Source organism: Callospermophilus lateralis, unplaced genomic scaffold (assembly GCF_048772815.1).
Source record: "Callospermophilus lateralis isolate mCalLat2 unplaced genomic scaffold, mCalLat2.hap1 Scaffold_66, whole genome shotgun sequence".
In the NCBI taxonomy this organism is placed as follows: Eukaryota; Metazoa; Chordata; class Mammalia; order Rodentia; family Sciuridae; genus Callospermophilus; species Callospermophilus lateralis.
In genome coordinates, this window is record NW_027514882.1 from 1544691 (window position 1) to 1688869 (window position 144179).

The window sequence follows — 144179 nt, forward strand, 5'->3', positions numbered from 1 at the left end:
AGCTATCGTCAAAACTCACACAGTCTATGTTCCTAGCACAGAAGATGGCAGATACCTGTGAGCTTGTCTTTGCTTACAGTAATTGCCAGAATTTAAGAAAATGAAGCTATAAGGACAATATAAGGAAGAAAGGTATGGCACCATGGGCCTTCAAACTGAAGCAGTTCAGGAAACAGATTCACAAAAATATGGAATGAAGAGAGAGCTGCTTAGAACACTACCTGTGAAATATTAAAAAATTCAGAGATCATCAAACCTAAATATGCTCATTGGACATAGTCAAACTCAAAAGCACAGCAGAGGATACAGCCCTGTTAAGATAGCAGGTATTGGCTATGTATTTAACTTGACTTTGAGAAACTTTCCTAGGTGAATATTGACTAGATCACCCCAACTAAGATCATTTTCAACCTGTGTGGATGTACCTGCTAATCCCAATATGATGTGTCTTTTCATAACATCTCTGGGGCTTCTTATATACTTCAGGTATTTCATTTAGTTATTTCATTCTTCCTAAATTCAACCTGGTAAATTTTTAGGAGATTGCCTCCATGAATCCTAATTTGGTGCCAGTGATGGTAGCACATGTCTGTAATCACAGAAATTTGAGAGGCTGAGACATGAGGATGATGAGTTCAAGATGAGCCTCAACAATGGTGAGGCACTAAGCAACTCAATGTGAGCCTGCCTCTAAATAAAATACAAAATAAGGCTGAAGATGTGGCTTGGTAGTTGAGTGCCTCTGATTTCAATCCCCAGTCAAAAAAAAATCTACTTTTGTTTTTATAAGTCAGTGTGTCTCCAAAGTCCAATGGTAAGATCTAGAGTGGGAGATATACTTAGTTAACTCTTCTAATAAAGTGCTTATAGTTGATAATATATGAAGTACTATTCATTTCTTTGGGGGAAAAGAGACATCACAACAGAGTACAACACAGAAGAGAAGTTTCAAAAAATATTCCAAAGAAGAGAAAATATTAAAATGAAAAATAAATACATAAATGAATAAATATGTGAGTATAAAGCTATACTATTTAAAGAAGTTAAAATTGAAGCCAAGAGAATATTGTATATTTACCAAACTGTAAAAAAATAAACATACACATAAAGAGACTAATGGTCACAGAGATGTTAAGTGATAAAAATTGTCAAATTTGCTGTGCTAAGGTAAAAGGTAGAGCAACGTTGCAACATGGTGTGATGCTATCTATTCAGGCTTACACAATGAACACTTAATTCTACCTGTAGACAGAAGAGAAGAGAATATATATATATATTCTATGAGAATGTTCTAACTTGCCCCTAAAACTGCCACATTTACCAACTAAAAAATTTTCTCCATCTACCACCACACCCTACAGTGTAAGAGGTTTGATCAGTACACTGAGGCTCAGTTTTAACACCAGTCCAAATGGCCCAAACATCACATATAGGAGACCAGATGGCAATGGTTTATTTAGTAAAAATGATCTGAAGAATAGAAAGAAAATTGAAAGAAAGTCAAGCTAAAGAGAGAAAAATATAGAAGTGGAAGAGGAGAATTATAAGGGGCGGCTTTCCTATTAATGAGTAAAGAGGGAGTCAATTTCTTTAAAATGTTTTAATAGTATTAGATGAAAACATATAGTAGTCATTACAGTTGGGAATTACGAAGGGTAGTAAGAGGAATAGGACATAAAGAGGTTGTCAGGGTATAATTAGTGTTCTATTTCTTGATGTAGGCAATAGTACATAGTATGCTTTATTTGTGGTAATTCAAGAATCTATATAATTTCAATGTCCTTTTCTGAATGAGCTCAATAAAATCAAATTTCTTTTGTAAATGATTGTAGAGAATGTCAAAAGGGATTAAAATTGTTCTAGAAAACACAATGTAGTAATAAACATGATATATTTTTATTGTGGTGCTGGTTTCTTGGGTATACCCAAGAAAGTATATTCCTAAGAAGTGTAAAGGTTAATATGTGCTAATTAAACCTCCACAATGCTGTAAAAGAGTGGTTTGCATCCAAAACTGCATCCAAAGATGTTGTAGTACTACAACAAAAAGTAAAATATAAAGTATTTAAAAAAGTAGTTCTAAGCTGTCCTCAAAAAAAATGAAGCCCTAGGTTATTCAGTGAGACTCTCTCTATAAAAAAAATACAAAAATAAAAAGAAAGCTGGTAATGTGGCTTAGTGGCTAAGGACACATGAATTTAACTTCTGCCCTCTCCCAAATTAGTAAGACTTAAATTAGTAAGCAATAAAATTAGTAAGAATTTATTAGCAAATAATTTATCTTAATAGTTTGGAATAAGAGTGTATTTATGAAAATAAGAGTAGAGAAAATTCTAAGCAAAGGAGCAAATTTAGCAAATATTAAAAAATACTACATAAAAAAATTCAAATGTCAATGTTGGTGTTTTTAAAAAGCAAATGAAATTAAAAGAGCACTGAAAAATTTTATTATTAAAAATCATGTCAATTATACACTATATAATGGCAAATATAAGTATATATACACTGATGTTTCATTTGTTGAGATTATATTCTGGAAAGTTTATACAAAGATGTTTCTGACATTTTACAAACAACTAAATTTAATGACAAGAATCTAGATGGCACAGACTACTACATGCCCAGGCTATTTGCTACATGCATTGTTGTACATGAATACTACAACTGATCAAAACATCACAATGACATCAACAACTGATTCTGTAATTTGTGACAATTAGTGTAACCCTCAAAATAAATTCATAGACTATAAAACTCATAGATTGCAATGGAGGGAGAAAATGGCATTATTTAAAAAAAATATGTTAGAATAGAGGAACATCGGTGTTGCAATAAAAATGCAATTCTACCCTTCACTCAAAACATAGCACCTCATTTTCATATAATGCTCTATATAAAAATTTTAAGTAAATATTACTACAACATAAAATAAAATATAATGCATTAAAAAATAGTTCTAAGCCATCCTCATAAACGATGAGGCCCTAGGTTATTCAGTGAGACCCTCTCTCAAAATAAAATACAAAAAATAAAAAAGAAAGCTGGTAATGTGGCTTAGTGGCTAAGGACCTCTGAATTTAACTTCTGCCCTCTCCCAAAAATGCTATTGTACCCTTCATTTACACAATATAAGAATCCATTTTTATGTAGTAAATATTGAGCATATAAATTATGAATAAATAATACTAAAATATGAAAGAAAACATAAAGAATTCAAAAGTTATTGTAAGAAAGAGAGATAAGGTTCATGTGGTGGGACAAACCTGAATATCCAGTATTCTGGAGCCAAAGACAGAAGGATCATAATTACAAGGATAATCACAGCAACGGAACAAAATATTTTCACGAAATAAAATTTATAAAAGGTTAAAAAAGCTTGAGGATATAGCTCAGAAATAGGACACCCTGGTTTCAATATTCATATCACAAAGAGGAAAAAAACAACAACAACACAAATTAGACAGTTATTTCTTTGGAAAATTACATAAAATATTTTTATATTTATAGTTTTATAATATTGAAATAAAATTCTCCTCATCAAATACCATTAAGGAGTGCAAGGTGAAATGACAGAGTGAAAGAAACTAATTTCCTCACATATAATTAAACAACCTATGTGTTGAGGAAAAAAGATTGCAAAGAAAAAGCATGCAAGAAACTTGAACATATAATTTATATGAGATATCTAAGTGTTTGATAATTCTAAAAAAACTCAAAATTAGATAATGTAAAATAACATCACAATATACACCACATTTAAAACTATTGACAAGATGTGGAATGAATTAATTATCATGTAGGAAAGATGGTGTTTTAGTTTTTGCTATTAACATGTGCAAACTGTTTTTCTACTGAAGATACCTGATACACTTCCACAAGCAACAGACTAAAATTATAGCACATTTATAGATATGTATACAGCAGTATTTTTCCAAAAAGTTTAAAGATAACATCTTGATTAAAGAGGAAGTACATTTAGAAAGAGATAAATAATAAACTGTGGAAAATAATGGTTTCTAGAAGAAGAAACAATTTTTTTGTCACATTAAATCCAGAAGGGGGGGACTATAAAACACCAAGTATGGCTTGAGTTGTGGCTCAGAGGCAGAGTGCTTGCCTTGTACATGTGTGGTACTAGATTTGATCCTCAGAAATACATCAAAATAAATAAATAAAATAAAGATATTGTGTTTCAAAAAATAACACTATATAAGTTTTTTTTTATGTCATATGAATGTTATATTTCATAGGAAACATATTTAAATAGAAAATATGTGAAATTTGAAAATATAAAAAATGCATAGAATCACATAAAACTCTCATTTAAACACCATGTGTCTAGATGACAAAACTCATCATTATAAAGATGACCATTACCCCCAAATTAATTTATAATAATACTAATAACACCCTACCAAAATTTCAAAATGCTTTACTTCTAATTAGAGAAGAGACAAAAAAAAATTTCTAAATTTTTTCAGAACTCTGCTCATAAAAGAAAAAAGCAGCAGCTCTCATGTGCAAATCTTTCAAGATCACAAATAAGTGGCTGCACATTAATGTTTGAGTATTTCCTTAGTCTAAAATCCACAACAGGAGTGAAGAAAAAGGGGTAAAAATCAAAGGTTCATGATTATTTCTAGAATAGATTCTTAAAAACTTGAATCAGAAATTTAGTTCACCAGCAAAATTTAAGGCCTTCTGAAGATGTGTACAGCTCTTAAAATGGCTACTCTCAGGGCTTAGGGTTATGATTCACAGTTCTAGTCCTTTTCTAGAAGGCATGAGGCACTGGTTTAAATGCTCAGTATCACAAAAAATAAAATAAAATCAAGGTATTGTGTACAATTGCAACTAAAAAATAAATGTCAAAGAAAACCAAGAGTGATTACTATCAAAAAGTTGAATGATAACTAATATTCCAATTATATGGTTATGGAAGAAAAAATAAACACTTTCACACTGAACTAGAATATAAATTTAATAACTCACATTTTTTAAAAAAATCATGAGAGCTCTTTAAAAGCTAACACAGTAAAAATAATTCTGGTTGTATTTTCTGGAAAATACAACTGGAACTGGAATCAACATGTCAAATAATGGCTGCATTGTAATCTTCATTGTAGCAGCATTCACAGAAGCCAAAACACGGGGTGGGGAGAAACTAAAGTGCATTTTTAGATTAAGGATACACCAGGAGATTCAAAAGATTCTTTCTAGCCACAATGCACTCAGACTGTTTTGAAACTTACACCTCTCTCTAACAGAATAGGACCCAAGTACTGAGTCTTGAACTTGTGCCTTAGAGATCTTACATGTGTCAGGTGTGAGATACTAATATTTAGCTGTTTTGAAACACAGGACCAGAAAAAAAATCAGAGAGGGCATGATATCCCCATGACATAAACTCCACAAGAAGGATTCTCAGCCCAAAGACATTCTGACAAGGTGTCTGTCCTGGAAAAGACAAAGAAAGAACACACATATACACATTTTTATGAAAATCTAGTGATTCTTCTCTACTCATGTGAAATGCTCAAAAACAAACAAACAAACAAAAAACAACAAATGTTTTGCTTTTTATTTTTCTGTGGTTCTGAAGATTTAACAAAGGGGCATGTTAAATCTGAGCTATATCCCCAGCCCTTGTTTTAAAATTGTTAGATGTCTACCTAACTTGCCCGCAGTCTACCTAAATTCTTGAAGTTGACTGTAAAATTGCAATCTTCCTGCCTTTTCCACCTGAGTCTCTGGGAGTACAGTTATGTGGCACTGAACCCAGACAGAAAACAAATCCTATAAACAGGTCCATCCAATTTCTTCATAAAAATTCAAAAATACTGTGCCCATTAGAACTGTAGTATGAGAAAAAAAAGTGAGTACTGTTGGGCGGAGATATTGTCATTAGGAATCTGGACAGGAAGATGGAATTTATGAATTTACTGACAGATTTAGAATATTCAGGGTTAACCATGCAGAATGACACACACCTTTAATCACAGCAACTCTGGAGACTAAGTCACAAGATCAATGCCAGTCTCAGCATCTGTCTAAAAATAAAATTAAAAGTACCAGGGATGTAGCTAAGTGATATAGGATCTCTGGATTTAATCTACAGTACCACTATACTCACAAAAAAGAAAGACTAGCAAGATTAAGAGGAAGGAATAACTGAGACACCTACAGATCACTACCACACTCATGCAAGGAGAGAACACATAGAGTTTTGATTCTAGTGACTCTGCTCACTCCAGGACACAATCTTGAAAGGGGCTAAAGTGCTGCACTTTCAGAAAGAAGTTCAGGTAAGGATGGAAGATACTCTGCAGAAATAGGACAGGACTCCCAAAGTTCTCATAACTGACACATGCCCAAAATTACTGGCCACTAAAGACTCAGAGATAACCTAACCTAGATGAAGACCATGGCCTGCAGATTCTAGAGACTACCCCAGGGTTACCAGTCCACAGTTGCCAGTTGCTGCGAGAGTACAGCCAATTTCATGAAACCTCGCCCACCAGTGTCAGGGTACCAGAGCACACCACCACTTACTAGTTTTTGAGGGGCCCAATGTTCTGTCAGTAAATATTCCAGCACATGAACAAGGAAAAAAATTAGATCCACTAAACATAAAGAGGAATCTTAGAAAGGTAAAAAAATGCTGGCAATCTCTAGAGGAAAAAAAAGCCAAACCAGATGTCCAAAGCCTGCCTCTCATCATTGGCCATGTGCTATATTTGATATAGCACACCTAAGAGGACAGCACTTATATTTTCACTCTCTCAGGCTAATCCTACTGAGTTTTCTGTTTTAGTGACATGTCATCAAATGCTGAAAAAAATGAGTTAGAAAGACAGATTCTTGGTTGCAGTTTTTTTTTTTTTTTTTTCAGTTGCTGGGAACTGAAATACAGATCCTCAGGCTGGAACTGGCTTAAGTTAAGGTTTCCTGGTAGTAGTGATACCCAACCTACCCAAAAGAACATTTGCATTTAACCTCTCACATAAGGTCTTTTTAATCTGTGATTTTATAAATCTGTATATTATTTTGGATGGAAATAATAAAATAACAATAATGAAAAATTTTATTTAATTTTCTTGCTTTCTCCTGAAGAAACATTGAAAATTTAACTGGGATGCAATTCTTTAAGGCAGTAAGCACAATGATCAGAATACATCAGACACAAATGTAGTCATTTTTTTTTACTATTCACAAAATAAATAAATAGTAAAAACTTGATTTTAATGGCATAAATATTTTAATATGGGAATATTACAATTATGTGATGAATAAAATATTATTTTAAAAGTATATGCATTGTTGAAACCGTGCCCTCAAAACCACTATGTCAAGCCTCCAGAATATCACAGCTCATAAAACCACATTCCGGACTTCAGAACTATAATTTTTCTGACCTCAAAAAAATAAAGGTCCTGACTGCTTCTCTTTTATTCTAGGTGGGGGATGTAATTTTTTTCCCAATACTTCTTCTCAAGTCCAAAAAATATGAGAGATAATGCCATGGATAAGAGCAGGAAGGTCTAACTGGAGAGTTTTCAAAAGTAGACTATTTCCCACCAAATGCTGGCAATTGACCCTTTCATTTAAGATATCAGACAGAAGCAAAAGAAGATGTTCCAGAAAGTGGTGTCCATGTCTTCACATATAACCACAACTTTGAGTCTATTATTTAAAAGCATTAAAGAAAAACTCCTTATTTCATAATTGACTTTAGACCTAATGACTACTACTCTATGACATTTGTTTTTCTTCCATGATTAAAGACACTTTAATTATTAAGCAGGTATTACCACATATGGTGACACATGTGTAAAACCTCAGTGGCTCCAGAGGCTGTGCAAAGAGAAACACAACTTCAAAATGACTCACAGAAACATAATGAGGCCCTAAACAACTTTGTTGAGACCTTGTCTCTAAATATTAAAAAATGCTGGGAATGTAACTGAGTAGTAAAGCACCCCTAGGTTTATTCCCTGGTACCAAAAAATAAATAAATAATAAATTTAAAAAATTGTATCTAATTTGAAAGCCCAAATACCTTTACCACACATACAAATTTTCCTATTATTTTAGGCCTTGATTAATGCTAAATATTCAAAACAGTGATATATATATATATATATATATATATATATATATATATATATATATATAAAATGATATATTATATATATACAAATACATATATATATATATGCTGTGTATATATATAATATATGTATATGTATTATATATGTATATTATATAATATAAATATATTTTGTTTATATAATAGCATGTGTATACTATAGTATATAGAAAACATATATTAAACATAGTATATATATATACATATACTATCCATTGTATATATTTACTATGCATGTAAACACACACAGTATATATGTATATATATTCTATATTATAGATATCTCTTTATGCCTCTAAGTAGAGAACTCTAATTGGGAACATAGAGTAAAAAGAAGGCAAAAAGAAACATGAAATTAGTTGTATCATTTTGAATCACCACAGGGAAAAAAATGGAATTTAGACATGGAGGACTCAACATTTTATATTTGTTCATGTGTATGACACAGGGGCCTACATTAAAAAGGTTATTACAATCTTTTGAAAGAAAGTATATGTGATATATGTGAATGGCAGATAATGTTTAAAAAATTGGAATCTTCATGGTGTCTTACAGGTGCTTTGTTAGGTCTGAATCACAGCCCAGTCATGTATTAGTAGGCTGCATGAGGAACATTGCTTATCTTTGTCCTCGAAAATTATTCCCATTGTAGAGATGAGAAAACACAGGTTTCTGGACATCAAAAGGCAACTCAGCAACACACACAGAACTACCTGAATACAGAACAGTATGAAATTTCTTCAAAGCTTAACAAAGTTTGATTTGCTCCTTATATAAAGAATGTCAGTCTGGAGAAATATTTTCGTCCTCATTTTGAAGACAGTACCTCAAAAATACTTCCTAGGAGAAACACAACTGATTTAGCATCTTACATGTTAAAGGAACTCTTCTGAAGCAAGATCTATTAAACCGGATTTTTATAGAGGGCAAATGCTTGGAGATTACAGGGTTTAAAAAGCATATCACAGGCCCAGAGACTGAGCATGACTCAAAAAAGAAAATGATCTAAAACACTTATAAGATGTTAAGAAAATATTATGTAACTATTTCTAAAAGTAAATTCTTTTTGGTTGCTATTTCCACAAATATCACATCTCTGGTAATAGGATAGGCTGAGATTGATAAAGATGACAATATTTGAAATAAAGGCTTCTGCTTCATTTTCTCCTAATATATATATACTATTAATATGGTATATGAAAAAATGATCAACATACTATATTTTTTTGTATAAGAAACACTTTCCTCTGAAGTTCGTCTTGAGATCTCAGCTAACATCATAATTTTCTTCTGCAATTTCCCATTCCTTTCCTCGCACAAGATCTAACCCTAGAACTTTACCATTGGTTTCTTGGCCCTAATATATCTAGGGATTCTGAAAATTATGGGGTTTATAGTTACAGATATTTTTGTCTCAGTATTTTGGAGATTACATCAAATATAAATTAATAATCTATTTTCACAGGTTTGGGGGAACTTCTCCATTTTTACCATCTGCCTGCTGAGTGTTCTCTATGACATCACCCTCAGCCCCAGAAGCTTCTGCTTGACAAAGTTAAACCATAAATTCTCACATCAGAGCCTGTGGTTCCTTGTTCCTTGTGGGAATTCTGCATGTTCTTGAATGCTTGCTTCTCATTTTCTTCTACTGCCATCGTCAATGTGACCTAATGTGATCTTATATTTATTACTGTATGCTGAATAATTATACCAATGTATTACTTTCTAAGGCATTTATTTAAAATATTTGAGGTGTTCCAGGAATTCTCTTTTATTGGGCTCATATCCTCAGTTCTTTCTAAAATTCAATAAATAGATAAACTTCTAACTAAAAAATAAATAATGTTATCACTGTTAATACCTGAACATTAAAATAAATAAACAATATTTAAAACTCTCAGCCCATAGGTATAAGGACTTATATTACATAGATCAATTTGTTGGAAGACACAACCACCAAAATGCATTGTGTCCTTGGTGATCATTGTACTGGGAAGAAATTATTGGTTTTAGCATTGGACTCTCACCAAGCCATGTATTTATTAAGGGTAGGACACTGGTATTTTCTTCTGTAACCATGACATGGTATCAATCATATGTATAAAGGAAAAAAAATAACAGAAATAAGAAATGGTTCCCTCAGAAAAAGAAGACATTACCAGCACACTGTAATCGTGCACAGAATATCCAAAATGTGCCCTCTGTCTACTGGGGCATCTACAGAAAGCATGAACATGTATACCTGATGGGAGAAAGAAAAAATGTTCCAATCTTCCAGCAAATTGGGCTTTATTATTTGAAATTATAAAAAGTAGCCATTGATAAAGCAATATTTCTTGCAGGACTGAACATTGAATGTACATTTGCAAGAATATAAAATAGATTCCCAGAGCTTTTCAATACAGAAATATTGATAATAAATAAAGTTCAGAAATAGCCCGAATGTCCATCATTTGTTTAGTTCCAACTTTGGTCAACCTACACCATGGGAATTTAAGATTTTTGCATAAGTGGAGTGTTTTCCAGGTTGTTTCATTGAGTAAAAAATAAGGGGCAGACAGGATATACAGGAGCACTCCCTTTGGGATAAGAAAGAAATTTACATAATAACTTATTATTGTTATTGCCTCTTACCAGAACAAGAAACAGTAAGAATATATACTAGAAACAATTAAAACATATGTTTATGAAGGGCAATGGGAAAAGATTAGTGGAGATGAAATATAGGTGAGTCATCAATGTATTTTAACTGGGTTTATATTTGAGCCACATAAACAACAACCACGTTCAAAACATAGAATGAAATCAAAGGACAAAAATTAAGGGCCAAAAGACAGGTAAGAGTCTGACAACTCAAACATGAACCATACTATTCTGTGACTAATTAATTTCTTAAGCTTGCATGATTTACAGGATCTTTTTCTCCAGTGTGATCAAAATTTTTACCTAAAGTAGCAATGCTTGTTGTGCTGTAACATTTACTGATGAGTAATTGGCATTAAAGGATTCCAGGATTCATACGCAATGTTTAGTGTCTGCACACCAAGGGACAACATGGGTTTTTTACTTTCTCCATTAGACTGGAGTCTCCAAGTGCAGGAGCCACTTCTTTTCTAGGGTGAGCAGTCTGGTGAATACACAGATACAATTATTAACATACACTGAAGAATTCTTTGAATGTTTAATGCCAAGAACACAGAGAGGACTTGACAATTATTTCCAGGTCCAGATTTCAGAAGCTTGGCTATACACATTTGGGGGAAAATGGCCAGTCCTAGACCTTGTGTGAGTATGTATTTGAATGTTGTGGTAGTTCATCATGAGCCTAGGCAGACAAAGGTGTGGTCTTGCAAGGCAATTAAGTCATGTGGGTAGAGCCATGGAATGGGATTATTGTCATTTATTAAAAGAGAGCTGCAAAGAAACTTCTCAATTTATCCTGTGAGGACACAGATGGTGCACTTCCTTACTCTCTTCAAGATGCAACAATAATTTATGGTAGACTGGGTAGTTTATAAGCCACAGACACTCATTTTTCACAGTATGTAAGATCAAAGAACAAGGCAATTCAATGTTTGATGAGGACGTTTATCTGGGCATCCCGCATGTATGCGCCTATGTACATGCATATACAACAGCAAGGAGCTTGGGGATTTCCACCAAGCACAATCCTCATATTCTGCATTTCTACATGTCAAATTTGGGAACCATTCACTTAGCCCCATCCCTGAAAGGCAGTCCCAGACCTCCTGTGGTGTTACTCTCTGAGGTACCTCTTTAAGGTAGGAGTGAAGCCTGCTTCTAATCTGCACTCTGGACTCTGCTCTCACCTCTTCAGCCCTGCCTGTACCCTGGTTAGAGCCAGGCTTTCCATTGTACCTGTACCTCCTTTTACTGATCTATGACCTGATCGTTATGTGCCAACACTTTACCATGATCATTTGTGCCTGTTCCCACAGCTACAATGAAGCTGCCATTTGCTAGCTGTATTACCTTAAACAAGTTAACTCGACACAGCTGAGCATCCCTGTCCTGCAACATGGATGTAAACATGGCTTCTTCTCATGGAATTCTTATTGCCAGTGAAGGGGGAAGGGGACAAAAATCTCAAAAACAATAGTCCAGTACATGGTTATCAATGGCTCCTGATGTCATTAAATGTTACCATTACTAGCTGTCAATCTCACTTCACAACATGGGAACATGAATCCCTGAAAAGTAAAAAAAAATAAAATAATTAAGTTCAGTGGGCCCAGGTCTGCTCTGACTCTAGATTCCCTGCCCCCAATCAGAGCTCAGGGCCAGGATAAATACAACAGTGCCACATGAATAAAGGACTAATGTAAAGCTGATAAAGGCTGTTTCATGAATGGATAAAAGGGAAAGAATTGTGGGAAGGAGCCAAATCCTATATCTGACACCTGGAGAATCAGGAGGTTTTACCTTCACATTGACTCCCTCCTCTTGAGAATAAAACTGTACTGAAAACAGACCCACAAGACAGGTTAGTCATCAATGCAGACATTAAAGGACACTCTGGAAGTTACCAGGCTGTTTGGTGCATGTACAAGCAGTCAGAGCCACAGATTGAAAGACCTCAAATGGTTCACATGAGACCATTTTAGTCCTGCATCTTCATTCCCTGACTCAAACAATGTCAGGCTGAGCTTGGACACTGAAGGTTCTGTGTTCTGGCAGGTGACATACCCAGAAATTAGCATCTACACATCTTTTCACAAATTTACTCATTCTACTCAGCCATAAACAAGAATGGAATTATACCACTTGTGGGAAATGAATGAACCTAGAGATCATCAAATTAAATGAAATAAATTAGACTCAAAAAGTCAATTGTCAAGTGTTTACTCTCATATGTGAAAGGTAAAAGGAAAAATGGAGTGAAAAAAGAAGTGGATCTCAAAAAAATTGGAGAGAGAATAGTTGAGTTTAGACACATGGAAGAGAAGATAAGAGAGATGATTCAGGCACTGAGAAATGAGACTGATCAATGATGTTGTGCCCATACATGTATATGTCACAAATGAATATACTAATAAAATCAACATTCCCTTCACCAGTTCTTTTATGTATATTTTTTTGAATCAGGGTTTTGCTAAGTTATTCAAGGCTTTGCCAACAGACAAAAAGCTGGGTGCCCACAAAGCAAAAATACAAGGGCCTGTCATCCCCCTGGCTTATGTAGCATTCACTAGGCACCAAGTGCCAACTATCTATGACTTCATTTAATTCTCACCACAGTCTTGGGAAGCAAGTGGCATCAGCCCCATCTTAAAGATAAATAAATAGAAGTTGGGAGATGTTAAAGATCTATTCAAGCTGAGTGAGGTGGCACATGTATGCAATCCCAGCATGTTAGGAGGCTGAGGCAGAAGTATTATGAGTTAAAAGCCAACCCCAGCAAAACTGAGGTGCTAAGCAACTCAGTGAGACACTGTCTGAAAATAAAATACAAAAGAAGACTGGGGATGTGACTCAGTGGTTATGAGCCCCTGAGTTCAATCCCAAGTACCAAAGGAAAAAACTCTATTCAAGCCTCTAAAAATATATAAAAGCCACAATACAAATGTATGATATGTACTCAAGACCTTGGTCAATTAACATTTATTTAATACTAGTCATAACATCTAGGAACCTCCCTGAAAGATTAATAAATCTAATGCTTAAGAGTACTCTCCAGAGATTATTGTTTCATGATTGGAGCTAAAGTCTGGGTATCAGGGTAATTGAATCTAATGCTCACAATTAGGAATGGAATCACTTTTCTATTAAAAATCAGGGAAGTTTAAACAAAGAGATTGGACTCACCTGCTCAATGTTGTGTGTCAAGTCCACAGGAAAATCAGGGTGTATGTCTGTACTTCTGTAGCTCTCCAAAGAGCTCTCTGTGGCTCATAACAAAAGGAGACTCCACAAAGCTGGGGGAGACACAAGCCAACCCCTCTGCCACAACTCACCCAACAATACTCCCAGAGAATAAGTGAACATATAGGAGACAATTCCAAGTGGTACATTGATGATCAATTGGCGTGATGCAAGGGAATAGGGCACAACCAACTTCAGCAAAGGCAGAAGTGTGGCTGGGCCAGGATGGGGGCTGGTATAGAGGATAAACATTTCCAGGGCACATAAAGCCCAGGGCTTCCTCCTCCACAAATGAGCCTTGCCTTATCACACAAATGCTTGTTCATCTAGTTATGCTCTTCTATTTTATATTTCTCTTGCACATGGCTTTGGAGGTCTCATGCTTTGGTATTTCTTATATTTTCAATGCATCTTTCAAACTATCCCCAAATCAACCATGTAGAATATTACCTGTACAGGTTATAGTTTTATTGTATTACCATTTAGTTCCAGTTTCCAAATCTCTCTGAAATACCCTTTTTATTTTTTATGACACTTTTATTAACCCTTCACATATTGACAATGGTTGTGATGAAGCAGTATTTTCTGATTTCAACACCTGGAATATCAGTGACCTGCTTAAAATGATTGCACTTACTTTTGATTCTCCATCACAAGTCTCCATTTTATTTTTTACACTTTATATAACTTTGTATATAGTAAACACAAGCCCAAGCTAATATTACATGGTTTCTCTAAGAGAAAAAACAGACCTCCCCTCTACCACCATTAGTGAGTATGAGGGCTCATCACAGGTTCCTTAGGGTGGTCTTCCAGCATGTGCTCTGACTCAGCTCCATGTTCAATCTTCCTGTGATCTCCTCAGCCTGTGGCCTTCAGTTCTTCTTCTTCTTCTTCTTCTTCTTCTTCTTCTTCTTCTTCTTCTTCTTCTTCTTCTTCTTCTTTTAAAATTTGACATTAATTTTAATATTTTACACAGAGCCTGAATCACAAAACTGCCACTTTGAAAATGGTGGCATACAGAAACAAAAGTACCCAGAAAACCAGGTGCTTCATTTGGGAACAAGATAGGGAAGAGGAGCCTATCACACATGATACAGGTAGGACCCTCAGAGCCATAGTGGAACCATTGGAGGTGCTGGGAATCCCTCACGCCAACGTTGAGGCATTGTAAATTGTTTAATGGGACTGGACTAATTTGATATTATGATCAGAATAATAGCAACTTTGACTGGGACATGATTCCAATTGAAATGTCATTCCAAATAAGTCCAGAAAAAAGTTTGCAGACCAGCTCTCCAAGGATTGCTGTTATCCAACAAAGAAGAGAGTAAAATTAAGAGAAAGCTGACATGTTACACTGGGAAAGCCACAGTTCTGTGTTTTCCATGGGGATTTTTGTCATTTTTTATAGATATTCAAATTATAGGCCTGCAGAGACAGAACTTAAAGATGTCTTTCCTTAAAACGTGCAACTCTTTAGGCTATTACCTGCACCACATCCTCCCTGGCCACATCCATCTGGATAAGTGCCTCTGCATTCTTAGATTCAGAAGTAGTGTGCAGTTGGTTCATGGAAAGGCTGTGGAAGGAGGGAATTTTAGCATACTGGTGAGGTTTCTTGTAGCTGCAGAAGAGAGACTTCAGCTCCAACAGTTCTACTCAGCCTAGAAAACTGTGTTCCATATGGTACATTGAGGATATTTTCTTCTAACAATGTTTGTTCTTTAATTCATATCCTCCTAAAATAAGTCATTTTTAAAATAGGGAATGATGATTAATTTTAGTTTCCCATTTGTTCTAAGTTTAATGAGTTCTACTGATACAACTTACATATGGAATGTCATCTAGAGATTTTAAACATTACTTATTTGTATACATATCATAAAAGAAGACATGAGTTTTAACTTGATATTTTATAAACCTTTATTTTATTTATTTTCATGTGGTGCTGAGGATCAAACCCAGGACTTCACACATACTAGGCAAGTGCTCCACCACTGTACCATATCTCCATTTGTAATTTAGCATTTTTTATTTATAAACTTGTTACTGTAATATTAATAAAAAAAGAACTACAAATGATGTGAATTTTATAATTTGACTAATTATAAGTTTTAAAATTTTTAGAAGGAAAAGAGATTCTATGTTCAAAACTTCATTTTATAGAGAGCAATATCACAATGCCATAAACTACTTATATTTCTCATAAAGTCTTTGGATCCAATTTAACTCAAAAAAATTAAAAATTTTTGAACCCTGTACTCTCTCAGTTAAGAAATGACAAGTAAGAGGATCATGATAAAAGGGTTTGGAAGCACACTGAAAATTTTTGAAAAATTAAATGAACATGCTAGTAATTTCCCATTCCTGGATTAAAAATACAAAGGAATTATAATTTCCAAGTTTAGAGGAGGAATATTTGTGTTTATTAATTTTTTATGTATTACTTTCATGTGTGCCTATATACATACATTTATGTCCTTTCGAATTTCTGTTTCAATGAAAATTTCTGAATCTATTTTTTCTTAAAGGAAAATTTAGGTCAGTAGAATCCCATCCTACCCTGATCACTGTACTTAAATTTCTGAAGTTTTCACAAACTCAGTTGTTTTTTAGTTGTGTTTGTTTTTTTTTTGTTGTTGTTGTTGTTTGTTTGTTTGTTTGTTTTTGCTTGTTGTTTGCTTCTGTAGCATGAACAAATAATTGTGAACCTATCTCCTTCTCTGATCACTGAAAAGCAAAGAACAAGATGACACAGGAAAGCCAAAGTTGTGGGGAAGAAAAGCAGGACTTGAATTTTACATAACTACATCAATCAGAGAGACAGACTGCCCTGTAAGACTCCTTGGGTTTCCCAGTAATGACAGCTTGGAATCTGTGAAGAAGCACTCTCTGGTTTCCTATTTCTTTACTTTAAGATTCAACAGATCTTAACTTTATGAACCATATAAATTTATTGACCATCAACTATGTGAAATTTTAAGGCTAAACTCTGGGATGAAGAGTTCTTTAAGCCAATGTTCATTTTCTAGCTTGCAGGGTAATTGCTCTCTAATGTAGAAACTGTGTGATTACCAAGAATTTCTTAAAGAATTCTATAAATAGAAAGAGGCATATAATTTCAAATTATTCATATAAGCATATATTACATTAATACATCTGAATAAATGAAGCATATGAGATCACAGAACAAAAACATGGATCTAAGACTCCTCACACAGCTATGAAAGTGCTGTAATTACAAAGCAAAATAATTGCCTTTTAGGTCCAAAGCATGAGGTTTCAAAGTCCTGTAGCTAATAATGTCTATACCTTCTTTATTTCAAATTTGTTTTTGTGCTTGCATTATTATAATTTTTTTGAAGGATCATGTGTTGATCTAGTGTTTCATTTCAAACAAATCTCTAAAAAGAACTAAGAATTTTTCTTCTAACATCCATCACTCATAGTATTAGTACCATAGTTACATGGTGAATTTTGAGCCTAAAGTAGAAGTTTACTTAAAATTTAAAAATTATGTGTCACTGAAAAGGTAGAAGATATATTATATTAAAGCTGACCTTATTGTCTAGGAAATAGGAGTATGCCAAAGGAATTGTTTCCAGGTATTTTGTCATTTTTGATGTACTGATCTGTGTATAATAAATAAAGTTTAATTATATTTGCAGATTTATAAATGTGCCTTGAGAAGGAATATTAGTGTATTTTGCTTCTACATCTATGTCTAGAAAATTTACATAATATAACAAAAATTACATGATTTGTGTAGAAATGCTATTCACTGTATCTTTATAGTATTTTGGGTAGATTCATTGCTTTGGAATTTTTGCTTCAAATATATTTTGTCAAAAATAAACAGAAATTGTTCATAAAGCTTTTTGTTTTAGATTATATCATCAATTTATGGTGACATTATTATTCTCTTTCAAGCACAACCATATATAAAAAATAGTGATTCTTTTTCTTGGTGCCATGTTATCTTCCAAAATTCTTATCCTTTGTGAAAAACAATGATAATTTTATAGTGCTGAGTTACATCCTTATAAAGCCTATTTTATTTCCTCAATTTTAATCATGGATCTAAATTTATATTAAAATGTATTGAACATTTTTGATTGTGTATTATAAGCCCATAAACTAAGCTAAGTATTTTACTTAATGATCCAGATCTTCAAATATACAAGTCTATTTTACCCACAATGAATTAAAGTAACAGTCAAAGAGAAACATAAAATGAGATAAACATCCACAATGAAAAGAGGAGGTGATCTCCAGTGACAAAAGACTTCAAAGAACTTCTGGAAAACAAAAAAAGTCTGGAAGCAGATTAAGGAGGCATTTGAGTTCTAATTAGGGCTCCCAGGGAGGTAGACTAAGACCATGACTAGGCATCTTGGAAGTCCATGAGTGAGTATGCTTCAGATCAGCACAATGAAAATAAAGGGAAGGAAGCACATTTGGGTGCACAGAATCTGGGGTTGCAGTCTAATCTCAAAGGAGGCTTCTGCTTACTCAAAGTGAAATTTTGGAGCTGTCTTGCACTCTCATACTTGTTCCTACATTGAGACATGGAGTGTGATTTACATGAGTTCCAAACAGTCTTGAGTGTAGAAAGCCTTGAATGGTCAAAGCCACAAAACTCTCTTCTCCTGATGAAAGTATTTTTAAAAGACCACTTTCAGCAATTGTCTGGCAAATGAGTCCTTCAGTCCTAATGGTGCCATAAAGCACAGTTCCCTATAGTGACACCACAAAAATTCACTTTTCAGTCTAAGTTCTGTACTTAGTTCATGGTACTGGTGAGACTCTATTCCTGAAGAAAACGTATAAGAAGGGAAAACAGTGCAATTAATTACAGTTTTGACAGCTGTGTTAATTGAATGTCATACTAATGGTCATCTTATGTCTCTTCTGCTGTTCATTTTAAATCCCCTAAAAATATTTCTTTTGATCTCTATAACTTAGCTGATTGAGTGAAACTTATACTCTTCCCCAAATTATTTGAGCCTCCTCACCATAATTTTCTCAAGAAACAACTACTACTCTTTTTTTTAACCATTCCTGTAGGGCAAGTCAGTACTAAAAAGTAGAAAATAGGATCATCTGTTTTCAGATTGCATTATCTGATTTTTGTCTTCATTGCAACATGGAATAAATGTCCTTCTGTTAAGGAGAATGAAGTGATCTATCTAGGATTGTAATTTTTTCTCTTCCTTTCTGTTTTCTTAGTACATAGAATTTAGAGTTCTCATGTGCAGTTTAAATGTTATTTGGAATCTTGTTAGACATCCTGTTGGAAAAGTGTCCTCTTAAATAATTAGAATTTCTAAAACTGGAGGATGCAGAAGAATGGTGTAAGAAAATATAATTGCCAAGTTGGTTAATGGAAATGATCATGAGCGAGGACTCTTCAACTTTGACTTTCTGGCTCCTGGATGTATGTAGTCTATCTCTTGGTAGCACAAACTTATATAATGAAATTTAAGTTATGGTCTTAATCTACCTCCTGGGGAGCCCTAATTAGAAATCAATATTCCAGTATTCTACCATGCCAGTAGCTTTTTGTTTCTTTTGTAGATGATAATAGAGTTGATACCATGGTCATAGACCAATAGTAATATCTTTATTTTTGTTAAGTGTGGTCTGATTGAATTTTAGGCATAATCTCTTGACACTTTATTAGTGGTGTTTGCTTAGCATTTATTGTCTCTAAAAGCAAAATGTAAAAAAAAAAAGTTTGAGTTTTTCTGGTTAAAATTATTTATCAGTTAAGAGGTCCACTTGTTAATTTATTATGAGAGAATGATGAAAAGAATTATGCTGTAACAAGAACCTAGAGATAGACCTCTCCTCCTAGCTGACTGGATATTTGGAAGAGGTATTTGATAGATAAAATGCAGTTATGGAAACCATTATGGTACTCAGTCCTCATTCATCCTGTGCAGCATCCGAGGCTGGATAAAAATAACTAGTCAAGTCAAGTTGTCAACTTGGCTGTCTTGTTCAATGTCCATGATGTATGTGCTTTTGTTTGTGATAGCATGAAATCCCATGATATACACTGCATTGTCTCTCTCCTTATTACTGTACCCCTCAAATTTTATAGTCATCAAAAGTTTCTTCTAGACACTTGATCAAGTCTTGATTTCTTCCTATTAGTTTATGTACCTTATTACCTGAGGTAACTTCTTTATCCACATAAAATTAAGGATGAAGTGTGCTGCCAAGTATTCTGCTCTTTAGAACGAGTTTTTTTTTTTTTTTCATTTTTTAAGGCTAACCCTGAAAGATACTGTACAATGGTCTTATTTTATTTCAGTTTACTTCTAAATGAAGAAAACTCATATTTATTTCTAGTAATATTTTTATAAAGTTTCACCAATTTCCTCTTCTATCTGATTTGCAAAAGGGACCTTTTTCCAAAGAAGGAAATGAATAGGTGTTGCACCATTTCTTTGCTCTGAAATTGATTGGGGTTTTCTGAAAAAGATTGTAACTTCAGTGACTATCTTTTTGGTTAGTTATTTACTTAGTTATTGGTCACACTCTACAAGTGTGACCTCAGGGGAAATGCCAAGGAAGATATACAGTAAAATAAATAGGAACTATCAATTGATTATACCTTTGTAACTTAAGTAAGGTTTTTGAAGTACTATATGACTTTAATATCTCTCTGACTTCCATTTAAAATCAAAATATAAAATTCATCTTTATTTTTTATGTATCACCAATAACTTTCTAAAAATATAATTTACACCTATTTTTTCTAATCCTGTTCATGATTTGTCTATTTTCTTGATTATATGATTTTTTTATAACTGATACTAACATGATAATCTGTATCATTTCCTGGTTTACAAACACTTATGGATTTTTGTACCTTTTTTAGTTATAGATGACCTCCAGTAACTAAGGGAAAGACCCCTTTCTGTATGCTCCTCCCAGCCCTCCTCCAGCCTCTCAGCTTCCCAGACCCTTATGCAGTTGGTTGTAAATTCCACAAAATTTTTCACTATTTTTCAAGACTAAAAAAAAAAATCAAAAACTTTAAGAAATACTTTGAAAAAATGTGCAGGGAGAAAGCAGCAACATATTTTTTCATAATTAGGCTTTTTAAATTTTTTTTAACATTTGTCTGTATTTAATGTGGTTCAGCCACTGATACTTCATCAAAATAACAGTTTCTTTGCTGAGTTCAGGTGACCAAGGAATAGCCACACCCTCAGAACAAAACAAAACACACACACACACAAAAAAAAAAAAAAAAAAAACAACACAGAATCATCTTTAACCTAACTTTTTAAGGATGTTTCAGATCTCCATAAGATTCTGTGTTTAGTTGAATTTTAACTTCTTTTTGTATTTGAAGAGAGTATGACTCTTGAACTTAAAACCTTTTATTCTAAGTAACTTTGTGGTTTCTGATGAGGTTAAGGGGGTGAGAGGGTGAAGGGAAAGTGGGGGATTCCTTTATCATCACATGAAGTTTCCCACACAATCTGCTTTCAGGTGCCAGACTTCAAGTTTTTCTTACACTGGTATACTTTGATTATTTTTACTTCCCCTTTACCCAAAAGTTTTAACAACATTTTATCAAACTGCACTTTTTAAGAACAATTTTAAAAAATATAGTTATAGTTCACTTCACCAGTCTGCACTTATTGCTATGGTTTTACTCCCCTGCTATGCCACTTTTTGGTGTCTGAAAAATAAACATAGTATTTTCCATATTTTACCCAGTTTCCTATAAGTACATACTGGAAAGAAAATCAGGTCTGGAAATATTCCACTTTGATTGAATGCTATATTAAAGAAAATAAAATTTGAATATGCTAAATATATCTCCAGAATTTCTCAAGTAGTTACGCTTAAAAAAAAAAAAAAAAGAGAATATCCTGAAAAGAAAAACCATGGTCAGCTTCAAGAAAACAAAAATAAAACCCAAGGATTTATCACTAATCATGGATTATAGATGATAAATACAGAATAACCTCATGATTTAAAGGAAAACTAGTATTCAATCTGGTATTCTAAACTGAAGCAGACTGTCCTTTAATGATAAATAAAAATAGATTTTCATAAATGGTAAAATTCTAAAAAGCTATCTTCTGTGCCTCATTTCAAAGAGAGTTACTCAATATAGAAGAAATATAAAGCAAAGGGAGCTGAATTTGTGGACAAAACAGTGGCTGTAACTACAGAGCTGAAGAAAGTTATGCTGATTCTTCAGTAGACTTTGAAAATGGTTTTGTTAGCATACCTCAGTCCTACCTTCAAAATGATGGTTTAATAGAAATATTAGCTAGTGAGTAGTCAAGTGACTGAATGTAGCAAAAGTTAGAAGATTCTAGTGATCTATTTTCCTCACCACACACAAAAAAATGAATATTAGAAAATACAGAAAAAACAAATTGAGGAAAAAGAAAGTAAAATCCCAATAAACACAAATAATGGAAAGTCAAATTCTGCATATGAAATATAGTAAAATGTGCAATTTTTTAACATTTGATGGGATAGAAGAAAGTAGTATTGATTGTTCTTGATGGAAAGAACATCCCTCCATGAGCAGCATTCATGTCCTGATATTGGATATCTCAAAGGCTAATAAATTAGACAAAGAAATCATTCTTACTTCTGGTGTGTGTTTTGCGATGAAAACTATTTTAAAGTCAAATCTGTGAAAATTCCTACTGGTTTTTAAACTTTATATGTTTTATGTAGACAAAGAATGCAACACATAATTATTTTTAAAAGAGAATAACTAACTGATGAAGCATGAACACAGGGACTTGTAACTATTAAATAATAGAGTGGGGTGTAGTGGAATGTACAGATGCTGATACTCAGAAAAAATAAAGTATCCAATGTAGATTAAGCAGGAAATCACAGAACACATATCATTATGATTACATAAATGATAACCAATTAAACACTAAAGCCTTTTAATATTTGACTCTTTGACCTTAAGAGAAAGAAATGGCCCCTCAAGCTGAATTGTTTTTCCTCCCTCTCTCATTGCAATTGGATAAAATAATGGGAATCCTTAATACTTTGTGAAGGGTCTTCTATGTATATATTTCAAAATTATGATCAATATCAGACAACTAGTAGTAGGTATTGCTAAATATAGTTGCCTTTTAGAACTTTACATAGTTGCAGATAGAGTGGAGGCTACTGATTTGGGTGAAAATTTTGGAAACTACTGTTTTATATAGTCCTGGGGATTGAACCCAGGGGTGATTTATTACTCATATATATTCACAATTCTTCAATATTTTATTTTGAGACCTGGTCTCAGTTACCAAGGCTGGCCTTGAAGTTTTGATTCTTCTGCCTCAGACACTATGATTTTTGAGATTACAGGTGTGTACCACCACATCAAGACTGGACACTACCTTTTATTTTTTTACACGAATCTAATAATCAAAACTATTTTAAATATCCCTGCTTTTTCTTTGTTATAAAATATTCAATACTACCTTCCCAAATTGGTTTTCCCATCACATTCTTTTTTTTTTCAAAAGGACAATCTTTATGTTGTGTAGTTATACATTTTTTTACCATAAAAATATACTCAATAGATTGCATTCTGAGTTAGCAAGTCAATTTTATATGTTTCAGAAAAACAAATTGCCATAAATTGTTCTGGTCATGCTCTTAATAGTAGTACCTTTCTCTTAGTCATCATCAAAAAAATAGGAGGAAATTTAGTAGAGTCAAAAGCTAAGATTCAACAATTGGCTAGTTGTTTCAACCAGATGTTTAGATTTGATTGATTCTCTTTAAAATTTCTTATTCTGATTGTTCTGATGGCTTTTCCTATGATATTTAGTAGCTCAATTTAAAAGCACTAGTTTATGTGAAAAGTGGATACTAAGGGAAATAAATATCTGGAATAAATTAATATTACTCAATATGTTTCTGATGATTATATACAGCTTCCTCCTACCATTCTTAGATTGCAATTCATAGAGTTTTAAATGACTTCCATTCCTCACTATATTTCACTAATCAGCACATGCAGAAATAATTTCTCAACAAATTTATATTAAATAAGTATTAAATAAGAGAAAATCAGATGTACTTCACAACTGTGAAATTAAAAAAAAAATATATGTGGCATTTTGCCAAAGAATGCTTGGCATATTCAAAGAATAAAATGAAGAAATATTGCTTTCCTTTATGTCATAGGGCACAGTTTATTGTCATGTTTTTTCAAAAAAGCATTGACAGGATTCTGGGGATGTGGCTCAAGCGGTTGTTCACTCACCTGGCATGAATGTGGCCCGGGTTCGATCCTCAGCACCACATACAAACAAAGATGTTGTGTCCACGGAAAACTAAAAAATAAATATTAAAAAATTCTCTTTCTCTCTCTCCCTCTCTCTCTTTTTCTCTCTCTAAAAATGGACAGCTTCCTTATGAAAAAATAGTTGTTATTGTTTAACATAAATTTTACTTGAATTTTTTTAAAAATTTTTACCCATTTGAACACTGAGAAGGTATTTGCTGTGGTCAAACACAGTGAGATACTGTTGTAAAATGCATATCTGAAACATTTTCAATTGTTTTCATTTTATATAATAGCATCATGCACACTCAGCATGAGAAGAGGTTGCTCATTAATTTTGGTATCAATACTGGTACATTGAAAAGATGCTGAGAAAATTACTTCTATAATGGTGGGATCTCCCAATTCTTTGTTTTCTTTTTTCCTGTGGTGCTTCTGCTATTGATATTAGTATGTTAACTTTAATATGAATTGTCCATACAGTTTCTTAAAACATAAGACACTTAGAATTGAGGAAGTCACATATAGCATGTTTATTTCATAAACTGATATAAGATTCAACAAAAGAGTTCAGCATTATTAATGCACATTTTATCAAAATTACATTAAATCACAATGTGAGATACAGTATTAAAATTTTATATAGCTAAAGGTTTTTTGACAATGAATTATAGGCACCCTAAGCAAGTATGTATTTCCAATTATTCATTTACTTAACTTCATTCATTCACAATATAATAGTGGATTAAAAACACACATCAGAGTGTATGTTTTCGAAAAAAATTGTTTGGTGAATTACTAACAATGCAGCATGCAATTTTTATTTATTATTGGTTTATCATACCCACATCTTACCCACATAGTAAGATTGTTATAATATTCAATAAGTTGTAGCTGAAAACATGAAATACCACATATCATATTGTACAGATTATATACTCGTATCATTTCTTCATCCTTTTCACAAATATTTACCAGAAATTTACTATATGCTAATTAGAACTAAGTTCATCCTAATTATTTCAGATATTAAAAAAACCTGCAATACCTCATTTGAAAAGGACAATATCGATTTCAGAAGTAACTACTGTTTTTCTAGTGAATAATGTATATAGAAATCTGCTAAGGTGTTGGGGTATGCAAATATATTCAGGATGCATCAGAGAGTGCATATGAAAAAAACATACTATTTATCATGTTATATAAATGAAGTAAAATATCATACCAAAAGGTTAAGAAAATTAACTTTTGGGGAAAAAAAGCAAAAGGGTGCACTAGTATTTGAAATAAGCTAATAATAAATTTTACTATAATTAGTTGTTTCTGGGACTCATTTCACACTTTACTTTAATTATCTATCCATTTTGTTAAATACCCCTAGGGTGTTATTTGAAAATATTGGCATTCAGTGAATAATGCCACCAATTTTCTATTCTGCAATATTAAAGAACTATTTCAAATTTATTGCAATGAATAGTTTTGTTTAAAAGTAACAATAGTTTTTCAATGTAGAAATTACTACGATAAATTTGGGTGGTCCCAAAAAGTCTTTAACAACCATATTTGATGCATTGGTTTCTAGATTGTGATGGATCCCTCCTAGTAAATTCTGAGATGTGTGAGAGGTTTAACAAGCATAGAAATTTGCTTATGAAAAATAAGCCATGTTGTACATGGGAAGTAAAAAAGAAAAGATGCAAAAGTCCTCCTCTAAACTTGTATATGCTGATACTACACAAGGTTATTCCAATGATGTCTGGTTTGGGTAAGGAAGCAGCTTTTCTTATACATTATGACACAAAGTTCATGCGCTGACATTCCCATTTACACTTTAATAGAAATTCATTGGATTGCAAAAAGGGCCTTTGGTCCAAATCCTAAACTCACTCTTCTTCCATACCCTACACTGGAATCCTGCCTACTCTCTCTATTTCACTGCAAGTTCTCTTTTACATTCAGTAGTCCCAGGTACAAGATCTTAGGCCATTGTCTATGGATTTAGAGGATTCATTTCTGCAAAACATAATTCAAAACTATGTATCCAAATCAAGGGCCCAACAAACTTGTGTGCTTCAGATCTAACCTAGTTTTCTATTTTCATACTCACATTTCACCTTACATTCGTATAAATATCCCAGATCCCCAATACCCGTATTCATCCAGCAGAATGACTTTTAACCCAAATCGAACATGATATGACCCTTAACCATACTCTGTTTTCTCAATCTATTTTCACATAACAGCAGGTCCTGTGTTGATCTTGCCATACAGGTATGTAGCGAATGCTACAGCTGCTGAGAAGCTCAAAGGTAGATGCAGAAATGATCCCTGGAGCAAATGTAGGCAGCTAGGTAGGACCTGTGAGGTCTAAAGTCATCTTCCATGACCAACAATCCAGTCAGGATGAAGGGATGAGGCTGAATCAGCCTCTCTCTTAATGCAGAGAAGATGGACACAATCAGGTCTGTGTGGATTGCTGATCCCGGGCTCCTAGGGTATATAGACCTTTAGGTCTTGTGAAAACGTCACAGGAAGGTGGGGCAGCCTCCATCTCATGGGAACCTTGGAAACAACTGTTAGGACAAAGTGGTTGCCAAGGCAGTGACCTCATTCACTTCCCCGAAGGAAGTGACCTCACCTCACTTCCTTGGTGATGGAACTCTCTGAACTTGGGATCCAGGAGGTGAGGCATCCAGAGGCACTTCCACTCTCAGTGGGCTCACTTGATTGTCTGTACCAAGGCCAGAGTCATTCTTTGTTGGTACCTAGTGATGTGTGGATAGCCAAATGCCTTGAATGGTCTCAACAGGGGCCGTTCATGAGAAAGAAGTGTTGGCTCATTGCTGGCTCCTGACAACTACACAGAGACGGCCAAGGAGACCAGAGCTGAGACAGGACAGGCCACAGTTGAGGAACATATTTTCACCCACCATTCAGAGGACAGAGTGGATAGATGCAGACCAAATACAGGGGTGGTTTGTGTGTCTCAGTGGGTGTGTGTTTCAATTTGTCCTTTTGTCTCATGTTCAGAGAACATGAAGGAAAAATGTTTTTTTTGTTGTTGTTGTTGGTTTTGAAATGGACTGTTAACTAGTGAGCCTTTTTATGTCAGTGGATCCCACTGGGTTTGTGGTTAAAGAGAGTAGAGAGAAGAATGCAGCCATAAATGTGTCCTGTCTAGTGGAAATCTTTGCAGAACTCCTCATGGCCAATTTATGAATGGACTGCTGCTTGCCTTGCAGATGGGCAACACCTACCAAGATCCTAAGTTCCTGTATTCTTCCTGAATTCTGGCCACTCTCTGAAGGGGTTCGAGGTTTTGTGTCTAAGATTTGTACCACATTTAAGCTCTATGACATGGCCATGGACTGGATTGCTGCAGGGCATGCCAAGCATCTCAGAAACCTCTAAAATTAGCACGACTGGTAAGGATCTCTCTGGAGGATCCCTGCTTGGATAGATAGTAACCCAAGTTGCATGATCAGGAGCTGTCAGTGCCACAGTGTTCAATTAAAGAAAAGTTTTTCTCCAGGCTTCTTTCTTCCTTATTGTTCCGTTCCCCTGAATGTCAGAGAGGTGTTTGCCTTAGGGCACTCCTTTGGGACTCCTCAAGAAAACAGTTTCAAATGGAAATGAAGAGGCCTAATCTGTGCCTTTGAAGTAAACTGCTTTGTAAAAGCTGTGTCTGAATCAGACTCTTGGCCTTGTGTGTGGCTGTGAATTACATTCTCAGCACCCCAGGAAACTCAAGAAAAATCCCATGTGTCCATCCCAATCTAAAAGAATGAAAAAGAAGTGTACTATTGGATGAAGTCTCTTGCCTTCCTCTGGTCAGGCTCCTGACCGCTATGAAGTCAGAACAGGAATCCTCTGGGTCAAATGAGTTGTTGCAAGCCCTCCAGTAACTAGCACACAGGAGTTTGGTTATTTTCATGAGTCCAGTATACATAAAAAATCTACCCCTGGCAGGCAGGAGGCCTCTAATTTGACAAGAAGAGCAGTATTAACTACAGGCCCATTTTATCTATCCTGTTTCTCAGGAAGGGTGTCCTGGCCACCATGACATTTTGCATATGATGGGCAGGAGAGCTTTCTTTTCACACAATCAAAGGCTGTTCACCCTATAGAAACCCCAGCCAGAATGTTATGATGAGTGTCTGTATGGAAGAAGATGAGGGCCATGTGGGAGTGTTTTTGTTAGAATAGTGGTCTTTTGTGTGGTGGTTGGAAAAGATGACTGGGTCCACCTCAGCTTGAACTCTGGTGTGATGCCATTAGAGACTGAGTACTGGAACTGATCTCAGAGAACTATTGCCATGAATTGTGTTGGGATTTTAGAAGGCCAGGCATTAGAGGAGCCTTTGGAAACTGAGATCTAGGCTGAGGGTGGCTTTCTCCACAGCACTGGGAATCTCAGCCAGGATTTCACATGATTTTGCTGTGAAAGCCTTCTCAGCTATAGTTGAGAGCCAAAACTCACAGGAACCTCATATTTTAGACCCCAATGGGCCTGGATTCCTGTGACCTTTTGCCACTCCTTGGGAACCTTGCCTGCATGCAATCTCCAGAGCTTTTACTGAAAGGAGATTCCTCAACACTCAATGGCTCCAGAATGAAGTAAAACCCACAGTGTCAACTTCTTCATTCTTGAAATATGGCTAGGTCAATACCATGAAGTTTTTGAGAATCCCAAGACCAGAAATCCCTGGAGAACCATTAGATCTCCTGTTGCTCATCATGACTGAAGCAGCAAGTGCCATTTTTGACTGAGTGGAATTCATGACCATGGTGAAGAACACAGAGGCAGGTGAGTAGGAGCCAGCAGGGAACTGGACCTGGTTCAATGGAGTGCAGGTGTGTGGTCCAAAATCTGTGGTGGGCCCCTGGGCTTCTGTCATTGGCTTCCAAATGACATGTGACTGACAAGGTGCATCCAGGAGACCCGAAAATATAAAGACATGTTGTTGTGGAGAGAGGATTTGGTGCGATGCTCAGAAACAAGTTGCTACACTAAAGTGGAAAAGATATATGTGGTAGCAGCCCAGTTTATGTTTTTGCCTTCAGACCCTGACTCACACCATGTGGCAGATCTCCCTCCAGCACTGTGTCCTGGTTGACCTTTTTGTATTTCAAAAACAAACACCAATTTTTCAGGGAAGCTGTCAGATATGCCATTAAAACTGGGCAGTGAGCCAAAGGATTCACAATGCACCCAGGGAGACATTCATACCACAACGGCCACAGTCACCTGCATAGAGAGGATTCAGCTCTGCTGCCTCCTGTTCCTATTGGAAAATATGAACCCATGTCCTCCTGTTCACATAGACTCAGACCAAGCTTTCATGAACTCACTACAAAGGAAGCTAAAACACAAAGCTATATTTCTAGTGGACGAATGACAGAGGCAGATAGTCAAGAAAACATTAGGCCAGCAAAGTTCCATGTTTGTGGAATGTTTACCCTGTCCTCTACTTTTGGGATCTCTTCTGCCACACCCAAGTTTGTGAGCTCCTCAGAAGTTCCAATTCCAGATATGTATTCACAGATTTTTTTCCTCTTCTCCTCTCATTGTGTCTTCTTTGGGGTGATAGTAATGTCCAGGCATTGTGGTGGATGACAGTGGAAGATTTTTATGTGCCACGTGTTCCCATATGTATTAGACTCATTTTCCGTTTTGCCATTTGAAATATTGAATCTATGACACTAACCCACAACCTTCTAGGCTCTGACGACTTATCCTAACATCAATAAAAATAATCCTAAAGGAATAGAAGTAGAGGCATTTGATAGGAGGCATGGTGTATACTTGGACTTGCCTTTTGCTTCATCAGAGATACATATTATAAAACCTGTGACACATTTTTCTCATTTTACTTCTCCAAGAATTCTCAAAATCAACAAATATGTAACTTCCTGACTCCCTGTCTCTGTCGCCTGGGTCACAATGTATATTTTTATATACCTATATATAATCCTACTGCCATAACAGGTATATTTTTGAGAGTACTCTCACTTTGGTAAATACGAATTTCATGAAGAGATCACTGCCCCCAATACACTGAGATAATCGAAAATTCAAGCTGCGGTGAGCTTTATACTTCAACAAGTTGAGACATGAAGCAATGTAGAGGAAAATGAATATTTTGGGTACATATGTGAAGGATATATATCCCCTTATGAATTTTGATTTGCATATATACTATTACATTTTAATGTATTAAATATATATATATATATATATATATATATATATATATATATATATATATAATGAATTTGCAAACATGAACTATCTGTGTAATATACTTACACTACCTTGATTCTTTCATGTCCATCTGTGTGGATTTATAATCAAATTTTCAGGAGATATTTTTCAGAAATGTTCATGTTTTGACATACATATTCATTTAAGAATACTCAAAATGAACTTCAGTGAATATTGAGTACTAACCCTAATATTTCTACACTAAGTGACCCAGTTTAACATCAATGAAAGTATATTCATATGGGACATGATGTGTATTTTGAATTAAATTTTTATTCAAAATTGTTATTTTCCTATTTCTTCAGTATATATACATCATTGGATGTATCATTTCATCCACAATTCACAAATTGATATGCATATGATTCACTTTCATTCCCTTCCTGTATCAGATCCCATGTATTTCTCCATGTTGCTTTACTTGCTTTTTCATGAGATTTCTTTATAACTTTTGAATTCCTCCATCATTTTCAAAGCAAAACTCAAACACAGTTTGTTATAATTAGTACCTAACATTACCACTACATGTATAACTACTTGGATTGAATGTTTGTATATGAATACGAGATTACATGTAGTTTTTAAAATATCAATTCAATCCATAATTTAAAATAGTAACCTGTTATTTTTTTATTCACCATATGGTCTATTCATGCATCATCTTTATATACATAAACCCAGTGTACACCTATTTTTATCCCCAAACTCTAAATGATAGGGTTTCAAACCATGCTCCCAGAAATGGTGGAAGAAATACGCATGTCACCTGCTCCATATATTCCTTTCATCACAACATGTTCTGGACACAAAATGCAAAACTCACACTTATCTTATTCTTCTCCCAAACCCTCATGTTAAAGAGAGCATGGATTACTAAAATCATCTATGTCTGCATTGCCTATTGTTTTCAAATTTCCATCCTATGGTGAGTATACACTTGATTCTTTCCAGGATAGTGTGTTCAACTACTTCCCTGTTGAAATTATCCCTGATCTTATCACTCATTTTGTACTTTGCCTGATCTCCTAACATCCTCATTGATATCTATTTCCCCAAGTGCCTTGTTGTGACTGACTCTTCATGTGTGCTGACATTCAAATTTACACTTTAATAGAAATTCATTGGATTGCAAAAAGGTCCTTTGGTCCAAATCATAAACTCACTATTATTTCTTACCCTACACTGGAATCCTGCCTACTCTCTCTATTTCACTGCAAGTTCTCTTTTACATTGAGTAGTCCCAGGTACAAGATCTTAGGCCATTGTCTATGGATTTAGAGGATTCATCTCTGCAGAACATAATTCAAAACTATGTATCCAAATCAAGGGCCCAACAAACTTGTGTGCTTCAGATCTTACCTAGTTTTCTATTTTCATACTTACATTTCACCTTACATTCCTATGAAGATCCCAGTTGCCCAATACCCGTAATCATCCAGCAGAATGACTGCTAACCCAAATCGAACACGATATGTCCCTTAACCATACTCTGTTCCCTCAATCTATTTTCACATAACGGCAGGTCCTGAGTTGATCTTGCCATACAGGTAGGTAGGGAATCCTACAGCTGCTGAGAAGCTCAAATGTAGATGCAGAAATGATCCCTGGAGCAAATGTAAACAGCTAGGTAGGACCTGTGAGGTCTAAAGTCATCTTCCATGGCCAACAACCCAGTGAGGATGAAGGGACGATGCTGAATCAGCCTCTTTCTTCTCAATGCAGGGAAGATGAACACAATCAGGTCTGTGTGGAATGCTGACCCCGGGTTTCTAGGGTATATAGATCTTTATGTCTTGTGAAAATGTCACAGGAAGGTGGGGCAGCCTCCATCTCATGGGGCCCTTGGAAACAACTGTTAGGACAAAGTGGTTTCCATGGCAGTGACCTCATTCACTTTCCTGAAGGAAGTGACCTCACCTCACTTCCTTGGTGATGGAACTCTCTGTATTTGGGATCCAGGAGGCAAGGCATCAAGAGGCAGTTCCACTGACAGTGGGCTCACTTGATTGTCTGTACCAAGGCCAGAGTCATTCTTTGTTGGTACCTAGTGATGTGTGGATAGCCAAATGCCTTGAATGGTCTCAACAGGGGCCTTTCATGAGAAAGAAGTGTTGGCTCATTGCTGGCTCCTGACAACTACACAGAGACGGCCAAGGAGACCAGAGCTGAGACAGGACAGGCCACAGTTGAGGAACATATTTTCACCCACCATTCAGAGGACAGAGTGGATAGATGCAGACCAAATACAGGGGTGGTTTGTGTGTCTCAATGGGTGTGTGTTTCAATTTGTCCTTTTGTCTCATGTTCAGAGAACATGAAGGAAAAACGTTTTTTTTGTTGTTGTTGTTGTTGGTTTTGAAATGGACTGTTAACTAGTGAGCCTTTTTATGTCAGTGGATCCCACTGGGTTTGTGGTTAAAGAGAGTAGAGAGAAGAATGCAGCCATAAATGTGTCCTGTCTAGTGGAAATCTTTGCAGAACTCCTCATGGCCAATTTATGAATGGACTGCTGCTTGCCTTGCAGATGGGCAACACCTACCAAGATCCTAAGTTCCTGTATTCTTCCTGAATTCTGGCCACTCTCTGAAGGGGTTCGAGGTTTTGTGTCTAAGATTTGTACCACATTTAAGCTCTATGACATGGCCATGGACTGGATTGCTGCAGGGCATGCCAAGCATCTCAGAAACCTCTAAAATTAGCACGACTGGTAAGGATCTCTCTGGAGGATCCCTGCTTGGATAGATAGTAACCCAAGTTGCATGATCAGGAGCTGTCAGTGCCACAGTGTTCAATTAAAGAAAAGTTTTTCTCCAGGCTTCTTTCTTCCCTATTATTCTGTTCCCCTGAATGTCAGGGAGGTTTTTGCCTTAGGGCACTCCTTTGGGACTCCTCAAGAAAACAGTTTCAAATGGAAAGGAAGAGGCCTAATCTGTGCCTTTGAAGAAAAGTGCTTTGTAAAAGCTGTGTCTGAATCAGACTCTTGGCCCTGTGTGTGGCTGTGAATTACATTCTCAGCACCCCAGGAAACTCAAGAAAAATCCCATGTGTCCATCCCAATCTAAAAGAATGAAAAAGAAGTGTACTATTGGATGAAGTCTCTTGACTTCCTGTGGAAAGGCTCCTGACCCCTATGAAGTCAGAACAGGGATCCTCTGTGTCAAATGAGTTGTTGCAAGCCCTCCAGTAACTAGAACACAGGTGTTTGGGTTTTTTCATGAGTCCAGTACACATAAAGAATCTACCTCTGGCAGGCAGGAGGCCTCTAATTTGACAAGCAGAGCAATATTAACTACAGGCCCATTTTATCTGTCCTGTTTCTCAGGAAGGGTGTCCAGGCGACCATGACATTTGGCATATGATTTGCATGAGAGCTTTCTTTGCACACCTTCTAAGGCTGCTCAACCTATAGAAACCCCCAGCCAGAATGTTATGATGAGTGCCTGTATGGAAGAAGATGAGGGCCATGTGGGAGTGTTTTTGTTAGAATAGTGGTCTTTTGTGTGGTGGTTGGAAAAGATGACTGGGTCCACCTCAGCTTGAACTCTGGTGTGATGCCATTAGAGACTGAGTATTGGAACTGATCTCAGAGAACTATTGCAATGAATTGTGTTGGGATTTTAGAAGGCCAGGCATTAGAGGAGCCTTTGGAAACTGAGATCTAGGCTGAGGGTGGCTTTCTCCACAGCACTGGGAATCTCAGCCAGGATTTCACATGATTTTGCTGTGAAAGCCTTCTCAGCTATAGTTGAGAGCCAAAACTCACAGGAACCTCATATTTTAGACCCCAATGGGCCTGGATTCCTGTGACCTTTTGCCACTCCTTGGGAACCTTGCCTGCATGCAATCTCCAGAGCTCTTACTGAAAGGAGATTCCTCAACACTTAATGGATCTTGAATAAATCAAAACCCACAGTGTCAACTTCTTCATTCTTGAAATATGGCTGGGTCAATACCATGAAGTTTTTGAGAATCCCATGACCAGAAATCCCTCGAGAAACTTTAGATCTCCTGTTGCTCATCATGACTGAACCAGCGAGTGCCATTTTTGACTGAGTGGAATTCATGACCATGGTGAAGAACAGAGATGCCAGTGAGTAGAAGCCAGCAGGAAACTGGGCCTGGAGCAGTGGAGTGCAGGTGTGTGATCCAACATATGTGGTGGGCCCCTGTGGTTCTGTCATTGGCTTCCAAATGATATGTGACTGACAAGGTGCAGCCAGGAGACCCGAAAATATAAAGGCATGTTGATGTGGGGAGAGGATTTGGTGAGATGCTCAGAAACAAGTTGCTAAGCTCAAGTGGGAAAGATCTATGGGGTAGCAGCCCAGTTTGTGTTTTTGCCTTCAGACCCTGACTCACCCAAAGTGGCAGATCTCCCTCCAGCACTGTGTCCTGGTTGACCTTTTTGTATTTCAAAAACAAACACCAATTTTCCAGGGAAGCTGTAAGAAATGCCATTAAAACTGGGCAGTGACCCAAAGGTTTCAAAATGCACCCAGGGAGACATTCATACCCCAACGGATACAGTTACCTGCATAGATAGGATTCAGCTCTGCTGCCTCCTGTTCCTATTGGAAAATATGAACCCATGTCCTCCTGTTCACATAGACACAGACCAAGCTTTCATGATCTCACTACAAAAAAAGCTAAAACACAAAGCTCTATTTCTAGTGGATGAATATCAGAGACAGATAGTCAGGAAGTCATTAGGCCAGCAAAGTTCCATGTTTGTGGAATGTTTACCCTGTCCTCTACTTTTGGGATCTCTTCTGCCACACCCAAGTTTGTGAGCTCCTCGGAATTTTTAATTTCAGATATGTATTCACAGATTTTTTTCCTCTTCTCCTCCCATTGTGTCTTCTTTAGGGTGATAGTAATGTCTAGGCATTGTGGTGGATGACAGTGGAAGATTTTTATGTGCCACGTGTTCCCATATGTATTAGACTCATTTTCCATTTTGTTATTTGAAATATTGATTCTCTGACACTAACCCATAACTTTCTAGGCTCTGACTACTTATCCTAACATCGTTAAAATAATCCTAAAGGAATAGAAGTAGAGGCATTTGATAGGAGGCATGGTGTATACTTGGCCTTGCCTTTTGCTTCATCAGAGATACATATTGTAAACCTGTGACACATTTTTCTCATTTTACTTCTCCAAGAATTTTCAACATTAACAAATATGTAACTTCCTGACTTCCTGTCTCTGTCGCCTGGGTCACAATGTAGATTTTTATATACCTATATATAATCCTACTGCCATCACAGGTATATTTTTGAGAGTACTCTCACTTTGGTAAATACGAATTTCATGAAGAGATCACTGCCCCCCAATACACTGAGGTAAATAAAAATTCAAGCTGTGGTGAGCTTTTACTTCAACAAGTTTAGACATGAAACAATGTAGAGGAAAATGAATATTTTGAGTACATATGTGAAGGATATATATATATATATCCCCTTATGAATTTCAATTGGCATGCATACTATTACATTTTAATGTATTAAATATATATATATATATATATATATATATATATATATATATATATTATGAATTTGCAAACATTAACTATATGTGTCATATACTTATACTACCTTGATTCTTTCATGTCCATCTGTGTGGATTTATGATCAAATTTTCAGGAGATATTTTTCAGAAATATTCATTTTATGACATACATATTCATTTTGGAATACTCAAAATGAACTTCAGTGAATATTGAGTACTACCCCTAATATTTCTACACTAAGTGACCCAGTTTAACATCAATGAAAGTATATTCATATGGGACATGATGTGTATTTTGAATTAAATTTTTATTCAAAATTGTTATTTTCCTATTTCTTCAGTATATATACATCATTGGATGTATCATTTCATCCACAATTCACAAATTGATATGCATATGATTCACTTTCATTCCCTCCCTGTATCAGATCCCATGTATTTCTCCATGTTGCTTTACTTGCTTTTTCATGAGATTTCTTTTATATCACATAACTTTTGAATTCCATCATCATTTAGAAAGCAAAACTCAAACACAGTTTGTTATAATTAGTAACCCTAGTATTACCACTACATGTATAACTACTTGGATTGAATTTTTGTATGTGAATGCCAGATTTCATGTATTTTTTGAAATATCAATTCAATCCATAATTTAAAATAGTAACCTGTTATATTTTTTATTCACCATATGGTCTATTCATGCATCATCTCTATACACATAAACCCAGGGTTCACCTGTTTTTACCCCCAAATTCTAAATGGTAGGGTTTCAAAACATACTCCCAGAAATGGTGGAAGAAATACGCATGTCACCTGCTCCATATATTCCTTTATCACATCATGTTCTGGACACAAAATGCAAAACTCACACTTATCTTATTCTTCTCCCAAAGCCTCATTTTAAAGAGAGCATGGATTACTAAAATCATCTACATATGCATTGCCTATTGTTTTCAAATTTCAATCCTATGGTTAGTATACACTTGATTCTTTCAATGATAGTGTGTTCAACTATCCCCCTGTTGAAATTATCCCTGTTCTTATCACTCATTTTGTACTTTGCCTGATCTCCTAACATCCTTGTTGATATCTATTTCCCCAAGTGCCTTGTTGTGACTGACTCTTCATGTGTGCTGAGATTGCCATTTACACTTCTTCTCTGCATGGTCAGACAGATTTGCCAGGAATTGTTGGGCGGTGTGCTAGGTAGGACATTTGGGTGCAGGTGGACGTGGGGCAGCTGTTTTCCTGTGGACAGTGGCTGGTTCATCCACAAAAGCAGCCTGTTGTCCCCCACCAGAGCTGTACAGAGTGATGACCTTTTAATTTTATTATCAGGACCATGAGGCTTCTAGCTGGGATCACACCTCCCTAAGAGGTTGTAAGGAAACTCTGTGAATAGAAATCCACATAGTGGTGGAAAGATCTCAGCCCAGCCATCCCTTGGGAGGTGGAAGTTAAAGGTTAATTTCACTCAGTTGGCAAAAAAGTTTGAGGGAAAAGTTCATTTTCATAACGTTTCTTTTGGCTGGAGATAGGATAAATGGGGCAAAGATGAATGTGCTTTTGTACATTGCGCTAATTGGGTTAGATTGATGAACGTGGTTACATATCCAGGGCACAATATGAGCTACTTTTGTATGTACAGATTCTTTTACTTCCCACTATAATCTCAGAGGGTAGACATCATCACTCCCCAGATCTTACAGATGGGGAACTGAGATGTGGATAGATTGAGGAGCCTCCCAGATCACCCAGATGGTAAATGGCAGAGCTAAGATTTGAACTGCAGTCTTGTGACACAGTCTCTGGTTGTGGCCAGTATACTGCATTACCAGGACATGCATCAAGGGTCAAGATAGTATGGCTGGATATGTTCCTGAGCTCTATGGCATTCTGTGAAGCAGTGTCCCATTGGGTGTAAGTCATCAATTGCATTTCGTCACTTCCAGTAGCCTCCTGGAGGGAAGGGTTCTATTCTGTGTCCTGGTACCCTGCTTGATGCCTGACATTTAGGACCTGTATCCATTTGCAGATCTCCATGTCAGCAACCTGGGTCAGAGTGGAACAGGAAGGCAGAGAACTTCAAGTGGTCTCCATGACCCTTGTCAGCTCTTATCAGGATGAACAGAGGTAATGTCTTTGATCATTGTTTAGGGTTCACTGAAATCAAAGCTAAAAGATGATCTTAAAAAAGAAAAGCACTCATTTCTGATATGTTTGGTTGCTCTCCCTCTTTATCATTAATGTTTTCCTTTTTCTGGAACCATGTACAGGCAGCCAACCTCCCCTGCTCCTCTGTAAAAGTTAAGCCAGCAAGGTGTTTGATTATCATTGCCAAATAAATTAATTGAGAACTACTATTATCATCTTAAAGCTTAATTCTTTCTCTTTGTACTTTCTGGATGCTTATAGGATGTTCATTCCTCTCCAATCTGCTGGGCTTCTGCAGGAGTTCCAGATTTTTCTCCCCACTGTGAGAGTTTTGTGCGTTGAGTGCAAAGCTGCAGTTACCAAGTGCTTAGTTTAGCTGTGGTTTGTCCACCCAGGGTTCCTGTGTTGGAAGCTTGCTCCTGAGTGTGGTGATATGGGGGTGGTGGAACCTTGAAGAGGTGGAGCTAGTGGTAGGTCACTGAGGACACTGCCCTCAGAAAGGGAGACCTGACGATGCTGCCCTTAGAAGAGACTCTGGTTAGTTCTTGCATCTTGAGAGTCATTATGAAAGAGTAAGACTTCTCCACAGTCTCTGGCTTCCTAGCTCATCATGTGATCTCTCCTTTTTGCTTGTATTCCTGCAACAATGCGATCTGCCATGATGTTATATAGCCAAAGAAGGAACCCTCATCAGAGGCTGAATTAATAAGAATGTCTGATTTTGATTTTTTCAGCTTCTCAAACTGTAATATATAAACCTCTTTTCTTTATAAATTACATAGCCCACAACCTCAAATATATGGGTCACTGGAGGAACCCAGAAACACCATGGAGGAACCCAGCAACACCATCAGGGTAGTGCCCAGGACACATTATCCATCAGATCTCTCATCAGACGAACCAGAGGGAGCACAGGGTTGGACATCTGAACCTCCACCAGCACAGTACTAACACAAGGGATGGGAGTTCAAATCATTCCCACAGGAGTAAAAGAACCTCTTCCCCAAGGAACAGTAGGCTTATTATTGGGACACAGTTCTTCTACTACAAAAGGACTTATGATAAGTCCTGGGGTAATTGATCCCGATTATGAAGGTGAAATAAAAATTATAGCTAGTTCTCCAAAGGGTATATCAGTAATTTCACCAGGAGAGAGAATAGCACAGTTATTAATAATACCCAGCCTACATGATAAATTTTCCAGTAGTACAATAGAAAGAGGTTCCAGGGGATTAGGCTCCACAGTTGTAGATTGGTCTCTGCTGTCTTTAAATTTAGATTCTCTCCCAATGCTAAAACTAAATATTCAAGGATATGAATTTAATGGGCTACTGGTCACATGCAGACCTTAGCATCATATCTCATCAAGAATGGTCAAAACATTGACCATTACAACAAGCCAGTCAAACACTTTGAGGCCTAGGAGTGGCAACTAATCCCCATAGAAATGCAATGGTGTTAGATTGGAAGGATCCTGAAGGGATGTGAAAGAACTATGCAGCCATATTTATTGGGTCATCTTCCTATAAGTTTATGGGGATGAGATGTCCTAGATCAATTAGGTTTGCAATTAACAAATAATGGCAATCCAAATGCGCTCACTATTAGGGCTAGACAAGATTTTAGGAAAGAAAAAAGATTAGGAGAACAAGAACAAGGTATAGCAGCACCAATTCAAATAGATCAAGGAATAAATAAACATGGATTGGGTTTTCAGAAGGGGTCACTGAGACAATAAAAATTACTTGGAAATCAGAAAGACCACTATGGGTTTCTCAGTGGCCCCTGAGTAAAGAAAAGATACAAGCAGCCCATGACCCGGTCAAACAACAATTAACAGAGGGACATATGCAACCTTCCATATCTCCCTATAATACTCCCATTTTTGTCATTAAAAAGAAATCTGGTAAATGGAGATTATTGCAAGATTTAAGAGCCATTAATAATGAGATGCTTATCATGGGACCTGCTCAATCAGGGATTCCCCAATAGTCTGCTTTGCCAAAAACCTGGTATGTTTTAGCTATAGATATTAAAGATTGTTTTTTTTTTTTTCAAATTCCAATTCATCCTGAGGATAGTCCACGTTTTGCATTTACTATCCCTGCACTAAATCATGAAGTTCCTGATCAGAGATATGAATGGAAAGTACTCCCTCAAGGGATGGCTAACAGCCCAACTATGTGTCAAATTTTTGTTAACAAAGCAATCCAGCCACTTAGAAATCAAAATCCTGAACTACAAATATTTCACTATATGGATGATTTATTATTAGCACATAAACTTAAAAAAAATTGCTTGAATATTATGCCACACTTACAAATTTAGTAAAAAAATATAATCTAGAGATAGCAATAGATAAAGTACAATTAAGTTTCCAATTAATTATTTAGGAGTTCTATTATCTTCAACCATGGTGCATTCACCAAAAATTCAAATACAAGTAGATCAACTCAAATCACTGAACGACTTTCAAAAATTGTTAGAAGACATAAATTGAATAAGACCTTATCTAGGCATACCAATCGGAGAGTTGGGACCTTTATTTGCTATCCTAAAAGGTCCATCAGATCCAAATTCACCCTGCATGTTAACGCCTGAAGCAAGAAAGGCATTAAAAATCATTGAAACATATATGGAAAATATGCATTTGGATAGAATTGATATGAGTTTGCCTTTATTATTTATTGTAACACCAACAAAAAAATATTCCTACAGGAGTATTTTGGCAAGAAGGTCCATTATTGTGGATACATTTATCTTATACTCCTAACACTATTCTTATTAGGTATCCTGAGGCTGTAGGACAATTAATACTCATAGGAATAAAAAGCAGCAAAGGGAGTGTTTGGAATTTCTCCCAATAAAATTATTACTCCATATACTATGGATCAAATTGTTGAGTAGGCTAATGAGTGAAATACTTGGACAATAATCATTTGTAAATCTAATATTTCATTTGATAACCACTTACCATCTAATCCTTTATTGTCTTTTTGGTCTTAGCATCCTATAGTTTTTCCAAAAATGACAAGAAAAACACCTATCATGAATGGTCCAAATATATTCACTGATGGGTCAAAAAATGGTACAGCAGTAGTAGTTACCCCTGATCAAACTTTTACATTTTCAGTACCCAAACAATCAGCTCAAAAGGTAGAGCTTAATGCAGTATTACAAGATTTTGTGATGTTTAAAGATTCTGTATTTAATTTATTTTCTGATAATCAGTATACAGTTAATGCTATAGTATCCCTTGAAGATGTTGGTAGGAGTTCCCCTTCCTCTACTGTTTTCTCTTTTTTTTCGCTATACAAAGTCTACTCTGGGACAGAAAAGATCCATTCTTTATAGGACATAACAGGGCACATACAGGATTGTACATACATAGTCTTCGTTTTCTCCCAAATTTAATTTGCCACTTATACCTCAGTTTTGTAGCAGTGCTGTGTACCTGACATAGTGCTTTGATCTTATCACACCATTTTAGTGACCTGGAATAGATTTAAGAGTCCATTCTGTTTTTGAGTTTGAATCATAGCTTTGATGTGGTCTTTCCTGTTTCATGTTCTTGTTCCTAATGTAAAAGTGTTTAACGCTTTTTGGTTGTTTGGGTAGTAGGGGGATAAGGTTTTAACTGGTTATTCTTGAATTGCTTTTACAATAAACCAATTTTATAATCTTTAAATCCATCAACTTTATATATATATATATATATATATATATATATATATATATATATATATATATATATATATATTAAGTTAGGGCTTCTTAACTCTACTTATGATTGATGGAACACATTGATTTGGAATTTAAGATCTTCCAAAGCACTATTTGTTGTAATATTATTTTTAAAATATAGTGCCTTTTAAAAATAACATAAGGAAGTGACTGTAATACAAATAATGTTGATGTTTTCAGTTCTACTCATTTTAGGTATATGCATTCTATATAGAACATGGCAAAAAGATGAAAAGCAACAGTAATTGTGTATTCAGAATTCATACCAATCAGTGGTGAAACAGTGCAAAAGCAGGAGGCAATATCCATTGATTGATTTCATAGCTTTTGTATATCTGAGAAATGAGTGCTCAGATGAATTTTATCTTTTCAAGCATTTTTTTGTAAGAATTGTGGGTGTGCCTATGTTAACATTTATTTTCTGTATTTTAAAATCAAGTATTCTCCATGTTTAAAATGTTTTATATTAGAGATTTCTCTAATGCACACTTGTCAGATATATATATATATCTCCAATGTACCAATATTGTACATTTTGTTTTTAGATGTTAAGCACATGCTCATGTTAGGTACTTACAAAAATTGTTACATTATGTTTTCTTATGTAATTTTTTTTGGTTTGTTTATGTGATCCAAATATATTCTTTCCTTAAAAAAATCATGCTAAAATAAGTAGAGCACATCTAAATTTACATTTAAATACAAATGGAATTCTAATTTAGTGACCTGAAAAAATATGGACCTGTCCTTAAAAAAGCCCCCTTTCCAAAATTAGTTATCTCTCTGCCTAAATTGTGCTTAACAATGTTTTTTAAACTTAAATATTCTGAGTTAATTTGCATATTAGATAACTTAAGAATTACAATAACATTTTATTTATTGACATAAAATTGCTTGAACGACTAGTGGGTTTTTTTTTGCCATCTTAGATATGTTACTGTAGTTTAATAAATATTAGGCAAATTGGAGTGGAAGTTAACTTATATATAAGTGTTGTCTTAAGAATGTTGCTTTACATTTCATGCAAAACTATTGATGATTTTGCCATTTTTATGTAGAAAGCTTAGGAGTTTACTACAGCATTTTAAAGTTACCTCAGTATAAAATACAAATAGCCTTACCTGTTATTTCTTGTATACTCAGTATGGTATTGCTAAATTCAGTGATGATTTGAAGTTTAAAAATTATTATTCCTGAATCTCTGTAAATGCACCTGAACCGGTATTTAAAATAACCCCCATGGGAACACACTTTAAGAAATACAGTATTCCATGGAGTGTGGTGGTGCACCCATGTAATCCCAGCTACTGTGAGCCTGACTCACAGGTCATGTCAAGGTCAAAAGGGTAGAATTTAAACCCTGCTGAAGCAGGGTTTTTAATTTGAGGCCAGCCTCGGCAACTTAATGAAACTTGGTTTTAAATTAAACAGTTAAGAAAGGGTCTACAGGGGTAGCTCAGTGGTGGAACAACCATGGATTCAATCCCCAGTATTGTAAAAAACACAAACACATTCCATAAATATTTGTCTTCATATTTTTCTAAATATGCAACTGTTGTAACCGCAGGGCAGGCATGTTTAGAACAGTATTTTCTTCTAGATGAACAAGGAATTTCTAAGTTGTGAAGCTTCCTAAGCTGCTTATTTTAAGAATGTAGAGCTCGGGTCCGGGATTGTGGCTCAGTGAGCAGAGCACTTGCCTAGCAGGCATGAGGCACTGAGTTCAATCCCCAGCACCATATAATAATACACAAATGAAATAAATGTATTGTGTCCATCTATAATTAAAAAAAGAGAAAGAATGTAGACCTCTTCATGAGTCTTGCTGGATAGGCCTCCTGCTTTTTGTCCCATGGTTCAGTGGTTCTGAAGCCTATCTGTGCATTAGAATCACAGTGGGACCTTAAAAAAAATCTAGGTACATTTCAATAGATCCTGATTTACAGGGTATAGGGTAAGGACTGAGAATCTTAGTTTTTAAACTGTTACCCAGGTGGTTTTAATGTGCATCCATGGGTAAAACTATCATCAGCCTTGGAGGAGAATGTTAGCAAACAGACTCAATGTCTTTTGAGTTTTAACACTCAGCTCACTTCTCCCCAGACCCCAGCGGCAGACATAGGCGAAGCTTCCAGGCTCTGAGTCCTACACCTTGGCCCAAGGTTATCTCCAAGAGATGGCAGTACAGGGAATTTCATCTAAACTTATTTGTGTTTTCTTTAATAGCAGGTAATTTATGGAGGTACTGAGCTATATACTTGCTGTCAGAATCATGTTTAATTCTCCCAAAAACCCTACAAAGTAGTTAGAATTATAATTTTATAAGGAGAAAACAAAAGGGCAGAATGAACAAGGAAAGAAATATGTCCAAGCTTACACAACTAGTAGATGGTAGAATTTAAACCAAAGCAAGTCTGACTGCAGCATTTACATGATTCACCTTCACACCAAGGGAACCCAATAAGAATATTCTTGATAAAAGACAGGGAGCAGAAATGAAGGTTGGACTTTAGGGAGTAGTGGGGTCTGGGGAATGCAGAGACTCATTGCCACTCAGCTGTGGCCAGTTGTTACCAGGTCTGGATGGTTACCAGTATAGATGAGACATCTCATTTCCTAAGAAACAGTATAAAGAGTTTGAAATTTTAAGCATGAATATTTTACAACTTTAAAACAAGCCATTCAACCTTTATTAGAGACTACATTCTCCTCATTATTTTTCATTCTTGCTAAAGAAAGCTCTAGCCAAGACAGAGGTGCTGAATGATAGCACAAATAATACATTAAGCTTTCTACTTTCTTGGTGAGGGATTGATATTTCCCACAAACAGGGTCTATACTGACCTATACTTGCTCTTTATCTTTCTTTCTCTGGAATTGCTATAGACAAGTGTTCTGGGAAGTCAAAGATGAGCTATGAATACTGAAAAACCATTATGTTCTGAAGCTTATGATGTCAAGGTCAAGGCCTAGTTTCCTTGCCATCTCTATGGTCAGCAAGAATGAGAATATTATAATGTCATAGACAGGTGTTAAGATATAAACCTTTAGCCAGGCTAGTAATGCAGAACTGTAATCCCAGCTACTTGGGTGGCTGAGACAGGAAGATCACAAATTCGAGGTCACCTGGGAAACTTAGTGAGAGGCACTGTCCCAAATAAAATAAGTTTTGGGGTATACTTGGTGGTAGTGCATTTGCCTCATACGTGTGATGTCCTGGGTTTTAACTCAAGTACCAAGAATGTTGTAGATATAGAAACAGACACACACACATGCACATTCACACACACACACACACACACACACACACACACACACACTCGCACACACAGAGCAAACAAAAAAGAAAAAAACATACAACTCTCTAATCAATTTACTGCAGAGCATAGATTTTGCTCAATTTTCTTGTATCATTTTCTAATTTGTGTATATTAATTAGGCATGGCTGAGAAGCATGATTAATGTTGCTCTTGCATGTATTCATTCAGTAAGCATGTAGGCTGAGAAGAATTTTAGAACTTGGAGAAATATACCTTTTGTAATTTCATGGGGCATTGCTTAAAATCTGACTTGATCAGATGTGGACCCTTTCTTTTTTCCCCTGGGTACTGGGAATTGAACCTAGCTAGTGGTACTATATGCAAGGAAAGTGTTCTACCACTGAACTACATTCCTAGCCCTTTTTATTTTTGAGACAGTGTCTCCTGAAGTAGATTTTGAGCCTTTTAATAAAAAGAATTTCAGACTAAAGAGTGTCAAAAGCAAATTTTAAGACATTCATTTCTTTTTCATTATAATGCATTAGGTATTTTTAAAAAACAGTGCAGTATGTTGCAACAAATACATCATAAGTGGCTATAAAACTACAGGATCTGAATGTTGGCACTTTGATGTTGAAGAGGACAAAAGCTTATTTCCATAACCGCTATGGCAATGGTCCAGATTTCTTTAGTTTGGGTTATTCATCTGAACATAATAGTAGCTGTCTTCTTGTTAGCAGAACCAAACTTTATTCTTTCAGGGGATATAGGGGGTCATAACTGGTACCCTACAAAAACAGATGCAATGTAATTACTTATTCTTAAGGAGGAACTTCAGATAAACACATTTCAGTTGAAAATTCTAAGGTCATTAAAAATTGCAGTTTTTAACTTGAAGGAAAATACATATTTGAAGAATATGAATGGCTTATTTCAGAACTTGAGCCATTTGAAAATAGTGTGGATTATGCTTAGAAGAAAATTTCAGAATGTTCTGGATTTTTTTTAGTAGTGAAAAAACAATGATTTAAAGTGGTTCTGGATGTTTAAGTATTTATAGATTAATGTTATAACTAATAATTCTGTACAAATCTGCATCTTTAAATACAAATTGTTTCTCAAATTAAAACCTTGCTTGGTTGTATTTTCTAATATTCACAACCTGTTTTATTGGATCATCCACCTATGCCAGGATGCCTTTAGAATTTATGACTGAGAATGATATATTTAATTTGTAATTAAATGTTTCAATTTGCAGTTTCTTAGAATACTACCTCTTGCAATTATTTTTTTGACATTTTAGACTGTTACTTCACTTCGGTAGCTGTTTATTGAATATTTTATACAGTGCCAAATCACCATGGGAGCATTTGAATATTAAATGATAAATAAGCATTTTATCTAATATGTTCTATCAATCAGTGAACTAATTAAGAGAAAAATGTCTGCGTTAAGGAATTAGGAGAAATATTCATGGAGAAACTGGTCTTTGACTTAGGGATTCAGGGATGGGTTGAATGGTATATAGACAAGTGGATGCATTTGTTAATCAGTGTTTAACTTGAATAAAATAGATATTTGAAGAATATGAATGGCTTATTTCATAACTTGAGCCACTTGAAAATATTGTTGGATTATGTTTCAAAGAAAATTTCAGAATATTCTGTAACATTGATGATGACGATTGAAGGGAGAAGTGATTAGAGTGACTGTAGAAAAGTAATTTAAAGATAATTTTAAATTAGGTAATAGATAATGTTTGAAAAGGCAAATTAAGGACTGTAGAAATTGTGCATAGCAATTGTATTTATCTTTAAAATGAGTATTACTCAGTAATTGTCAACTGGTTCTGGGTGATTCCATTGATAAAGCATATTTCTAATGGATGTTTTTGCTCTGGTCCAAGATGATAGACAACACTTAACTGCATCAGAAATATGCCTCTGCAGGTGAAGTGGCGTGATCACCACTATTCCGTTAAAGAAGAAAGCCTGTGTTAGTCCAGGTAATCTTGTTCGCATTTGGCAGACATTACACCCTAGAGTGGATAGAAAAACAAAAGTTCAGTTGTTGTAATCACCTTAAATTATATACTGGATGTGTTATTTTAAATTTGGGAGGGTAGAGTTATAAGAGGAGGGTAGAGAACAGAGGAGATTCATTGATTGCAGACTTTATATTTCTACCAGTTGGTTTCCGTATATATAGAATGAAGTATCTTTCTATACTTAAAGAAGATAAGGCTGGTTATGAACTATTGTCATATTAATAGTGCATTAAAAATTGTTGGAAAGATCAATTCAGAAAGAAACCTTAGAGAAAGAAAATATTTTCATACCATAAATTTAGCGTGCCTGTGTTAAGCATTTGATTTTATTATCTAGTGTTGTGCTAGATTCTGTAGACAAATCAGAGAAATAGATTTAATGTTGGTCTTGAATTTTATCAATAACCTAGCATTCCTGACTACATTTTCAGGGAGACAACTTCACCATAAGGTGGAGGCAGTGAGTTAGCACAGGTAAATGCTATGTTCCAGGCACAGTCAAATTTAGGGGTAATTAAAAAAAAATAAAGAAATCAACTATGAAAATGAAAACAAAAAGAAGAAAACATAACAACAGAAATAGGAAGTTTCTCTGTAGATTTCTTAGGGGTTAGTTCCCAGAAGACATTTTATACTAACAGTTCTATGAGATTTTAGATAATTCCACATGTGTATAGCTCTACCTAACACTGAATTTTAAGTATGGTGAGGGGAGGGGCTTTATTTCCTTTGTGTGTATGTGTGTGTGTGTGTGTGTGTGTGTGTGTGTGTGTGTGTGTGTGTGTATGTGGTGCTTGGGATTGAACCCAGGGCTCTATACATGTGAAGCAAGCACTCTACCAAGTAAGCAATGTCCCCAGCCACTTTGTTTCCTTTTATTTATTTCTTTTCTTTATATTTCCCTTTTTCTTCCTTCTACAGTCTTCTCTTATTTCCCATTTTGAGACTGATTACTTGATGAAGTCTTTATGTCTACTGCTCTCCAAACATAGGGATGCCTAAGAAATGTTTTATGAATAATGAAAGTATACATTTAGAATTATGTAAAGCCAAATAGAATTTACATGGCATTTCATTATTATGTTCTTTATGTTGAATACAATGACTAATATTTTCTTTTTATAAGCCCTTTTATTACTAGTTTTAAGTTTTTTATTTTCATTAATATGAATCACAAACAGAATATAAGGCCCTGATTTGAAGATAATTGATGATTGTCCCTTTAACTTATTTTTGTATTCTAAAAAAAGCCATATGCACTTGATTATGTAATACTGCAATTTGAAGATAGTTATCTTTGCACAACAGATCAAATTAGTTTGTTCTTTCACTGTGTTTCATTATCCATTCTGAACCTATTTAGAGAAAACTTTATTTACATGTAAAACTTTCAGAGTCAACATGAGTGAAAAACTATTGAGTTGTTTCATTAGATATGTAAATATTTACTTAATCATTAATAACTTAAATATATCTTAGTGGATACGATTTATGATAAAAATTGACATGCTCACTCATGTTTATAGCACATAATGAAACATAATTTACTTATTCATTCGCTATTTGACAGATGTTTATGTTGTTTCCAATTCTTATCTATTATGAATTAAAGCTTCTATGAATGTTCCAACATGAATCTTTGCTTTGATGTATATTTCTAGTTTTCTTAGGTGAATTCCAAAGTGTGAAATGGATGGGTCATACAGTAACTATATATTACACTTTTTAAGAAGCAATTTCTTTAAAGAGGTCATGCTTACTATTTTACCTTCTCAGCAACAATGTGTGTGAGTTCTATTTGTTCCATATCCTTGCCAATGCTTGTTATGTCAGTGTTCATAATTTTAGTTCATGGTATTTATTTAGTGGTGTCTTATTCTAATATTCATTTGCACTTTTGGTAACCAATCATCTGAAGCATCCTTTCATATACTAATTTCTATCTTGTTCTTACATTTATAAATTGGGTAGCTTTCTTTTTCTAGTATTGACTTTTAGTATTTTAAATATATTGTACATAAGGAAATGTGTGTGTGTATGTGTATGTATATATATATATATATATATATATATATATGTGTGTGTGTGTGTACATGTGTGTGCGCATGCGCATATATATGTATATATGAATGATACTGATGATACTGTAATGCAATCTGTGGCCCAAAGGGTTGTTTTTCATGACAAAAGTTTTCAATTAGTATAAAAGCTGTTGCACATGTTTGTCCTAAAAATATTTGCCTATCCCAAGATCATGTTATATTTTTCTACTTTTTCTTATTCCCTAAGTTCTATATTTCCACCTTATTTATTTAGGTCTGTGATAACACTATGATTTTTAGTAAGGAATGAAGCAGGAGTTGAGAAGTATTTTATTTTCCACATATGTATATACAGAGCTCTGACAAACTGTATTAAAGTGACATTTTCAAGCCCAGGAATCATCTAGTTTACACTTGACAGATATTCTGTTCTATAGATTTGTCTATTCTATGCGCTTGCAACGTTGTTTTGATTATAGTACCTCTGCAATAATTCTTGAAATCATGTTTTCTAAGTTCCTAATTATGTAAATATTGTTTTGACCATTCTAGAGCTTCTGTTTTTCCAATAAAATTTACAAATGCTTGTCAATTAAAAAAATAACCTACAAAAATTTTGATTGAGTTTGTGGTGAATCTATAGGTCAATTTTGGGAAGATTGAGGGCTGGGGTTGTAGCTCAGGGATAGAGCGCTTGCCTAGCATGTGTGAGGCCCTGGGTTCGATCCTCAACACCACATAAAAATAAATAAATAAAATAAAGTTATTGTGTGCAACTAAAAAATAAATATTTTAAAAATCTTTTGGGAAAATTGATCTTACTCTTAAAAATAGGTCTCTTATCTGTGAACATTGGCTGTCTCTCCATTCATTTGTATATTTTCTATGTCTTTTAGCTGTGTTTTATAATTTTCAATGTAGAGATCTTTCACTTCTCTCTTTAGATTATTTGCAATAGCTTGATTTTGCTTAGTTTAAACTATAACATTATTTTAAGCTTTTTAAAATTTATTTAGTTGTAGATGAACACACAGTATCTTTATTTATTTTTATGTGATGCTGAGGATTCAACCCAGTGCCTCAGTTATAGGAGGCAAGCACTTTATCACTGAGCTACATCCTCACCCCCTATTTTAAGCTTTTTATTAATGATATTTAAAAGAAGCTGTACCTTATACTCATTTTTCACTACTATCTTTAAATGTTTTGAATGTGGGTCAGAATTTCCTCTTCTGCTGGGCTTGGGCTTTGGTGTGCTATTGAGTGAGGATCAGGAGATCCCTTTGAATTTTTCAGTCCAGCCGCCAGCCTGGGAGAGTTCAGCATGCTCTGCAGTCCTGCTGTCAGTTTATTATGTAGTGTGTTAGTCCCTCAGCTGGCTTCTGCACCTTAGCAGTTCTCTTTATGTCCAAATACTCCAGAGTCTGACATTCTGAGGGCTACTGCATGGTACCTGTGAATAACTGAAGGACTTCAGAAGGGTTCCTCTCCGCTCATCTGCCCCATCCCCTGCTTTAAGTAGGTGCCTGCCTTGCAGTGGAGAAGGCTCTGTAGGTCTTTCTCAATTTGGCTGCTCTGCCTGCAACACACTTCAGCACTTGGTGAAGGCTTTTGGAACTCAACCTGTGACTAGTACTCCTTGGGATTCCAATTTTAGATGAAGCCTATAAAAGTCCCTTAATCATGTAGCTGATTACCCTGAGCCTGAGCTATAGCAGGTTCTTATTTCTCTTGTTGTGTCTCCAGGTATGAGAGCAGCTATAGCTCTATGTGTACTTAGTCAGGGCGCATCACTTTCTAGAATGCATTCAATTCAAGTGTCTTTGCATCATTTAGCTCTCTGAAAAATCTGTGAATGTACTGAAATATGGAAGTGTAATGTAAAGTTTTAAAAAAATATTCACTTAAAATGCACAGAGAGGAAACTAATTTTCTTAATACATTTGTCCCTGTCTTGGTAAAAGTATTTGGTGTATTGCTTGTAATATGTGAGCTTATTGGTAATATATTTGTAATATGTGAACTCAAGAAATTTAGATAGCATTCTTAGGTGGATTTTTTTTGTACTGGGGACTTAAACCTGAATGTTCAGTAGAACTACATCCCAGCACTTCTTATTTTTTATTTTGAAACTGTGTCTCGCTAAGTTGCCTAGGGCCTCACTAAGTTGCTGAGACTGTCTTTGAACTTTCTATCCTCCTTCCTGAGCCTCCTGAATTGCTGGGATTATAGGTGTGCAACACTGTGTCCAACCTTAGGTGGACTTTCACACCCCATCCAACTCCATTTTCTTTGTTCTTTTTTGTGAGCAGCATTTCCTAAAAATGTGCTGCAAAATGTATGTAGATCTTCCCAAATTTAAGAGATTTGAAAGCATAATGCCAGTTGCATGGTAGAAAACAATTTGTTTAATGGTTGGCTTGTGAAAAGTGGAAGATATTACATAGTTTGATGAGTCAGTAAATCTAGTTACATGACTGTTCAAATTATGAATTTCAAAGAAGTGCTAGTAGGTAGAGTGTGTTGTTTAAGGAACTCACATTTTAACATTGTACAGGGAACAAATAGCTCTCCAGAAGATAGATGATTACTATGATAATTATGATTAATTTTGGGGGTGGTGCCAGGAATTGAACCCAGGTTCACTCAACCACTGAGCCACAGCTTCAGCCCATTTTATGTTGTATTTACTTTTTAAAATCTTTTTATTTATTTTAATTAGGTATATACGACAGCAGAATGCATTTTGATTCATTGTACACAATTGCAGTTACACTTTACATTTCTATGGTTGTACATGATGTAGTGTCACACCTTATGTGCAGTCATACATATACCTAAGATAATGATATCCATCTCTTTCCACTATCTTTCCTGCCACCACACATTCTCGCTCCCTCCCCTTTGCCCAAAGTTTCTCCATTTTCCCCATACCTCCCCCATCCCCATAATGGATCAGCATCCACGTATCAGAGAGAACATTCGGCCTTTGGTTTTTTGGGATTGGCTTACTTCACTTAGCATGATATTCTGCAACTTCATCCATTTACCAGCAAATGCTATAATTTTATTCTCTTAATGCTGTGTAATATTCCATTGTGTATATATACCACAGTTTCTTTATCCATTCGACTATCGAAGGGCATCTAGGTTGCTTCCACAGTTTAGCTTTTGTGAATTGAGCTGCTATGAACATTGATGTGGCTGCATTACCGTAGTATGCTGATTTTAAGTTTTTTGGGTATAGACCAAAGAGTGGTTTGTGAATCAACTTAACAGAAGAGGTGAAAGACTTCTACAGTTAAAACTACAGAACAATAGGAAGGAAATTGAAGACCTTAGAAGATGGAAAGATCTCCCATGCTCTTGGATAGGCAACATTAATATTATCAAAATGTCTGTACTACCCAAAGCACTTTACAGATTCAATGTGATTCCAATTAAAATCCTGAGGTCATTCCTTATAGAAATAGAAATAGCAATCATGAAATTTATTTGAAAAATAAGAAACCCTGAATAGCTAAAGCAAGAAGATTAGTAATAATAGCTGCTTCAGAAAGATGGAGAGGATTACATGGATGTCTTTGTAGTTGGCACTTGGCACAGTACAAAGACACAGCCAGGGGCCCAAAAAAGTGATAGCTGGTATTTCTGCTCCTGCCACTACCATCACTATCTACATCTACAGCCATATTTCTAAATCCTAACACTGAAAAGAACAAACCTACAAGGGAAATCAACTGCTTTCTCTTCTCTGCTCCTGTTAACACCAAATCAATCTAAGGGACTCTTACTTTTGGATAATTCCTTAATATCAAAACAAACATAATTCAGACCTCTGGTGGAAAATTTTACAAAATTTACAGAATATCCTCAATTTATGGAGAAGGTCACGTGTTGACAAACCAAATGTAAATTTGAAAATATTCTAAGTCAAAAGTTATTTTATTCACCAAACGTACAGAACATCCTTGCTTACAACAAGGTCCTTTGTACAGTATGAGTTGTTGTCCCTCATGATCAATCACAGAGGTTCATTTGGCTGCCTGGGAGCTGGGCTCAAGGTCACTTCCCAGCATGGTGAGAGGACCAGAGGGTACAGCACTACCAGGGAAATGATTCAAATTTGAAATTCAAAGTATGATTTCTATTGAATACACAATTGTTAAATCAAAAACTCCCACATCAAACCATTCTAAATCAGAGGCTGTGTGTGGTCTAAAATATTGGATCTTTCACAATGTATTGGATTCCAACTTGTCCCCCCCCAAATTGTGTATACATATCAATCTTTCTATTCATACATTTAATTTTTCAACATTCCATAAATTTGGAAATTCACCAAGAGTGGAAGTGAGGGGGGGGAAATCAGGATGAAACTAAAATATCTCACAGAGATTGATGTCTGCCTCCTCAATTTTTGACAGGTCTTAGGGTACAAAGTACTAATAAAAATTGGGTAACATACATGAAGCACAGCTAGAGCACAGCTTTTATTTTAGTGAGATGCTACAAGGTCTAAGTTTAGATGAGAATCACATAGGCTGATTGAAGGAATGTGACAGGCCAATCTCAGATGGCCTATTCAGAAACAATGCATGACCACTAGTCTGGAAATTGCCTTTGTTCTTCTCTATTTAGCATCCAAAGAACAATGACACAGTGACAATTTCTCAGACTTGTTTACAAAAATTAAAAAAAATGTATTCCTTTATGTCTGACAAATCATTACTTTTGTAAAGGCACTTAACATTGGAAGAAAACAATAAACTTTTAATGAGGTTAAAAAAGAAAGAGAAAAAAAAACACACACACAAAGAAATAAAGAGATTTCAAGTACCCCATAATTATTCTGGTGGTATTTTACATAAAAGTGTGTTGCACAGTGTCAGATGGTAATCATCATGGAAGAAAATGGATATCTAAAAGTAGTTCACAAGCTTACATGGACATATTTGTGAATTGTTTTTCCTTAGTAAGACATTGGCAACACAGCATTATTTTTATTTTTACAGAAATATTTATACTGAGATGTCAGTGGATTATTGTGGCTCTGATATAATACTTCATATTGTGCTGGTCAGGAATTTACATGGATAGCAGATAAATAACACAGCACAATGAAAGGAAAGGCAAAGCGAGAAGTACGAAGTACACTATAGAGATAATATTCTCAGACACAGACGTTTCTCTAGCACAGGAAATGGTTCATTTTCTAAATTTAAAGTGCAGAACACTATTCCTGTTCAAGTCCTTATTCAAGAATTTGGTTCCCATGAAAAGGAAATGTTAGCAGAGGGGGAAGGAAAAGTATTTGATGCTGGAAAACAACCCAAAGAAATGAATCAGTAGGGCAATGTGAAGCCCTCTTTCCTCTCCCTCTACTCCAACTCACTTCCTAATCTGTGAGGGACAGAGAAGTTTTTCAAATGGCTTCATGATAGATGTTTGCTCCAATTAATAAAAGGACCTTTTTTATTCTTGAAATTTACTATCCACTTTGCCTCTAAGTTTTATACCTGAGAAATTTAGGTACATACATTACTGGTTCTTTAAAACTGACTTCTAAAATTGCCTACCCTTTTCTTGAAAACCCACAACTATAACACAGGTCAATACCCTCTGGCTACTTCTAACTTCATATATCACTTCGTCACCTGTTCTCATGATCAAAGATTGTCTTTATTTTCTTCATTCAATATGCTGCCTGTTTCTTAGTCTATATTTTTGTTTCCCTTCCTTCTTAATTCTACTCATTCTCTATTCGTAAAAAGAATTAATGTATAATAATTGAAATGGATATCTTTGGGATAATTTATATACAAAACATCAAAGGCATTAAGATGCTCTGGAAACATCCCAGGTGGTAGGGATTCAGTATTTGAAACAGAAAGCATTTCAAACCAGTAGAGAAAGAATGCCAGGTGTTGGAAAAATAAGCAATCCAATTTGTAGATCTGACTAAAATAGAACAAAAGATAAAACTGATTTTTAAAAGCTCAAACTCTGGCCAGCGTGGTGGTGTGCTGGGAGCCATCAGCCAAGTAGGTATGACAAATTCCTTGCCAGCTTACTCCCATGCTGTCTAGTGGAAGGACTTCTGAAAGGTGACCTTGCTCAAGGACCAGGGCAGGATCCGTTCTAAGGATGTTCCCCCTTTAGAATAGGGCGGTTTAGCATAATAGGAGATTAGGGTGTTCCCCCTTTAGAATAGGGCAGTTTAGCATAATAGGAGATTAGGGTGTTCCCCCTTTAGAATAGGGCGTATCCTGCTGCTGAGTTCCTCTTGAGTGCTTAGGGTCAGACAGTATATTTTGGGAGACAGAAGCCCATGCGGAGTGGATTTGGGCAGAGAACGTGGATTCCCCCAGAGCGTGTTTGTAGACGGCCGGTGTGAGTTCGGGAATAAAGAATTGCTGTTTGAATCTACAAGCTGTGTGGAGACTCGTGATTTGTGCCCAGCCAGAGACTGCAGCAATGGTGCATGCCTATAAGTTCAGCAACACGAAAGGCTGAGGCAGGAGGATCCCAAGTTTGAGGCCAGTCTAAGCAACTTAGTGAGATCGTAAGGAACTTAACAAGACCCTGTCTCAAAACAAAAAATTTTAAAAGAGCTGGGGATGTGCTCATTATTAAAGTGCCCCTGGATTCAATCCCCAGTACCAAAAAAAAAAAACCTACTTTAGCTCTCTGGGTTCAATTCCAACTCTGCCAAATACTAGTTAACTTTACTCCTCTGAGACAGTTGCAAATTAATATGGCTTCTATCCCTATCAACTTGCTGTAAGAATTAAATAAATTAATACATGTAAAGTAACTGGCATATCCAGGATCAATATATAAGTGTTTTCTGTTACTAATTCATTTGTATTTTCTTTTTATCATTAAAAACACTTGTTGGATGCTGTTTTCATTATTTTTCTTTTTTCTTTTTTTAAACACTTAAAAATTTATTAGGAGCCTATGAAGTATTTATTTAAAAATTTATTTACTGACATATACAAGGGTACCATCTCATCTACCACCTTATAAAACTAACTACTTAGTTTGGAATAGATTAGTGATATTTTATTTTATTTATTTATTGGTGCATTATAATTAAACATAATAGTGGAATATATTATGCCATATTTATACATGCACATAACACAATTTAGCTATTATTTTCATTAATGACACAATGTCTGAAGTAATACTTTCAAGGAGAATCATGATTTTGTACAATATCCACACAGCAAGTCATCATCAATAGCATTAATCTCCAACTAAGAGGAACAGGTATTGAGCATGCATCAATATGTAAATTATGTTTTATCTGTTTTAAAGACATTCATAATTTATTATTCATAATTTGCTTTCTAAAAACTATACTAACAACCTATAGAAGGACATTGCTTATGCATTCGGGAAATACATAGCTCATGTCTGAACATAGCCACAAAGATACAACTTAACTGCTGCAAAAAGGCAAATATCTCCTAGCAGCAATAGTTTCTTGTCTAAATAGGACCTGCAAAATTTTAAGTTCACAAGCAGCAGCCATTTGGGGATGCAAATGAAATGGTCCCTAGGCTGAGTATGATCATTAATCTGGTTTAGGGCAATTATCTTCAGAGTCTGAAACCTGTAAATGCACATAATATGTAATAGAATACGGTAAACTGAAGCCTAATCTGAACAAGACTCAATATTTGGGAGTGTGGACTGGAGGCCCTAAGCACCTCTGAAAATAGACTCCAGGCAACAGAAATAGTACTGTATTCAGGGAGAAAGAAGCAGATTGCATCTGGTCACTGGGCTGATGTTGACAGGAATTACATGCTTGCTTGAAGAAGAATGAAGGTAAGATGGGTGTGAACAAGGGGTTATTAGCTAATAGAATATTATTAGTAGTATTATTAGTATTATCTTTTCCCAATGCAGACTGATTAAGGTTTGAGGCCCTGATCTGCTCTTAAGAGCTAGAATAAAACATTGAATGAGGGTGGGATCTAATTTTAGAGACCAGATGGACACTATGGAGACAGATTGGTGGCCTACAGCTCAGTGGTGAAATTGGGACCTCTTCCCATCCCAGGATACCTGATGTTCCAGGATGGAAAAACTAATTTCAGATCCTTGCCTGCTAGATGAGGCTCCTCTTACCCTCTGCATGGGAGTAAGCTGTTCACACAAGAGCTTACAGGACCTGAAAACTGCTCATGAGCTGTTCCCTCCATGTCTGCTGAAAAATCATATATTCTGATCAAAAGGATTATGGAATAAATTGATTACAAAATATATATGCAATAATATATTCTCAGATATATTAGAAGTGAGTGTATACAGATATATCAGGACTAACGCATATGTCCTGAAGTATCTGAACCATTTTACCCCTTGTCATAGATCAAAAGGAGCAATACTGTTATTGTTTAAGGCAGTCATTGTGTATTCATTCTTTCTAGGCCAAGCTCTGTCTGAGAAATGGTAAGTGATGATGGAAAGTCCAGTTACCTGCCCTCAAGGAGCATGCAAAAGATGTATAAATTGTGGAGCACAGTGGTACACATTTGTAAGCCTAGCGGCTCGGGCGGCTGAGGCAGGAGGATCATGAGTTCAAAGCCAGCCTCAGAAACTCAGCAAGGTCCTCAGCAACTCATCAAGATCCTGTCATAAAATAATAAATAAAAGGGGCTGGGGATGTACTCAGGTGTTAAACACCCCTGGGTTCAATCACTGGTATAAAAAAATAAATCACTAAATGGAGGATGTAAGATTAGGTGGTGGTAAACCTTTGGAAAAAATAAATAAAGCAAGTTAATGGGGAAGGATGAGGATCTGACAGCTGGAGAAGCCTTCTCTAAAGAATTATCACTTGAGAAGAGATATTGAAGAGAATTACAGGAATAGTGGACAAAGGTACCAGCAACTGGAGTGAAGGAAGGAAGGGCATGTGCACACACCAAGTGTGGAAGGCATGACTCAAGGGAGGAGGAGAGAATTGATAAAAGTGACTAACAGTTAGACAAGGACAACTTACAGAGGGCTGAAGGGGTCACGGTAAGGACTTGGAATTTTATTCTCAGTTTGATGAGAAGCCATTGAAGGGCTGTAAGCAGAGGAGTTGGTCAAAAGATTATTCCCACTACTGAATAGAGACTGACCATGGAGGAGACCAACTGGGTTTCAATTGAAATAAGACAAGTAGAGATGATGCTGTGTGTGGCTAAAATGATAAGTGGTCTGTATGTGTTTTGAAGTTATTGTTGGAAGGATTTGCAGGTAGACTCATGTAGACTTGTAAGGGAAAGAGAAAAAGCAAGATTTCCTCCTAAATTTTTGGTCTGAGCAACTTAGTGAAAACTGGAGCCATTTACTGGGAAGGAAAGGGGATGGCAGAGTTGGAGGGAAAAACATCAACAGATCTAATCTTGCCAAAGCAGTACCTGAATCAGCAGGGAAAACTCAATCCACTCAAAAGTAATATCAATTAATAAGCACTTATCGAAGGAATGTCTTTTCTATTTCTAAAAATTATTTTTTAAAACACCAACTAATGAACAGATGCATAGCTATTTCATTTGTTTTGTTTCTTATCTCATTAAAATACCCTTCTGTTCTACATACCAAATTAAGGGAAGTCATCAAAACATATTACTAGTAAATAGCATTAATAGTAATAGTAAATAGCAATTCATTTCTTATTTTCTACATGTAAATTGAGAATGAGATGTGATCATGCTTGGTTTAGAATTCTAAACCAAGTGACATAAATAAATGAAAAGTGAAGTGACATAAATAAATGAAAACCTCCTGATACCAAAAGTCCATGCTTGAGGGTATATGAATTCAGAAATGAAAAACATTGTGTATATTTTTATGAAATTACTAATATTAAAGAGAATATTAAAACTTATTTTCATCAAGAAATTGTTTCAACACTATGAAGTTGCAAATCTAAACTAAATAGAATAGTTCAAATAAGTTGACATGGTCCTTTTATTAGTGGCCAAAAACAAAGAATTTTGAATTTTCAACAGAGACACAGTCAGTAAGGAAGGGTAGAGTGGATTCACACACAATTGCTAAACAGGCAAATGAAAACACATAAATGGGGGCTGAGATCATGGCTCAGTGGTACAACGCTCGCCTAGTATGAGTGGGACCTGGGTTCCATCCTCAGCACCCCATTAAAATAAAGGCATTGTGTTGTGTCCATTTACAATTAAAAAAATAAATAATTTTTTTAAAATAAGAAAACACATAAATGAATGGCCAAGAAATAACTACCCATATTGAATATCAGATGATACCCCATTAATATGAAAAATTTTATGATTTTTATCTATCAATTTTTTTTGTGTAAAAATTAGACTGAGGATTTATCTCAGTAGTACAGTGCTTACAGTGATGGGATCTATCCCCAGCACTCCCAAAATAATTAATTAAATAAATAAATAAGCAAGCCCCAGCCTTATTAGATGAATAGAAAAAGCAAGAAAAGCAGCTACAGAAAAATTAAGTAATTAATAAAGTAAAATTAATAGTAAGTTGACTATTCCAACTTACTCTAACATAATTAGTCTTAGTAAAGATTACAATGTGCTCATTTCTTTACCAGCTATACAAACTATCTCAATTAATCCTCAATAATCCTGTGAAGGTGGAAGTCATTTTAGCTTCTTTTTAGCAATGAAGAAACTGAGTCTCACAGAGGTTAAGTAACTCCTCCAATGTGAAATAACCAGGAAATGAGTCAAACAGCCTGGATTCGATGCCTGCCTGAGGCAGCAGAGAAATTTTTAAAATTTCTTCTGTAAGACTAACAAGACTGGTTGAACTGACTTTCTCATTAAAAAAAAAATTACAGAATTTGAGTTAACCTTGTGTTTCTGAAACAGAATGTTGCTTATAGAAGAAAATTCTCCAGAAATCCTTTCCTCTCATCTTAATTACAGCATGTAAGTTAAGAAGATTACTTTAAAAAACACAATGCCATTGAGCACCTACTTCTACTTAACAAGTTCCAGCCATTACCAGGGGCTGGCTAAAGTTTTCCTGGTCAACATACTACTCACTAGTTTCACCAGGAAAGGTGTTGCCTCCCCACCTCAAAGATCTTATGTCTTTTGAGGAATTTAGATCTTAAAAAGTCACAATTTTAATAAGAAATTACCATATTAAGAAATTCTGGGGGGAGGGGATTCTCCATGTTACTTTATTATTATTATTATTTATTCTAATATTTATTATTCTAATATTTATTATTCTAATATTATATTAGAATATTATTCTAATATTATTATTCTAATATTTATTATTCTATTATTCTATTTATTCTAATATTTATTATTCTAATATTATTATTTATTCTAATTATTTATTCTAATTTATTCTGTTATATATAACAGCAGAATGCATTGCGATTCATATTATACATATAGAGCACAAATTTTCATAGCTCTGGTTGTACACAAAGTCACACCATTCATGATTTCATACATGTACTTAGGGTAATAATGTCCATCTTATTTCACGTCTTTCCTACCCCCATACCTCCTCCCATCCTCCCCCCATTTACTCTATCGAAAGTTTGTCTAATCCTTCCATGCTCCCCGTCAATCCCATTATGAATCAACATCCTTATGTCAGAGAAAACATTCCACATTGGTTTTGGGGAATTGGCTGACTTCACTTAGCATTATATTCTCCAACTCCATCTATTTACCTGCAAATGCCATGATTTAATTCTCTTTTAATGCAGAATAGTATTCCATTGTGTGATTTAAGAAATTTTTACTGAGAAATATAGGAGCATAAAAAGACTTTACTATATAGAGAAATAAACCTCAAACCATGAAAAGAGTCTTTAAAAGTCTTAAAAACAATGTATGAGTTAATTAAAAATAATATAAAACTCTTTTTTGAAACAGACCAATGAAGTCAATGATACAAATTAATCATAATTAGCCAAGCATAGTTTTATATGCTTGTAATCCCAGCAGCTCAGGAGGCTAAGGCAGGAGGATCACAAGTTCAAACAACTCAGCAAACTGGGTTTCAAAATAAAACATACACAATGCCATTTTTGTTACTAAAGCTTTATAGTATAGAGTAAGGTCTGGTATTGTAATACTTCCTACTGCACTCTTCTTGCTTTAGCTATTCTGGGTCTCTTTTTTTCCAATAAATTTCATGATTGCTCTTTCTATTTCTATAAGGAATGACCTCAGGATTTTAATTGGAATCACATTAAATCTGTAAAGCGCTTTGGGTAGTACAGACATTTTGATAATATTAATGTTGCCTATCCAAGAGCATGGGAGATCTTTCCATCTTCTAAGGTCTTCAATTTCCTTCCTTATTGTTCTGTAGTTTTAACTGTAGAAGTCTTTCACCTCTTCTGTTAAGTTGATTCACAAACCACTCTTTATTCTATACCCAAAAAACTTAAAATCAGCATACTACGGTAATGCAGCCACATCAATGTTCATAGCAGCTCAATTCACAAAAGCTAAACTGTGGAAGCAACCTAGATGCCCTTCGATAGTCGAATGGATAAAGAAACTGTGGTATATATACACAATGGAATATTACACAGCATTAAGAGAATAAAATTATAGCATTTGCTGGTAAATGGATGAAGTTGCAGAATATCATGCTAAGTGAAGTAAGCCAATCCCAAAAAACCAAAGGCCGAATGTTCTCTCTGATACGTGGATGCTGATCCATTATGGGGATGGGGGAGGTATGGGGAAAATGGAGAAACTTTGGGCAAAGGGGAGGGAGCGAGAATGTGTGGTGGCAGGAAAGATAGTGGAAAGAGATGGATATCATTATCTTAGGTATATGTATGACTGCACATAAGGTGTGACACTACATCGTGTACAACCATAGAAATGTAAAGTGTAACTGCAATTGTGTACAATGAATCAAAATGCATTCTGCTGTCGTATATACCTAATTAAAATAAATAAAAAGATTTTAAAAAGTAAATACAACATAAAATGGGCTGAAGCTGTGGCTCAGTGGTTGAGTGAACCTGGGTTCAATTCCTGGCACCACCCCCAAAATTAATCATAATTATCATAGTAATCATCTATCTTCTGGAGAGCTATTTGTTCCCTGTACAATGTTAAAATGTGAGTTCCTTAAACAACACACTCTACCTACTAGCACTTCTTTGAAATTCATAATTTGAACAGTCATGTAACTAGATTTACTGACTCATCAAACTATGTAATATCTTCCACTTTTCACAAGCCAACCATTAAACAAATTGTTTTCTACCATGCAACTGGCATTATGCTTTCAAATCTCTTAAATTTGGGAAGATCTACATACATTTTGCAGCACATTTTTAGGAAATGCTGCTCACAAAAAAGAACAAAGAAAATGGAGTTGGATGGGGTGTGAAAGTCCACGTAAGGTTGGACACAGTGATGCACACCTATAATCCCAGCAATTCAGGAGGCTCAGGAAGGAGGATAGAAAGTTCAAAGACAGTCTCAGCAACTTAGTGAGGCCCTAGGCAACTTAGCGAGACACAGTTTCAAAATAAAAAATAAGAAGTGCTGGGATGTAGTTCTACTGAACATTCAGGTTTAAGTCCCCAGTACAAAAAAAATCCACCTAAGAATGCTATCTAAATTTCTTGAGTTCACATATTACAAATATATTACCAATAAGCTCACATATTATAAGCAATACACCAAATACTTTTACCAAGACAGGGACAAATGTATTAAGAAAATTAGTTTCCTCTCTGTGCATTTTAAGTGAATATTTTTTTAAAACTTTACATTACACTTCCATATTTCAGTACATTCACAGATTTTTCAGAGAGCTAAATGATGCAAAGACACTTGAATTGAATGCATTCTAGAAAGTGATGCGCCCTGACTAAGTACACATAGAGCTATAGCTGCTCTCATACCTGGAGACACAACAAGAGAAATAAGAACCTGCTATAGCTCAGGCTCAGGGTAATCAGCTACATGATTAAGGGACTTTTATAGGCTTCATCTAAAATTGGAATCCCAAGGAGTACTAGTCACAGGTTGAGTTCCAAAAGCCTTCACCAAGTGCTGAAGTGTGTTGCAGGCAGAGCAGCCAAATTGAGAAAGACCTACAGAGCCTTCTCCACTGCAAGGCAGGCACCTACTTAAAGCAGGGGATGGGGCAGATGAGCGGAGAGGAACCCTTCTGAAGTCCTTCAGTTATTCACAGGTACCATGCAGTAGCCCTCAGAATGTCAGACTCTGGAGTATTTGGACATAAAGAGAACTGCTAAGGTGCAGAAGCCAGCTGAGGGACTAACACACTACATAATAAACTGACAGCAGGACTGCAGAGCATGCTGAACTCTCCCAGGCTGGCGGCTGGACTGAAAAATTCAAAGGGATCTCCTGATCCTCACTCAATAGCACACCAAAGCCCAAGCCCAGCAGAAGAGGAAATTCTGACCCACATTCAAAACATTTAAAGATAGTAGTGAAAAATGAGTATAAGGTACAGCTTCTTTTAAATATCATTAATAAAAAGCTTAAAATAGGGGGTGAGGATGTAGCTCAGTGATAAAGTGCTTGCCTCCTATAACTGAGGCACTGGGTTGAATCCTCAGCATCACATAAAAATAAATAAAGATACTGTGTGTTCATCTACAACTAAATAAATTTTAAAAAGCTTAAAATAATGTTATAGTTTAAACTAAGCAAAATCAAGCTATTGCAAATAATCTAAAGAGAGAAGTGAAAGATCTCTACATTGAAAATTATAAAACACAGCTAAAAGACATAGAAAATATACAAATGAATGGAGAGACAGCCAATGTTCACAGATAAGAGACCTATTTTTAAGAGTAAGATCAATTTTCCCAAAAGATTTTTAAAATATTTATTTTTTAGTTGCACACAATAACTTTATTTTATTTATTTATTTTTATGTGGTGTTGAGGATCGAACCCAGGGCCTCACACATGCTAGGCAAGCGCTCTATCCCTGAGCTACAACCCCAGCCCTCAATCTTCCCAAAATTGACCTATAGATTCACCACAAACTCAATCAAAATTTTTGTAGGTTATTTTTTTAATTGACAAGCATTTGTAAATTTTATTGGAAAAACAGAAGCTCTAGAATGGTCAAAACAATATTTACATAATTAGGAACTTAGAAAACATGATTTCAAGAATTATTGCAGAGGTACTATAATCAAAACAACGTTGCAAGCGCATAGAATAGACAAATCTATAGAACAGAATATCTGTCAAGTGTAAACTAGATGATTCCTGGGCTTGAAAATGTCACTTTAATACAGTTTGTCAGAGCTCTGTATATACATATGTGGAAAATAAAATACTTCTCAACTCCTGCTTCATTCCTTACTAAAAATCATAGTGTTATCACAGACCTAAATAAATAAGGTGGAAATATAGAACTTAGGGAATAAGAAAAAGTAGAAAAATATAACATGATCTTGGGATAGGCAAATATTTTTAGGACAAACATGTGCAACAGCTTTTATACTAATTGAAAACTTTTGTCATGAAAAACAACCCTTTGGGCCACAGATTGCATTACAGTATCATCAGTATCATTCATATATACATATATATGTGCATGCGCACACACATGTACACACACACACACACATATATATATATATATATATATATATATATATACATACACATACACACACACATTTCCTTATGTACAATATATTTAAAATACTAAAAGTCAATACTAGAAAAAGAAAGCTACCCAATTTATAAATGTAAGAACAAGATAGAAATTAGTATATGAAAGGATGCTTCAGATGATTGGTTACCAAAAGTGCAAATGAATATTAGAATAAGACACCACTAAATAAATACCATGAACTAAAATTATGAACACTGACATAACAAGCATTGGCAAGGATATGGAACAAATAGAACTCACACACATTGTTGCTGAGAAGGTAAAATAGTAAGCATGACCTCTTTAAAGAAATTGCTTCTTAAAAAGTGTAATATATAGTTACTGTATGACCCATCCATTTCACACTTTGGAATTCACCTAAGAAAACTAGAAATATACATCAAAGCAAAGATTCATGTTGGAACATTCATAGAAGCTTTAATTCATAATAGATAAGAATTGGAAACAACATAAACATCTGTCAAATAGCGAATGAATAAGTAAATTATGTTTCATTATGTGCTATAAACATGAGTGAGCATGTCAATTTTTATCATAAATCGTATCCACTAAGATATATTTAAGTTATTAATGATTAAGTAAATATTTACATATCTAATGAAACAACTCAATAGTTTTTCACTCATGTTGACTCTGAAAGTTTTCCATGTAAATAAAGTTTTCTCTAAATAGGTTCAGAATGGATAATGAAACACAGTGAAAGAACAAACTAATTTGATCTGTTGTGCAAAGATAACTATCTTCAAATTGCAGTATTACATAATCAAGTGCATATGGCTTTTTTTAGAATACAAAAATAAGTTAAAGGGACAATCATCAATTATCTTCAAATCAGGGCCTTATATTCTGTTTGTGATTCATATTAATGAAAATAAAAAACTTAAAACTAGTAATAAAAGGGCTTATAAAAAGAAAATATTAGTCATTGTATTCAACATAAAGAACATAATAATGAAATGCCATGTAAATTCTATTTGGCTTTACATAATTCTAAATGTATACTTTCATTATTCATAAAACATTTCTTAGGCATCCCTATGTTTGGAGAGCAGTAGACATAAAGACTTCATCAAGTAATCAGTCTCAAAATGGGAAATAAGAGAAGACTGTAGAAGGAAGAAAAAGGGAAATATAAAGAAAAGAAATAAATAAAAGGAAACAAAGTGGCTGGGGACATTGCTTACTTGGTAGAGTGCTTGCTTCACATGTATAGAGCCCTGGGTTCAATCCCAAGCACCACATACACACACACACACACACACACACACACACACACACACACATACACACAAAGGAAATAAAGCCCCTCCCCTCACCATACTTAAAATTCAGTGTTAGGTAGAGCTATACACATGTGGAATTATCTAAAATCTCATAGAACTGTTAGTATAAAATGTCTTCTGGGAACTAACCCCTAAGAAATCTACAGAGAAACTTCCTATTTCTGTTGTTATGTTTTCTTCTTTTTGTTTTCATTTTCATAGTTGATTTCTTTATTTTTTTTTAATTACCCCTAAATTTGACTGTGCCTGGAACATAGCATTTACCTGTGCTAACTCACTGCCTCCACCTTATGGTGAAGTTGTCTCCCTGAAAATGTAGTCAGGAATGCTAGGTTATTGATAAAATTCAAGACCAACATTAAATCTATTTCTCTGATTTGTCTACAGAATCTAGCACAACACTAGATAATAAAATCAAATGCTTAACACAGGCACGCTAAATTTATGGTATGAAAATATTTTCTTTCTCTAAGGTTTCTTTCTGAATTGATCTTTCCAACAATTTTTAATGCACTATTAATATGACAATAGTTCATAACCAGCCTTATCTTCTTTAAGTATAGAAAGATACTTCATTCTATATATACGGAAACCAACTGGTAGAAATATAAAGTCTGCAATCAATGAATCTCCTCTGTTCTCTACCCTCCTCTTATAACTCTACCCTCCCAAATTTAAAATAACACATCCAGTATATAATTTAAGGTGATTACAACAACTGAACTTTTGTTTTTCTATCCACTCTAGGGTGTAATGTCTGCCAAATGCGAACAAGATTACCTGGACTAACACAGGCTTTCTTCTTTAACGGAATAGTGGTGATCACGCCACTTCACCTGCAGAGGCATATTTCTGATGCAGTTAAGTGTTGTCTATCATCTTGGACCAGAGCAAAAACATCCATTAGAAATATGCTTTATCAATGGAATCACCCAGAACCAGTTGACAATTACTGAGTAATACTCATTTTAAAGATAAATACAATTGCTATGCACAATTTCTACAGTCCTTAATTTGCCTTTTCAAACATTATCTATTACCTAATTTAAAATTATCTTTAAATTACTTTTCTACAGTCACTCTAATCACTTCTCCCTTCAATCGTCATCATCAATGTTACAGAATATTCTGAAATTTTCTTTGAAACATAATCCAACAATATTTTCAAGTGGCTCAAGTTATGAAATAAGCCATTCATATTCTTCAAATATCTATTTTATTCAAGTTAAACACTGATTAACAAATGCATCCACTTGTCTATATACCATTCAACCCATCCCTGAATCCCTAAGTCAAAGACCAGTTTCTCCATGAATATTTCTCCTAATTCCTTAACGCAGACATTTTTCTCTTAATTAGTTCACTGATTGATAGAACATATTAGATAAAATGCTTATTTATCATTTAATATTCAAATGCTCCCATGGTGATTTGGCACTGTATAAAATATTCAATAAACAGCTACCGAAGTGAAGTAACAGTCTAAAATGTCAAAAAAATAATTGCAAGAGGTAGTATTCTAAGAAACTGCAAATTGAAACATTTAATTACAAATTAAATATATCATTCTCAGTCATAAATTCTAAAGGCATCCTGGCATAGGTGGATGATCCAATAAAACAGGTTGTGAATATTAGAAAATACAACCAAGCAAGGTTTTAATTTGAGAAACAATTTGTATTTAAAGATGCAGATTTGTACAGAATTATTAGTTATAACATTAATCTATAAATACTTAAACATCCAGAACCACTTTAAATCATTGTTTTTTCATTACTAAAAAAAATCCAGAACATTCTGAAATTTTCTTCTAAGCATAATCCACACTATTTTCAAATGGCTCAAGTTCTGAAATAAGCCATTCATATTCTTCAAATATGTATTTTCCTTCAAGTTAAAAACTGCAATTTTTAATGACCTTAGAATTTTCAACTGAAATGTGTTTATCTGAAGTTCCTCCTTAAGAATAAGTAATTACATTGCATCTGTTTTTGTAGGGTACCAGTTATGACCCCCTATATCCCCTGAAAGAATAAAGTTTGGTTCTGCTAACAAGAAGACAGCTACTATTATGTTCAGATGAATAACCCAAACTAAAGAAATCTGGACCATTGCCATAGCGGTTATGGAAATAAGCTTTTGTCCTCTTCAACATCAAAGTGCCAACATTCAGATCCTGTAGTTTTATAGCCACTTATGATGTATTTGTTGCAACATACTGCACTGTTTTTTAAAAATACCTAATGCATTATAATGAAAAAGAAATGAATGTCTTAAAATTTGCTTTTGACACTCTTTAGTCTGAAATTCTTTTTATTAAAAGGCTCAAAATCTACTTCAGGAGACACTGTCTCAAAAATAAAAAGGGCTAGGAATGTAGTTCAGTGGTAGAACACTTTCCTTGCATATAGTACCACTAGCTAGGTTCAATTCCCAGTACCCAGGGGAAAAAAGAAAGGGTCCACATCTGATCAAGTCAGATTTTAAGCAATGCCCCATGAAATTACAAAAGGTATATTTCTCCAAGTTCTAAAATTCTTCTCAGCCTACATGCTTACTGAATGAATACATGCAAGAGCAACATTAATCATGCTTCTCAGCCATGCCTAATTAATATACACAAATTAGAAAATGATACAAGAAAATTGAGCAAAATCTATGCTCTGCAGTAAATTGATTAGAGAGTTGTATGTTTTTTTCTTTTTTGTTTGCTCTGTGTGTGCGAGTGTGTGTGTGTGTGTGTGTGTGTGTGTGTGTGTGTGAATGTGCATGTGTGTGTGTCTGTTTCTATATCTACAACATTCTTGGTACTTGAGTTAAAACCCAGGACATCACACGTATGAGGCAAATGCACTACCACCAAGTATACCCCAAAACTTATTTTATTTGGGACAGTGCCTCTCACTAAGTTTCCCAGGTGACCTCGAATTTGTGATCTTCCTGTCTCAGCCACCCAAGTAGCTGGGATTACAGTTCTGCATTACTAGCCTGGCTAAAGGTTTATATCTTAACACCTGTCTATGACATTATAATATTCTCATTCTTGCTGACCATAGAGATGGCAAGGAAACTAGGCCTTGACCTTGACATCATAAGCTTCAGAACATAATGGTTTTTCAGTATTCATAGCTCATCTTTGACTTCCCAGAACACTTGTCTATAGCAATTCCAGAGAAAGAAAGATAAAGAGCAAGTATAGGTCAGTATAGACCCTGTTTGTGGGAAATATCAATCCCTCACCAAGAAAGTAGAAAGCTTAATGTATTATTTGTGCTATCATTCAGCACCTCTGTCTTGGCTAGAGCTTTCTTTAGCAAGAATGAAAAATAATGAGGAGAATGTAGTCTCTAATAAAGGTTGAATGGCTTGTTTTAAAGTTGTAAAATATTCATGCTTAAAATTTCAAACTCTTTATACTGTTTCTTAGGAAATGAGATGTCTCATCTATACTGGTAACCATCCAGACCTGGTAACAACTGGCCACAGCTGAGTGGCAATGAGTCTCTGCATTCCCCAGACCCCACTACTCCCTAAAGTCCAACCTTCATTTCTGCTCCCTGTCTTTTATCAAGAATATTCTTATTGGGTTCCCTTGGTGTGAAGGTGAATCATGTAAATGCTGCAGTCAGACTTGCTTTGGTTTAAATTCTACCATCTACTAGTTGTGTAAGCTTGGACATATTTCTTTCCTTGTTCATTCTGCCCTTTTGTTTTCTCCTTATAAAATTATAATTCTAACTACTTTGTAGGGTTTTTGGGAGAATTAAACATGATTCTGACAGCAAGTATATAGCTCAGTACCTCCATAAATTACCTGCTATTAAAGAAAACACAAATAAGTTTAGATGAAATTCCCTGTACTGCCATCTCTTGGAGATAACCTTGGGCCAAGGTGTAGGACTCAGAGCCTGGAAGCTTCGCCTATGTCTGCCGCTGGGGTCTGGGGAGAAGTGAGCTGAGTGTTAAAACTCAAAAGACATTGAGTCTGTTTGCTAACATTCTCCTCCAAGGCTGATGATAGTTTTACCCATGGATGCACATTAAAACCACCTGGGTAACAGTTTAAAAACTAAGATTCTCAGTCCTTACCCTATACCCTGTAAATCAGGATCTATTGAAATGTACCTAGATTTTTTTTAAGGTCCCACTGTGATTCTAATGCACAGATAGGCTTCAGAACCACTGAACCATGGGACAAAAAGCAGGAGGCCTATCCAGCAAGACTCATGAAGAGGTCTACATTCTTTCTCTTTTTTTAATTATAGATGGACACAATACATTTATTTCATTTGTGTATTATTATATGGTGCTGGGGATTGAACTCAGTGCCTCATGCCTGCTAGGCAAGTGCTCTGCTCACTGAGCCACAATCCCGGACCCGAGCTCTACATTCTTAAAATAAGCAGCTTAGGAAGCTTCACAACTTAGAAATTCCTTGTTCATCTAGAAGAAAATACTGTTCTAAACATGCCTGCCCTGCGGTTACAACAGTTGCATATTTAGAAAAATATGAAGACAAATATTTATGGAATGTGTTTGTGTTTTTTACAATACTGGGGATTGAATCCATGGTTGTTCCACCACTGAGCTACCCCTGTAGACCCTTTCTTAACTGTTTAATTTAAAACCAAGTTTCATTAAGTTGCCGAGGCTGGCCTCAAATTAAAAACCCTGCTTCAGCAGGGTTTAAATTCTACCCTTTTGACCTTGACATGACCTGTGAGTCAGGCTCACAGTAGCTGGGATTACATGGGTGCACCACCACACTCCATGGAATACTGTATTTCTTAAAGTGTGTTCCCATGGGGGTTATTTTAAATACCGGTTCAGGTGCATTTACAGAGATTCAGGAATAATAATTTTTAAACTTCAAATCATCACTGAATTTAGCAATACCATACTGAGTATACAAGAAATAACAGGTAAGGCTATTTGTATTTTATACTGAGGTAACTTTAAAATGCTGTAGTAAACTCCTAAGCTTTCTACATAAAAATGGCAAAATCATCAATAGTTTTGCATGAAATGTAAAGCAACATTCTTAAGACAACACTTATATGTAAGTTAACTTCCACTCCAATTTGCCTAATATTTATTAAACTACAGTAACATATCTAAGATGGCAAAAAAAAACCCACTAGTCGTTCAAGCAATTTTATGTCAATAAATAAAATGTTATTGTAATTCTTAAGTTATCTAATATGCAAATTAACTCAGAATATTTAAGTTTAAAAAACATTGTTAAGCACAATTTAGGCAGAGAGATAACTAATTTTGGAAAGGGGGCTTTTTTAAGGACAGGTCCATATTTTTTCAGGTCACTAAATTAGAATTCCATTTGTATTTAAATGTAAATTTAGATGTGCTCTACTTATTTTAGCATGATTTTTTTAAGGAAAGAATATATTTGGATCACATAAACAAACCAAAAAAAATTACATAAGAAAACATAATGTAACAATTTTTGTAAGTACCTAACATGAGCATGTGCTTAACATCTAAAAACAAAATGTACAATATTGGTACATTGGAGATATATATATATATCTGACAAGTGTGCATTAGAGAAATCTCTAATATAAAACATTTTAAACATGGAGAATACTTGATTTTAAAATACAGAAAATAAATGTTAACATAGGCACACCCACAATTCTTACAAAAAAATGCTTGAAAAGATAAAATTCATCTGAGCACTCATTTCTCAGATATACAAAAGCTATGAAATCAATCAATGGATATTGCCTCCTGCTTTTGCACTGTTTCACCACTGATTGGTATGAATTCTGAATACACAATTACTGTTGCTTTTCATCTTTTTGCCATGTTCTATATAGAATGCATATACCTAAAATGAGTAGAACTGAAAACATCAACATTATTTGTATTACAGTCACTTCCTTATGTTATTTTTAAAAGGCACTATATTTTAAAAATAATATTACAACAAATAGTGCTTTGGAAGATCTTAAATTCCAAATCAATGTGTTCCATCAATCATAAGTAGAGTTAAGAAGCCCTAACTTAATATATATATATATATATATATATATATATATATATATATATATATATATATATATAAAGTTGATGGATTTAAAGATTATAAAATTGGTTTATTGTAAAAGCAATTCAAGAATAACCAGTTAAAACCTTATCCCCCTACTACCCAAACAACCAAAAAGCGTTAAACACTTTTACATTAGGAACAAGAACATGAAACAGGAAAGACCACATCAAAGCTATGATTCAAACTCAAAAACAGAATGGACTCTTAAATCTATTCCAGGTCACTAAAATGGTGTGATAAGATCAAAGTACTATTTCAGGTACACAGCACTGCTACAAAACTGAGGTATAAGTGGCAAATTAAATTTGGGAGAAAACGAAGACTATGTATGTACAATCCTGTATGTGCCCTGTTATGTCCTATAAAGAATGGATCTTTTCTGTCCCAGAGTAGACTTTGTATAGCGAAAAAAAAGAGAAAACAGTAGAGGAAGGGGAACTCCTACCAACATCTTCAAGGGATACTATAGCATTAACTGTATACTGATTATCAGAAAATAAATTAAATACAGAATCTTTAAACATCACAAAATCTTGTAATACTGCATTAAGCTCTACCTTTTGAGCTGATTGTTTGGGTACTGAAAATGTAAAAGTTTGATCAGGGGTAACTACTACTGCTGTACCATTTTTTGACCCATCAGTGAATATATTTGGACCATTCATGATAGGTGTTTTTCTTGTCATTTTTGGAAAAACTATAGGATGCTAAGACCAAAAAGACAATAAAGGATTAGATGGTAAGTGGTTATCAAATGAAATATTAGATTTACAAATGATTATTGTCCAAGTATTTCACTCATTAGCCTACTCAACAATTTGATCCATAGTATATGGAGTAATAATTTTATTGGGAGAAATTCCAAACACTCCCTTTGCTGCTTTTTATTCCTATGAGTATTAATTGTCCTACAGCCTCAGGATACCTAATAAGAATAGTGTTAGGAGAATAAGATAAATGTATCCACAATAATGGACCTTCTTGCCAAAATACTCCTGTAGGAATATTTTTTTGTTGGTGTTACAATAAATAATAAAGGCAAACTCATATCAATTCTATCCAAATGCATATTTTCCATATATGTTTCAATGATTTTTAATGCCTTTCTTGCTTCAGGCGTTAACATGCAGGGTGAATTTGGATCTGATGGACCTTTTAGGATAGCAAATAAAGGTCCCAACTCTCCGATTGGTATGCCTAGATAAGGTCCTATTCAATTTATGTCTTCTAACAATTTTTGAAAGTCGTTCAGTGATTTGAGTTGATCTACTTGTATTTGAATTTTTGGTGAATGCACCATGGTTGAAGATAATAGAACTCCTAAATAATTAATTGGAAACTTAATTGTACTTTATCTATTGCTATCTCTAGATTATATTTTTTTACTAAATTTGTAAGTGTGGCATAATATTCAAGCAATTTTTTTTAAGTTTATGTGCTAATAATAAATCATCCATATAGTGAAATATTTGTAGTTCAGGATTTTGATTTCTAAGTGGCTGGATTGCTTTGTTAACAAAAATTTGACACATAGTTGGGCTGTTAGCCATCCCTTGAGGGAGTACTTTCCATTCATATCTCTGATCAGGAACTTCATGATTTAGTGCAGGGATAGTAAATGCAAAACGTGGACTATCCTCAGGATGAATTGGAATTTGAAAAAAAAAAAACAATCTTTAATATCTATAGCTAAAACATACCAGGTTTTTGGCAAAGCAGACTATTGGGGAATCCCTGATTGAGCAGGTCCCATGATAAGCATCTCATTATTAATGGCTCTTAAATCTTGCAATAATCTCCATTTACCAGATTTCTTTTTAATGACAAAAATGGGAGTATTATAGGGAGATATGGAAGGTTGCATATGTCCCTCTGTTAATTGTTGTTTGACCGGGTCATGGGCTGCTTGTATCTTTTCTTTACTCAGGGGCCACTGAGAAACCCATAGTGGTCTTTCTGATTTCCAAGTAATTTTTATTGTCTCAGTGACCCCTTCTGAAAACCCAATCCATGTTTATTTATTCCTTGATCTATTTGAATTGGTGCTGCTATACCTTGTTCTTGTTCTCCTAATCTTTTTTCTTTCCTAAAATCTTGTCTAGCCCTAATAGTGAGCGCATTTGGATTGCCATTATTTGTTAATTGCAAACCTAATTGATCTAGGACATCTCATCCCCATAAACTTATAGGAAGATGACCCAATAAATATGGCTGCATAGTTCTTTCACATCCCTTCAGGATCCTTCCAATCTAACACCATTGCATTTCTATGGGGATTAGTTGCCACTCCTAGGCCTCAAAGTGTTTGACTGGCTTGTTGTAATGGTCAATGTTTTGACCATTCTTGATGAGATATGATGCTAAGGTCTGCATGTGACCAGTAGCCCATTAAATTCATATCCTTGAATATTTAGTTTTAGCATTGGGAGAGAATCTAAATTTAAAGACAGCAGAGACCAATCTACAACTGAGGAGCCTAATCCCCTGGAACCTCTTTCTATTGTACTACTGGAAAATTTATCATGTAGGCTGGGTATTATTAATAACTGTGCTATTCTCTCTCCTGGTGAAATTACTGATATACCCTTTGGAGAACTAGCTATAATTTTTATTTCACCTTCATAATCGGGATCAATTACCCCAGGACTTATCATAAGTCCTTTTGTAGTAGAAGAACTGTGTCCCAATAATAAGCCTACTGTTCCTTGGGGAAGAGGTTCTTTTACTCCTGTGGGAATGATTTGAACTCCCATCCCTTGTGTTAGTACTGTGCTGGTGGAGGTTCAGATGTCCAACCCTGTGCTCCCTCTGGTTCGTCTGATGAGAGATCTGATGGATAATGTGTCCTGGGCACTACCCTGATGGTGTTGCTGGGTTCCTCCATGGTGTTTCTGGGTTCCTCCAGTGACCCATATATTTGAGGTTGTGGGCTATGTAATTTATAAAGAAAAGAGTTTTATATATTACAGTTTGAGAAGCTGAAAAAATCAAAATCAGACATTCTTATTAATTCAGCCTCTGATGAGGGTTCCTTCTTTGGCTATATAACATCATGGCAGATCACATTGTTGCAGGAATACAAGCAAAAAGGAGAGATCACATGATGAGCTAGGAAGCCAGAGACTGTGGAGAAGTCTTACTCTTTCATAATGACTCTCAAGATGCAAGAACTAACCAGAGTCTCTTCTAAGGGCAGCATCGTCAGGTCTCCCTTTCTGAGGGCAGTGTCCTCAGTGACCTACCACTAGCTCCACCTCTTCAAGGTTCCACCACCCCCATATCACCACACTCAGGAGCAAGCTTCCAACACAGGAACCCTGGGTGGACAAACCACAGCTAAACTAAGCACTTGGTAACTGCAGCTTTGCACTCAACGCACAAAACTCTCACAGTGGGGAGAAAAATCTGGAACTCCTGCAGAAGCCCAGCAGATTGGAGAGGAATGAACATCCTATAAGCATCCAGAAAGTACAAAGAGAAAGAATTAAGCTTTAAGATGATAATAGTAGTTCTCAATTAATTTATTTGGCAATGATAATCAAACACCTTGCTGGCTTAACTTTTACAGAGGAGCAGGGGAGGTTGGCTGCCTGTACATGGTTCCAGAAAAAGGAAAACATTAATGATAAAGAGGGAGAGCAACCAAACATATCAGAAATGAGTGCTTTTCTTTTTTAAGATCATCTTTTAGCTTTGATTTCAGTGAACCCTAAACAATGATCAAAGACATTACCTCTGTTCATCCTGATAAGAGCTGACAAGGGTCATGGAGACCACTTGAAGTTCTCTGCCTTCCTGTTCCACTCTGACCCAGGTTGCTGACATGGAGATCTGCAAATGGATACAGGTCCTAAATGTCAGGCATCAAGCAGGGTACCAGGACACAGAATAGAACCCTTCCCTCCAGGAGGCTACTGGAAGTGACGAAATGCAATTGATGACTTACACCCAATGGGACACTGCTTCACAGAATGCCATAGAGCTCAGGAACATATCCAGCCATACTATCTTGACCCTTGATGCATGTCCTGGTAATGCAGTATACTGGCCACAACCAGAGACTGTGTCACAAGACTGCAGTTCAAATCTTAGCTCTGCCATTTACCATCTGGGTGATCTGGGAGGCTCCTCAATCTATCCACATCTCAGTTCCCCATCTGTAAGATCTGGGGAGTGATGATGTCTACCCTCTGAGATTATAGTGGGAAGTAAAAGAATCTGTACATACAAAAGTAGCTCATATTGTGCCCTGGATATGTAACCACGTTCATCAATCTAACCCAATTAGCGCAATGTACAAAAGCACATTCATCTTTGCCCCATTTATCCTATCTCCAGCCAAAAGAAACGTTATGAAAATGAACTTTTCCCTCAAACTTTTTTGCCAACTGAGTGAAATTAACCTTTAACTTCCACCTCCCAAGGGATGGCTGGGCTGAGATCTTTCCACCACTATGTGGATTTCTATTCACAGAGTTTCCTTACAACCTCTTAGGGAGGTGTGATCCCAGCTAGAAGCCTCATGGTCCTGATAATAAAATTAAAAGGTCATCACTCTGTACAGCTCTGGTGGGGGACAACAGGCTGCTTTTGTGGATGAACCAGCCACTGTCCACAGGAAAACAGCTGCCCCACGTCCACCTGCACCCAAATGTCCTACCTAGCACACCGCCCAACAATTCCTGGCAAATCTGTCTGACCATGCATAGAAGAAGTGTAAATGGCAATCTCAGCACACATGAAGAGTCAGTCACAACAAGGCACTTGGGGAAATAGATATCAACAAGGATGTTAGGAGATCAGGCAAAGTACAAAATGAGTGATAAGAACAGGGATAATTTCAACAGGGGGATAGTTGAACACACTATCATTGAAAGAATCAAGTGTATACTAACCATAGGATTGAAATTTGAAAACAATAGGCAATGCATATGTAGATGATTTTAGTAATCCATGCTCTCTTTAAAATGAGGCTTTGGGAGAAGAATAAGATAAGTGTGAGTTTTGCATTTTGTGTCCAGAACATGATGTGATAAAGGAATATATGGAGCAGGTGACATGCGTATTTCTTCCACCATTTCTGGGAGTATGTTTTGAAACCCTACCATTTAGAATTTGGGGGTAAAAACAGGTGAACCCTGGGTTTATGTGTATAGAGATGATGCATGAATAGACCATATGGTGAATAAAAAATATAACAGGTTACTATTTTAAATTATGGATTGAATTGATATTTCAAAAAATACATGAAATCTGGCATTCACATACAAAAATTCAATCCAAGTAGTTATACATGTAGTGGTAATACTAGGGTTACTAATTATAACAAACTGTGTTTGAGTTTTGCTTTCTAAATGATGATGGAATTCAAAAGTTATGTGATATAAAAGAAATCTCATGAAAAAGCAAGTAAAGCAACATGGAGAAATACATGGGATCTGATACAGGGAGGGAATGAAAGTGAATCATATGCATATCAATTTGTGAATTGTGGATGAAATGATACATCCAATGATGTATATATACTGAAGAAATAGGAAAATAACAATTTTGAATAAAAATTTAATTCAAAATACACATCATGTCCCATATGAATATACTTTCATTGATGTTAAACTGGGTCACTTAGTGTAGAAATATTAGGGGTAGTACTCAATATTCACTGAAGTTCATTTTGAGTATTCCAAAATGAATATGTATGTCAGAAAATGAATATTTCTGAAAAATATCTCCTGAAAATTTGATCATAAATCCACACAGATGGACATGAAAGAATCAAGGTAGTATAAGTATATGACACATATAGTTAATGTTTGCAAATTCATAATATATATATATATATATATATATATATATATATATATATATATATATATTTAATACATTAAAATGTAATAGTATGCATGCCAATTGAAATTCATAAGGGGATATATATATATATATATCCTTCACATATGTACTCAAAATATTCATTTTCCTCTACATTGTTTCATGTCTAAACTTGTTGAAGTAAAAGCTCACCACAGCTTGAATTTTTATTTACCTCAGTGTATTGGGGGGCAGTGATCTCTTCATGAAATTCGTATTTACCAAAGTGAGAGTACTCTCAAAAATATACCTGTGATGGCAGTAGGATTATATATAGGTATATAAAAATCTACATTGTGACCCAGGCGACAGAGACAGGAAGTCAGGAAGTTACATATTTGTTAATGTTGAAAATTCTTGGAGAAGTAAAATGAGAAAAATGTGTCACAGGTTTACAATATGTATCTCTGATGAAGCAAAAGGCAAGGCCAAGTATACACCATGCCTCCTATCAAATGCCTCTACTTCTATTCCTTTAGGATTATTTTAACGATGTTAGGATAAGTAGTCAGAGCCTAGAAAGTTATGGGTTAGTGTCAGAGAATCAATATTTCAAATAACAAAATGGAAAATGAGTCTAATACATATGGGAACACGTGGCACATAAAAATCTTCCACTGTCATCCACCACAATGCCTAGACATTACTATCACCCTAAAGAAGACACAATGGGAGGAGAAGAGGAAAAAAATCTGTGAATACATATCTGAAATTAAAAATTCCGAGGAGCTCACAAACTTGGGTGTGGCAGAAGAGATCCCAAAAGTAGAGGACAGGGTAAACATTCCACAAACATGGAACTTTGCTGGCCTAATGACTTCCTGACTATCTGTCTCTGATATTCATCCACTAGAAATAGAGCTTTGTGTTTTAGCTTTTTTTGTAGTGAGATCATGAAAGCTTGGTCTGTGTCTATGTGAACAGGAGGACATGGGTTCATATTTTCCAATAGGAACAGGAGGCAGCAGAGCTGAATCCTATCTATGCAGGTAACTGTATCCGTTGGGGTATGAATGTCTCCCTGGGTGCATTTTGAAACCTTTGGGTCACTGCCCAGTTTTAATGGCATTTCTTACAGCTTCCCTGGAAAATTGGTGTTTGTTTTTGAAATACAAAAAGGTCAACCAGGACACAGTGCTGGAGGGAGATCTGCCACTTTGGGTGAGTCAGGGTCTGAAGGCAAAAACACAAACTGGGCTGCTACCCCATAGATCTTTCCCACTTGAGCTTAGCAACTTGTTTCTGAGCATCTCACCAAATCCTCTCCCCACATCAACATGCCTTTATATTTTCGGGTCTCCTGGCTGCACCTTGTCAGTCACATATCATTTGGAAGCCAATGACAGAACCACAGGGGCCCACCACATATGTTGGATCACACACCTGCACTCCACTGCTCCAGGCCCAGTTTCCTGCTGGCTTCTACTCACTGGCATCTCTGTTCTTCACCATGGTCATGAATTCCACTCAGTCAAAAATGGCACTCGCTGGTTCAGTCATGATGAGCAACAGGAGATCTAAAGTTTCTCGAGGGATTTCTGGTCATGGGATTCTCAAAAACTTCATGGTATTGACCCAGCCATATTTCAAGAATGAAGAAGTTGACACTGTGGGTTTTGATTTATTCAAGATCCATTAAGTGTTGAGGAATCTCCTTTCAGTAAGAGCTCTGGAGATTGCATGCAGGCAAGGTTCCCAAGGAGTGGCAAAAGGTCACAGGAATCCAGGCCCATTGGGGTCTAAAATATGAGGTTCCTGTGAGTTTTGGCTCTCAACTATAGCTGAGAAGGCTTTCACAGCAAAATCATGTGAAATCCTGGCTGAGATTCCCAGTGCTGTGGAGAAAGCCACCCTCAGCCTAGATCTCAGTTTCCAAAGGCTCCTCTAATGCCTGGCCTTCTAAAATCCCAACACAATTCATTGCAATAGTTCTCTGAGATCAGTTCCAATACTCAGTCTCTAATGGCATCACACCAGAGTTCAAGCTGAGGTGGACCCAGTCATCTTTTCCAACCACCACACAAAAGACCACTATTCTAACAAAAACACTCCCACATGGCCCTCATCTTCTTCCATACAGGCACTCATCATAACATTCTGGCTGGGGGTTTCTATAGGTTGAGCAGCCTTAGAAGGTGTGCAAAGAAAGCTCTCATGCAAATCATATGCCAAATGTCATGGTCGCCTGGACACCCTTCCTGAGAAACAGGACAGATAAAATGGGCCTGTAGTTAATATTGCTCTGCTTGTCAAATTAGAGGCCTCCTGCCTGCCAGAGGTAGATTCTTTATGTGTACTGGACTCATGAAAAAACCCAAACACCTGTGTTCTAGTTACTGGAGGGCTTGCAACAACTCATTTGACACAGAGGATCCCTGTTCTGACTTCATAGGGGTCAGGAGCCTTTCCACAGGAAGTCAAGAGACTTCATCCAATAGTACACTTCTTTTTCATTCTTTTAGATTGGGATGGACACATGGGATTTTTCTTGAGTTTCCTGGGGTGCTGAGAATGTAATTCACAGCCACACACAGGGCCAAGAGTCTGATTCAGACACAGCTTTTACAAAGCACTTTTCTTCAAAGGCACAGATTAGGCCTCTTCCTTTCCATTTGAAACTGTTTTCTTGAGGAGTCCCAAAGGAGTGCCCTAAGGCAAAAACCTCCCTGACATTCAGGGGAACAGAATAATAGGGAAGAAAGAAGCCTGGAGAAAAACTTTTCTTTAATTGAACACTGTGGCACTGACAGCTCCTGATCATGCAACTTGGGTTACTATCTATCCAAGCAGGGATCCTCCAGAGAGATCCTTACCAGTCGTGCTAATTTTAGAGGTTTCTGAGATGCTTGGCATGCCCTGCAGCAATCCAGTCCATGGCCATGTCATAGAGCTTAAATGTGGTACAAATCTTAGACACAAAACCTCGAACCCCTTCAGAGAGTGGCCAGAATTCAGGAAGAATACAGGAACTTAGGATCTTGGTAGGTGTTGCCCATCTGCAAGGCAAGCAGCAGTCCATTCATAAATTGGCCATGAGGAGTTCTGCAAAGATTTCCACTAGACAGGACACATTTATGGCTGCATTCTTCTCTCTACTCTCTTTAACCACAAACCCAGTGGGATCCACTGACATAAAAAGGCTCACTAGTTAACAGTCCATTTCAAAACCAACAACAACAACAACAAAAAAAACGTTTTTCCTTCATGTTCTCTGAACATGAGACAAAAGGACAAATTGAAACACACACCCATTGAGACACACAAACCACCCCTGTATTTGGTCTGCATCTATCCACTCTGTCCTCTGAATGGTGGGTGAAAATATGTTCCTCAACTGTGGCCTGTCCTGTCTCAGCTCTGGTCTCCTTGGCCGTCTCTGTGTAGTTGTCAGGAGCCAGCAATGAGCCAACACTTCTTTCTCATGAAAGGCCCCTGTTGAGACCATTCAAGGCATTTGGCTATCCACACATCACTAGGTACCAACAAAGAATGACTCTGGCCTTGGTACAGACAATCAAGTGAGCCCACTGTCAGTGGAACTGCCTCTTGATGCCTTGCCTCCTGGATCCCAAATACAGAGAGTTCCATCACCAAGGAAGTGAGGTGAGGTCACTTCCTTCAGGAAAGTGAATGAGGTCACTGCCATGGAAACCACTTTGTCCTAACAGTTGTTTCCAAGGGCCCCATGAGATGGAGGCTGCCCCACCTTCCTGTGACATTTTCACAAGACATAAAGATCTATATACCCTAGAAACCCGGGGTCAGCATTCCACACAGACCTGATTGTGTTCATCTTCCCTGCATTGAGAAGAAAGAGGCTGATTCAGCATCGTCCCTTCATCCTCACTGGGTTGTTGGCCATGGAAGATGACTTTAGACCTCACAGGTCCTACCTAGCTGTTTACATTTGCTCCAGGGATCATTTCTGCATCTACATTTGAGCTTCTCAGCAGCTGTAGGATTCCCTACCTACCTGTATGGCAAGATCAACTCAGGACCTGCCGTTATGTGAAAATAGATTGAGGGAACAGAGTATGGTTAAGGGACATATCGTGTTCGATTTGGGTTAGCAGTCATTCTGCTGGATGATTACGGGTATTGGGCAACTGGGATCTTCATAGGAATGTAAGGTGAAATGTAAGTATGAAAATAGAAAACTAGGTAAGATCTGAAGCACACAAGTTTGTTGGGCCCTTGATTTGGATACATAGTTTTGAATTATGTTCTGCAGAGATGAATCCTCTAAATCCATAGACAATGGCCTAAGATCTTGTACCTGGGACTACTCAATGTAAAAGAGAACTTGCAGTGAAATAGAGAGAGTAGGCAGGATTCCAGTGTAGGGTAAGAAATAATAGTGAGTTTATGATTTGGACCAAAGGACCTTTTTGCAATCCAATGAATTTCTATTAAAGTGTAAATGGGAATGTCAGCACACATGAAGAGTCAGTCACAACAAGGCACTTGGGGAAATAGATATCAATGAGGATGTTAGGAGATCAGGCAAAGTACAAAATGAGTGATAAGATCAGGGATAATTTCAACAGGGAAGTAGTTGAACACACTATCCTGGAAAGAATCAAGTGTATACTCACCATAGGATGGAAATTTGAAAACAATAGGCAATGCAGACATAGATGATTTTAGTAATCCATGCTCTCTTTAACATGAGGGTTTGGGAGAAGAATAAGATAAGTGTGAGTTTTGCATTTTGTGTCCAGAACATGTTGTGATGAAAGGAATATATGGAGCAGGTGACATGCGTATTTCTTCCACCATTTCTGGGAGCATGGTTTGAAACCCTATCATTTAGAGTTTGGGGATAAAAATAGGTGTACACTGGGTTTATGTATATAAAGATGATGCATGAATAGACCATATGGTGAATAAAAAAATAACAGGTTACTATTTTAAATTATGGATTGAATTGATATTTTAAAAACTACATGTAATCTCGTATTCATATACAAACATTCAATCCAAGTAGTTATACATGTAGTGGTAATGTTAGGTACTAATTATAACAAACTGTGTTTGAGTTTTGCTTTGAAAATGATGGAGGAATTCAAAAGTTATAAAGAAATCTCATGAAAAAGCAAGTAAAGCAACATGGAGAAATACATGGGATCTGATACAGGAAGGGAATGAAAGTGAATCATATGCATATCAATTTGTGAATTGTGGATGAAATGATACATCCAATGATGTATATATACTGAAGAAATAGGAAAATAACAATTTTGAATAAAAATTTAATTCAAAATACACATCATGTCCCATATGAATATACTTTCATTGATGTTAAACTGGGTCACTTAGTGTAGAAATATTAGGGTTAGTACTCAATATTCACTGAAGTTCATTTTGAGTATTCTTAAATGAATATGTATGTCAAAACATGAACATTTCTGAAAAACATCTCCTGAAAATTTGATTATAAATCCACACAGATGGACATGAAAGAATCAAGGTAGTGTAAGTATATTACACAGATAGTTCATGTTTGCAAATTCATTATATATATATATATATATATATATATATATATATATATATATATATTTAATACATTAAAATGTAATAGTATATATGCAAATCAAAATTCATAAGGGGATATATATCCTTCACATATGTACCCAAAATATTCATTTTCCTCTACATTGCTTCATGTCTCAACTTGTTGAAGTATAAAGCTCACCGCAGCTTGAATTTTCGATTATCTCAGTGTATTGGGGGCAGTGATCTCTTCATGAAATTCGTATTTACCAAAGTGAGAGTACTCTCAAAAATATACCTGTTATGGCAGTAGGATTATATATAGGTATATAAAAATATACATTGTGACCCAGGCGACAGAGACAGGGAGTCAGGAAGTTACATATTTGTTGATTTTGAGAATTCTTGGAGAAGTAAAATGAGAAAAATGTGTCACAGGTTTTATAATATGTATCTCTGATGAAGCAAAAGGCAAGTCCAAGTATACACCATGCCTCCTATCAAATGCCTCTACTTCTATTCCTTTAGGATTATTTTTATTGATGTTAGGATAAGTCGTCAGAGCCTAGAAGGTTGTGGGTTAGTGTCATAGATTCAATATTTCAAATGGCAAAACGGAAAATGAGTCTAATACATATGGGAACACGTGGCACATAAAAATCTTCCACTGTCATCCACCACAATGCCTGGACATTACTATCACCCCAAAGAAGACACAATGAGAGGAGAAGAGGAAAAAAATCTGTGAATACATATCTGGAATTGGAACTTCTGAGGAGCTCACAAACTTGGGTGTGGCAGAAGAGATCCCAAAAGTAGAGGACAGGGTAAACATTCCACAAACATGGAACTTTGCTGGCCTAATGTTTTCTTGACTATCTGCCTCTGTCATTCGTCCACTAGAAATATAGCTTTGTGTTTTAGCTTCCTTTGTAGTGAGTTCATGAAAGCTTGGTCTGAGTCTATGTGAACAGGAGGACATGGGTTCATATTTTCCAATAGGAACAGGAGGCAGCAGAGCTGAATCCTCTCTATGCAGGTGACTGTGGCCGTTGTGGTATGAATGTCTCCCTGGGTGCATTGTGAATCCTTTGGCTCACTGCCCAGTTTTAATGGCATATCTGACAGCTTCCCTAAAAAATTGGTGTTTGTTTTTGAAATACAAAAAGGTCAACCAGGACACAGTGCTGGAGGGAGATCTGCCACATGGTGTGAGTCAGGGTCTGAAGGCAAAAACATAAACTGGGCTGCTACCACATATATCTTTTCCACTTTAGTGTAGCAACTTGTTTCTGAGCATCGCACCAAATCCTCTCTCCACAACAACATGTCTTTATATTTTCGGGTCTCCTGGATGCACCTTGTCAGTCACATGTCATTTGGAAGCCAATGACAGAAGCCCAGGGGCCCACCACAGATTTTGGACCACACACCTGCACTCCATTGAACCAGGTCCAGTTCCCTGCTGGCTCCTACTCACCTGCCTCTGTGTTCTTCACCATGGTCATGAATTCCACTCAGTCAAAAATGGCACTTGCTGCTTCAGTCATGATGAGCAACAGGAGATCTAATGGTTCTCCAGGGATTTCCGGTCTTGGGATTCTCAAAAACTTCATGGTATTGACCTAGCCATATTTCAAGAATGAAGAAGTTGACACTGTGGGTTTTACTTCATTCTGGAGCCATTGAGTGTTGAGGAATCTCCTTTCAGTAAAAGCTCTGGAGATTGCATGCAGGCAAGGTTCCCAAGGAGTGGCAAAAGGTCACAGGAATCCAGGCCCATTGGGGTCTAAAATATGAGGTTCCTGTGAGTTTTGGCTCTCAACTATAGCTGAGAAGGCTTTCACAGCAAAATCATGTGAAATCCTGGCTGAGATTCCCAGTGCTGTGGAGAAAGCCACCCTCAGCCTAGATCTCAGTTTCCAAAGGCTCCTCTAATGCCTGGCCTTCTAAAATCCCAACACAATTCATGGCAATAGTTCTCTGAGATCAGTTCCAGTACTCAGTCTCTAATGGCATCACACCAGAGTTCAAGCTGAGGTGGACCCAGTCATCTTTTCCAACCACCACACAAAAGACCACTATTCTAAGAAAAACACTCCCACATGGCCCTCATCTTCTTCCATACAGACACTCATCATAACATTCTGGCTGGGGTTTCTATAGGGTGAACAGCCTTTGATTGTGTGAAAAGAAAGCTCTCCTGCCCATCATATGCAAAATGTCATGGTGGCCAGGACACCCTTCCTGAGAAACAGGATAGATAAAATGGGCCTGTAGTTAATACTGCTCTTCTTGTCAAATTAGAGGCCTCCTGCCTGCCAGGGGTAGATTTTTTATGTATACTGGACTCATGAAAATAACCAAACTCCTGTGTGCTAGTTACTGGAGGGCTTGCAACAACTCATTTGACCCAGAGGATTCCTGTTCTGACTTCATAGCGGTCAGGAGCCTGACCAGAGGAAGGCAAGAGACTTCATCCAATAGTACACTTCTTTTTCATTCTTTTAGATTGGGATGGACACATGGGATTTTTCTTGAGTTTCCTGGGGTGCTGAGAATGTAATTCACAGCCACACACAAGGCCAAGAGTCTGATTCAGACACAGCTTTTACAAAGCAGTTTACTTCAAAGGCACAGATTAGGCCTCTTCATTTCCATTTGAAACTGTTTTCTTGAGGAGTCCCAAAGGAGTGCCCTAAGGCAAACACCTCTCTGACATTCAGGGGAATGGAAAAATAAGGAAGAAAGAAGCCTGGAGAAAAACTTTTCTTTAATTGAACACTGTGGCACTGACAGCTCCTGATCATGCAACTTGGGTTACTATCTATCCAAGCAGGGATTCTCCAGAGAGATCCTTACCAGTCGTGCTAATTTTTGAGTTTTCTAAGATGCTTGGCATGCCCTGCAGCAATCCAGTCCATGGCCATGTCATAGAGCTTAAATGTGGTACAAATCTTAGACACAAAACCTCGAACCCCTTCAGAGAGTGGCCAGAATTCAGGAAGAATACAGGAACTTAGGATCTTGGTAGGTGTTGCCCATCTGCAAGGCAAGCAGCAGTCCATTCATAAATTGGCCATGAGGAGTTCTGCAAAGATTTCCACTAGACAGGACACATTTATGGCTGCATTCTTCTCTCTACTCTCTTTAACCACAAACCCAGTGGGATCCACTGACATAAAAAGGCTCACTAGTTAACAGTCCATTTCAAAACCAACAACAACAACAAAAAAAACATTTTTCCTTCATGTTCTCTGAACATGAGACAAAAGGACAAATTGAAACACACACCCACTGAGACACACAAACCACCCCTGTATTTGGTCTGCATCTATCCACTCTGTCCTCTGAATGGTGGGTGAAAATATGTTCCTCAACTGTGGCCTGTCCTGTCTCAGCTCTGGTCTCCTTGGCTGTCTCTGTGTAGTTGTCAGGAGCCAGCAATGAGCCAACACTTCTTTCTCATGAAAGGCCCCTGTTGAGAACATTCAAGGCATTTGGCTATCCACACATCACTAGGTACCAACAAAGAATGACTCTGGCCTTGGTACAGACAATCAAGTGAGCCCACTGAGAGTGGAAGTGCCTCTGGATGCCTCACCTCCTGGATCCCAAGTTCAGAGAGTTCCATCACCAAGGAAGTGAGGTGAGGTCACTTCCTTCGGGGAAGTGAATGAGGTCACTGCCTTGGCAACCACTTTGTCCTAACAGTTGTTTCCAAGGTTCCCATGAGATGGAGGCTGCCCCACCTTCCTGTGACGTTTTCACAAGACCTAAAGGTCTATATACCCTAGGAGCCCGGGATCAGCAATCCACACAGACCTGATTGTGTCCATCTTCTCTGCATTAAGAGAGAGGCTGATTCAGCCTCATCCCTTCATCCTGACTGGATTGTTGGTCATGGAAGATGACTTTAGACCTCACAGGTCCTACCTAGCTGCCTACATTTGCTCCAGGGATCATTTCTGCATCTACCTTTGAGCTTCTCAGCAGCTGTAGCATTCGCTACATACCTGTATGGCAAGATCAACACAGGACCTGCTGTTATGTGAAAATAGATTGAGGGAACAGAGTATGGTTAAGGGTCATATCATGTTCGATTTGGGTTAAAAGTCATTCTGCTGGATGAATACGGGTATTGGGGATCTGGGATATTTATACGAATGTAAGGTGAAATGTGAGTATGAAAATAGAAAACTAGGTTAGATCTGAAGCACACAAGTTTGTTGGGCCCTTGATTTGGATACATAGTTTTGAATTATGTTTTGCAGAAATGAATCCTCTAAATCCATAGACAATGGCCTAAGATCTTGTACCTGGGACTACTGAATGTAAAAGAGAACTTGCAGTGAAATAGAGAGAGTAGGCAGGATTCCAGTGTAGGGTATGGAAGAAGAGTGAGTTTAGGATTTGGACCAAAGGCCCTTTTTGCAATCCAATGAATTTCTATTAAAGTGTAAATGGGAATGTCAGCGCATGAACTTTGTGTCATAATGTATAAGAAAAGCTGCTTCCTTACCCAAACCAGACATCATTGGAATAACCTTGTGTAGTATCAGCATATACAAGTTTAGAGGAGGACTTTTGCATCTTTTCTTTTTTACTTCCCATGTACAACATGGCTTATTTTTCATAAGCAAATTTCTATGCTTGTTAAACCTCTCACACATCTCAGAATTTACTAGGAGGGATCCATCACAATCTAGAAACCAATGCATCAAATATGGTTGTTAAAGACTTTTTGGGACCACCCAAATTTATCGTAGTAATTTCTACATTGAAAAACTATTGTTACTTTTAAACAAAACTATTCATTGCAATAAATTTGAAATAGTTCTTTAATATTGCAGAATAGAAAATTGGTGGCATTATTCACTGAATGCCAATATTTTCAAATAACACCCTAGGGGTATTTAACAAAATGGATAGATAATTAAAGTAAAGTGTGAAATGAGTCCCAGAAACAACTAATTATAGTAAAATTTATTATTAGCTTATTTCAAATACTAGTGCACCCTTTTGCTTTTTTTCCCCAAAAGTTAATTTTCTTAACCTTTTGGTATGATATTTTACTTCATTTATATAACATGATAAATAGTATGTTTTTTTCATATGCACTCTCTGATGCATCCTGAATATATTTGCATACCCCAACACCTTAGCAGATTTCTATATACATTATTCACTAGAAAAACAGTAGTTACTTCTGAAATCGATATTGTCCTTTTCAAATGAGGTATTGCAGGTTTTTTTAATATCTGAAATAATTAGGATGAACTTAGTTCTAATTAGCATATAGTAAATTTCTGGTAAATATTTGTGAAAAGGATGAAGAAATGATACGAGTATATATATAATCTGTACAATATGATATGTGGTATTTCATGTTTTCAGCTACAACTTATTGAATATTATAACAATCTTACTATGTGGGTAAGATGTGGGTATGATAAACCAATAATAAATAAAAATTGCATGCTGCATTGTTAGTAATTCACCAAACAATTTTTTTCGAAAACATACACTCTGATGTGTGTTTTTAATCCACTATTATATTGTGAATGAATGAAGTTAAGTAAATGAATAATTGGAAATACATACTTGCTTAGGGTGCCTATAATTCATTGTCAAAAAACCTTTAGCTATATAAAATTTTAATACTGTATCTCACATTGTGATTTAATGTAATTTTGATAAAATGTGCATTAATAATGCTGAACTCTTTTGTTGAATCTTATATCAGTTTATGAAATAAACATGCTATATGTGACTTCCTCAATTCTAAGTGTCTTATGTTTTAAGAAACTGTATGGACAATTCATATTAAAGTTAACATACTAATATCAATAGCAGAAGCACCACAGGAAAAAAGAAAACAAAGAATTGGGAGATCCCACCATTATAGAAGTAATTTTCTCAGCATCTTTTCAATGTACCAGTATTGATACCAAAATTAATGAGCAACCTCTTCTCATGCTGAGTGTGCATGATGCTATTATATAAAATGAAAACAATTGAAAATGTTTCAGATATGCATTTTACAACAGTATCTCACTGTGTTTGACCACAGCAAATACCTTCTCAGTGTTCAAATGGGTAAAAATTTTTAAAAAAATTCAAGTAAAATTTATGTTAAACAATAACAACTATTTTTTCATAAGGAAGCTGTCCATTTTTAGAGAGAGAAAGAGAGAGAGAGGGAGAGAGAGAAAGAGAATTTTTTAATATTTATTTTTTAGTTTTCCGTGGACACAACATCTTTGTTTGTATGTGGTGCTGAGGATCGAACCCGGGCCACATTCATGCCAGGTGAGTGAACAACCGCTTGAGCCACATCCCCAGAATCCTGTCAATGCTTTTTTGAAAAAACATGACAATAAACTGTGCCCTATGACATAAAGGAAAGCAATATTTCTTCATTTTATTCTTTGAATATGCCAAGCATTCTTTGGCAAAATGCCACATATATATTTTTTTTTAATTTCACAGTTGTGAAGTACATCTGATTTTCTCTTATTTAATACTTATTTAATATAAATTTGTTGAGAAATTATTTCTGCATGTGCTGATTAGTGAAATATAGTGAGGAATGGAAGTCATTTAAAACTCTATGAATTGCAATCTCAGAATGGTAGGAGGAAGCTGTATATAATCATCAGAAACATATTGAGTAATATTAATTTATTCCAGATATTTATTTCCCTTAGTATCCACTTTTCACATAAACTAGTGCTTTTAAATTGAGCTACTAAATATCATAGGAAAAGCCATCAGAACAATCAGAATAAGAAATTTTAAAGAGAATCAATCAAATCTAAACATCTGGTTGAAACAACTAGCCAATTGTTGAATCTTAGCTTTTGACTCTACTAAATTTCCTCCTATTTTTTTGATGATGACTAAGAGAAAGGTACTACTATTAAGAGCATGACCAGAACAATTTATGGCAATTTGTTTTTCTGAAACATATAAAATTGACTTGCTAACTCAGAATGCAATCTATTGAGTATATTTTTATGGTAAAAAAATGTATAACTACACAACATAAAGATTGTCCTTTTGAAAAAAAAAAGAATGTGATGGGAAAACCAATTTGGGAAGGTAGTATTGAATATTTTATAACAAAGAAAAAGCAGGGATATTTAAAATAGTTTTGATTATTAGATTCGTGTAAAAAAATAAAAGGTAGTGTCCAGTCTTGATGTGGTGGTACACACCTGTAATCTCAAAAATCATAGTGTCTGAGGCAGAAGAATCAAAACTTCAAGGCCAGCCTTGGTAACTGAGACCAGGTCTCAAAATAAAATATTGAAGAATTGTGAATATATATGAGTAATAAATCACCCCTGGGTTCAATCCCCAGGACTATATAAAACAGTAGTTTCCAAAATTTTCACCCAAATCAGTAGCCTCCACTCTATCTGCAACTATGTAAAGTTCTAAAAGGCAACTATATTTAGCAATACCTACTACTAGTTGTCTGATATTGATCATAATTTTGAAATATATACATAGAAGACCCTTCACAAAGTATTAAGGATTCCCATTATTTTATCCAATTGCAATGAGAGAGGGAGGAAAAACAATTCAGCTTGAGGGGCCATTTCTTTCTCTTAAGGTCAAAGAGTCAAATATTAAAAGGCTTTAGTGTTTAATTGGTTATCATTTATGTAATCATAATGATATGTGTTCTGTGATTTCCTGCTTAATCTACATTGGATACTTTATTTTTTCTGAGTATCAGCATCTGTACATTCCACTACACCCCACTCTATTATTTAATAGTTACAAGTCCCTGTGTTCATGCTTCATCAGTTAGTTATTCTCTTTTAAAAATAATTATGTGTTGCATTCTTTGTCTACATAAAACATATAAAGTTTAAAAACCAGTAGGAATTTTCACAGATTTGACTTTAAAATAGTTTTCATCGCAAAACACACACCAGAAGTAAGAATGATTTCTTTGTCTAATTTATTAGCCTTTGAGATATCCAATATCAGGACATGAATGCTGCTCATGGAGGGATGTTCTTTCCATCAAGAACAATCAATACTACTTTCTTCTATCCCATCAAATGTTAAAAAATTGCACATTTTACTATATTCCATATGCAGAATTTGACTTTCCATTATTTGTGTTTATTGGGATTTTACTTTCTTTTTCCTCAATTTGTTTTTTCTGTATTTTCTAATATTCATTTTTTTGTGTGTGGTGAGGAAAATAGATCACTAGAATCTTCTAACTTTTGCTACATTCAGTCACTTGACTACTCACTAGCTAATATTTCTATTAAACCATCATTTTGAAGGTAGGACTGAGGTATGCTAACAAAACCATTTTCAAAGTCTACTGAAGAATCAGCATAACTTTCTTCAGCTCTGTAGTTACAGCCACTGTTTTGTCCACAAATTCAGCTCCCTTTGCTTTATATTTCTTCTATATTGAGTAACTCTCTTTGAAATGAGGCACAGAAGATAGCTTTTTAGAATTTTACCATTTATGAAAATCTATTTTTATTTATCATTAAAGGACAGTCTGCTTCAGTTTAGAATACCAGATTGAATACTAGTTTTCCTTTAAATCATGAGGTTATTCTGTATTTATCATCTATAATCCATGATTAGTGATAAATCCTTGGGTTTTATTTTTGTTTTCTTGAAGCTGACCATGGTTTTTCTTTTCAGGATATTCTCTTTTTTTTTTTTTTTTTTTAAGCGTAACTACTTGAGAAATTCTGGAGATATATTTAGCATATTCAAATTTTATTTTCTTTAATATAGCATTCAATCAAAGTGGAATATTTCCAGACCTGATTTTCTTTCCAGTATGTACTTATAGGAAACTGGGTAAAATATGGAAAATACTATGTTTATTTTTCAGACACCAAAAAGTGGCATAGCAGGGGAGTAAAACCATAGCAATAAGTGCAGACTGGTGAAGTGAACTATAACTATATTTTTTAAAATTGTTCTTAAAAAGTGCAGTTTGATAAAATGTTGTTAAAACTTTTGGGTAAAGGGGAAGTAAAAATAATCAAAGTATACCAGTGTAAGAAAAACTTGAAGTCTGGCACCTGAAAGCAGATTGTGTGGGAAACTTCATGTGATGATAAAGGAATCCCCCACTTTCCCTTCACCCTCTCACCCCCTTAACCTCATCAGAAACCACAAAGTTACTTAGAATAAAAGGTTTTAAGTTCAAGAGTCATACTCTCTTCAAATACAAAAAGAAGTTAAAATTCAACTAAACACAGAATCTTATGGAGATCTGAAACATCCTTAAAAAGATAGGTTAAAGATGATTCTGTGTTGTTTTTTTTTTTTTGTGTGTGTGTGTGTGTTTTGTTTTGTTCTGAGGGTGTGGCTATTCCTTGGTCACCTGAACTCAGCAAAGAAACTGTTATTTTGATGAAGTATCAGTGGCTGAACCACATTAAATACAGACAAATGTTAAAAAAAAATTTAAAAAGCCTAATTATGAAAAAATATGTTGCTGCTTTCTCCCTGCACATTTTTTCAAAGTATTTCTTAAAGTTTTTGATTTTTTTTTTTAGTCTTGAAAAATAGTGAAAAATTTTGTGGAATTTACAACCAACTGCATAAGGGTCTGGGAAGCTGAGAGGCTGGAGGAGGGCTGGGAGGAGCATACAGAAAGGGGTCTTTCCCTTAGTTACTGGAGGTCATCTATAACTAAAAAAGGTACAAAAATCCATAAGTGTTTGTAAACCAGGAAATGATACAGATTATCATGTTAGTATCAGTTATAAAAAAATCATATAATCAAGAAAATAGACAAATCATGAACAGGATTAGAAAAAATAGGTGTAAATTATATTTTTAGAAAGTTATTGGTGATACATAAAAAATAAAGATGAATTTTATATTTTGATTTTAAATGGAAGTCAGAGAGATATTAAAGTCATATAGTACTTCAAAAACCTTACTTAAGTTACAAAGGTATAATCAATTGATAGTTCCTACTTATTTTACTGTATATCTTCCTTGGCATTTCCCCTGAGGTCACACTTGTAGAGTGTGACCAATAACTAAGTAAATAACTAACCAAAAAGATAGTCACTGAAGTTACAATCTTTTTCAGAAAACCCCAATCAATTTCAGAGCAAAGAAATGGTGCAACACCTATTCATTTCCTTCTTTGGAAAAAGGTCCCTTTTGCAAATCAGATAGAAGAGGAAATTGGTGAAACTTTATAAAAATATTACTAGAAATAAATATGAGTTTTCTTCATTTAGAAGTAAACTGAAATAAAATAAGACCATTGTACAGTATCTTTCAGGGTTAGCCTTAAAAAATGAAAAAAAAAAAAACTCGTTCTAAAGAGCAGAATACTTGGCAGCACACTTCATCCTTAATTTTATGTGGATAAAGAAGTTACCTCAGGTAATAAGGTACATAAACTAATAGGAAGAAATCAAGACTTGATCAAGCGTCTAGAAGAAACTTTTGATGACTATAAAATTTGAGGGGTACAGTAATAAGGAGAGAGACAATGCAGTGTATATCATGGGATTTCATGCTATCACAAACAAAAGCACATACATCATGGACATTGAACAAGACAGCCAAGTTGACAACTTGACTTGACTAGTTATTTTTATCCAGCCTCGGATGCTGCACAGGATGAATGAGGACTGAGTACCATAATGGTTTCCATAACTGCATTTTATCTATCAAATACCTCTTCCAAATATCCAGCCAGCTAGGAGGAGAGGTCTATCTCTAGGTTCTTGTTACAGCATAATTCTTTTCATCATTCTCTCATAATAAATTAACAAGTGGACCTCTTAACTGAGAAATAATTTTAACCAGAAAAACTCAAACTTTTTTTTTTACATTTTGCTTTTAGAGACAATAAATGCTAAGCAAACACCACTAATAAAGTGTCAAGAGATTATGCCTAAAATTCAATCAGACCACACTTAACAAAAATAAAGATATTACTATTGGTCTATGACCATGGTATCAACTCTATTATCATCTACAAAAGAAACAAAAAGCTACTGGCATGGTAGAATACTGGAATATTGATTTCTAATTAGGGCTCCCCAGGAGGTAGATTAAGACCATAACTTAAATTTCATTATATAAGTTTGTGCTACCAAGAGATAGACTACATACATCCAGGAGCCAGAAAGTCAAAGTTGAAGAGTCCTTGCTCATGATCATTTCCATTAACCAACTTGGCAATTATATTTTCTTACACCATTCTTCTGCATCCTCCAGTTTTAGAAATTCTAATTATTTAAGAGGACACTTTTCCAACAGGATGTCTAACAAGATTCCAAATAACATTTAAACTGCACATGAGAACTCTAAATTCTATGTACTAAGAAAACAGAAAGGAAGAGAAAAAATTACAATCCTAGATAGATCACTTCATTCTCCTTAACAGAAGGACATTTATTCCATGTTGCAATGAAGACAAAAATCAGATAATGCAATCTGAAAACAGATGATCCTATTTTCTACTTTTTAGTACTGACTTGCCCTACAGGAATGGTTAAAAAAAAGAGTAGTAGTTGTTTCTTGAGAAAATTATGGTGAGGAGGCTCAAATAATTTGGGGAAGAGTATAAGTTTCACTCAATCAGCTAAGTTATAGAGATCAAAAGAAATATTTTTAGGGGATTTAAAATGAACAGCAGAAGAGACATAAGATGACCATTAGTATGACATTCAATTAACACAGCTGTCAAAACTGTAATTAATTGCACTGTTTTCCCTTCTTATACGTTTTCTTCAGGAATAGAGTCTCACCAGTACCATGAACTAAGTACAGAACTTAGACTGAAAAGTGAATTTTTGTGGTGTCACTATAGGGAACTGTGCTTTATGGCACCATTAGGACTGAAGGACTCATTTGCCAGACAATTGCTGAAAGTGGTCTTTTAAAAATACTTTCATCAGGAGAAGAGAGTTTTGTGGCTTTGACCATTCAAGGCTTTCTACACTCAAGACTGTTTGGAACTCATGTAAATCACACTCCATGTCTCAATGTAGGAACAAGTATGAGAGTGCAAGACAGCTCCAAAATTTCACTTTGAGTAAGCAGAAGCCTCCTTTGAGATTAGACTGCAACCCCAGATTCTGTGCACCCAAATGTGCTTCCTTCCCTTTATTTTCATTGTGCTGATCTGAAGCATACTCACTCATGGACTTCCAAGATGCCTAGTCATGGTCTTAGTCTACCTCCCTGGGAGCCCTAATTAGAACTCAAATGCCTCCTTAATCTGCTTCCAGACTTTTTTTGTTTTCCAGAAGTTCTTTGAAGTCTTTTGTCACTGGAGATCACCTCCTCTTTTCATTGTGGATGTTTATCTCATTTTATGTTTCTCTTTGACTGTTACTTTAATTCATTGTGGGTAAAATAGACTTGTATATTTGAAGATCTGGATCATTAAGTAAAATACTTAGCTTAGTTTATGGGCTTATAATACACAATCAAAAATGTTCAATACATTTTAATATAAATTTAGATCCATGATTAAAATTGAGGAAATAAAATAGGCTTTATAAGGATGTAACTCAGCACTATAAAATTATCATTGTTTTTCACAAAGGATAAGAATTTTGGAAGATAACATGGCACCAAGAAAAAGAATCACTATTTTTTATATATGGTTGTGCTTGAAAGAGAATAATAATGTCACCATAAATTGATGATATAATCTAAAACAAAAAGCTTTATGAACAATTTCTGTTTATTTTTGACAAAATATATTTGAAGCAAAAATTCCAAAGCAATGAATCTACCCAAAATACTATAAAGATACAGTGAATAGCATTTCTACACAAATCATGTAATTTTTGTTATATTATGTAAATTTTCTAGACATAGATGTAGAAGCAAAATACACTAATATTCCTTCTCAAGGCACATTTATAAATCTGCAAATATAATTAAACTTTATTTATTATACACAGATCAGTACATCAAAAATGACAAAATACCTGGAAACAATTCCTTTGGCATACTCCTATTTCCTAGACAATAAGGTCAGCTTTAATATAATATATCTTCTACCTTTTCAGTGACACATAATTTTTAAATTTTAAGTAAACTTCTACTTTAGGCTCAAAATTCACCATGTAACTATGGTACTAATACTATGAGTGATGGATGTTAGAAGAAAAATTCTTAGTTCTTTTTAGAGATTTGTTTGAAATGAAACACTAGATCAACACATGATCCTTCAAAAAAATTATAATAATGCAAGCACAAAAACAAATTTGAAATAAAGAAGGTATAGACATTATTAGCTACAGGACTTTGAAACCTCATGCTTTGGACCTAAAAGGCAATTATTTTGCTTTGTAATTACAGCACTTTCATAGCTGTGTGAGGAGTCTTAGATCCATGTTTTTGTTCTGTGATCTCATATGCTTCATTTATTCAGATGTATTAATGTAATATATGCTTATATGAATAATTTGAAATTATATGCCTCTTTCTATTTATAGAATTCTTTAAGAAATTCTTGGTAATCACACAGTTTCTACATTAGAGAGCAATTACCCTGCAAGCTAGAAAATGAACATTGGCTTAAAGAACTCTTCATCCCAGAGTTTAGCCTTAAAATTTCACATAGTTGATGGTCAATAAATTTATATGGTTCATAAAGTTAAGATCTGTTGAATCTTAAAGTAAAGAAATAGGAAACCAGAGAGTGCTTCTTCACAGATTCCAAGCTGTCATTACTGGGAAACCCAAGGAGTCTTACAGGGCAGTCTGTCTCTCTGATTGATGTAGTTATGTAAAATTCAAGTCCTGCTTTTCTTCCCCACAACTTTGGCTTTCCTGTGTCATCTTGTTCTTTGCTTTTCAGTGATCAGAGAAGGAGATAGGTTCACAATTATTTGTTCATGCTACAGAAGCAAACAACAAGCAAAAACAAACAAACAAACAAACAACAACAACAACAAAAAAAAAAACAAACACAACTAAAAAACAACTGAGTTTGTGAAAACTTCAGAAATTTAAGTACAGTGATCAGGGTAGGATGGGATTCTACTGACCTAAATTTTCCTTTAAGAAAAAATAGATTCAGAAATTTTCATTGAAACAGAAATTCGAAAGGACATAAATGTATGTATATAGGCACACATGAAAGTAATACATAAAAAATTAATAAACACAAATATTCCTCCTCTAAACTTGGAAATTATAATTCCTTTGTATTTTTAATCCAGGAATGGGAAATTACTAGCATGTTCATTTAATTTTTCAAAAATTTTCAGTGTGCTTCCAAACCCTTTTATCATGATCCTCTTACTTGTCATTTCTTAACTGAGAGAGTACAGGGTTCAAAAATTTTTAATTTTTTTGAGTTAAATTGGATCCAAAGACTTTATGAGAAATATAAGTAGTTTATGGCATTGTGATATTGCTCTCTATAAAATGAAGTTTTGAACATAGAATCTCTTTTCCTTCTAAAAATTTTAAAACTTATAATTAGTCAAATTATAAAATTCACATCATTTGTAGTTCTTTTTTTATTAATATTACAGTAACAAGTTTATAAATAAAAAATGCTAAATTACAAATGGAGATATGGTACAGTGGTGGAGCACTTGCCTAGTATGTGTGAAGTCCTGGGTTTGATCCTCAGCACCACATGAAAATAAATAAAATAAAGGTTTATAAAATATCAAGTTAAAACTCATGTCTTCTTTTATGATATGTATACAAATAAGTAATGTTTAAAATCTCTAGATGACATTCCATATGTAAGTTGTATCAGTAGAACTCATTAAACTTAGAACAAATGGGAAACTAAAATTAATCATCATTCCCTATTTTAAAAATGACTTATTTTAGGAGGATATGAATTAAAGAACAAACATTGTTAGAAGAAAATATCCTCAATGTACCATATGGAACACAGTTTTCTAGGCTGAGTAGAACTGTTGGAGCTGAAGTCTCTCTTCTGCAGCTACAAGAAACCTCACCAGTATGCTAAAATTCCCTCCTTCCACAGCCTTTCCATGAACCAACTGCACACTACTTCTGAATCTAAGAATGCAGAGGCACTTATCCAGATGGATGTGGCCAGGGAGGATGTGGTGCAGGTAATAGCCTAAAGAGTTGCACGTTTTAAGGAAAGACATCTTTAAGTTCTGTCTCTGCAGGCCTATAATTTGAATATCTATAAAAAATGACAAAAATCCCCATGGAAAACACAGAACTGTGGCTTTCCCAGTGTAACATGTCAGCTTTCTCTTAATTTTACTCTCTTCTTTGTTGGATAACAGCAATCCTTGGAGAGCTGGTCTGCAAACTTTTTTCTGGACTTATTTGGAATGACATTTCAATTGGAATCATGTCCCAGTCAAAGTTGCTATTATTCTGATCATAATATCAAATTAGTCCAGTCCCATTAAACAATTTACAATGCCTCAACGTTGGCGTGAGGGATTCCCAGCACCTCCAATGGTTCCACTATGGCTCTGAGGGTCCTACCTGTATCATGTGTGATAGGCTCCTCTTCCCTATCTTGTTCCCAAATGAAGCACCTGGTTTTCTGGGTACTTTTGTTTCTGTATGCCACCATTTTCAAAGTGGCAGTTTTGTGATTCAGGCTCTGTGTAAAATATTAAAATTAATGTCAAATTTTAAAAGAAGAAGAAGAAGAAGAAGAAGAAGAAGAAGAAGAAGAAGAAGAAGAAGAAGAAGAAGAAGAAGAAGAACTGAAGGCCACAGGCTGAGGAGATCACAGGAAGATTGAACATGGAGCTGAGTCAGAGCACATGCTGGAAGACCACCCTAAGGAACCTGTGATGAGCCCTCATACTCACTAATGGTGGTAGAGGGGAGGTCTGTTTTTTCTCTTAGAGAAACCATGTAATATTAGCTTGGGCTTGTGTTTACTATATACAAAGTTATATAAAGTGTAAAAAAATAAAATGGAGACTTGTGATGGAGAATCAAAAGTAAGTGCAATCATTTTAAGCAGGTCACTGATATTCCAGGTGTTGAAATCAGAAAATACTGCTTCATCACAACCATTGTCAATATGTGAAGGGTTAATAAAAGTGTCATAAAAAATAAAAAGGGTATTTCAGAGAGATTTGGAAACTGGAACTAAATGGTAATACAATAAAACTATAACCTGTACAGGTAATATTCTACATGGTTGATTTGGGGATAGTTTGAAAGATGCATTGAAAATATAAGAAATACCAAAGCATGAGACCTCCAAAGCCATGTGCAAGAGAAATATAAAATAGAAGAGCATAACTAGATGAACAAGCATTTGTGTGATAAGGCAAGGCTCATTTGTGGAGGAGGAAGCCCTGGGCTTTATGTGCCCTGGAAATGTTTATCCTCTATACCAGCCCCCATCCTGGCCCAGCCACACTTCTGCCTTTGCTGAAGTTGGTTGTGCCCTATTCCCTTGCATCACGCCAATTGATCATCAATGTACCACTTGGAATTGTCTCCTATATGTTCACTTATTCTCTGGGAGTATTGTTGGGTGAGTTGTGGCAGAGGGGTTGGCTTGTGTCTCCCCCAGCTTTGTGGAGTCTCCTTTTGTTATGAGCCACAGAGAGCTCTTTGGAGAGCTACAGAAGTACAGACATACACCCTGATTTTCCTGTGGACTTGACACACAACATTGAGCAGGTGAGTCCAATCTCTTTGTTTAAACTTCCCTGATTTTTAATAGAAAAGTGATTCCATTCCTAATTGTGAGCATTAGATTCAATTACCCTGATACCCAGACTTTAGCTCCAATCATGAAACAATAATCTCTGGAGAGTACTCTTAAGCATTAGATTTATTAATCTTTCAGGGAGGTTCCTAGATGTTATGACTAGTATTAAATAAATGTTAATTGACCAAGGTCTTGAGTACATATCATACATTTGTATTGTGGCTTTTATATATTTTTAGAGGCTTGAATAGAGTTTTTTCCTTTGGTACTTGGGATTGAACTCAGGGGCTCATAACCACTGAGTCACATCCCCAGTCTTCTTTTGTATTTTATTTTCAGACAGTGTCTCACTGAGTTGCTTAGCACCTCAGTTTTGCTGGGGTTGGCTTTTAACTCATAATACTTCTGCCTCAGCCTCCTAACATGCTGGGATTGCATACATGTGCCACCTCACTCAGCTTGAATAGATCTTTAACATCTCCCAACTTCTATTTATTTATCTTTAAGATGGGGCTGATGCCACTTGCTTCCCAAGACTGTGGTGAGAATTAAATGAAGTCATAGATAGTTGGCACTTGGTGCCTAGTGAATGCTACATAAGCCAGGGGGATGACAGGCCCTTGTATTTTTGCTTTGTGGGCACCCAGCTTTTTGTCTGTTGGCAAAGCCTTGAATAACTTAGCAAAACCCTGATTCAAAAAAATATACATAAAAGAACTGGTGAAGGGAATGTTGATTTTATTAGTATATTCATTTGTGACATATACATGTATGGGCACAACATCATTGATCAGTCTCATTTCTCAGTGCCTGAATCATCTCTCTTATCTTCTCTTCCATGTGTCTAAACTCAACTATTCTCTCTCCAATTTTTTTGAGATCCACTTCTTTTTTCACTCCATTTTTCCTTTTACCTTTCACATATGAGAGTAAACACTTGACAATTGACTTTTTGAGACTAATTTATTTCATTTAATTTGATGATCTCTAGGTTCATTCATTTCCCACAAGTGGTATAATTCCATTCTTGTTTATGGCTGAGTAGAATGAGTAAATTTGTGAAAAGATGTGTAGATGCTAATTTCTGGGTATGTCACCTGCCAGAACACAGAACCTTCAGTGTCCAAGCTCAGCCTGACATTGTTTGAGTCAGGGAATGAAGATGCAGGACTAAAATGGTCTCATGTGAACCATTTGAGGTCTTTCAATCTGTGGCTCTGACTGCTTGTACATGCACCAAACAGCCTGGTAACTTCCAGAGTGTCCTTTAATGTCTGCATTGATGACTAACCTGTCTTGTGGGTCTGTTTTCAGTACAGTTTTATTCTCAAGAGGAGGGAGTCAATGTGAAGGTAAAACCTCCTGATTCTCCAGGTGTCAGATATAGGATTTGGCTCCTTCCCACAATTCTTTCCCTTTTATCCATTCATGAAACAGCCTTTATCAGCTTTACATTAGTCCTTTATTCATGTGGCACTGTTGTATTTATCCTGGCCCTGAGCTCTGATTGGGGGCAGGGAATCTAGAGTCAGAGCAGACCTGGGCCCACTGAACTTAATTATTTTATTTTTTTTTACTTTTCAGGGATTCATGTTCCCATGTTGTGAAGTGAGATTGACAGCTAGTAATGGTAACATTTAATGACATCAGGAGCCATTGATAACCATGTACTGGACTATTGTTTTTGAGATTTTTGTCCCCTTCCCCCTTCACTGGCAATAAGAATTCCATGAGAAGAAGCCATGTTTACATCCATGTTGCAGGACAGGGATGCTCAGCTGTGTCGAGTTAACTTGTTTAAGGTAATACAGCTAGCAAATGGCAGCTTCATTGTAGCTGTGGGAACAGGCACAAATGATCATGGTAAAGTGTTGGCACATAACGATCAGGTCATAGATCAGTAAAAGGAGGTACAGGTACAATGGAAAGCCTGGCTCTAACCAGGGTACAGGCAGGGCTGAAGAGGTGAGAGCAGAGTCCAGAGTGCAGATTAGAAGCAGGCTTCACTCCTACCTTAAAGAGGTACCTCAGAGAGTAACACCACAGGAGGTCTGGGACTGCCTTTCAGGGATGGGGCTAAGTGAATGGTTCCCAAATTTGACATGTAGAAATGCAGAATATGAGGATTGTGCTTGGTGGAAATCCCCAAGCTCCTTGCTGTTGTATATGCATGTACATAGGCGCATACATGCGGGATGCCCAGATAAACGTCCTCATCAAACATTGAATTGCCTTGTTCTTTGATCTTACATACTGTGAAAAATGAGTGTCTGTGGCTTATAAACTACCCAGTCTACCATAAATTATTGTTGCATCTTGAAGAGAGTAAGGAAGTGCACCATCTGTGTCCTCACAGGATAAATTGAGAAGTTTCTTTGCAGCTCTCTTTTAATAAATGACAATAATCCCATTCCATGGCTCTACCCACATGACTTAATTGCCTTGCAAGACCACACCTTTGTCTGCCTAGGCTCATGATGAACTACCACAACATTCAAATACATACTCACACAAGGTCTAGGACTGGCCATTTTCCCCCAAATGTGTATAGCCAAGCTTCTGAAATCTGGACCTGGAAATAATTGTCAAGTCCTCTCTGTGTTCTTGGCATTAAACATTCAAAGAATTCTTCAGTGTATGTTAATAATTGTATCTGTGTATTCACCAGACTGCTCACCCTAGAAAAGAAGTGGCTCCTGCACTTGGAGACTCCAGTCTAATGGAGAAAGTAAAAAACCCATGTTGTCCCTTGGTGTGCAGACACTAAACATTGCGTATGAATCCTGGAATCCTTTAATGCCAATTACTCATCAGTAAATGTTACAGCACAACAAGCATTGCTACTTTAGGTAAAAATTTTGATCACACTGGAGAAAAAGATCCTGTAAATCATGCAAGCTTAAGAAATTAATTAGTCACAGAATAGTATGGTTCATGTTTGAGTTGTCAGACTCTTACCTGTCTTTTGGCCCTTAATTTTTGTCCTTTGATTTCATTCTATGTTTTGAACGTGGTTGTTGTTTATGTGGCTCAAATATAAACCCAGTTAAAATACATTGATGACTCACCTATATTTCATCTCCACTAATCTTTTCCCATTGCCCTTCATAAACATATGTTTTAATTGTTTCTAGTATATATTCTTACTGTTTCTTGTTCTGGTAAGAGGCAATAACAATAATAAGTTATTATGTAAATTTCTTTCTTATCCCAAAGGGAGTGCTCCTGTATATCCTGTCTGCCCCTTATTTTTTACTCAATGAAACAACCTGGAAAACACTCCACTTATGCAAAAATCTTAAATTCCCATGGTGTAGGTTGACCAAAGTTGGAACTAAACAAATGATGGACATTCGGGCTATTTCTGAACTTTATTTATTATCAATATTTCTGTATTGAAAAGCTCTGGGAATCTATTTTATATTCTTGCAAATGTACATTCAATGTTCAGTCCTGCAAGAAATATTGCTTTATCAATGGCTACTTTTTATAATTTCAAATAATAAAGCCCAATTTGCTGGAAGATTGGAACATTTTTTCTTTCTCCCATCAGGTATACATGTTCATGCTTTCTGTAGATGCCCCAGTAGACAGAGGGCACATTTTGGATATTCTGTGCACGATTACAGTGTGCTGGTAATGTCTTCTTTTTCTGAGGGAACCATTTCTTATTTCTGTTATTTTTTTTCCTTTATACATATGATTGATACCATGTCATGGTTACAGAAGAAAATACCAGTGTCCTACCCTTAATAAATACATGGCTTGGTGAGAGTCCAATGCTAAAACCAATAATTTCTTCCCAGTACAATGATCACCAAGGACACAATGCATTTTGGTGGTTGTGTCTTCCAACAAATTGATCTATGTAATATAAGTCCTTATACCTATGGGCTGAGAGTTTTAAATATTGTTTATTTATTTTAATGTTCAGGTATTAACAGTGATAACATTATTTATTTTTTAGTTAGAAGTTTATCTATTTATTGAATTTTAGAAAGAACTGAGGATATGAGCCCAATAAAAGAGAATTCCTGGAACACCTCAAATATTTTAAATAAATGCCTTAGAAAGTAATACATTGGTATAATTATTCAGCATACAGTAATAAATATAAGATCACATTAGGTCACATTGACGATGGCAGTAGAAGAAAATGAGAAGCAAGCATTCAAGAACATGCAGAATTCCCACAAGGAACAAGGAACCACAGGCTCTGATGTGAGAATTTATGGTTTAACTTTGTCAAGCAGAAGCTTCTGGGGCTGAGGGTGATGTCATAGAGAACACTCAGCAGGCAGATGGTAAAAATGGAGAAGTTCCCCCAAACCTGTGAAAATAGATTATTAATTTATATTTGATGTAATCTCCAAAATACTGAGACAAAAATATCTGTAACTATAAACCCCATAATTTTCAGAATCCCTAGATATATTAGGGCCAAGAAACCAATGGTAAAGTTCTAGGGTTAGATCTTGTGCGAGGAAAGGAATGGGAAATTGCAGAAGAAAATTATGATGTTAGCTGAGATCTCAAGACGAACTTCAGAGGAAAGTGTTTCTTATACAAAAAAATATAGTATGTTGATCATTTTTTCATATACCATATTAATAGTATATATATATTAGGAGAAAATGAAGCAGAAGCCTTTATTTCAAATATTGTCATCTTTATCAATCTCAGCCTATCCTATTACCAGAGATGTGATATTTGTGGAAATAGCAACCAAAAAGAATTTACTTTTAGAAATAGTTACATAATATTTTCTTAACATCTTATAAGTGTTTTAGATCATTTTCTTTTTTGAGTCATGCTCAGTCTCTGGGCCTGTGATATGCTTTTTAAACCCTGTAATCTCCAAGCATTTGCCCTCTATAAAAATCCGGTTTAATAGATCTTGCTTCAGAAGAGTTCCTTTAACATGTAAGATGCTAAATCAGTTGTGTTTCTCCTAGGAAGTATTTTTGAGGTACTGTCTTCAAAATGAGGACGAAAATATTTCTCCAGACTGACATTCTTTATATAAGGAGCAAATCAAACTTTGTTAAGCTTTGAAGAAATTTCATACTGTTCTGTATTCAGGTAGTTCTGTGTGTGTTGCTGAGTTGCCTTTTGATGTCCAGAAACCTGTGTTTTCTCATCTCTACAATGGGAATAATTTTCGAGGACAAAGATAAGCAATGTTCCTCATGCAGCCTACTAATACATGACTGGGCTGTGATTCAGACCTAACAAAGCACCTGTAAGACACCATGAAGATTCCAATTTTTTAAACATTATCTGCCATTCACATATATCACATATACTTTCTTTCAAAAGATTGTAATAACCTTTTTAATGTAGGCCCCTGTGTCATACACATGAACAAATATAAAATGTTGAGTCCTCCATGTCTAAATTCCATTTTTTTCCCTGTGGTGATTCAAAATGATACAACTAATTTCATGTTTCTTTTTGCCTTCTTTTTACTCTATGTTCCCAATTAGAGTTCTCTACTTAGAGGCATAAAGAGATATCTATAATATAGAATATATATACATATATACTGTGTGTGTTTACATGCATAGTAAATATATACAATGGATAGTATATGTATATATATATACTATGTTTAATATATGTTTTCTATATACTATAGTATACACATGCTATTATATAAACAAAATATATTTATATTATATAATATACATATATAATACATATACATATATTATATATATACACAGCATATATATATATATGTATTTGTATATATATAATATATCATTTTATATATATATATATATATATATATATATATATATATATATATATATCACTGTTTTGAATATTTAGCATTAATCAAGGCCTAAAATAATAGGAAAATTTGTATGTGTGGTAAAGGTATTTGGGCTTTCAAATTAGATACAATTTTTTAAATTTATTATTTATTTATTTTTTGGTACCAGGGAATAAACCTAGGGGTGCTTTACTACTCAGTTACATTCCCAGCATTTTTTAATATTTAGAGACAAGGTCTCAACAAAGTTGTTTAGGGCCTCATTATGTTTCTGTGAGTCATTTTGAAGTTGTGTTTCTCTTTGCACAGCCTCTGGAGCCACTGAGGTTTTACACATGTGTCACCATATGTGGTAATACCTGCTTAATAATTAAAGTGTCTTTAATCATGGAAGAAAAACAAATGTCATAGAGTAGTAGTCATTAGGTCTAAAGTCAATTATGAAATAAGGAGTTTTTCTTTAATGCTTTTAAATAATAGACTCAAAGTTGTGGTTATATGTGAAGACATGGACACCACTTTCTGGAACATCTTCTTTTGCTTCTGTCTGATATCTTAAATGAAAGGGTCAATTGCCAGCATTTGGTGGGAAATAGTCTACTTTTGAAAACTCTCCAGTTAGACCTTCCTGCTCTTATCCATGGCATTATCTCTCATATTTTTTGGACTTGAGAAGAAGTATTGGGAAAAAAATTACATCCCCCACCTAGAATAAAAGAGAAGCAGTCAGGACCTTTATTTTTTTGAGGTCAGAAAAATTATAGTTCTGAAGTCCGGAATGTGGTTTTATGAGCTGTGATATTCTGGAGGCTTGACATAGTGGTTTTGAGGGCACGGTTTCAACAATGCATATACTTTTAAAATAATATTTTATTCGTCACATAATTGTAATATTCCCATATTAAAATATTTATGCCATTAAAATCAAGTTTTTACTATTTATTTATTTTGTGAATAGTAAAAAAAAATGACTACATTTGTGTCTGATGTATTCTGATCATTGTGCTTACTGCCTTAAAGAATTGCATCCCAGTTAAATTTTCAATGTTTCTTCAGGAGAAAGCAAGAAAATTAAATAAAATTTTTCATTATTGTTATTTTATTATTTCCATCCAAAACAATATACAGATTTATAAAATCACAGATTAAAAAGACCTTATGTGAGAGGTTAAATGCAAATGTTCTTTTGGGTAGGTTGGGTATCACTACTACCAGGAAACCTTAACTTAAGCCAGTTCCAGCCTGAGGATCTGTATTTCAGTTCCCAGCAACTGAAAAAAAAAAAAAAAAAAAAAAACTGCAACCAAGAATCTGTCTTTCTAACTCATTTTTTTCAGCATTTGATGACATGTCACTAAAACAGAAAACTCAGTAGGATTAGCCTGAGAGAGTGAAAATATAAGTGCTGTCCTCTTAGGTGTGCTATATCAAATATAGCACATGGCCAATGATGAGAGGCAGGCTTTGGACATCTGGTTTGGCTTTTTTTTCCTCTAGAGATTGCCAGCATTTTTTTACCTTTCTAAGATTCCTCTTTATGTTTAGTGGATCTAATTTTTTTCCTTGTTCATGTGCTGGAATATTTACTGACAGAACATTGGGCCCCTCAAAAACTAGTAAGTGGTGGTGTGCTCTGGTACCCTGACACTGGTGGGCGAGGTTTCATGAAATTGGCTGTACTCTCGCAGCAACTGGCAACTGTGGACTGGTAACCCTGGGGTAGTCTCTAGAATCTGCAGGCCATGGTCTTCATCTAGGTTAGGTTATCTCTGAGTCTTTAGTGGCCAGTAATTTTGGGCATGTGTCAGTTATGAGAACTTTGGGAGTCCTGTCCTATTTCTGCAGAGTATCTTCCATCCTTACCTGAACTTCTTTCTGAAAGTGCAGCACTTTAGCCCCTTTCAAGATTGTGTCCTGGAGTGAGCAGAGTCACTAGAATCAAAACTCTATGTGTTCTCTCCTTGCATGAGTGTGGTAGTGATCTGTAGGTGTCTCAGTTATTCCTTCCTCTCAATCTTGCTAGTCTTTCTTTTTTGTGAGTATAGTGGTACTGTAGATTAAATCCAGAGATCCTATATCACTTAGCTACATCCCTGGTACTTTTAATTTTATTTTTAGACAGATGCTGAGACTGGCATTGATCTTGTGACTTAGTCTCCAGAGTTGCTGTGATTAAAGGTGTGTGTCATTCTGCATGGTTAACCCTGAATATTCTAAATCTGTCAGTAAATTCATAAATTCCATCTTCCTGTCCAGATTCCTAATGACAATATCTCCGCCCAACAGTACTCACTTTTTTTTCTCATACTACAGTTCTAATGGGCACAGTATTTTTGAATTTTTATGAAGAAATTGGATGGACCTGTTTATAGGATTTGTTTTCTGTCTGGGTTCAGTGCCACATAACTGTACTCCCAGAGACTCAGGTGGAAAAGGCAGGAAGATTGCAATTTTACAGTCAACTTCAAGAATTTAGGTAGACTGCGGGCAAGTTAGGTAGACATCTAACAATTTTAAAACAAGGGCTGGGGATATAGCTCAGATTTAACATGCCCCTTTGTTAAATCTTCAGAACCACAGAAAAATAAAAAGCAAAACATTTGTTGTTTTTTGTTTGTTTGTTTGTTTTTGAGCATTTCACATGAGTAGAGAAGAATCACTAGATTTTCATAAAAATGTGTATATGTGTGTTCTTTCTTTGTCTTTTCCAGGACAGACACCTTGTCAGAATGTCTTTGGGCTGAGAATCCTTCTTGTGGAGTTTATGTCATGGGGATATCATGCCCTCTCTGATTTTTTTTCTGGTCCTGTGTTTCAAAACAGCTAAATATTAGTATCTCACACCTGACACATGTAAGATCTCTAAGGCACAAGTTCAAGACTCAGTACTTGGGTCCTATTCTGTTAGAGAGAGGTGTAAGTTTCAAAACAGTCTGAGTGCATTGTGGCTAGAAAGAATCTTTTGAATCTCCTGGTGTATCCTTAATCTAAAAATGCACTTTAGTTTCTCCCCACCCCGTGTTTTGGCTTCTGTGAATGCTGCTACAATGAAGATTACAATGCAGCCATTATTTGACATGTTGATTCCAGTTCCAGTTGTATTTTCCAGAAAATACAACCAGAATTATTTTTACTGTGTTAGCTTTTAAAGAGCTCTCATGATTTTTTTAAAAAATGTGAGTTATTAAATTTATATTCTAGTTCAGTGTGAAAGTGTTTATTTTTTCTTCCATAACCATATAATTGGAATATTAGTTATCATTCAACTTTTTGATAGTAATCACTCTTGGTTTTCTTTGACATTTATTTTTTAGTTGCAATTGTACACAATACCTTGATTTTATTTTATTTTTTGTGATACTGAGCATTTAAACCAGTGCCTCATGCCTTCTAGAAAAGGACTAGAACTGTGAGTCATAACCCTAAGCCCTGAGAGTAGCCATTCTAAGAGCTGTACACATCTTCAGAAGGCCTTAAATTTTGCTGGTGAACTAAATTTCTGATTCAAGTTTTTAAGAATCTATTCTAGAAATAATCATGAACCTTTGATTTTTACCCCTTTTTCTTCACTCCTGTTGTGGATTTTAGACTAAGGAAATACTCAAACATTAATGTGCAGCCACTTATTTGTGATCTTGAAAGATTTGCACATGAGAGCTGCTGCTTTTTTCTTTTATGAGCAGAGTTCTGAAAAAATTTAGAAATTTTTTTTGTCTCTTCTCTAATTAGAAGTAAAGCATTTTGAAATTTTGGTAGGGTGTTATTAGTATTATTATAAATTAATTTGGGGGTAATGGTCATCTTTATAATGATGAGTTTTGTCATCTAGACACATGGTGTTTAAATGAGAGTTTTATGTGATTCTATGCATTTTTTATATTTTCAAATTTCACATATTTTCTATTTAAATATGTTTCCTATGAAATATAACATTCATATGACATAAAAAAAACTTATATAGTGTTATTTTTTGAAACACAATATCTTTATTTTATTTATTTATTTTGATGTATTTCTGAGGATCAAATCTAGTACCACACATGTACAAGGCAAGCACTCTGCCTCTGAGCCACAACTCAAGCCATACTTGGTGTTTTATAGTCCCCCCCTTCTGGATTTAATGTGACAAAAAAATTGTTTCTTCTTCTAGAAACCATTATTTTCCACAGTTTATTATTTATCTCTTTCTAAATGTACTTCCTCTTTAATCAAGATGTTATCTTTAAACTTTTTGGAAAAATACTGCTGTATACATATCTATAAATGTGCTATAATTTTAGTCTGTTGCTTGTGGAAGTGTATCAGGTATCTTCAGTAGAAAAACAGTTTGCACATGTTAATAGCAAAAACTAAAACACCATCTTTCCTACATGATAATTAATTCATTCCACATCTTGTCAATAGTTTTAAATGTGGTGTATATTGTGATGTTATTTTACATTATCTAATTTTGAGTTTTTTTAGAATTATCAAACACTTAGATATCTCATATAAATTATATGTTCAAGTTTCTTGCATGCTTTTTCTTTGCAATCTTTTTTCCTCAACACATAGGTTGTTTAATTATATGTGAGGAAATTAGTTTCTTTCACTCTGTCATTTCACCTTGCACTCCTTAATGGTATTTGATGAGGAGAATTTTATTTCAATATTATAAAACTATAAATATAAAAATATTTTATGTAATTTTCCAAAGAAATAACTGTCTAATTTGTGTTGTTGTTGTTTTTTTCCTCTTTGTGATATGAATATTGAAACCAGGGTGTCCTATTTCTGAGCTATATCCTCAAGCTTTTTTAACCTTTTATAAATTTTATTTCGTGAAAATATTTTGTTCCGTTGCTGTGATTATCCTTGTAATTATGATCCTTCTGTCTTTGGCTCCAGAATACTGGATATTCAGGTTTGTCCCACCACATGAACCTTATCTCTCTTTCTTACAATAACTTTTGAATTCTTTATGTTTTCTTTCATATTTTAGTATTATTTATTCATAATTTATATGCTCAATATTTACTACATAAAAATGGATTCTTATATTGTGTAAATGAAGGGTACAATAGCATTTTTGGGAGAGGGCAGAAGTTAAATTCAGAGGTCCTTAGCCACTAAGCCACATTACCAGCTTTCTTTTTTATTTTTTGTATTTTATTTTGAGAGAGGGTCTCACTGAATAACCTAGGGCCTCATCGTTTATGAGGATGGCTTAGAACTATTTTTTAATGCATTATATTTTATTTTATGTTGTAGTAATATTTACTTAAAATTTTTATATAGAGCATTATATGAAAATGAGGTGCTATGTTTTGAGTGAAGGGTAGAATTGCATTTTTATTGCAACACCGATGTTCCTCTATTCTAACATATTTTTTTTAAATAATGCCATTTTCTCCCTCCATTGCAATCTATGAGTTTTATAGTCTATGAATTTATTTTGAGGGTTACACTAATTGTCACAAATTACAGAATCAGTTGTTGATGTCATTGTGATGTTTTGATCAGTTGTAGTATTCATGTACAACAATGCATGTAGCAAATAGCCTGGGCATGTAGTAGTCTGTGCCATCTAGATTCTTGTCATTAAATTTAGTTGTTTGTAAAATGTCAGAAACATCTTTGTATAAACTTTCCAGAATATAATCTCAACAAATGAAACATCAGTGTATATATACTTATATTTGCCATTATATAGTGTATAATTGACATGATTTTTAATAATAAAATTTTTCAGTGCTCTTTTAATTTCATTTGCTTTTTAAAAACACCAACATTGACATTTGTAATTTTTTATGTAGTATTTTTTAATATTTGCTAAATTTGCTCCTTTGCTTAGAATTTTCTCTACTCTTATTTTCATAAATACACTCTTATTCCAAACTATTAAGATAAATTATTTGCTAATAAATTCTTACTAATTTTATTGCTTACTAATTTAAGTCTTACTAATTTGGGAGAGGGCAGAAGTTAAATTCATGTGTCCTTAGCCACTAAGCCACATTACCAGCTTTCTTTTTATTTTTGTATTTTTTTTTATAGAGAGAGTCTCACTGAATAACCTAGGGCTTCATTTTTTTTGAGGACAGCTTAGAACTACTTTTTTAAATACTTTATATTTTACTTTTTGTTGTAGTACTACAACATCTTTGGATGCAGTTTTGGATGCAAACCACTCTTTTACAGCATTGTGGAGGTTTAATTAGCACATATTAACCTTTACACTTCTTAGGAATATACTTTCTTGGGTATACCCAAGAAACCAGCACCACAATAAAAATATATCATGTTTATTACTACATTGTGTTTTCTAGAACAATTTTAATCCCTTTTGACATTCTCTACAATCATTTACAAAAGAAATTTGATTTTATTGAGCTCATTCAGAAAAGGACATTGAAATTATATAGATTCTTGAATTACCACAAATAAAGCATACTATGTACTATTGCCTACATCAAGAAATAGAACACTAATTATACCCTGACAACCTCTTTATGTCCTATTCCTCTTACTACCCTTCGTAATTCCCAACTGTAATGACTACTATATGTTTTCATCTAATACTATTAAAACATTTTAAAGAAATTGACTCCCTCTTTACTCATTAATAGGAAAGCCGCCCCTTATAATTCTCCTCTTCCACTTCTATATTTTTCTCTCTTTAGCTTGACTTTCTTTCAATTTTCTTTCTATTCTTCAGATCATTTTTACTAAATAAACCATTGCCATCTGGTCTCCTATATGTGATGTTTGGGCCATTTGGACTGGTGTTAAAACTGAGCCTCAGTGTACTGATCAAACCTCTTACACTGTAGGGTGTGGTGGTAGATGGAGAAAATTTTTTAGTTGGTAAATGTGGCAGTTTTAGGGGCAAGTTAGAACATTCTCATAGAATATATATATATATTCTCTTCTCTTCTGTCTACAGGTAGAATTAAGTGTTCATTGTGTAAGCCTGAATAGATAGCATCACACCATGTTGCAACGTTGCTCTACCTTTTACCTTAGCACAGCAAATTTGACAATTTTTATCACTTAACATCTCTGTGACCATTAGTCTCTTTATGTGTATGTTTATTTTTTTACAGTTTGGTAAATATACAATATTCTCTTGGCTTCAATTTTAACTTCTTTAAATAGTATAGCTTTATACTCACATATTTATTCATTTATGTATTTATTTTTCATTTTAATATTTTCTCTTCTTTGGAATATTTTTTGAAACTTCTCTTCTGTGTTGTACTCTGTTGTGATGTCTCTTTTCCCCCAAAGAAATGAATAGTACTTCATATATTATCAACTATAAGCACTTTATTAGAAGAGTTAACTAAGTATATCTCCCACTCTAGATCTTACCATTGGACTTTGGAGACACACTGACTTATAAAAACAAAAGTAGATTTTTTTTGACTGGGGATTGAAATCAGAGGCACTCAACTACCAAGCCACATCTTCAGCCTTATTTTGTATTTTATTTAGAGGCAGGCTCACATTGAGTTGCTTAGTGCCTCACCATTGTTGAGGCTCATCTTGAACTCATCATCCTCATGTCTCAGCCTCTCAAATTTCTGTGATTACAGACATGTGCTACCATCACTGGCACCAAATTAGGATTCATGGAGGCAATCTCCTAAAAATTTACCAGGTTGAATTTAGGAAGAATGAAATAACTAAATGAAATACCTGAAGTATATAAGAAGCCCCAGAGATGTTATGAAAAGACACATCATATTGGGATTAGCAGGTACATCCACACAGGTTGAAAATGATCTTAGTTGGGGTGATCTAGTCAATATTCACCTAGGAAAGTTTCTCAAAGTCAAGTTAAATACATAGCCAATACCTGCTATCTTAACAGGGCTGTATCCTCTGCTGTGCTTTTGAGTTTGACTATGTCCAATGAGCATATTTAGGTTTGATGATCTCTGAATTTTTTAATATTTCACAGGTAGTGTTCTAAGCAGCTCTCTCTTCATTCCATATTTTTGTGAATCTGTTTCCTGAACTGCTTCAGTTTGAAGGCCCATGGTGCCATACCTTTCTTCCTTATATTGTCCTTATAGCTTCATTTTCTTAAATTCTGGCAATTACTGTAAGCAAAGACAAGCTCACAGGTATCTGCCATCTTCTGTGCTAGGAACATAGACTGTGTGTTTTGACGATAGCTGTTTGTGTACCATCATGTACAGACCTGATTGTGTCCATCTTATCTGCATTGAGAAGAAAGAGGCTGATTCAGCCTCATCCCTTCATCCTGACTGGATTGTTGGCCATGGAAGATGACTTTAGACCTCACAGGTCCTACCTAGCTGCCTACATTTGCTCCAGGGATCATTTCTGCATCTACCTTTGAGCTTCTCAGCAGCTGTAGGATTCCCTACCTACCTGTATGGCAAGATCAACTCAGGACCTGCCATTATGTGAAAATAGATTGAGGGAACAGAGTATGCTTAAGGGACATATCGTGTTCGATTTGGGTTAGGAGTCATTCTGCTGGATGATTACGGGTATTGGGCAACTGGGATCTTTATAGGAATGTAAGGTGAAATGTAAGTATGAAAATAGAAAACTAGGTAAGATCTGAAGCACACAAGTTTGTTGGGCCCTTGATTTGGATACATAGTTTTGAATTATGTTCTGCAGAGATGAATCTTCTAAATCCATAGACAATGGCCTAAGATCTTGTACCTGGGACTACTGAATGTAAAAGAGAACTTGCAGTGAAATAGAGAGAGTAGGCAGGATTCCAGTGCAGGGTAAGGAAGAATAGTGAGTTCATAATTTGGACCAAAGGACCTTTTTGCAATCCAATGAATTTCTATTAAAGTGTAAATGGGAATGTCAGCACACATGAAGAGTCAGTCACAACAAGGCACTTGGGGAAATAGATATCAATGAGGATGTTAGGAGATCAGGCAAAGTACAAAATGAGTGATAAGATCAGGGATAATTTCAACAGGGAAGTAGTTGAACACACTATCCTGGAAAGAATCAAGTGTATACTCACCATAGGATGGAAATTTGAAAACAATAGGCAATGCAGACATAGATGATTTTAGTAATCCATGCTCTCTTTAACATGAGGGTTTGGGAGAAGAATAAGATAAGTGTGAGTTTTGCATTTTGTGTCCAGAACATGTTGTGATGAAAGGAATATATGGAGCAGGTGACATGCGTATATCTTCCACCATTTCTGGGAGCATGGTTTGAAACCCTATCATTTAGAGTTTGGGGATAAAAATAGGTGTACACTGGGTTTATGTATATAAAGATGATGCATGAATAGACCATATGGTGAATAAAAAAATAACAGGTTACTATTTTAAATTATGGATTGAATTGATATTTTAAAAACTACATGTAATCTCGTATTCATATACAAACATTCAATCCAAGTAGTTATACATGTAGTGGTAATGTTAGGTACTAATTATAACAAACTGTGTTTGAGTTTTGCTTTGAAAATGATGGAGGAATTCAAAAGTTATGTGATATAAAAGAAATCTCATGAAAAAGCAAGTAAAGCAACATGGAGAAATACATGGGATCTGATACAGGGAGGGAATGAAAGTGAATCATATGCATATCAATTTGTGAATTGTGGATGAAATGATATATCCAATGATGTATGTATACTGAAGAAATAGGAAAATAACAATTTTGAATAAAAATTTAATTCAAAATACACATCATGTCCCATATGAACATACTTTCATTGATGTTAAACTGGGTCACTTAGTGTAGAAATATTAGGGTTAGTACTCAATAGTCACTGAAGTTCATTTTGAGTATTCCAAAATGAATATGTATGTCAAAACATGAACATTTCTGAAAAATATCTCCTGAAAATTTGATTATAAATCCACACAGATGGACATGAAAGAATCAAGGTAGTGTAAGTATATTACACAGATAGTTCATGTTTGCAAATTCATTATATATATATATATATATATATATATATATATATATATATATATATATATAATACATTAAAATGTAATAGTATGTATGCCAATCAAAATTCATAAGGGGATATATATCCTTCACATATGTACCCAAAATATTCATTTTCCTCTACATTGTTTCATGTCTCAACTTGTTGAAGTATAAAGCTCACAACAGCTTGAATTTTCAGTTACCTCAGTGTATTGGAGGGCAGTGATCTCTTCATGAAATTCGTATTTACCAAAGTGAGAGTACTCTCAAAAATATACCTGTGATGGCAGTAGGATTATGTATAGGTATATAAAAATATACATTGTGACCCAGGCGACAGAGACAGGGAGTCAGGAAGTTACATATTTGTTGATTTTGAAAATTCTTGGAGAAGTAAAATGAGAAAAATGTGTCACAGGTTTTATAATATGTATCTCTGATGAAGCAAAAGGCAAGTCCAAGTATACACCATGCCTCCTATCAAATGCCTCTACTTCTATTTCTTTAGGATTATTTTTTTCGATGTTAGGATAAGTCGTCAGAGCCTAGAAGGTTATGGGTTAGTGTCATAGATTCAATATTTCAAATGGCAAAACGGAAAATGAGTCTAATACATATGGGAACACGTGGCATTAAAATCTTCCACTGTCATCCACCACAATGCCTGGACATTACTATCACCCCAAAGAAGACACAATGAGAGGAGAAGAGGAAAAAAATCTGTGAATACATATCTGGAATTGGAACTTCTGAGGAGCTCACAAACTTGGGTGTGGCAGAAGAGATCCCAAAAGTAGAGGACAGGGTAAACATTCCACAAACATGGAACTTTGCTGGCCTAATGTTTTCTTGACTATCTGCCTCTGTCATTCGTCCACTAGAAATATAGCTTTGTGTTTTAGCTTCCTTTGTAGTGAGTTCATGAAAGCTTTGTCTGAGTCTATGTGAACAGGAGGACATGGGTTCATATTTTCCAATAGGAACAGGAGGCAGCAGAGCTGAATCCTCTCTATGCAGGTGACTGTGGCCGCTGTGGTATGAATGTCTCCCTGGGTGCATTGTGAATCCTTTGGCTCACTGCCCAGTTTTAATGGCATATCTGACAGCTTCCCTGAAAAATTGGTGTTTGTTTTTGAAATACAAAAAGGTCAACCAGGACACAGTGCTGGAGGGAGATCTGCCACATGGTGTGAGTCAGGGTCTGAAGGCAAAAACATAAACTGGGCTGCTACCACATATATCTTTTCCACTTTAGTGTAGCAACTTGTTTCTGAGCATCGCACCAAATCCTCTCTCCACAACAACATGTCTTTATATTTTCGGGTCTCCTGGATGCACCTTGTCAGTCACATGTCATTTGGAAGCCAATGACAGAAGCCCAGGGGCCCACCACAGATTTTGGACCACACACCTGCACTCCATTGAACCAGGTCCAGTTCCCTGCTGGCTCCTACTCACCTGCCTCTGTGTTCTTCACCATGGTCATGAATTCCACTCAGTCAAAAATGGCACTTGCTGCTTCAGTCATGATGAGCAACAGGAGATCTAATGGTTCTCCAGGGATTTCTGGTCTTGGGATTCTCAAAAACTTCATGGTATTGACCTAGCCATATTTCAAGAATGAAGAAGTTGACACTGTGGGTTTTACTTCATTCTGGAGCCATTGAGTGTTGAGGAATCTCCTTTCAGTAAAAGCTCTGGAGATTGCATGCAGGCAAGGTTCCCAAGGAGTGGCAAAAGGTCACAGGAATCCAGGCCCATTGGGGTCTAAAATATGAGGTTCCTGTGAGTTTTGGCTCTCAACTATAGCTGAGAAGGCTTTCACAGCAAAATCATGTGAAATCCTGGCTGAGATTCCCAGTGCTGTGGAGAAAGCCACCCTCAGCCTAGATCTCAGTTTCCAAAGGCTCCTCTAATGCCTGGCCTTCTAAAATCCCAACACAATTCATGGCAATAGTTCTCTGAGATCAGTTCCAGTACTCAGTCTCTAATGGCATCACACCAGAGTTCAAGCTGAGGTGGACCCAGTCATCTTTTCCAACCACCACACAAAAGACCACTATTCTAACAAAAACACTCCCACATGGCCCTCATCTTCTTCCATACAGACACTCATCATAACATTCTGGCTGGGGTTTCTATAGGGTGAACAGCCTTTGATTGTGTGAAAAGAAAGCTCTCCTGCCCATCATATGCAAAATGTCATGGTGGCCAGGACACCCTTCCTGAGAAACAGGATAGATAAAATGGGCCTGTAGTTAATACTGCTCTTCTTGTCAAATTAGAGGCCTCCTGCCTGCCAGGGGTAGATTTTTTATGTATACTGGACTCATGAAAATAACCAAACTCCTGTGTGCTAGTTACTGGAGGGCTTGCAACAACTCATTTGACCCAGAGGATTCCTGTTCTGACTTCATAGCGGTCAGGAGCCTGACCAGAGGAAGGCAAGAGACTTCATCCAATAGTACACTTCTTTTTCATTCTTTTAGATTGGGATGGACACATGGGATTTTTCTTGAGTTTCCTGGGGTGCTGAGAATGTAATTCACAGCCACACACAAGGCCAAGAGTCTGATTCAGACACAGCTTTTACAAAGCAGTTTACTTCAAAGGCACAGATTAGGCCTCTTCATTTCCATTTGAAACTGTTTTCTTGAGGAGTCCCAAAGGAGTGCCCTAAGGCAAACACCTCTCTGACATTCAGGGGAATGGAACAATAAGGAAGAAAGAAGCCTGGAGAAAAACTTTAATTTAATTGAACACTGTGGCATTGACAGCTCCTGATCATGCAACTTGGGTTACTATCTATCAGTTTGGGATACTCTGGGTTTTCATATAAGAATTCATAGAAGAAATCTCATGTCTCTGAAGAAAAGTAGCAAAACTAATCCAGGTCTCCATAACTTGATTCTATGAAAAAAGAGCCAAAGAATATATGTTTGACTTTGAGAAATAGCATCTGGGAATAATCCTTGTATTACATACAGACACTTTGATGGTTAGCAGGTGAAATATGGTTAGTGGTGGATCTCTAGTTCTTAAAAAGCACAAATACACTAGAAGAAATAGGCATCCTACTGTTGGAATAGTTTAAACAATTTTTTTTCTTTAATACTGGATCAGATTATTCCTTTGAGATTTCTTCTAGCTGTACTTTGAAACTTGGAGACTATGGAATTACTAAAATAAAGTTATTGCATTTCTGAGCAGTCATTTGTACATTTTATATAAATGGGAAAATTTTGAATAGGCTGTACTTTTCTTTTGCCAGTATCTAAGAAGCTTGCTATATATTTGTAAACAAACCAAATGTAATTCAAGAAGTTTGCATAAAATGAAAACCATTTATCACTAGAAGACATTCTTTATATGTGGTATCTGTTTCTACATGGTTTAAACATATTCTCTTGTGGATTAAAAAATAAAGCACTTTAGGTAATTGTCTTTGCATTTACATAGCACCTTCACTTAAGACACCTGGGTGTGTCCTACTACTTATATCGATGTCTTGTTTTACTTTATCTGATCTTAGTGTATATTATAATCCATGTTTATCATTAGTAGCTTTGAATTTCAGGATTGATTAATACAGGATGATCTTTAATTTTGCCAATTTCTGTTAAGGCAATTTTTCTTCATATTTTTTTCAATTATTAATTCAAAAAGCATGTCTTATATTTTCAAATTAATGTGTGTTTTAAATCCAGGCTTAATTTGTGCCACAGTCTGTCTGGGCACAAAATCACGAGCCACTCAAACAGGAACAAACTTTATTTTGAAACTCCTGCCAATGCCCTGTATGCTCCCCTGGAAATATGCGGACACCCACACGCAGCGTTCTCCTGGGCCCACACCAACAGCAAATTCCTTCTCTGGAATTTCCTCCTACCGCACTTCCCCAACCAATGGGAACTCTCCAGGAGTCCCAAAGCAGGCTAAGGTGGACAGCAGGGGTCTAATATCCATTTGAATGCACATCTTAACATAATCATATCATCTCAATGGCTTCCTGGCATCACCTTTCAACCAAAAATGCCATGCATCATTACTACTTGGCTATGGCTCTTAGCATCTCCCCCCTTCTGTTTAATTAAGCAACAAGCAATGTGGCTGAGGGACCGTGTCTGTGTCTGTTAGGTTGTCCAATTCAACATACGGTACTTACCTGTCATCGGATGAGCTGACCTCCTGTCTTAGTTGGCACCACTGCAATTGGATCATACCCATCGCTGACTACCGGTCCAGCATATAGCCATGCTTGTGGATAGGCCTATGCACCAGTGTGTGTGGGGGGTGAGATTCTTTGCCTCACCTCTGTTGGCCCCCAAATCCTTGGTGCCAGGTATCCTCAATGACTGCACAGCCAAAGCATCTTGCCAAAAGCATACACCATCTTGGCATTCTTTCCCAATCATAAGGAATATTGAAATATTCTGTAAAATATTCGATGGAAATATCAAGTCTGTGGAAGAGCTTCTGGAAGCTGAAGTTCTCAAAGTTGCTAATAAGGAAAAAACTGTTCAGGATTTGAAACAGGAAATAGAGATTCTAAAAGAAGAAATAGGAAATATCCAGCTTGAAAAGGCTCCCACTCCTGATACAGTTTGTTTGTGTGTTGTTTTGTCTTGAAATGTTGTATTGTCTTTGTGACGAAAATATGGAAGAGGTCTTAATTAAATTGTTGAAAAAAGGAGGCACTCCAATGGAACCAAGAATAGTTAGAGCATGTGTTGATAAAAGCCCAGAAACTCTAGTCAGAAAAAAGAAAGTTCAGAAGAAGAAGGATTATCAGGAAAAAGTTGGAGCAAAAGGCTATTACTGAATACTTTTCGTTATAGGATGGGAGCAAATCTGCTCGTCCCTGTTCGTCACCCCTCGGTTATTTTGCTGCAGCCGGACTGTGGCAAATTTGTTGGGGTTATGGGAGTAGGAGGGAAGTTGTTTTCTTGTTGTTATCTATATAATTTTACTTTGAACCTTTCAAGATATGGCTAGATAGACCACCAACTCTTACCAATTTCACCAGTCCCAGGTGAAGCATAGAAGTGGCATAGGTTTATTCTTGGAATAGTGCTTCATTCACATCACAAAATGTCTGATATGAAGGAAGTCTCCTTTTAAAATATTAAATACTAAAATTCACACAAATGTTCATGAGCTTGGTAAATAGTAAATGTCTTTTGGAACTTTTGAGATAACAGTGTCATTGACCTTTGCTTTTCTTTACAAATAGCCTCTGCTAGAATCTCAATCCAAGATTGTATTCAGCCCAAATTTCTCCATTCTGGCATGCCAAGCAGATTACCACTTCTCAACTGGATTTTTCCAAATCTGAACATCATATCTTATTAAGATGATTGATGGGAGATTCACCCTTCTTTGAAAGCAGTTTTGATTATAAATAACAGAAATGCAAGAAAACCTGTTATATTTGTTCCTACCAAAATTCAAATACTTAATGAGACATCTTTGGAAGCTTTAAGTGGTTGTTTTATTTTAAGGAGCCATTTCTATGTTCATTCACACAAACTTGTTGGGGGGAGAGATTTGTTCAACCCCCACTTTCTAACTGGCACCTTTCCCACTCATGTCCTTGCAAGAAGGAAAACAAACAAACAAACAAAACACTTGTGTTGTTGTTGTTGTTTTGTTTCTTCCTCTATAGAATTGGAAGCTATCTGTTACTTTCTAAATTATTTTATGTTTATATAAATGTATGAATGTCTCTCTTAAGAAGGGATATCTTCCCTGAGAATTACAAATGATGTTTTGAGCTCTTATTATCTCTGTCAATTAAATGTATCTGAGACTTATTAAAATAAGAAATCTGTTATAGATAATACATTTTAAATATTAACTCCTAAAAATGTTATGTAGTGAAAAATAGGACCACATTATTAACATTGCTTATTATTATTTATATGCAATCTATTTCAAAGGAATTTTTCAATATTTTTCCACCTTTAGATTTTTCTTTTTAAATTTTTCTACTTATGAACTGGCTTTTAAAAAAGAAAACAAGGATTAAGAAATATTTTAGGTAACATTACAAAATGATGGACGAATGATTAGTTTATTTTTCCTGCAAATTGAACTTGAACAGATGTGTAATGCAGGTGTAGATCATCAACACTTTATGATATGCCTGCTTTTAATTTTCATCTAATGCCTTGATTGCTTATGAGTTAGTCATGTGTGGTGTCAGAAATTTTTGAAATACTGCTTAATCAGTTGTTAATTAAGAATAAATCATCACATTTTAGAGAGATGGTAAAATACCCTTTTCTGATGAAATGGCAATTGCTCTTTTTCTTTGCTTTTGTTGTACAAAATTGAGCTCCGAGATTTGGATGATTAGAGATTACCAGCCACAATTATGATGTTCTGATTTAACATTTCCCTCTTTGTGAGATAGTATGAACTTGTTGATGCTTTTTAAAAGCATAAGTGCTTCTTTGATGTTTATATTATGAATATCGCTCATGACTGATATTTGGAAATTAGTTCAAGGAAGGCTTTACATGAATGTAACATAATTGCATTTCTTTGTGTCAATTGATTTTATCACTATATTTAATGGTTTGTTGCATACTTTGCAGGATAATGAATTTCATTTCCTTGCATTATCCTATGAATAACCTTAAACTTTTAAATTAGGATAATCATAGTTGCTTTCTTAACCTTGCAAACATGTCCTGCTCCATGAATTTAAGAATTGGAATATATATCTAACTCGAACTACATCAAATATGACATATCCATATGTATGCATTCAAACTGTTTACTCAGAAAGACAAACTTCATACCTCTTAGATAATGGTTTCTTTTACTTGTGTTCACTATTAACCTTTTGTCTCCATATTGCTAGAGATGCCTTTTTATAGCTCCATGAATTTTTATCAATTCATTTAAATGGATATACTTAACAATGATTTTTTAAATAAAGCAAAAACTTGAGCTTATATATGACATTCATTGACAGTTGCTCTAGAGATGTATACAGTTTTCACTGATAGTTATGTTCGAGAAGTTTTTTTGGTTTTTATTTTCTTTATTGGCCTTGGTAAATATACTGAAACTTTGAAACATGCACACACACTTAAAAAATTTTTTTGAAGATTACCTGAGAATATACAAAACACTCATCTGCAAAACTTGACAAAACATTAACCTAAATCAAGCAGGCACAATTGAAATTGAGTATTTGGCAATTAAAGTACATACTTTTTTATATTACATCATGACCTTATGACCCTTCATAATCATTTAACTTGTTATGTGGTAACCGGAGCTCAGGCTTTCCAGAATATAATGTTCTTATCAGTCCAAAGAAATGAAACCACTTGGTAAAACTGACAGATTTTAAGTCAAGGAGATTTTTCTTTTTATGTCATACATTATTTGGATGATTATTAGTAACTAATAATCACCAAGGATGTTAGTATTGATATAATAAATAGAAGCATATATTCTTCCTACTTGTTGTTGCCATGGGAAACACCCTATGATTATTGTTTTAGTTTTTAAATTTCAATTAATTTATTTATACATGTAATAATAAAATATCTCTATAGTAATAAAATTGAAATTAAAATAATAAATCCATTCCTTATATATTAAGTAAATATATATTGAGGTTCACTGTAGGCAATTTAGTCTGTCCTTTAATTTACTTTTTCCATTTATAAAATTAGACTTAGAATGTCCCCTTCTTTCTGATAAATTTTGAAAACCTAGCATGCTGTTTTTTTTCCTAAAACTTCAAGTTTTTCATATTGTTATGAATTTTTTGAATCATTTGTTGTTTTTCTTTTTTTGAAGTAAAGCATGGTCCTTTTTGTTTTTACTTAATGACTAACTAGCTAACTGAGGCTGCAACATAAAATAATACTGGTGTTTTTCCAAATGATTAGAGATACCCTTTTATATAATCTAAATATTTGAGCCTCTATACTATTCTACTCTGCTCCATGACCTATTTGTCTCTTTCTTCATTACTATAATGATTTTCTTTCATGGTAGTATTTTAAGACAATTTTGTTTTATATTATATTTTAATAACTCTTACATGAACTCACACAACAAATAACAGTTTTTATTGCACAATTATCATAATATACTAACCTCTTTACCTACCTCATATGAACACAAATTTTTAAAAAGTCACTATACATACATATGTACACGTATATATGTATGCATATATATATATATATATATATATATATATATATATATATATATATATATTAGAAAAATAAATTTATCCCACTAACCATTAAATTAATAAATATTGACTATACATATGACAAATAATAATTTTGAAGAAATGTCAAGAAAATAATTTCCTAGGCCTCAGTATATAAAGATAAACATTTTATAGTTAACAAAATGTTTAACTATGATAATACAATAATATATATATTAAAAATTAAAAGATTAAATTTATTGAGTTTTATGGTAGGATGTGAAAATCAGAATTTTCAGGGCATCTTAAGTTCATTTAATAGGGCTATAGTTAATTCCTCAAAGATGGTGGGATTGGAGACCATGAGTTTTAGGGCTAGGTTTAATGGTAAACTTTACATCAAATTCAGAAACATTTATCCAAGATGTCCATTCCCACTCTGTTAGGGGGGAAATAGTTATTAAAATCTAGAATATTTTTGAATTCTATTCCAGATATAAGTGTCTTTCCTGACAGGCAGGTCTGCCTGGGCATATCAGGACTAACCCTGACCATTTAGCAAATAGTACCATATTAATACAAATTTATTACTGTTACGTCTTGGAATTCAATTGTAAAACTAAAGCAATAATAAACTACTGTCCAATTGAAATTAATTTAATGCCTTTCAAAATATCAAAGTAAGGGACTCTAATCCTCATCTGATGTTTTGACTCCTTTATTTGGTATGCATATTTCCTGGGAAATCTAATTTTATTTTTGCATTGCTAATCCATTTCATTTCAAGCTGTGTTTTGATTTTTCAAACCAGCAAACTTTCTCATAGCTATCTAAATTTTTCATTTAGATGAATAACTATAAAATAAATCCTAATTTGAATATTCCTGAGCAAACCTTATTTTAGAATGAATCAAAATAGGAAGCAGTATTCCTGAAAGACTTAACTGCTGTGTTTTAGGAAAGGAAAGATTGTGCTGTGCACACCTTGGGGCAGGTCAGCCGGTTACAAACCTCTTGGCTTTGCTGAAAGTTAGTGAAACAGATACTGCTTCACCTTCTTTATTTCTGTCAAATATAATATTGACAATTTATTATTCATATATTCTTTTGGGAAGAGACCGTTCACATCTCCTATACCTTCCAAACATTTGCCAAATGAGAATACTCTAGTGATTTCCATGCATTTTAATCCCTCTATGTGAAGCCTGAAAACATTTAGAACAAGGGAATTGAACTCACCCAGTTAATCAAAATTCACTGTTGAGGGCTTCCAGATTCTTTCTACTAACCTCTTACTCCTTGTGAAGGGATTTTATTGTCAGTAGTTAATATTTTATGGGAATGCTGTCAGCTTCTTACAGAGCCCAAAGGAGTTATATATTTTTTCTGACATAATCATAATTCCCATCAGTATGTTTAATGTCAGCATCTGTAGGATTCCTTTCATTTTTAAGGAGAAAAAACATAAAGAATTCCAGACTCGTCAAATAAGAATAACTGTGAATGCTTCAGGAAATTCCTATTTCTCTGGGTGAATGCTTGGGGACCAGAGGGACAGATATGCAATGGATGCCTCTCAGTGGTTTACAGGTTAACCTGTTTTTTTCTTTGCCTGTTGAACTGTGCCAGGAAAGAGAATTTCATGTGATAGCTTTGCACACAAACACAAGTAATTTAAATTAAGGCAGAATGACACACGCACACATGCACAACTATTGTGGATAATGGGTGTTCAGAAAATTATCCCACTAATAATAAAATCTCTGCAAAATACTATACATGTCTCAAAACACAAGACCATGAAAGAGTTTTGGAATATGTTCTTTGTGACAGGCTTTACATCAACTGGAATCTCATCAGTTTGTTTTGCTAAGTACCACTTCTTTTTTATTCTTGTTGCTGAGAACTGTGAAAAGAAGCATGAAAATGACCTGTAAAGGCAAAGGGGCATTTGGGTTGATAATTAATCTTTACAAATGACAAGCAACTGATTTAATAGTGAAAAATTATTCAGTTAACTAATATGACTGACCTTTTAGCAAAATTGAATGAATCATCCAGTTTGGGCTTCAAACAAACTCAAGCACTAAGCATATAGCAAATGTTTGATCTATTGTTGATTTTGCTATGAGAAATGTATGCTGGACCCTATTCAGCTTTGAAGATCTTAACAAATGTTTTCTTCTAAAAAGCATATGAACTCTTCACTTATCCGAAACTTCCTCCATCATCAGGTGTTTTTTTGTTAATCACTTGTCTATGTTTTATTAGAATCGGGTTTAAAGAGAAGTTCTGTAATTGGTATTTGTTTCCCAGATAGAATATTGAAAATTTAAGATCTCACTATGAAGTTGAGATATGGTCAGGGGGGTTATTAAATTTGACTTTCTAATGTAGGAACTTTGCAGTAGCCATTATCTCTATTTATACAGAGGATCTTTTATTTCTTGCATGATAAAGGCCTTATTCATTATAAGATAAATGTTTGGCAGAGCAACTTTATTTTTCTATTTTTCTATGTAAAAATTCTTGATACTTTACATCATAGGATAGCATGTTCTATATTGATTCTTTTGAAACAAATTATCTATTTCCTCAGAAAGGCATTACAGGCCATGAAGATAAAGATAAAATTTTAATGTAGTTATTTCAGATATCTGGGAATAGTCTGCTTCTTTGATGAATTTAACAACTGTCCTAAGCCAAAGTCAACACCATAATTAAGATTTTAGAAAATGAATTATAACTTGGTTATGAAAAGTCAAAGGCATTGTAGTAAAAAAAATCCAAAACTTTACTTCCACATTTAACATTCTGACAAAGTAAATAGACACGACATGATTAAGAAGGGGCATCTTCATATTCATGGACATTTAAGTTATACACTAAATAAAACTTGAAATGATCAGCTGAAAAAAAATTTAAAATTAATGAGAAAATTTAGTTGGGAGGTATATACAAAATATTGTAAGATGGAACAATTAAAACAGCAGTTTTAATACAAAAAAATGGCCAGATCAGTATACTAAAACTTCCAAATCATGTTGGGCTAGAGCTTGAACCCAGGACCACATATCTATAAACTGTTTTATTATTAAAATATATTGCATATTACGAAATATTTTAGATTATTCCAAGTAATAATATGATTTTATTATTGTAAATCATTTGTATAAATAACTGCATTGGTGGATTTTTCTGACATTAAATAATTGTGAAATAAATTCTACTTAAATATATCATATTTTAATACACTGTTGGTTTCGTTTAGTTAATAAAAATTTAGGATTTTTATAATTATATTCATAAACCAAATAGAAATATAATTTTTCTTTCTGCTATTGCCTACAATGGTTTAGTTCTGTACATGGTGTAGATTAAAATGTAGAAAATCCCTCATCTTTTAAAAAAGAAAAAAAACTTCTAATACACAGTTTACTTAAATGTAGGCATAACCTATTCCAAAAATGTTAGTAAAACACATCTAAAAGTTCTTGAGAATTTTTTTTTAAATTTGGGGTGGGTGGAGTTCTGATTACCATTTCAAATTCTTAAATGATTAAAATTTTATTTTCATACTCTATTTCTTGTAATCTACTTATATATTATTTTTTAAAGTTTTAGCTAGAATTTTAAACATAATAATGCATTGTTGCTAGTTTTATTCTTTAACAAAATATACTTTTTGCAACATCTACAGATATTTTTTGTTTTCCTTTCTATATTTTTTCATCTCCTCATCTCTTTGTCTTCAAATTTATGACAGGAATGTGACTTCTCAAAGCTTATGGGTTTGTTATTAATTTTTTTCTGTTTATTAACTTCATGTCCACCTCCTTCTTGCTTTAAAAAAACCTGTTTGCTTTTGCAATATTTTCCACCTCTATCCTTTTTAGTATATTTATAATATTTGCTTTATATTCATTTTCCTTTTACTACATTAATGTTGCTTCTTCTGTCATATGATTTTATATTCATTGCCTTTCATTTTTAAAATGTTTGCCTTTCTTCCTACATTTTGTTCATGAAGATTCACCCTTGACTATAAATGCCTGCTTTCTGGAGGTCCAGAATCTTGGGGCTAATTTTATTTCTTACTCAGAACTTCAAATGGAGTGGGTATCCTATGGAAGGAAAGCCACAAGGACTGAAAACCTGCCTCAACCACTCTCTGCACATGCTCCCTTATATACTTTATAATATACATTAATATTTTCATAAATATTAACCTTCTTGGAAAGATAAATAACTATCATAGGGAGATAAATAATTTAGTACAATTGTCAAAATTAACTAGAAGCTTCATTGATATGTCCAAAGAACATTACATGTTCTTTTTTTGAATATTTTCTTTCCACTTTTAAAATAATATTACTTCCATATCATTTTGTTAGGCTTAGGTAAGCATCGCCATTGCATTTCAATTTCAAAGTCCTGTGTGTCCTACCTATGAAATAGACTAATAAAGATGAGCAAAAACTCTAACTTGTTGATTCCTACCAAATATAGATGACCCTCAAACATTTATTGAAGAATCGTGAATTGAATTAACTTATCTCTCTTAAAAAATTTACCCATTCCCAGTTCCAGATTCCATTAAAATAAAGAAATAATTAACATGTGGTGAGAAAAAAATATTCTTTATTCTTTATGTTCCCTCCTTATTAGAGTTTTGTGTTCTTATTTAACCCTAATCTCATATGTGTTATTTTCAAATAATGCATTTGGCTTATTATAAACTACTACAGGAAAAGAGATTCTTTTCCTTATAGGGAAAAGAGATTATGATATTATATTGATGACTTCAATACTTCTTTATATCTAAAAGAGAACCATGAAGATAAAAGATTATTAAAATACCCATTAGTGATTTTTTCACTTGTCCTGGAATTGTTGATTATAACAATGCTGACTTGTTTCTAGGGCATTTTTTTGTCATAGATTAATGAAGTTTACCTAATTTTGAAGATATTGAAAGACAATATTTAAATGGAGTAAGAGGAATAAAGTTGCACTTAATTGACAAAAAATCAATTCAAGAAGTTGACAAAGTTCCCAACAGGTGTGAGTCATACATGAAGAAATTCTTGATATCCCAACCACACTGGAATAAGAATCCATATCTATATCAACATAGAATCTCGGTGCTTTAGAATGTTGTCTCTTTGGTATTAATCTTTGATTAAAGATTCCTAATAAGAAAAGCATTAACTTCTATCAACATTTAGCACTTTATTAAATAATAGAATTTCCAATTGATGATGATCTTTCTTTATTAAATAACTTTATAGCAGTTTGATACAATGAGTATTTTTCCCACAAAGTGTTCCAAAACAAAGAACTCTCAGTATAAATTTTCTTTTTATTGTAATCACTGAAACTTGGTTTAGAAAACTGGGAGTATTTTAAGGTTAGCAATAAACAAGTTTGCTCATAAATCTATTTATCTGAAAAATTTTTATTCCACCCCTGCCATATACCAGATAATGTTTTGAGTGCTGACTTATTTTCAGTGAAATAACAGAAAATGTCTGGCTATTATAAGCATCAGAGTATTAGTAAAGAAGATAGCCACGCAAAAATTATACCCTGAATTATTTAATTTGAATATTGATACTAGTAAAAATGATAAAGCAGAGAGCACTATAAAAACATATGAATGGAGAGTGGGAGAAATTTACTAGCTGTACTCAGGCAGGAGACGTCCTCTTAAAAAAGTACACATTAAACCTGGGTCTGAAGGATGAGGGAGGGTAGCCAGAGTTAGGGGGAAAGCAAACAGAAGAAGAAGTTTTTAATTCTCCCACTCTCCTTGTCTATACCCCTAACTACACCCCTAACTGATTCTCAGTAAGAGTCAGATCTAAGGGAGGCTCTTAGCTTTTCTTCCTGGCTCCAGGTTTTCCTTGCCAATCATGAGTCCAAGTAAAATGGGAAGATGTGACCAAATGGCATTTAATGTAGTCTACAAAGAATTAATGAATAAAAGCCCTAGGATCCCTTTTGTATTGGTGGATGTCAATTATCATCCTGCCAGGAGATGTTACTGTTTTCTGGGTAAAGCATTTGCTGAGTAAATGAGGTTAAGAACATACATTCATAATCTGTAGCCTTCCCACTCATACTGACTGACTGTCTCAGCATAGAGGCCAATGATTAAAAGGATATGGAAATTTACAGCTTCCAAGCAAGAGAAGGCCCCTTGCAGTAATTTACAGCACCATGGAATATGCTTTGCCTTCTTGTTAAACCCTTATATTTAGAAATAATACCTTCTCCAGTCTATTACTTCTGAAGGGTATATTAATTTAATAATTATAAAACAAAAGTAATATATAGAAGAAAATATTTGCAAGTTTTATTATTATGATTGGCATAGGTTATTTTTAGTCATTCAAGCTAACACTTTGCAATCAAGTATAGCATAAATAAGCTGTACCCTCGTGTTGTATTATATTCTTACTCAGGGTACAACTGAGTTTGTGATCATGCATTTAATTAAAATGTAGACATTAGCCTTGGCATTATCTTGTGTACAATCTGGTTAAAGTATTTCTAAAAGCTTAATTGGAATTACAGAGTGACCCCTTTAAATTAATGAAATGCAGGACAGCAACATTCTATAATACTGATGGATTATATATATCCAAGTCCTTGCTTATCAATGTGTTAAATGATTGCTTCATTTGAGAGGATTGATTTCTAAAAGTTACTGTACTATCTTTACCATAGGTGTTATTAATAATGATATTTCAAGCACATTTATAAATATAGCCAAGATATCATGTGCAAAATATTCATTGAACAGAAGAAGAAAACAATTATTAAGGAGCTAAGTATTTTGTTGTTGTTGTTCTAATGTTGTTCTAATGACAGTAGAATTTACTGTGATGATATTTCTATCTACAAGTTCAAATACTACAAGAATGTTAAAGAAGCTATGGATGTCATTATCCCTCTCAATTTAAAACTGAATACATATTTTAATTATTACTCTTAAACTGTCATGTTAGTTGCTCAATGATTTGCATTTGATATTTCTGAGATTTTACCTGAAATATCTACTGAAGCATTTACTTTAAGCATTTAAGATATTGTAACATTTAGCAAAATGTGATCAATATCATTGATCAGAATTAATTGTTTACTAGGACTATCAATTCTAAGTATGTTAGGTAGATTTTTAAACTAAGATACATATAACAAACAGAAAACATTTATTTGTAAAATATTTGAACTTTAATAACACATGCTTCTCTGTCAAAATTTTTTTCATTATCCACCCATTTATGCATCTACTCATGTATTTATTAACCACTACTGTGTGACAAAATATTTATTAACTGCTTATTGGGTGATAAGTTGTGAGGATAAATAAAATAGGTAATGATAAGCATTAATGCTTAATAATATACATCTTGTATCATGATCTTCTTTAACTATTTTATGTATAATAATACATATGATCCATCAATACCTGTAAAAGGGCTGGGCGTGGTGGGGCATACCTATAATCTCAGCAGCTTGGGAGGCTGAGGCAAGAGGATCATGAGTTCAAAGCCAGCCTCGGAAACTTAGTGAGGACCTGAGCAACTCAGTGAGGCCCTGCCTCTAAATAAAATACAAAAAAGGACTGGGGATGTGGCTCAGTGGTTAAGTACTCCTGATTTCAATCCCTAGTACTAAACAAACAAACAAACAAACAAAAACTGTATAAGACGGGTATCATAATTAACCCCATTTGTGCTGAGAAAACTCAAGGAAAGACACATGAAAGAACTTTTCCATACCAATATTAATTAAAGTGAGTAAGATTCAGATCAACTAGTTGAAAAGTTATACAATTAATATATTGAAAAATTCTGAGTAAGAATGCTCTTAATTCATTAAGTTCTTGTTTCTCTAAGATGAACAAATCTCCATTTTTTTAAATCTGAAGTATAACATAAGCTTTTAAATTAATCTGGTAGTAAATATGAACACATAAGTAGATGATTAGAATTCACCATAATAACATCTATGATAATTAAGTTCTAGAAGTATAGCAGGGTGCAAAAGAGAAACTGGGTATCCTTCAGAGAATATGATCTCATACAACAGAGATTCTCTCTGCCAAAAATGACAGTCATCCAATTACCAACCAAATCCTAAAACACTCAAAATAATGTAAGGGAAACCTAAATCATTTTACAGATATCTTATTAAAGGGATACATATCTTAGTTTTAGATATTCTGCCAGGATTTTTCTTACTCTTTGATGCTGGATCAGTAAAAAATGAATATATACTAATATTCAAATTTGAATTATTAGTCCTTTGAGATTGGCTATTTCACATACACATATATTTGTCACTGTGGCTTCATAATTTAGTATATTTTAGTTATTATATTATATAATATTTTTAACAGATAACACTCTTGCTACAACTATGTGAGGAAATTGAATATGTTACCAATCTATCTTGTTTTTCAAGAGCATCATTACTTGTAGAGGTCACCCATGAGTTGAATTGGCTTGGTAATTACTCATTGAATTCCACTTAAGGCTGAATGAAGTTTTGGTTGTTGTTTAATGCTACAGTACACTGTTCTATGTAAAATGTTCATTAATTCTTCTTTCAAGGAAAATAAAGAAAACTTAAAAAGTATTGTCTAAAAAGGCAGAAAGCAGTGATTACACACAGAAATAAAAGATGGGAATGGGGATCCATTTATCTGGTAAATTTAGGCAACTAGTTATTCTAATATCCTCACATTCAAAAGGGGAACTATAATTTTGTATATTTTTTTCAAATTTAAACTCAATTTTGCAAATATAGATACGCATTTCTATGATGTAACAAATGAGAAGTTGATAAAACTTGAATTACATATGTCTTTTAGAAATTTACGTTTATTAAATAAGAAAGTCATTTTTTTCTAAATTCAAGGATTAAATAAAATTCTACCTATTTTAAAATTTAGTTAAATTTGTATATGGTCATAAGAGTTATCACTCACTAAACCATTCCAATTTTGATTAAGGCATGTAATTACACAATTATGACAAACCCTTAGTCCAACTAGAACTATTTGTAAAATTTCTTTGAAAAAAAACCCACTAATTTTAAACAAAACTACATTAGCCTGAATAAAATACAGTAAGACAACTAAGCTACTTTGTTCAGAGAAGTATTAAAGCTAAGCCATATATATACCTCATAACTGGGAGAAATATTTTACCTGTGGTTAGAATCCAGTTTAATCTCTGGAAGAGAGAAAAAATAATTCACCAACTTTCTCCTTCAGATGCATTGGGATCAGTATTTCTTTAAAAATAAGGAATTACAGGCACTTGTCATTGGGAAATATGATTCTATAGGGACACACATATGTGATTGCAGCACTGACCAGATAAAGCAATCTTCCTAAGACATTTCCTGACCTCTGCTGCAGGGTATATATTAAATCTCAGCCATTGCATTTGAAGTCATAGATTAAACATTCACAATGAAACCAGACACAATACTGTGTATTAGTTCTCCCTGTGCCTAGAAAATTTTGTTCTTAGATAACCCTTTGGCTAAGAAAATCTTATTCTTCAAATCTTTATAAATTTTCACTTTGTCTGCCCACCTACCATAACCCACCCCATTTCTGGAATCCTGTTTTATTTTTTACTTAACTGTTTTTCTATAGTATATGTCAAGATGTTGCTAGATTAAGCAAATAAAAGTAGAGTATATCCACTTAAATTTGAGTGTCAGATAAATAATAGATAAAATACATATTATATACATATACTTATAAATTTGATATATTTTCATATATTAATTTACACATACATGCAATATTAGGACAACTTTATAGTAAAAAATTATTTTATTTGCCTATCTGAAATTTAATTTTTAAATAAATTTGGTAATTTTATATTTTAACTGGCAGCCCTAACTTACCACCTCCTTAAATAGGATAGAATTAACTTATTGTGGTTGTTTTTTTTTATTTTTTATCTTCAGTGAGAACAAGGATCTCTGACTATTTTCATTATTTATCTATTACCTAAGACAGTGCTGGGTTTGAAGTAGTTACTCAATAAATACTTAGAGAATAAAATTATTTTTATAAAGAGGATTTTTATGTTTTTCCCAAATATAACTGCAATGAAAGAAATGTGTACACACATAGCTAATTCAATTTTTAATCGTTAATTAGTACATCATATTTATCTTTACTTAATTATTTAGTATAAAATGTATTCATGCATTGAATAACATATTTGTTTGATTGTACCTGAGTTGATTAGTGAATGGTACATTCTAAGCATCAGCAGCTCTTGTTAGAAGACATAAAAACTCATCCCAGAGTCAATAATTTATTTTTTAACAAATGCTGGGAAGGTACATACTTGTAGATTATTGTAATATTAAATTATTAAACTCTTTCATTTAGATATATTTCATTAATTGTAGTAAACAATTGATCTGCTAAGTCAGGGTGCATCTGTTGTGACTCTGTGTTCAGTTAATTGGGCTATTTGCTGAGTAGGATTGAGCAATGGAATTACTTTTTACTACTTAGTATCTATAGGGAATTATTCAGGTTAATTTATGGTGACTGGCTTCAACATTAGACTCCTAATAAAATGTAAAGTTTTTAAACATCTCAAATGTAATTTTAAATAACCTACGATATGATTCCTCTCAGTGTTTGGGCTGCATTTACAATATGTGTGTACAATCAGTGATCAATGTTTGTGCGTTTATATATGAAAAGTAAGTCACACATGTTGGCGAACATTAATTTACAATTGATAGAAGCATTAATCAATTTTCCTTGTTTGCCTGGCATTCCCATTATAAAAAGGTACATGTTAGCAATCATCCTTTCCGTTTATCTACAGTCTCTTTTTCAACAAAATCGAATGGATTCAGGCATTGAGGAAATGTAACTCAGATCTCTTTTAAATCTAGTAAAAATAACATGAATATCTATTCAGGACTTAAAACATCTTTGCAAAAATATAATACATTCTGTCTAGCAACTTAATTAAATATATAAAGAAAAAAAACCCAAAAGCAATCAATAATTTTTTTTGTCCAAACAAGAATTGCAACCCTTACATTTCAGTAGTTCTCCTTAAGCACTATTTTAGTCAGCTTTCTTGAAACTGTGACCAAAAGATGTGATAAGAACAATTAGAGGAGGAAAAATTTATTTGGGTGTACCAGGTTTAAGAGTTCTCGGTCCTTGGACTGCGAGCTTCATTGCCCAGGCTCAATATGTGGCAGAATGTCATGATAGAAGAGTGTTTTGGAGGAAAGCAGGTCAGGACATGGACATCAAGAGGCAGAGAAAGAGAGCTCCCCTCACCAAGGACAAAATATATACCTAAGGCATACTCTTATTGACTTGCCTTCTCCAGCCACACACTACCTGCCTACAGTTACCACTCAGTTAATCCCTATCAGTGGATTTGTGTACTAATTAGGTTAAGACTCTCATAACTTCATAATCTCTCCTCTGAACTTCTTGCATTGTCTAGCAAGCTTTGGGGGAACACTTCATATCTAAACCAAAGCTAGCACCCAATGGGCCAAATTACTCAATTTCATAAATTTTTGAAGTTGTAACAAAATATTTCAGAGGGCTGGGGTTGTGGCTCAGTGGTAGAGTGTTCACCTAACAAAATATTCCTAGCTGAAAAAGGAAAGACCAAATGCTAATACAAATTTTTCCATCAATTTTCTCACCCACTCCAATTAAAATTTCCTTTCTATATGCTTTAGAAGAGTCCAATTCAGCTCAAATGTAAAACTTTTACTGTCCTAGAAAGTGAATGGATTTCTGGCCTAAATGAATCTAGCCTGCCTTAAAACATATTTTCTCCACTGAGAGAGCAAATAAGTGAAATTCATCCTGAAAGGTTACAATTTGTATATCAATGCTCAATTATCAAGTCATTCAGGCATGCTGAATCATTCAACCAAAATGCTGAGGAAAGTCCTCCACACAAGCATCACTGAGAATGTATGTGAGAAATCAAATGTCCAAATATGATGACTATGAAGGGAGATGTATTTAAGGTTGTGCTTATCACTGATTCCCTAATTTTTTCCTTCCAAATGTCAAAAGTAAACCAGACTTATTATTATTCAATAGAGTGATGTGGGAGGAACCAGGCTGGAAGTAACCTCATGCTGAGATGGAAGACATGAGGGTGAGACCTTGGGAAATAAATCAATGAGAATAATCACAACTTCTATCAAGTACCCAGGTTGAATGCAGTGCTCTCATAGTCATAAGTCAGCTGGGTCATGTTGGTGCTACTTCCTTAACACTGCATTTTGTTGAAAACTCCACTGATAATATTTTATTTGATGTATCTATGTTTTCACTAGGCAGTGATGTAGCTTAGATTGTAGTTAGAATAGCTTTGAATTTCTCTATCTTCCACTCCTAATACAAGATCTGAGAGGTGGTAGGTACCAAAGGAATGCATTTAGTAAGTAAATATGAGATGTGAAACTCTGGGGGACAAGTCACCCCCTTTGTTTTCCTAAACTCATGAGAATCTTCTTGAGTCAGCTTTTGTTCCTATTCCCTACTTTGTCCTCTGTGTTTCAGTTCTTCTTGACAGTATTTTAAACTGCATATTCTGAGTTTGATGGAAAATAATTGATTTCTTAGCTGCATTTTAATCAAAGATCATTCAGGTTAATATGTTTGTGGGATTTAATCGTCCAGTACTACAAAAATTAATTCTCAGCTCATCCATCTAGTCTCTTCATTCACCCTGCTATCCATCCACCCTCCATCCCTTCATCTACACATCGATCTATCCATTCTATACTCATGCAGACAGCAGTACTTGGCTTCCATTACTATGTACAGAGCATGGTAGGAAGTACTCCAGAAGATGCAAAGATGAAAGAGAAAAAAATTCTGTTTCTGCAAAGAACTTTGTTTTGTGGCCGCAACTGATCTGTGTTCACAAAGGCAACATTATTATAGAAATGTTAAGACAATCAATCAGTGTTTCCACTCATTTTTTAAAGTCAAGGACACTTTAATATGATTATGACAGTTAAAATTTTTCTCACAATGATATATTTTGCATATGTACATTTTTGCATTTTTTCCACAGGGTTTATAGAAAAACACAATGGTGGAAGGATAAGAAAGATCCTCTAATGTTGGTCTAACAAACAGATAGTATAAAGATTGAAAAAGGACAATTGAATAGTAAGGTGTCTGCCCATCACTAATAATTTTTTTTTGATGAAATTTATAAATTCACCTTGATATATCTCTTCTTGCTGTACCTTACTGTTTCTTGAATAGCACTTGCTACTTTTCCCTGCCAGTCCATTTCCTGGGATATTCCCCAGATATTCTGATCATCTAAATGTGTTTGTCTTTTCCAGTCCTTCACAAATGCTGAATAATGTCAACATCAACTTCATTTCTCTGAATCCTCCAACACTCCCACCACCCCAAAATAATGAGTTGTTGAAAATGCAAGAACATCTTTCTTCCTTTCAAGTTTAATTTACTTACATAAAATTATTTATTTTATGGTAAATCACTGAGAACAAATATATGTTCATGTGTTCAAATTAGAATAAGCTAATTTTTGGTATATCACTTAAGTAATTGGCCCAAATGCACCATTAATTACAAAGATTTAAAAATAAGACCCAATCTTTCTATTCTTAAATATATACATTTCTAACAAATTTCACCAAAATAGCTTAGTTATTTTTCTTATAGAATATACTTGATCTTGAGATATCCATGTTCAGCACAAATACATACTAATTAAGATAGTAGTATGGAGAAATAGTATTAACTATTAGTGTCATGTGTGAGAGTAATATAAAATTAATTGATATATGAGTTACACGATTATACTGCAGGTTATTGCTTGAAGGGCTAAATGGTGATCCCCAGCTTCCATTAGGTGACAGTTTTAATATTTGCCAGTTATGCTAACTTTATCTGTAGCAGCTGCGGGATCCTTCCTGCTTAGAAGAAGGATTTAAAAAATATAAGAAAACATGAACCCCTACAAAGAATTCAGAAAAAATATAACAAGAGTATATAAATTTTATTGCATGAATTTATTTAACAGATATATCCATTTCACATTTTCTCCCTGTTTATATGCCTGAAAAGTTAAATGCTTTCAATTACAATTAACAATGAACCTATACAACTGTTTCCAAGTAGTTTTAAACTTGAATTTAATGCCACATATAATCATCCTAATAAATACCAAATTAAAGCAGTGTAAATTAAATCAGTGCATATAAATAGTTGTAATATTTTTACTTATCCTCTTACAAACATTTCAATTCAATTTGCTTTGGATTTAAGTCTTTCTAGCTTCTCAAAAGGTAAATTTATATACAGGATTCTTTTCCCAACTACAAACACTTTTTAGGCAGGTATTTCATAGTGTATGCATAGGATTTGTTCCATTGTATTGTGTCTCTGGAAGAAAAAAAACAAATTATTCATTCTTTTGATTTTTATCAGATATTCAACATATCTAGTATTAAAAATGTTCATAAAATTTTTTCACTCTGGTAAAATAATTTGGACAATAATTTATCAACTGAGATATGGTCTCTCATTTTTTATAAACCCTTAAAATAATAGATATCACAGCCCTGTGTTGTCTCATGTAAAGAAATAGCCAGAATATTTGTACTAGAAACCTTTGATAATTAGTCCAAAAAATTCATTGCATAAAACAGAACAAGTCATACTAACATCCCATCCTTTCCTCCATGATTTCCACAAAACTTTCGTTCTTTCCTCTTTATTCTACTAATTCTTGAATTTTACTTTTGCCTCCTTCACTCATCTGCTGAGTCTGTTCTGTGTTTAATGTGATTGTTTTCCAAAGTAAATCAATTTCACTATTCTTCTTTCAATTCTGCATATCCTATCATTCTCATTACTAGCAAAAAACAAAGCAAGCTAGACAAACATCTAGCTCTTAGACAAATAGGGCAGGAGAGGATGAGGCATCAGCAAACACTGAATAGTGAAATGATGATATTTTGTCTGGAGGAAATATTACCTTATAAAAATATTGGCCATCCTAATTTGTCAAGAGGGTGAGGCAGGAGGATCTAGCGTTCAAAGTCAGCCTCAGCAATGGAGGGGCACTAAGCAATTCAGTGAGTCCCTGTCTCTAAATAAAACACACACACACACACACACACACACACACACACACACACACACAATAGGTCCTGGGGATGTGGCTCAGAGTTTGAGTGCCTCTGAGTTTAATCCCTGGTACACCTGCCCCCCTCCCCAAAAAAATATTGGCCAAGAGTTTATAGTTGTAAAATCATCTATATTTTACATATACTTTTTTATTCAGTTGATACAAATTAGAATGCCTAATGAAGAGAAAACAAGGTAATTTAAAGGCATAGAACATGTACATAGAGGAACAGCATCTAAACATGGATCCTACTGACTTCTTAAGATCCATGCCAAGCTACATGAATCAATGATACTGACCTTCTTCAAGCAATGATATCAATGATAATATATTTGGTGTTAGAATAATTTCCTCTAGGATAGACAATAGTTAGTGATACCCAAAACCCTATAAAAGTAGAAAAAGTTAGAAGAAGAAATAAATACTTTGATAGGAGTCTGAAGACAAGGGTAATGATGTTGTTCAAATCTTGGGAGAGAATTGTTAGAGTTTACTGAATGCTACCTTAGAAATATTAATTTAACCACAAAAACAAATGTTATTACTGAACCAGAATTGACTTATTTAAGAACGTTGCATAATTCTCAGTTTCAAAAATATTTTAAACAAGAGCTGTTACAAAGTTTTACCCTGATACGCTTCTACCCCAATTCCACTTACCCTACAGTCAAAATAATCAAATAAATCCTTCAATTCTCTTCCACTCTACCACTGTTTTTAAAACATTCTTTAACTTCTTATTAAAATGTTCTTCTGTTTTTCAAAAACCATTTTTATAGATTACCTTTTTAACATCTTACTCTAATCTTATATCTATTAACTCCATTATGAGATTTCTCTGTAAAACATCTATTATATATCCTTGGTTTTATATCCTAAGTGTAAGATCTATTTCCATGTTTATTTTCTAGAAAAAAAGAAAGAAAAAAAGAAATATAACAAGTAAGCCAGAATATTCCCTCCAGCCTCAAGTCAATTTTATTCACCTGTATGTTCTTTTTTATTTTGGAAATATCATTCTACAGTTACTTTCTCATCTGTACCTCCTCAGGCTACTATAAGTAGGGTTTTTCTTTTTCATCATCGTAGTTATTTGAAGGTTTCCTAGTTTTCTCCTTTCCAAACGTGCATCATCAGTTGGTTCCAATCCTCTTTGCTCCATCTGTGAAATTGCAGACTGAACCACGCAAACAGAACTCATGATCTTTCCTACTTGTTTGTTCCTTTCACTTCCTGGCTCATTTAATGGTTCATCCACTCAGAAAAACACTGACACCACAAAAACTTGCTTTTCTGTTATGTTTTCCTACAGGTCCATATGGTGCCACCAGTTTTACTTCTGAAATGACCACTTTGTTTCCTCCTCTCCTATTTTAACTACCTTGGTTTAGACCCTTCCCTGGGGAGGTATTGAAATACCTTCTTAAGGAGCTTATTGTCATGAAGAGTTTCTTTTAGATTTATTTTCCAAACTGCTCCCCAAGTTATTTTGTAACATAGCCAGGTGCTTCTTTAAAACACTGTTTTTAAATACTCAGTCTTTCTTTTTTATTGATGAAATAAAATCCAATCTAGTTAAGCATACCAAGCACTGTACTTTATAACTAGGACACCATTGTCTTGCCACATCTCAGAGCTTTGTCAAGCTCACTACACACATAAGTCTGGACCCCTACCTGGAGAGAGTGTGTAGTCTGTATTTCTGTAACTTTGTTTCAATTATTTCTTCTTTATGAAATATCTCTGATTTTTCCTAGTTTTTTCCCAGGGGTAGATTTTACCTCTTGTGCCATTCCCATCTAGGCATGAGAAATCCAGCTTCATCTTTCCTGTCCAGGCCATTTGTATTTCATTCTGCCTTTCTTTACCATTGAAAGAAACAATGTGTACCCTCCTCTCAACACCCTAACCTTTTATAAATACTTCTATTAAAACGGCCATTTATGTATCTTTTTCTACCACTATTTATTGAATCCGTTTTATGTCCTAGGTGATGGAAATATGATAGTGATACTTCTACTCTATTGGTTTGCTTCTGGAATCTCATATTGTTACTTTTATTTGATGTTCATTCTCATTGCTAAATTGTTCTTGTCTAAGGGTTATTAGGGTTAGTGTGAACTTAGGGAAGGATTTGACTCTAAGAAGCTATACAAATGTTATTTAATTGGTAATATAGAATTTCTCTGTCACAGTTTTTACTTTAAAATATGTTTGAAGAGTCTTTCCCTCTAATATTCATAATACATTTGGAAATATTTTCTCATCATGCCTGAAAATACATATTCAGTCCATTTTCTGTATTGTTGATGAGAGTTCTGTGAGAAAAAGTAGGCTCACAACTAATGGACTGTATTTCAGATGCACTTTAATTTTCATGCCATTAGACTCTTTCTGTGACTTTGATTCTGCTCAAGAATCTTCTGATCACAGAGTGATTCAACTGAATGCATTGTCAAAATAGTCTTCAAAATTATTTTAAACTCAACAAAACAGTACAATCTTTTGAAACTCACAAAAAGACAGTTTGGAAGAGAGGAAAAGTGTATTATTGTGAAAGACTATATTGCCATCCACTTGCCTTGATTTAAATAGTATTGTTTTTATTTGCCAGTTCAACTTTTTTATTCATTATTGTTCTGTTTATTTAACAAATGTGCATGTATGTGAGAATAAAATTGCACCATTATTAAAAGTCAATTTCAAAGTCAGATTTTGATTATGAACTGGAATTTTGCAAAGGGATTAGTTCTTAAGGAAATGATAAATAAGCTGGGGATAGGGGATGTTTAAGAAATGTATAGTAATAATTCTAATTACCCTATCACCAAAAGCTACTATTTCTTATAAAAATAATGTGAAGAAGAAAGCTGATTAGAATAGAATATCATATAGGAGTAGAAAAGACCATCACAGTATTAGTGTAAGGATGGGACTTCAGTACTTGTCAAGCTACCCATACCATCAAAGTGACCATTGGCCAGGATTTCCAGGGTAGAAAGACAAGGAACTGAAGTGAGGTACCAAGGGAGGGAGCAGGAAAAGTATTAGGATTTCTTAAGCAGTGGTTGGAAATTGAAATTATGAATGTATTCTCAGCTAGCCAAAGTTAATGTACTTTCAAGAACTGAGGAGATAAAGCTAATTTTTTATCTTGTAATAAGTATTAATAATATCCTTTCATTTTGCAACCTCACAGTTTGAATGCCACAGACTATGATGATTCATATATAATGTTTTATAATTTTCAAAATACAACCAGGAAGTACATATTATTATTCCTGTTTCATGCATAAGAAAACCAAATTATAGATAATTTAAAGAATTTACTGAATTCAGAAAAAAATGCCCCAACATATTGATTCCATTAGATTTTTTTTTCATTTCAGTTTTCTTATTCCTGTAAGTACTTGTGCATTTATATATGTAATGCAGCATGATTAACAAAACATAATTCCTGCTTTAGTTTAGGCTTATGTTCTAGGAAGCAAAGTAGGTAATTAAGACAATTGATCAAGTGTGCAAGAGTGAGCTGTGATGGGGCTTATGAGTCACGTTCCACAGAAAAACTGACTTTTAATGGAGCTACAAGGTAGATCTGGTATGAAAGTGGAAAGGAGGGTGGTCTAAGCAAAACATATAAAATCCAAAACACTGAGGTGAGGAAATGCTTGAAGTAATGAAAGACCAAAAATAAGACAGGTTGGGCTAGACCGCTGAGTTTGCAAAAGGAAAAGGGAGATAGTAGGCAAGGGCTCAGATTAGAGGTCCTAGATCTTTGTTTACACATATTGGACATTTTAAAATTCTGAGTTTATGAAGCATTTAAGCAGAGAAGTGAAATGGTCAGTGGTGAATTACATTCTGCAGAATATTAAGAGAAAGAAATAGAACCAAGACTGAACTGTATTGCCTATTACTTAGCAAGGTGAGAATACAAATGAGAATGAGTCAGAGATGAGAATTACTATGGACATTTTGGGAGTCTTATTTGAGGGAAATGAGGACATAACATGTTTAAATTGTGTTTAGTGAAATAATTATGTGACCCTGTGTATACTTCAGTTTTTCACCACTACTATGTAATATGCATGTAGTAAGCAGATGGTTAGCTTCTACTCACTGCGTGGATTCTCCTAATATTTTGGCATGCAGGTAAAGAGCCAGAGGGCTGGTCACAATATGAATTATCTTAGTGGCACTTTATGGAGGTAGTGAAAAAGGAACAATATTTGAAAAGTAGAGTTAGAAGTTAATTTGTGGAAAATTCTTTCAAATCTTGCAGCTATAAGAGAGGTTTCCAAAAATTTGATAATCATGTAATTTCCATGGTCTTTCAATAACATGTGATGAGATTTAAGGAAACTTTTCTAAGTCAAAGATGATAGTAAAAACTTGATCAAATATTCAACAGAAAAGACTAGATTAAATTTCTAATCTCTTTGCAGCAAACATGATTAAAAGACAATTAAAGTCACTTTAGGTAAAATAAATATGGGGAAAATATTTTATAGAGCTATATCCGTGAGTTAATTCATAAAAACACTATGTTCATTTTTAAAATATTTCTTTATTTTTAAGTTTTAGGTGGACACAATATCTTTATTTTACATTTATGTGGT